The sequence below is a fragment of the Cololabis saira genome, chromosome 18, assembly GCF_033807715.1.
Source record: "Cololabis saira isolate AMF1-May2022 chromosome 18, fColSai1.1, whole genome shotgun sequence".
Classification (NCBI taxonomy): Eukaryota; Metazoa; Chordata; class Actinopteri; order Beloniformes; family Belonidae; genus Cololabis; species Cololabis saira.
Window position 1 is genome coordinate 29269298 of NC_084604.1, and position 115616 is coordinate 29384913.

The following is a 115616-nucleotide window of genomic DNA, read 5'->3' on the forward strand; positions in this document are numbered from 1 at the left end:
GGGATGCACACGCAAAAACACTAAACATGTGCATTCACACTTAGAGCACATGAGCACAAACGTCTTGACTCACATTCGCACAAGGAGAAAATCTCACTCCTGCTTGATGTTGTGTTCTTTCTTTAAGAAGCTTGGCTCCTGCTGCGAACACAGCAGTGGAGGAATGGACACACACACACACACACACACACACACACACACACACACACACACACACACTCAGATGAACACATCTTGCACTAATACTCAAAGCAGCTGCATATGAGACTCCAACGAGGGAGTAAGTCATCAGTCGGCGCTCCCACACCATTTAAAGCCATCCCAAAGGGAACTAAATCTTTTGTTTTAACGTTCTTATTTTCCACTATATCACATTTACACCAGAACCTGTGAGAAAAATGTCACTTTTAATTCGTGTTTTATGCTGAACAAAGGCGCAGCTCCTGCTGTGGCTCACCCTTGCATGCAGCTGTTAATCTGAAATATTCAGCATATCTTCAAATGCTGGATTTTTTTTTTCTTTCTTTTTTACAAAGAAGGATTTTATTCACCAGAGAATCATCTGAAGGCTCTGAAGGCAGCAGATATAGACTTTGGAAAATGTGACACAGAAAAGGAACGTTTTTATTTATTTATTTATTTCTTATAGCTTTATTATAGCTTGTTGTAAAATGCCACTCAATTACAGTTTATCATAGATGTGCTGCAGCAGATCCATACTCGTTCCTACTCTATCCATCATAAGGGAGTCTACTCAACCCTCCTTTCATTCCTTAGGCAGACCCTCCACCCTCAACACGTCTTGTTGTACCACCGCTGGCTCCACAAGACGGATGATAGTGAACACAATCTCTAATTCTCGCGTGTAGCTGCACACGTCAGCCTGTCATTTGCATTCTGTCGTTACCTGCCACTTAGTTTCCCTCTCCCCGCAGCAGGCTGGTTATCCACCACCCACCCCCAACCTAGGCTCTGAACGTGAAAGATCTTCACTCCAGTATGATCAGCAGAGCTTCTACCCATTTCCATCATAACTCGAAAACCTGTCTCTTAAAAAAAAAAAAAAGAAAAATCGTACATCAGTTCGGATTTAAAATCTCCTCTATCTTTTTTTTAATTTCCCTTTTTCTAACCCTTTCTGCCAGCTCACTGCTCCAGTTTGTGCACTCACCATGGGAAGAGATGGTGAAAATAAAACCCAGAAACCTGCACCTCATCACAGAAAAAGTGAGACAACGATTCAAGAAGTGCAAGCATGAGCAACAATGAGAAAAGATTGAAAAGGTGGAGAGAGCAGGTGTGCTATGTGCTACACTCTGTGTTGAGCGATATGATGCACAGTCTGTTGTATTGTGGTATTTAAAGAAAGCTCAATGTTTTTATTTAAGGTGTAAATGTTAATGTTAAAGACTTTAGCAACCTTTGGCAAATAATTGCTGCTAACAAATGCTGTCTTTGTTGTCAAGTCTCCTGAGAATCTCAAGAGACTTGACAACAAAGACAGCACTTGTTAGTCTCAAATTGAGATAATGCTCAATAAATGAGGATTCATTTGAACCTTTAAATGTTTCAAACTGTGAATAATTTCCTACAGAGACAGAACGGTTGCATCCAAGCCGGAGCCGTCTAATTTTCCACATGGCGAAAATAACGAGTTGCATTTTATGAAACATGGTACAGAGGTGGCGCATGGGAAAAAGATAGGACTAATTTCATTTTGATGCAGCTTGGTATGTCTTTTATTAAAACTAGAAATGTAGAACCTTTTCTTTTCTACCTTTGTGGCTTCACTCCAGGGATAGAAGCATTGTTTGGTTGATTAAGAGGTATCGGCCTCTTTTTTGCAGACTGAAATATCTAAAACAGCACCATAAATATGGGTTGATATGTGTTTTGTACAGACCTTAGTGGAATTAAGAAAAGCATAGGCCCCTCATTATACTTTTAGCACCATCATCAAGTTTCACTCTTTAAGAATTAACTTCAACTGAAAAACAGTGAATAAGAGTTCTGGTGTAGTTTCTGCAAACTCATCCATTAGTCTGTGTGCTGACATTGTGAAGCCTTAAGTTAATGTCTTTAAGCTGTCCTGGGTTTTATTCAACCAGCAGTTGTGGATCACTCAGTCAGAGTAGGATTTCCATCAGCAGGGGTCTGACATTGTTTTGTGGGACTTGAACCGCAAGTGTGAATCTTCATTAACAGGAATTGCCATGCATTGAGAATTTTTGGGAACCTTGACAAGGCTGAAACAAATCCCTGGCTTGGATTCTGTACTTCGGTGTGGCATTAAAAAAAAACCTGCTAGGTGGGGGATGGAGTCATCTCCATGCTGACTGGCTGTGCTGTTGGGATGAGACAACATTGTCCTCTTGACCTTTACATTTGAATCTTCTGCTCTTATTGCCACCATTTGAGTGTAACAGAAACACAGTAAAGAAAAACCCTACAGCTATCTAAGTTCCCTTCAATCTTCATCTTATAGTTTTCCTTTTTTTCCTTTTTTTCTTATTCTATGTTTTTACTGGGGTTAGCAAACAGCAGAGGTGTCAAGTAACAAAGTACAAATACTTTGTTACCTTACTTAAGTCGAAATTTTGGTTATCTATACTTCACTGGAGTAATTATTTTTCAGACGACTTTTTACTTTTACTCCTTACATTTTCACACAATTATCTGTAATTTTTACTCCTTGCATTTTAAAAACAGCCTCGTTACTCTATTGCATTTTGGCCTTTAAAAATAAACTATCCAGTTAAATTGCTCCATCCGGATAGAGTGAATTTGGTTGTGGTTGTTTCAGATGTTCTTGTCCAGTTTTGTTCTTACATCCGTTCCCTCAGATTCCTGCAACTAAACTTGGATGTTCATTCCAATAAAGGTTAGGATAAATGATAACATGCCTCTGAAGTTTGACTTTTTGCACCATTACAATACTTATAGGAAACTAATCATCATATCTCTTGCTCTCTGAAACACATTTTAATGCTCAATAGTATACACATATATGGTTCTTTAATATATATATGCATTATACTAAGATGCATTAATTTTCAATGGCTTTTATACTTTTACTTGACTAAAAAACTTGAGTTGATACTTCAACTTCTACAGGAGTATTTTTAAACTCTAGTATCTATACTTCTACCTGAGTAATGAATGTGAATACTTTTGACACCTCTGGCAAACAGTAAAAGTATGAAATCGTACAAAGGGATGGTTTGGGACCAGGTAAAAATCCAGAGGCTGGAAGTTTAAGAACGCCCAGAGTTTCTTAGGTCCTTTCAATCGTTGTTTTTCAATTACAATGTCAGACCTGGTAGGATTCAGTGACTTAACAAACCACCCCTTCATACGACTTCATACTTTTACTGTTTGCTAACCCTGATAATGAAAACCTGCGTAATTTAACCCTCCCTATCACACCTGGATTGTTTTCTCATTTCTCTAAAAAGCATGGTTCTCAAAATAAATAGAACGCTAACTTGTTTTCGATATTGTAAATCAGGTGAAAAATATCATTACTTAGACATAAAATTACATTCAAACTGTCCTTAAAGGGATTATATTATGATCTTTATCTTACCACATGGACACAGTGCAAAAAATCGTATTTTTTAATAATGTCTTTAGGGCTCATTTTCAGACCCAGGTTACCTAAAACAACGTGACAGAACAGTATTTTATATGAGTTTTTGAGTTGATAGTGACCTGAAACAGCAAAGTAAATGGTCTCATGAAGAAACGATATGCCCCCTTTGGAAATGCCACATATTGTTAAAAAAAATATGTCACCCTTTTAAAAAGGTGGCATATTTTGGCCATTAAAGAAAAAAACAAGTTCCATGCTCATCAAGATTGGCCAGATTTTTTGGCTCTGGAAGTCATTAATACGCATATTCATACATATCTCAAGGCCAACAAAATCCCGTTAATGATCTCTTTAAAAATTCAGTCTGGTTTAATGGTTTTACTAGTGACCAGTAACCAAAAATGATGACATGCTTCAAAACCTCAGCCTGGCTTCAAGATACTATGTTTGTATGCTGAAGAAATAAAGACAGAAGCTCAGCAGCATACAGTATAAACAATGTTGTGTTTGCACTCGCTGTTAGCGCCCTGACATCAGCATTTAGCTAAAAGCACCGCTGCGCTTAAGTGCAGCCTCATGCAACTTTTAGCCTTTGCATCGTTGTTACACAGATCAAAACAATTAATGGATTATAAAAAATGCTGTGTTATCATTTCCAGCCAATCCATCAACTGAGTTATCATTTAAGCTCGTAAATCAATATTCTATTCGTGCTCCCGCTAGAAGGTTGGATATTGTGTACTGAGTGCCTCTGCAGGCTCACTGGTATTAGACACATGATTCAAAAGGGTTGGTTTGTTTGGATTATTGTCAGTGCATACCCCTCTCATAGACACAATAAAACATAATTAAAAGGTAATAACTGTATCGTGTCTTTGTCTGCGAATGGACCACAATATAAGTAAACCAGGCTGATAATGAGCCATTTCTCTTTCTCCACTGTTATATCATTTGCCTGCCTCTTCAGCCCAATTTCAGAGCATCATGAGGGGGTGCTGTCTAATAATAATATATTTTTTTTTTTTAAATGTGTCACATTAATTCAGACAAATTCAAGCAATCTCGTTTTCTAATAAAGCTGTCATATTTGCATCTGGTGACTTACACTCAGCATCGTTTTAGATTAATTCCCGTCAAACCTTTTGATTTATGAATGCATAATAACTGAGGGCAATGTGTACGAATGTGAGCAGGGATGTGTGTGTTCGTGTGTGAATGCATGTGTGGATTCTTGTCTACACAGCCTCAGCTTTTAATCTAACATGTCGGCCGTGCCTAGATGAGAGAGAATCACACTTTCTGATAATTGAGGGCATTAAGAGGGAAAGATCAGACCCCTGCTGAGAGAGAAGAGGAGTAGCATCATGGTTCCCTGTGTTCAAGCAGCCTTTAATTTCTGCTCATCTCACTGGTGTTCCTCTCAAAGTGCCGCGCATAAAGATTTCTTCTTTCTACTTGACATTGTCTCCCTGTATTCGTTCCTTGTGTGTAAAATCCAAAGGTCAACATCTACCCTTTTCAGCGTGTAGATTTCAAGGTTATGTCTTCTTTGCATAGCATAAAGCTGAAATAGACATTTTGTTTTCCTTTGCATTTTATTGACTGTCAAAATTATATTGCAATGTTTTCTTTATATATTTTCCATAAATATTTACACCGAGAAAAAAAGGAGCTCTTCGCTTCTTAGCCATTTGTTAAAAACATTTAATTATTAATTTATTATTTATATGTTGACTACAGTTTTACTGTTCTCCCGCTCAGTTGTTAATTCTGTCTTTTGAATTGTATAAAACTTGTGGAAAAAAATCACCCAGAAAGAAGGCCAGAAGGCAAAACACCCAGAAAACTACAAAACACAAACACAGTGCAATAAAAACAGAACATAAATATGTTATGAAACAGATGTGAAACAAATCAGACAGAAAACGGCCCAAAAGTGACTAAGAGACACAAAGTTTAAAAAAAGAAACACATCACTAAAAGATGGAACATTGTCTTACTGAGACCCAAAATAACTAAATCAGACTAACTATAATTATGCAACAGAATGATCGTGGGATGTAAACCATCAAAAAAGAGACAAAAAATAAACAATAGAATTGACCTGTATGTCAGAGAGATATACAGTATGATGGAAGCAAAGAGGTATAGAAATGACCAAAAATAAAATCAAGTAACCACCAATATGTCATGACGTGGTAGAAAAACTGATCCTATACCATAAATAAATATGAACAAACTAAGTCAAACCATTATTTATTTTAACAACACATGGGCAAAATTAAAATGATCAAGTGAGATAAAATATTAGTACATGAAGAAAAAAATAAATTAAGGCATTTTTTTTCTTATTTTTTTGCACAGAGCCCAGGAGCCTGTTTTTTTCTCTCTTTTTTTTTAAACAACCTTGGTCTGATGGTTTTTTTTAGATACAAAGTTATTTTATGTCTTGATATTTCGTTTTATGAGGGCAGGTAGCACTTTGAGCACTTTTACTACTTTTACTGATTCTCATAAACTAAGCATTTAAGGCAAGGGGCCACATCTGCTTTTTTGGAGTCTAAGAAAAATCTAAGAAAAAATCTAAGAAAAATCGCAGTCCTTGAATGATCAAGGTCAAAAGTGAGTCAGTCGCCATTAACCACCCCTGTTAAAACATCCAACTTTGTATCAGAAAGAAACCTATTCACAATCTGGTACACAGAAACAGGTTCAGGCTCCATAGATAGATCTTACACCCATGACAACTGTGCACGGTGGGAATTTGTATGTACCACATCAGGTATAATTATACAAAGCCACAAGTATACATCATTAGGGGTGTAATTAGCCAATGGTAAGCTGTCATCAGTTCTTGAGCTGTGAATAAACACCTAACAGCATACTGTCATTTTTATTTGGAAGATAATGTGACTTGTGGTGCTGTTGACTGTGACTGGTTTTGGATTAGCCTGAAAGGGTTTGATGGTAAAGCTAAATAAAGCAGTCTGAAGCTGGTGTCTTTGTTCCTGTTTAAAGGCTACTGACCAAAGGACACTAGCTGGGCTGTCTCCAGCTCATATCGGCTTTTACCTCCTTGGAGGAGCTGAGTCTTCTGGATGAGAAAATTTGCCTGGGATCATTTCAGGGCCCTTCTTTGGTCCAATTGGTCAACTCCATGGCCCTGGCCATCAACATCTGAAACAAGTGCAGCCAGAGCTGATAAAATAATAAATAGTGGGGGTCTGCTCAGAGCCGGATTAACGCAAAGGCAAACTAGGCATGTGCCTAGGGCCCGATTGACAGGGGAGGGGCCCAGACAGAGGGACAAAAAAAAAAAATTTTTTTTTTTTTTTTTTTTTTTTGGTCTGCACACATATTAATGGTTGATACCATGCCGGTAAAAACCTAAGGCATATATATATATATATATGTGCATTATTACTATATTTAGTATATATACATATATATACGCATACATACGCATACACATACAAACATACATACTACAGCACACTTTCTCTTACTGCAAATTTTATTGGTCTTTGTAGATTTGACTTCTTATTTAAGTATTCAACTTAATAGAGCGGTGTAATAACGTATAAATAATAAAAATCAAAAAATAGTCTGATAGACTTTAATATACAACACATGACTTATTTTGGAATACAAAGAACCAACTTGACTATGACTATGCTATGTACAATGTGAATTAACTTTTATTAGTAACTTTGGTAAGTTTAAGATTTCAATTTATGAATAACATCGATGGAGGGGGGCCCAAAAATCACAGTCTGCCTAGTGTAGTCCATTTATTTAATCCGGCTCTGGGTCTGCTGGAACCTGCTGTCACCTGGGTAATTCTCGTTTCAGCTCGGGCAGAACTTGTTTCACCATGTTCTGCAATGACTTTGGTAAATTCTTCACAGACAAAATCCAAAATAAACAGACCTGTATAATCCAATATACAGGTCACAACAGAGCTTCAATCTATACACCTAAGTACTACCAACCAGGCCAGAAATCTCAGTGTAGTGATGGACTCAGACCTAAATTTGGAAAAACACATGAACGCAAAAACAAAGTCAGGCTACTATCACCTCACGAATATATCAAGGTTAAAAGATTTGATGTCTCAGCAGGACCTGGAAAATTTTGTCCATGCATTCATCTTTAGTATGATTATTGTAATGGCATCTTTTACAAGTCTGCCTAAAAAATCAGTTAGACAACTGCAGCTCATTCACAACTCTGCTGCTCGAGTCCTCACTGAGAACAAAAAGTGGACCACATCAGTCCAGCTCTGAGGTCTTGACACCTACTGCCTGTCCGTCAGAGGACTTTAAAGTTCTGATGCTGGTCTATGAAGCTCTGAATGGTCCAGGACCAAAATACCCTGAACCAGTATGAACTTCCAGACCCTCAGGTCATTGGATCTGTTTTTTTATCAGTTACTAGAGTCGAACCAGACCTCTTCGAATTGTGCAACACAAATAAACTTGCCTTGCCTAGTGACATGTTAAATGATCATTTTTTGCCAGCTTTGATCATTATGAAGCAATAATTATAATTAGCCTAAGCTAAGCTGGACAAGCTAAAATAGCTAAATCACAGTAACTGAACTAAGGTGGGTGGGTTTTGACTGGCTTCCAAGCCTGCTCAATCAGTCCATTTACAATATGGCACACAAAGCATATGTGAATACGAGAATGGACAGGAGGCATTTTCAGGCTTTGAACCAGAAAAATGTGTGTTCAAGGCTATTTTAACTAATTAGACTGGCTATCAGTCTGTTTGAGGAATGATTTTTAGTTTCCAGATAATATTGATTCCTTTGCATGCTCTATACAGCGTTGACTTTTGCACTATTTTTGACCTTTCAGTGGAGTTTGAGGTTCAATTTCGACTTTGACTGGCCTAACCACCTCATTAGATATTAGGAAGCTCAAGAAAAATGTTTTTCCTACTGTACTACATACATATATATATATATATATATATATATATATATATATATATATATATATATATATATATATATATATATATATATACATATATATATATATATATATATATATATATATATATATATATGTATATATATATATATATATATATATATATATATATATATATATATAATATATATAATATATATATTTTTATATATATATATATATATATATATATATATATATATATATATATATATATATATATATATATATATATATAAAGGTCTAGATTCAATGTTCAATATTTTAGGAAAGCTGAATAAGGCTCCTAAATGATTGATAAAGCTTTGCTGTTTTACTTAGAATCAAATACCTCCAATATCACCTTGATAGTTGTAAATAAGACCAGCGAGTAAGGCTGAGATGTCAGTTTGCATTAACTCTTGGCTCCATCTCAAATGTTCATAAGTACTACACAGTTGGCATCCTGTAACAGTGGCCATCAGCCAGATGTGCCCTTCAAATTCTCTATCAATGCCGAATCAAAAATACACACTTATTGTTAGCTGATTACCTTCTTCTGGCCAAAGTTAGACACTGCCCCTGGAGGAGATACTGAGCATTCGACTGGCCTCTGAGATAACTGTATAACTGCAGTAGATTTAAGGGTCCATCCAACTGAGCCGAATAGTCAGAAATATTGCAATAGTCCAGTGTTACACTCGAAAAATACAGCTTGAGTCCTTCTGTTAAAGTACAATAATGGATGTTTGTGTTCTCTTCAAAGGTGCCACTGAAGTCGCAACAAGATCTGAATCAAAGGCGTTTCATCTGATGTTTGGCTGTGGCATGATTCTTTGAAAGTCACTGCAGAGTGTTGCGCTACAGTCAGATAAACACAAAACTCAGCTTTATTCTTCCAGCAAAGGCTCCACGAGGGAGACTGAGTGAAGCCACAAGGAGCTGTCTCTACCCCCTGCTGTAGCTCTGACACAGGAGAAGAACACAGACAAGAGGAAACTCACTTTCTACAAAAGCTGCACGCATAACTACTTAACATCTTGGGACTCAACAGACAAACACTGCTGCTTTTATTTTCAGGATGACTCTTTACTTCTCTTTATTGTTCAGCTCTCTGCATGCAGGCAAATGAGAATATACGGCGTGTCTGGGTTGAGAACTTCATATAAAGGCAAACTGAACCCAGGCTTGTGCTACCGATCAGGCGAGGGGTAATAAAACTGCACAGTGCTGCTCCCTGCTGGCTCTGCAACGTGAGCATGCTGTGCTCATTCATGCTGACTGTGTCGCTGAGACCTTTGACCACATTAGCCTGCGACAGCGGGCTGGAGGAGCCAGAATGGAGGTCAAAGGGACTGAAATTTAAACCCTGCATACACTTTAAACCTTACATCACCTTTACTGCTGTATCATGCCCAATTACTACCAAAGCCTTGGGCAAGTGAGTAAGAATGCTTTCAACAATATTAAATTTAATTCATTTTTTCAGTTTAGAAAGTGCAAAGTGAATAAAAAGAAAATTATTCATATTTGGAGTGGACACCTAGTGCCTTCAAGATGGCATCAATTCATTGAGGTGCACTTGCACAGAGACATGGTTTTTGTGCGATCATAGTCATGTGTATGATTAATCAGTTATACCAAACAGGTTTCATATGTAGGTTGAAACACATTCCTCAAAGGAAACAGTACCAGCTGTGTAGGAGGCTCAGGTGAAGCTCTGCCACCAAGAGAAGGTTGTGGAAGACAGTTTTGCATCGCAGGTCATGCACTACACAGCAAGACTGAGCACAGCAACAAAACGCAGGGTAGTTAGAGTGCATGAACAAAGTCTCTCCCGGGTACAGATTTCAAAGCAGACAGACTTGTCAAGATGTGCTGCTCAGGCTCTTTTTGAAGAAAGAAACGGGCAAAGTTGAGGTTGGTCTGTGCAGCAGATGAAAGACACATTATAATTACTTCCTTTCAAAATCGGACGATGTACAGTGGTGTTACAAGCTCAGAACCAGCAGAAAGCAGTGGGACTTGGATAGCCTACAACCCATCTACTGGCCAGAAGTGGTCTCCATGGGATACTTGCAGCAAAAATAGCCAAACCTCAGAAACAAGGCTAAAGGACTCAATTATGCACAAAAACCTAAGAAATTGAGTGCAGAAAAATGGCATCAAGTGCACTGGACCTCTGAGTGAAAATTTGAAAGATGCAACTGTAGCAGAAGGCAGTGTGTTTGCCAAAGAGCTTGAGATAGCTACAATAATGAATGTCTGCAGGCAAAAGTGAAGCATGGTGGAGGATTCTTTAAAAAATGTTGGGATTTATTTCTGCCAATGGAGTTAAGGATTTGGTCAGAGTTAATGGTATTCACATCCACAATGAAATATACAGGTGTAGACTCTCAGTCATGTAACGGTAACTTTCAAAGATTTTAGACACAACAACTGAGAAAAGTCAGAACTGAAAAAGTAATAAGGACAGATGGTGAAAGTCCTGTTGTCTGTTTTACATCTTGAGAACCATCATCCAATACCATCAGGAAGGCTTTTGACTGGCACCAAATTTAATCTGCATGAGGACAATAACCCCAAACATACAGCCAATCTCTTTAGGAAGCAGAGTTATTATTTATAGAAAAAGAATGAAGAATTGTTCAAGTATTGGTATAGCCCCACAAAGCCATAATCTCACAATGTTCTCATCCATCCATCCATTTTCTATACCCACTCAATCCTACACAGGGTCACGGGTCTGCTGGAGCCTATCCCAGCTCATTACAGGCGAAATGCAGGGGTACACCACAGGCTGCCAGTATATCACAGGGCAACATATATAGACAAACAACCATCAGTGGCCTGAGGAAGCCCATGCAAGCACAGGGAGAACAATCAAACTCCACACAGAAAGAACCGCTGGGGAAAGGAATTGGACCAGCAACCTTGTTGTGGAGCAATAAGTGATTGTGTGGGCAGCTAGGTGGCTTAGTGGATAACACAACCACTAACCACTAAGCCACCATCCTGCCGACACAATCATCTTATTTGACTACAATTACATGAATAAGCAGAAGATATGTGGTTTCTCCTCCAGTGTTTATATTCAATATTCATCTATATTATATAATATTGGATTATATATGTAATGTAACAAATCTTCACATTTTGCAATTTCACGTTGAATTATAACATATAAAGAGTATAACTCAAATAAAAAACAAAACAAAAAGCACAACACATAACATATAACCAGCCAGGGGGGATGAAATTATAACAGAAAGCCAAAGCATTTACATACATTTATGGGTTTGATTGCTTTTGAATTAGTAGAAAACTTAATAGAGTCCAGATACTGATCGAATTCACAATGAAAAGTAAAAAAGAGGGTTTTTTGTGTAAGAATTTGGATTTGTGGATGTGGAATTTTGCAAGGATAATCAACAAATTAATAATAAATGTTTCTTTTGGCTTTGCTCTAATTGTAACATGGTCAAAAACACCAAACAACACATCCTTCCAAAATAATTTGAAATCAGTTTCAATTCTTTCAGACACAAAATTACACATATCTCCAAAAAGTTTGAACAATGGGGCACAGCCAGAATAAGTGAGTCATCGTTTCAGAATTTGCAGAACAAAAAGTACATTTTGAATCGATATTTCTATAGAATCTTTTTACAATGTGATCATTATATACATGTATATATAATTTTTTTTTTATTTATTTTTTATTGAAATATATGCACAGGAAAATGTTACATCACTGAAGGACAAACATAGAATATTTCACATTTCAAATTTACATATCCATGAAAAACAATAAAGTAAAAGAACAAAAAATAAAAATAAAGAAAATAAAGAAGCTCGAGATACAAGATTTATATTAAATTGTATTCTTCACACAGTCTTCTAGTTTTGCTGGCTTTAGGATTCATACTTTCTTTCAAAGATTTTAAATAGGATGAAAAAAGTGCTTTAAATACTATAAAATTCGGGCGTTGGTGTGCAAATTTGGTACAATGAATATGAAGTTTAGCAAATAGTATTAGAAGGTTGATAACATATAATTTGTATTTTACAAAAAGGGTCTTGACTAGATAACATTTGTGAAGTATTTTAAATGTAACTTCTCGTACCTTATTTGTGATACAAAACTTCCTTGATAACATCCAAGTGTTCTTCCAATCTATTATATATATATATATATATATATATATATATATATATATATAATATATTAGATAATATATTAGACCGCATGACGCCGGCTGGAGCGTACGTCACGTGCGTCATGACGTCAAAAGACACCACCAGTTGTCTTCGCTCCTGTTTCATGTTCCGTTAACTGGTTTATGGTGAGTATGAAATATATATAAATCTATACTAAAAGCAGACTCTGGAATAGTTTCATTTTGTTGGGATAATTGATAGCTGACTTTATTAGCCTAATATCTGCTGCACTGCTTGAAACTTGTCTTGTGTTTACAACATGTAGGTCAGATATCTGTCACGTTCCTCAGTCACTTTGTTTGACAACATCTGCGGTTTCTTCGCCGCCCAAGTGTATTAGAAACTATGCAGTTCTGGAAACATGAGACACGATACGAAGAGAGCCTCTTAGGAGTAGAAACCCTGCCCTTTTCTTGTCTTTTTTTCAGGTAAAAGTATGTCTGTTTTGCTGAGGAGAATAAGACGCACGGACGCAGCAGCTGCTTCAGTGCTGGAACGTGAGTGACTGCTTTTAGCAGAGGTGTCGGATGATGCCGTGATACCGGGGAAAATCCACCACTGGACTTTCTACAGGCACAGAACACACAAAGTTTATGTGTGATGAGTTGAATTAGAGTAGCTTCTATAATCACAAGCACAGCTGGGTTTTAACTGCCTTTCTTCACTTTCCACTGCTGCTGTAATACTTGTTATGTGTATGACCAGTACTCGAGTTGTAAAAAAAAATCAGGGGGGATGGTGGATTTTTCTTATATGGGGACAGATAATTTGTGCTGATTACAAATAATATAATATATATTACAAATAATAGCTAGCACTGACCAAAACACCTGCAGAAATAGTGCAGGAATGACATAGCAGCAGTTAAATGCAGCCTTCTGTAAGCTTTAAATATCCACTGGGCTTACATCAAATACATCAAAACACAACAATAAAAACAGTTTTCTGAATTTATCAATATGCCCCTGTCCTTCACAGGATAAGTAAAATGGATCACTGCAAAAACTCAAAATCTTAACAAGAATATTTGTCTTATTTCTAGTTAAAATGTCTCATTTTAGTAAAAAAAATCTCATTACACTTAAAACAAGACTCATCACTGGAAAAAACAACAATTTTCCCCTGTTTCAAGTATATTTTCACTTAAAATAAGTAGAAAAATCTGCACGTGGAACAAGATTTTATTGCTTGTAATGAGAAGATAAATCTTGTCCCATTGGCAGATTTTTCCTACTTATTTAAAGTGAAAATGTACTTGAAACAGGTGAAAATTGTCAAATAAGTTATTTTTCTGGTGTTATTTTTCTGGTGATGACTCTAAATGTTGAAATAGCAGTAATACCACATTCATTGATAAAATGACATAAGGGATGGAAAGGGGGGATGATTTTGACCGTTTTTATTTCAGGGGGGATGCCATCCCCCCTCATCCCCCCTCAACTCAAGTACTGTGTATGACCTACCAACATCCTTGCTCATTAACACAATGGTCCCCTCAGGTGCAGATTTTCACACTGATTCTGAGATCCGATCGCTGGCTCGAGAAGATCTGTGTGAGCTGTTTCCTGGAGCTGAGAAGCTCAAGCTGAGGAGGGCCATCTTTGGGATAATACACAAACAGGTGAATTTGTCCTTTATGCTTCAACATGAGCACAAATCTGGAACTAAATAACTCCAAAATACATACAGCATCATCATCTTCACAGGGATTAATTGTGTGTTTTGTTTTTTTCATTTGCATAGAAACCAATTAATGTGCTCCTGAAGGAACTCCAGGGTTTCATTCCACACGAACCTCTCAAAGGTATTACTTAAGAAAGAAAGAAAACATAACCTTGAAACACATAACTGCATTTTTGGTCACTCTAAAACCCAAAACTTACTTCTTCTTTTTTTTGCAGCTGCACTATCTAGCGATGGGATCTTGGTTGACTACCTCCATATCCTCAGGGACATGAAGAGTCAAGTGAATAATGTGCAGAGTTTCCTTGAAGCTCATATTAATCTGCTGGAGGACATCGGCAAAGCCCAGGCGGCCCAGGAGCCTCTCAGAGGTCATAAAGTTTTATTAGAATGCATGGATTTCTTCTGGTTATTGTCTGTGGTTGTCTCTCAAAAGCCTTTGCCACATCCACAGCACTTCACATTACAGGTCCATGTTCAGAGCTCTTTCTGTAGGTACTAATGCACATCTTTTTCTTTTTCAATTTCCATTTTCAACTTATTCCTCACATTTACTTGAAGTCCTTCACCATGTGATCAACTAATCATCACTGATCTAATGATTACATGATGAGACATGTGGAATGACAGAGTATGAATCTGTGCAGCCAGGAAAGCAAAAATGAGCAGGTAGCTTCTGTAATTAGTTCATCATAGAGTGAACACCTTTGCATATTTTGTGGCAATTGCAGCCTTAAGTCTTCTCAGCCGTTCACATTTCATGTGAGAATATCTCCCATTCTCTTTTGGCCAAAGTTTCTGTTGCTGAAAGCTTTTTTTGATGCCTCTCCGGAGACTTCAAGTCTCAATTTATAGTAAGTTCACCCCAAAGCTTTCATTTCTTTTCCTAGCATGTGCTTTGGGCAGTTTTCTTGTTGAAATTTAAAGGCTCTGAGACACCTAACCTATAATATATCTAGAACCGTAATACATGGCTGTATTTATTTATTTATAAATAAATAAATAAAAGCCCTGCAACACAAAGGTTACATTATTTATAAGAGTCCAAAGACAGCCGGATTCAAAAAGAGGAAGAATACAAGAAAAAAAAAAGCAGTTGCACAGACATAGTTCAAACAGGGTTGTAAATACTCTGGGGGAGTCACCGGTGATATGGAGACAAGGTCGGGTGATAAACTGTAAGCGGGGCTGAAATGATAAGAGACTGTGAGTGGGGAAAAAACAGACGGAGCCAAAATGAATAAGAGCGTGACTGTGTCATCATGTCATTGTATCTGACAGGTGTTTCGACAAATGCCAGCACCTCGGTCCCCTGTGCTCATTCGGAGCCCTACAATGGCAAAGCCGAAGTTCATCCTGATGTAACACAAGGTAACGCTCGCCTTTGCATCTTTAGTCCCTCTCAGCGTTCCTGCTCACTCTTGTCAGATGTGACAACAATGGTAGACGTGGTGTTTTATTTTTAAAGTTCAAGCAGAAGTCAAAGAGAAAAACAAACAACCAGAATTACAAGCGCAGTAATTTTTTTTTTCTCCTCTTTGTTACCATAGTAATGTACCAGATGGTTGTCATCGGGAAAACCTCCGACGCTCATCTGCAGATGATGGCAAAGGTGCAGGCTCAAGTTCAAGACCGGGTTCAGCTCATTTCATGCAGTCAGGACTGCCAGATCGTCTTTGTCTTCTGCCCAGGCGGCTCACGTGATGGGACGGATGTTGAAGCTGCCATGACGAGTGTGATGGGTAAACGCTCTTTTCAGCTCAGATGACTCAGCTCATTTTTTGTTCTGACTCATCTCAGAGTTATAAAACTATTTCAGAATGACAAGATCAATTTGCATTTGTTGTTATTATTTTAAATAAATTATTAAATAGATTTAATAACAGAATCTTTTTAGTGTCAACATAATAATTGTTGTTTTCATTACCCTAAAAGCCCACAATGTTGCAGCTAAATACCTCCAACAGTAACCTTAAAAAGACAAACATGATCTCCAAAGCAGAACTTGTGCAACTCTAGTTTGTGCTACGTGACTCGAAAGAGACTTTGTAGTTGGTAGAAATGAATCTGTTGTTTTATTTCTCTTACATGCTCATTCTTTCTCCCTTTTTTTGCTTCACCTTCTCCACCCTTACTACCTCTCACCTGCTCTTCCTCGGTTGCTCTCCACAGGCGATGAACCCGTCATTCTGGTGTTGATGCACTGCACGCACGAGGTCGAGCATGCGGCGTCAATGAGAAAATGGTCCGGTCACTCAAATGTTGTTTTGCAGGTCAATGTTTTCTACCAGGAGATGGCACGGGGATTACTGAGATGTCAAGAAAATACCGCCGCGGTCTCTCAGATACAAAAGAAATTACTGGAGTACAGTTTTCTGACAAGCAAGCCGCCTGTCACCAACAGGACTGGTACTATTCCTGTGAATGACGCTGAGAACCGCAGTGAGCTCAGTTTCAGTTTGTTTCATAGAGGCAGCAGCAGCAGCAGCACTTCCAGTAGCAGTAGTGATACTGAAACGAAAAGTATCTGGGGGCCTGCGGAGTAGAAGTGGCAGTTCTGGTTTTGGTCATTCTGGTATTACTTTTCTAGAGGCTGAGAAAACCAGGAGCAAAATTGGCCTTTTTTTCCACATGTAACATGGATAGACAATTAGCTATTTTTAACTTGTTTTCATCAATATTTTAAATGTTTGGATGAAGAAAATAATTGCATGTAAATGAAATAAAGCATGCAATGTTCATCTTTGTGCAGTTTTATTTGTAATGCAAGTGTGTATTTATGTGTCCAATAGTATAATTGTCATATATTACACCGATGTCTTCAAAGTTGTATTCTCTGTTTCTCATTCCTCCTTCAGTACAGGATCAATAAATGACGACATAAGACAAGTCATATGTGCATACAGTTTCTTTTAAACCTCTATTAGTGCTAATACATTAAATTAGTCCCAATAGTTTGTTGTGCAAATGTATGCAAAAAAAATGAAATGAATACCATTAAAAGTGATACTTTATCCTTGTTAAGCCATATCAGTATTGGGAACAATGTAAAACAAATAAAGGATAATTAAGCATACCTGTGGGACTACATGCAGAATATGATTATTTGAAAGATGTGCGCCTTTCCTCTGCTTCCATTCAATTCACTTTTAAACTTATATCGCAACAATTCAAAATTAAAGGCATTTCAAGGCACTTTACTCAGAATATATACAAGTCCAAACCAAATTCAGTCCTTTTTGGTTCAAATATATTAAAATCAATTCTAATTTGTAATATTCATCTACTGGTATTGCATTTCATAACAGCATGTCCATGTTGGTTCTGACCAATAATGGTGCAGTAGATTTAACAGGAGGGGAGTTTATGGTCTGCTTTAGAAGTGGATCAGTACTTAGACGTTCATGACAATAGACCAGTGTTAGAGGCAGAGACCATTAACGCTGCTCCTTTAGCATCTACTGACATTTATTTAGTCGACTTACACAGACAATCAGAACAAACGTTTTTTTTATACGCAAAGTGAGTTTTTTCAGCAGGAACCCCATCCAAACTATCGCTGAACTTGAATTACATTTAGAGTCTTTTCAGAGACTTAAAATCACCATTTGATGTTTCCCCTCGTACTAAATGTAATTTCCGTTACAAAAAATGTTCTGTCACTCACTCTAAAATGCTTTTATTCATCTTTTTGGTTCCTGATAAAAGTTGCCACATCTATAGCGATAATTTAAGTCATTTAAGTTAAACCTTTCATGCAAACAACTACATTTATCACAAAAAGTAAGGAAATTTGCATTTGGTAGATCATTTCTTTGTTGTAAAAATGCTTCTTGGCAATAAATCTTGAACATGTGGAGGAACATTATATTCAGCAATGAATCCAGATTCTGTCAACGGCAGTAGGAGCGTATTGACAAAGTGTGCAGAACACGTGGAGAACATTATGCTGGTTGCTGCACCGATAGAGCAATATCTTTTGGTGGAGGCAGTGTGATGCTGTGTGGTGGCATCTCCCTCACTGGAAAAACGAGGCTCGTCATCATTGGGGTCAATCTCAATGCAGAGAGATATCGTGGCAATCCCATATCTCCACAGTCTGGGACCGAACTCTATCCTTAAAGATGACAACGCACCCCACCCCTGCAGAGCGGGGTCTATCAGATACTACCTACAGAATTTGGGAGTGGAGAGGATGGAGCGGTCTGCCACCAGTCCTAACCTCAACCAAACTGAACACCTGTTGGATCAGCTTGGGCGTACAGTTCATGCCAGAGTGACCAACACAACCATGTTGGCTGACCTGCAACAAAGGCTGGTTGAAGAATGGGAGTCCATCCAACAGCAGTGTGAGACCAGGCTGGTGACCAGCATGAGGAGGAGGTGCCAGGCTGTCGTGGCTGTGTACGGTTCGTCCACACGTTGCTGAGGCTGCTGGTTGTTAAATGGATAAATTGTTAAATTGTCAATTTGTGTTATTTCTTCAAATTTAAATCATCCAATCCACCAAACATTAAATAAGAATCAATGGCAAAATAAACTGTTTGGCATTGGCAGAGAAGATTTTTCAAATTGTTCATAGGCACAACCCACATACCCATCCCACAAATGCATATTCCCTATTCCCTATGTCAAAACCATTGTATAACAACATTAACTCTAGTATGAATCTATGTATCTATATCTATATATATATATATATACACACACATGCATACACACACATTTTGAACATAGAGAATCCCTTGTAAATAAATGTATATAAATAAATTAATTTATTTTAACTGAATTTACACAAAATAAATAAATCTATAAAAATACATCTACCAATACGCACATCTATACCCAATGTGTCTATATACACATGCACACGCATAACAATACACAAAACACACATATCCTATTTTAACATGTCTGAAAAGGGGCAGGAAGAAGTAAAACATATTTAATTCTACCCCTTCTCCAATATTCCATAATTACACTGATATCCATCCAGTTTTCCGAGTCTTATGGATTTATAAAAAAAAAAAAAAATCTACATATAAAGTAATGCAGAAAGTAATCTAATATTATTTTAATGCTAAATTTTAACATTTTAAATTGACATACATAGACATTCACATCCAACTTCACACTCGGACTCCTATATACATTCAGTCCAGTCTCCCCCACCAGCCCCCACCCAGCACCCCAATATGACCAGGTCGTCTCCGACCTGGTTAGCTGGCACCACACCAACACAAGCAAACAGACCCCTGACAGCCATACCCGTGAGTCAACCCAGGCACCAAATGTGGAGCACTGCTGGAACCCGAACCCAAACAAGCATGGAACCAGACCACAACACAGAGAGACCAGGAAAAGCGGAAGAGATCCAAGTACCTATCAATCCAACGTGACTTATCCACAAACACACACACACCTAAAAATATATAGTCATACTCATGCAATCTTATTTACAGAGACACCCATTCAACTTCACCTCAGATCATCATCCCTGTACTTGATGAAAATCGTCAGTCAGAGCCTTTTCTTAAACAAACTCATCCTTGGAATTTGCTTCAGTTCTGAGTTTATTCCAGACCTTCACCCCACTGACTGAGGTGCACATTATCTTCATGATTGTTCAAACATTCCTGGTTCTGAATTTCAGGCATTACCCTTTAATCACAACCTCCCTCTCTATCAGTAAAGAGTTTCTGTTTATTATCTGGTAGTTGCTTGTTTCTGGCTTTATACAGCTGAGCTGTTTGAGTGTGTTCCTGGAAACCTGCCTTAAGTTATGAACCAATATGATGCATCTTTTCTGGAGTGTGCACAACAGTCAGAGTCAGGATTTGTAGGTGCTGCCCCAAACTTCCACACAATAATTCAAATATGGCAAAATAAGTGAGCAATAAACAATGTAATGCTTTGTTATTCAATAGATATTTAGCTTTACTGAGGAGAGTATTCTTCTGGATACTTGAAATGTTGAATGTGAGGTTTCCAGCAGATCTCGTGGTCCATCATCACACCCAGAAACTTCATTTCATTAACTGTCTATATTTACACCCTATATCCCGACTTTTAAATCACTGTTCCCCTTATGATTTCCAACCACAACTTTGTTTTGTCCACATTTAATAATAGTTTATTTATATCAAACCATTTTTTTTCATTTGTTCAATTCTGATCTGAATTAAAACAAACAAATAATCTACCAAACATAAATTACTTTAATTTTTATATTTTACACTGGCAGACAAGCTTTTATTTATTTATTTTTACGCCAACTGTATTATTTATTTTTCTTTATTACGCGCGTGTGCACTCAAATAATCAAAAAAAGAAAAAAGAAAATAAAGAAATACACAGGAAAAAAAAATCAGTAACACAATTATGACTTTGAATCTCATAAATATTACATAAGATACGGAAAGAAACCAGTTAAAAGTCTGGAAGAAAAGATAAAGGCAACACGAGAAGAATAAAACGACAACCAATCATCGTTCGAAACGTCACCAAAAGCTGTTTCTTTCTTTAAGTTTCACTTTCTATAGACAAGTTTACCGGCCGTTTCCGCTCTACTTCCTAAACTCCTCCCCTGTAAGTAGTTCACTTCCGTTTTGGGGTTTTTCCATTGAAAACAGTGGCAACATTGCTCTGACAAAGAGGGACAAAATGGATATTTCTAAGAAAAAAAGTGGTTCGGGAACGACATGTCTTGGCAGTTGGATGTAAGAACTCGAGGGAGCACCTGAAGGAATGGTTGGATAGAGACTGCTGCAACCACAAACCAGCTTCAAAGAGACACGTCCATGCGCTCTGTTGTTTACTTTTTTTCTGAAGCCACGGACCGGGCTGGAGGCTTTACATCTAAAAAACCACCGCGCAACATTTTTGTTTGTTCACACCACTTTGTTGACAAAAAAACAACAAAGGATAATCCATTCCCTGAGTTGTGGTTGGTTTATAATCGCTCTCCCCAGCCAGAAAGGAGTAAACTCAGCCGGCGGATCCGCTCCCTCCCCCGGAGAAACAAACACGGATCTGAGGTAAGTTCAGCAACTTTAGCTGTGAAGCTGACAGTACTGTAAATTATGAAGAAGTTGTCATACACTAACATTGCTACTGGTATTTTTATAAGGCAGTTGATGGTTTTGAGATGGGACGTGTGTGTATGTGTGTGCGTGCCTGCGTGTGAAAAAATCTGCCAGTGGAACAAGATTTTTTTGCTTGTAATGAGAAGATAAATCTTGTCCCACTGGCAGATTTTTCTACTTATTTCAAATGAAAATGTACTTGAAACAGGTGAAGATTGTCAAATAAGTTATTTTTTTGGTAAATACTCTTGTTTTAAGTGTAATGAGATTTTCTGCATTAATTTTGCTCCATGTTTTTCTCTTCCCCTTTTTTTAGATGGTCCTGAAACCTGTCACCTGAGGCCGAGCCTGCTACACAAGTGATGTTGTTCATTAAATAAAGATAAACAACAAATACTGTGTGCATTGTATTTTTTAATATTATATATGAATAGTTTTTATAGTGATGTAATTGTGTGGGATGCTTTTGTATTTTACTATGGAGGTAAGGGAACTGTTAATTGAATTTGTGCACATAAATCAAATGTGTGCATATTCTACAGTTGTGCATAAATAAATAGAAATGTAATTCATGTAGTTCAGTGCAATAATGAAATTAAATTAAGTTTCATCAAACTTTATTTTCACAGTACAAACACCTGTTGGTTCCTAAATAAGGCTGCTCATTTTGGTTTTAAAATGCTGACATATTTACTGCAGAACTGTAACCTTCCCTCAACAAAATCATCAATTTTTGGGAGTAGGCTATGTGTGGAAAGTTGGGTGATGGCGGGAGGCAGAGCTGCAGGAGAATATTCCCAGGGCTGGTCCTCCACTCCTCATGAGTCCTACAGAGTTTCACCTCCTGTGCCGGTTCTGGAGTGGTAGAAGATGCTGTTGGTGACGGCTGGCAAAGATCCTTCCTGTTGTGTGTGTATTGTGATAAAGTTCTTTATTTTCTGTAATGCAATTTAAAAAAAATAAATAAAAAATGTCAACATTCTGGATTCATTACAAATCAACTGAAATATTGCAAGCCTTTTATTATTTTAATATTGCTTATTATGGCTTACAGTTTAAGATTAAGATTCCCAGAATATTCTAATTTTTTGAGATAGGATATTTTAGTTTTCTTAAGCTGTAAGCCATGATCAGCAATATTAAAATAATAAAAGACTTGCAATATTTCAGTTGATTTGTAATGAATCCAGAATGTATGACATTTTTGTTTTTACAATTGCATTAGAGAAAATCACAATATTCTAATTTTCTGAGACAGTCCCGCACTTCATCTTCTTCTGACCAGCATTTCTTTCAGACCCAGCTCTTGTCAGTCAGTGCAGGCAAGCCCGGTTTTCCCGTCTCACAGCATTTTCTACCTAGAGAAAAAAAAAGCCAAGTAAACTATGATGTAGTTTGGATACCAAAAATGAAGACATATATGTCAAATAATCTTGTTACCTTCCATAAGATCCCAGCTGAATGGGAACGATCTCCAGGTCCAGCAACACGAACATGACGCAGGTCTGACTTCTCCATGGAGAAGTCAGCTGCAGCTTCAGTTACAGCACCCGAGCTTTAAGCCCCGCTTTGTTAAAACACTGGCCAGGCTCGACATTTGCTTTCAAATAAACAAAACGATCATGTTTGTATGACATGACAAAACCGACTTTGTCTCTGTGCAGATATTGATAAACCTCAGAAACTTTCAGTTTGTCCGTTGCGGATTTCAGGAAGTAGGAGCAGATCAGCTGTCAGTTCTGCTGCTGTCATCACGTTATCATCCCGGTTCTGCACTGAATTCTGGTGGTGAGAGTAACGCCATCTCCAGTCAGAGTAGTAGAACCGTGTTCCCATGACAAAGACATAGTTGTCGACATTAAAAGCTCACGAGCAGCGAGTCTTTGCTTTAGGTTTTGTGTCCACGCCGCTGTGTTTACACCGGTAAACGATGCGCAAATCACTCCCACCGGAAATGACCCGCATCTATGCAGACGAATGGCAGCGCCCGTGTTTTGGCGCGTAAACTTGTCTATTCTCTCGAAGCGGCGCAACACTTACAAGGTAGACTGAAAGTAAAACGTATGTTTTCTGTTTTTAATTAGTAACCTACTCTATAGGCTCTCGGGGAATATTTATATTTATATTTCGTTGTTGCTGTTTTACTTAACCGCATTATTTTACTTCAAGTCCCATGACTTAGAAATGTACTCTTCATCTCCTCTCGCCCTTTTGGGCTCGGTTGTTTCCACATATTTGTTGTTTAATCCGGTAAAAAACTATTAAATCCCAAGAACAGAAACGACAGATTATTTGAGCTCTGTTTGTCGTTTATTATCGTGTTTTTGCAGGTGGAGTCATGTCTGTTTTACTGAAGGAAATACGACGCTTTAACTCCAAAGCCGCAGCTGAGCTGGAAGGTAAGTGACGTTTATTTCCAAACTAAATCAGGGGTGTTTAAACTGCGCTAAAGACATATTTATGAAGTGTGGTTAACGAATACCTAAACTTGGATGTACATTCCAATAAAGATTAGGATAACATGCCTCTGAAGTTTGACTTTTTGCACCATTACAATACTTATAGGCAACTAGTCATCATATCTCCTGCTCTCTGAAACACATGTTAATGCTCAATAGTACACATATATGGTTCTTTAATATATTTGCATTATACTAAGATTAGTAATTCCTCAGTAGCCGATTGAATCTTGCCGGTGGCAGATGTGGGATTTTCCTCTGTAAAGAGCCATAAGGGCCACGTCCTGGTGTTGGTCCAAGGTCCATTCTCTATGTGCAGTTTTATGTGCAGACAAATGGACGCACGCAGCTACGCGGTGTTTAGTGGGTTTAATGCAGTGACACCGCTGTTTTCAGGCGCAGGAATCCACACTGACCCGGAGCTGCAGGCGCTCAGTCGACAGGACCTGTCCGAGCTGTTTCCTGGACTGAAGAACTTCCAGCTCAGGAAGAGCATCCTTGGGATCATTCACAGACGGGTTAGTGACAAACAGAGATATTTTCACTTCATCTGATATTGTGTTATATGTCAGAGTTCTCATCAGGGTTATTTTATTGTAAGATAAGATTTATTTTTGTGAAGTACTTAAAAGATATAGTTACTGTACATAGGTTGAGTTAATTTACTGTCATTTACATTTATGTTTTGAGATATTAATCATTCATTTATTGAGGTGTTATTTGATAGGGTCCACTCTACCTTTAAGGTCATGATTACAGGTTGGGTGTAGATATCATCAAATCAAACTATTTATATAGCACTTTTCATAGGGCTTTACATAATAAAATCAACATTTAACATAGAAAAACTCACGCACTCATGGTTATAATCACGAACATCATAAAAATAAAAAACATAAATAAGTAAATACATGGGTTGACGCTGAGCTGAGAAACAATATCTTGGGGATCTATCCACACCAGGAGCCCCCCCACCAAAGACCAATGAGGGCATCACCGCGGGGTAATCACCCAGATCAGGGCCGGCTGGCGTCCACACCACAGCCAAGGCTGCAGTGCAGGACTCCCCACAACGACCGCAACAACGACCCCACAGGACAATTAGGCAAAGTCCCCGGTGTGGAAGATCCCCATGATGTCACACAGTGGGGTTGATAGGACCCAGATGCAGGAGACCAGGAGGCAGGAGGTCCAAAAATAGTGATTTATTAACAAAAAGCGCTCCTGAGCAGGATCCAAAAACCAGAATATGAACGTGACAGACCAGAAACATGGAGGGATGAAACAGTACAGACCAGCAGGGAGTAAGGGAAAGACAAGACCAGAGCTGTGTCCCAATTCAGGGGCTGCTTCCTTCGAGGGCTGGATTTGAAGGCCGATTACGTCACAGTGGCGCGCCGAAGGCTGTCCCATTTCGAAGGCTTCTTCAAATGCAGCCTTCTTTTCCCGCTGTTTGAAGGATCCATCGGTTGTATCCTCCGCGGCCCACCATATCCCAAGATTCATTGCGCACAGTCAGAAAAATATTTAACAATGGCGGACAGAGAAGCGGGAAGTGGGAGAAGCGGAGAAAATTATACTTTTACAATTATAATAATAATTATATATATATAAAATATATATATATATATATATATATATATATATATATATATATATATATATTATAATAATACAATATATATATATAATTGTATTATAATAATACAATATATATATAATTGTATTATAATAATAATACAATTATACTTATACAAGGGCGGGAACAGCTGGTGACGCAACCAGGAAATCCCCCACAGGCTAGACCGTCTCATTTCACTAGCGTCCGTCCAGCCTTCGGTATGGCCTTCGCGGTCTTCGAAGGCATGGCCTACGAAGACCGCTTCCTCAGAAGGACGCAGCCCCTGAATTGGGACACAGCACAGATAGGCTATACACAGAAGGGTTGACGAGACACAGGTGCAGACAATCAGGGCAGATGGGAACCAGGGAAGTCAAAACAGAACTGAAACACAAGAGAGACACAAGTTTCAAAATAAAACAGGGACTAAATAACCAAACTGTGACACAAGGCACTGGGAGTTAAGATATGAACAAGTAAAAACAACATTAAAATAAACCTAAAAAGTTAATATAAAAGAATAAGTACATAATAAAATAATTGAAAAATAAGTCGTTTAAAATAATAAGAATTAACAAGATAACAATAAATTAAACCATACTAATAAAATACATAAAATTCAGTTATAAGCCAAACAAAAAGGAATGCTACGAGTTGAACAATAAAGTGTTCTTGACGAAGAAGGTGTCCCTGTGCTGTTCCTTACCCACAGCCCTGGAATATAACAAGCAAGGCTGGTGTATCATTGAACCAAGAGAGCAACCTTACATTATGTTTGTTTTTGTTTCATTTGCATAGAAACCGGTTGACGTGCTCCTGGAGGACCTTCGAGGTTTCATCCCAGATGACTCTCTCAGGGGTTTGTACAGACTCGCCCGTGATTACTTTCACTCTCCACTAGATGAATACATTGGTTTTTTTTTTCTCTGAATATTTTTGGACATTTGTTCTAATAATCCATCTCTCAATTTAGATGCGCTGAGTAGCAATGGGATCTTGGTTGACTACCTCCATGTGCTGAAGGACATAAAGGCTCAAGTGGATAATGTGCAGAGTTTCCTTGTAGCTCACATTGGTATGCTGGAGAACATCAGCAGAGCTCAGTCGAGCCCGGAACTTTGCAAAGGTCAGAAGGAGGATTAATTTTATTAACAAAGTATAAAGCTATAAATATGATGTTTTATATTATAACTTTAGCATATACTCATTCATAGATCTCTAATCCATAGGTACGCTTTAATATTCTCTCCTTTAGTCACTGTGAAATGAGGAATTCAAATCTGAGTGGAGCATTTATATATTTATAGAAACAAATTTGAATCTCAGATTTCATTTAGCTGTCTTTTTTATTTTTTATTTATTTTTATGCCAAAGCAGCTGAAAGCATCAAGGATCAATTCTGTGAATGGATCATGCAGCTTTACACGAACCCGGTCAGAAGGGAGACAGGATATACACAGATGGAGCATAGTTGAGTGTTTTTAACCCTTTAATGCCTGGCACATGAAATAACCCACACAGAAGAAAAAAATCTAAACTTTTTTATTTGAGGTGTTAATTATAATATATATATATATATATATATTGAAATTTTGTATTTGATAATTTCCTAAGAATCATTTTTTCTTATAATTACGACTACATTAGATACGTTGATGTAATTTGTTTTATTTGATTGTTTTATTCTTTTTTTTTTTTTGAGAATTTTTTTGCTTTCTCAAAACTTTTTGCTTTCCTTTTTTGATTATGGGGGCGGTACTCAGAAATTCATCTATCATCATGTATGATGCATCTGGCATTATAAGGTTAAGAAACCTTGGAAGTCAAAAGCTGATCATAATTAAATAATCATTTGGTTTTTACAAAATAAGAACCATCTTTCAACCCTGGTTCCCTTATTAAAATTGTTTTGGTGACGTTTTCGCAACATTAATGCTACATACAGCTGCAAGTGTGTACTGTATACCGCTGTTATTCATTCTTTCATATCTACACATTTTTCATCCTTTTCAGCATCTCAGGGAGGCTGTAGCCTCACCCAGCCGCCAGCAGATAACAAGTGGAGTAAAGAGAAGACAGGTAACCAGTAGGAATGGGTGATATTTTACCGTTCACGATAAACCGTCAAAAAAATTCCTCACGATAAGAATTTGTCATCTCGCGGTAAAAACGATAAATTCCCGTTGATGACGTTTTTGTGTAAAGCTGATTTATGGTTCTGCGTTAAATCCATGCACAACGTACGTGAAGGAAGGAAGGAAGGAAGGAAGGAAGGAAGGAAGGAAGGAAGGAAGGAAGGAAGGAAGGAAGGAAGGAAGGAAGGAAGGAAGGAAGGAAGGAAGGAAGGAAGGAAGGAAGGAAGGAAGGAAGGAAGGAAGGAAGGAGAGAGCAGGAGGAAAGAAGGAAGGAAGGGAAAAAAGAAGGAAGGAAGGAAGGAAAGGGGAGAAGGAAGGGAGAAAACAAAGAAAGGAGGAAGGAAGGGAAAAAAGGAAGGAAGGGAAAAACGAAGGAAGGAAATGAGCCTGAAAGAAAGAAAGAAAGAAAGAAAGAAAGAAAGAAAGAAAGAAAGAAAGAAAGAAAGAAAGAAAGAAAGAAAGAAAGAAAGAAAGAAAGAAAGAAAAAAGGATAAATTCCCGTTGATGACGTTTTTGTGTAACAAACATGGCGGATCTGAGAGCGAGATAGATTTATAGTTACAAAGGTGGAGTTGAATTGGTATTTTTTTTATGCCAGAAATTATCGTGATACATTTTTTAGTCCATACTGCCCATCCCTAGTAACCAGTCCATTACAGGTTCACTCAGAGACATAGAAAGACACACAACCACCTACTCCCATAGGCGATTTAGACTCACCTGTAAAGCTAACACGTGTGTTTGGATTGGAGGCTGCTGGAGTACCAAGAGGAAATCTTCAGAATATATTATTAAAAATGACAAAAAAAAAACTAAATCAAAATTATGGATTTCTTGGGAAATCTGTTTCCTGTTAAATTTTGTTGTTTTTCTTTCTGTTTCCACTTCACAATGTCAGTGCTCCAAAATCACTTAAAGCTCTTAGGATTGCACAGTTTGCGTGGTTTTGAGTGAAGACAGAATTGATGAAATTCCATTCAATTTTATTTATATAGCGTCTATTACAACATAAGTTGTCTCTAGGCGCTTTGCAGAGACCCGGAACATGAACTGATGCGCCTGATCCCTCGTCTCTATAATAATATGATCATGTCACAAAAAAAACTTTGTCCGCCTGTAGCCTCAAAGCAAAGATCCTGTACTTGATCCCTTCATCAGGCAAGGCTTTCTAGAAAGTTCTGGGAAAATTTGGACCATTTACCTTTACATTTAGAAATATATATTCCATGTCGTGTCCTTATGCTGCAGGGTGAACACTTACATCTCATGTCAGTATGATCTATTCTAGATTATGCATAATCAGGAAAGGTCTACATACGTTTTACTTTTTTTTTCTTTTTTTAATGTTTCAATGTGTCTGTGCCTTATTTTTTTCCTCTTTTTTCCACATTAGTTAGTTTAGTAAATCACCGTAAAGATGAAACTGAAGCCACTCAACTTCGAACTCTAGAAGGTATCTATCTATCTTTTCCTTTTTAACGCTCATGAAAAACAATTATACCTGTCTCACCGTTAACCTATTTTTTACTGTATCAGTGGAATTATAAATAAAACCAAGTTTTTTTCACTTTGAAATAGGTTAACATGCATATTTATCTATATAAATAGAGGATTATGCAGTTTAATAGTTGGTATCACTCAATATTTCTTTCAGACTCTCCAAAAGCAACAAGGGCCTATAGCAACAGCAGCAGACTGCCCTCTGGTGATCACACTCACGGCCGTCCACACAAAGCACAAGGTACCAATCCACTCTACTATTTTCTGTTATTTTATTCAAATCCTGTCACCGAAGGACCATAAATTAATATATTAACAACCATAAATCCTTGATGTCTCATTTCCACTGTGTGGTTAATTCTCCTTTTTTAAGGTGTTTGCCTTTATGTCTGTAACTTTTTTTTTTGTAGCATCAGTGAAATACAAGATGTTGGTCACTGCTCAAACGTTTGGAGCCCACGTTCAGCTACTGAATGATATAATGGGTTCAGATCAGGAGTTGAATTTGGTCGAAGTTGAAGAAAGACAAAGCAGTGAGGATTTCAAGGTCATCATCGTCTTCTGTCCTATTGTTTCACGTCCCGGGACGGACATAGAAGCAGCTATGAAGACAGTCAGAGGTTAGTGAAAGACAGTGTTGTTTGTGTATTTTTCGTCATTTATGCACATTAACAAACATTACTAATCTGATTTTTTGACTGTTTGCAGTTTGTGATTTGAAAACATTGTAATAATGTTGGGCATTTAAAGGAAAAGTGCAAAAATTCCCTCTGCTCTTTTTTTTTTTTGTTCTCCACAGATGATAAACCTGTCATTTTGGTTTTGATGCACCACAGTCGTGAAGCCAAACCCTGTCCCTCTGCGAGAAGCTATGGTGATTTCCCTAATGTTGTGGTGCATGTCAATGTTTTCTACCATGAAATGGTGAAAGGATTAATACCATGCCCCCAAAACCAGGATGCTGTCTCCAAGATGAGACAAGAATTACGCAGGTACAGAGACACCAGTTCATCGAACGTTTCCACCAGTGGTGATAAAAAAAACTGTAGCATGTGGTGACAGTAACACCGGACCTCATGATGAGAAACAAGCAGGTGGTTTTATGTCCCCTTTGTCTCTTTTGAGAGGTTTTAGGTCTTGATAGACCCGGTGGGTAGTAGCATCATGTCAGTCTATAAAAGGAAAATAAATTTGAGGAAATCTTTAGTTGTCTTTATCGGCAAGAACAGTTTGATAATTGTGAGCTTGTTGAAGTTAAATGTTGTTAAATAGAATTATTATGTATTCATACCAGTACGTGTAGTATTTTTGTGCATGCAGGTTGTCTTACAGTATATCAAAATAAAACATTACATTGTACAGATGAAAAAAATAAAACTGCAAATATGTCTTTGTTGCTTCAGTGTAACTGAGTATGTCATCAGCTATGATTGTTATTTAGATGGTTAAAAATCACAAGTCCACTGATTTGTTTTTTAATTTCTACAAGCATGTCATGGCTGTGTCCTGTAAAGTATATTCTAGTTAATCATTTGTGTTGAAATTTTTTTTGTTTTGTTGTATTTTTAAATCAAATAAATAAAGCCAATGTAAAGAACTCTGATCCATTTCAGGGTGACAACATTGATTGCTCTACTAAATTCTGACTGATGCTGTTTCATGAAAACACTACTGCTTAGGCTGAACTACTGCCCTTAATAGGATCACAGCTCATTCAGCTCTCTTATGCCATGACTTCTGCTCCTTCAAATCCTTAAACTTTTTAAGATATTTTAGGATACCCAAAACATATTGAAATATAATAACAGCTGCAGACACCGTTCAAACTTTAAACTACTCACAAGACTCTAAACTCTTAACATTGGATTCAGCTTTTTTAAATGTTTTGTAATTTTTGAAATATTACTATTTAAATTGTATGAATAATTCAGGGTTTACAATGGATCAGTACAATGTTAATGGAGGAATATTGAGCCATGGGCGTCCATACGCACGCTTGTTACCATGGCAACCGGACGCCTCCCTTGTCTACTCTGTTCTATAAATACGTTAGCTGGCAGTGTAGGTGCTGTGATTGACAGTTGGAGCTCACATATACTTTTTAACGTGATAAATGTACTTTTGGAAACTTCTAATAGCAGACTTACAATTTATCCTCCCCTCTTCAGATTACCTTGTCCTTTTAGGAAATTCAGGTTACGTTTTCAGTTTAATTAATAATTTATCCCAATGTCAGTCAGACTTTTTAACAGTTCCATGTATTTTTTTACTGGTGTTGTTGTTGCTGTCATTATCTAGTGACAGTTGCATGACAGTACTGCAAAAAAAAGCACTAAACCACTGCACTTTTACTGTTTTTATATCCTTTTTTTTAACAGTGTTATTTAATTCAGCAAGCAGAGTACAGTCTTTCTAGGATTTTTATGTAATTTATTTATTATTCGTCTGTCCTGTTTATTTCTGTTCTGTGTCGTGCGGCTGTGACAAATGAATTTCCCCCCGGGGATGAACAAAGTCTACCTTACCTTAATGTAAAAATACTCACGAGGATGGAGGACACTGGCAAAGTGAGTTACCGGTAAATTACCCAAAAAGAAAAAGGTTTGAGTTATATGGAGGATTTTTTCATTTCATGATTCAGCAACACGAAATCATTAATTAAATGTGTCATTAATTAATTCAATGCAGTTTTACATTTCATGATTCACACACAACACGAAATCATTAATTAAATGTGTCATTAATTAATTAAATGCTTAAATAATAAATATATATTTTTACTTAAAATGAATTGTATTTTAATTAATGACATATTTCATTCTAATTTTAATTAATGACACATTTAATTAATTAATGATATATTTAATTCCCATTTTAATTAATTAATTATGTATTTATTTATTTAATTTTGGCACAAAAAATCCTCCATAGAGTTAAGGGTGGCTGTGAATGTGAATTAGGTACAATGAGGTGTTTTTACAACATGCTTTTATTTTAAAACTTAAGAACATATTTTACTTTGAAGGTCTCGACCGGAAGTCTGGCAGTGTTTACAAAACAGCAGTAGCGACTTCCGGTTAGTACCACCAGTTAGCGGTCCTGTTAAAATGTTTTGTTTTGGTCTTTAGTCGGAATCATTTTCTGTAAATTGCCACTGCCAATAAAGTTATGAAGCAACAATATAATGGCAAGTTATGTCAAAATTGCTTGTTTGGTTAACAAGTAGCTTGAGTCCTCGTTTGCAGCAGGTAGCTGAGTAGCAACAGATGTGCAGCATGGCAGCTTAATTCATTTCAACAGGTGCTAAACAGAATCAGAAACGTGGCGTTAATAACTTCATGATTGTAAAGTTAGGTGAAAGTCAGTGGTTTTTTTCCCTCTTTTGTCTCGTTTAGTTTTCAGCTGTTGTGCCTGTGCTCGCCAGGTGTTAATTTAAGCTGTTATTTTAGTTTTTTTTTTTTTTTTTTTCTGAAATTTGCCACAATTGTGTGTCATGATCGCCGGCCGAGTCTTGGTAAATCTTAGGTTTTGGTGTCCGAAAGGCTTTTGTGTACAAAGTATAAAATCCGTCAATGAATTGCCGTTTTGGAAGCTGTATTCTACAACTACAGATCACTGTGGGAAAGTCAGATCATTTAAACCATCTGCACACTGGGCCAGACATCAGGTAAGGAAAGATCAGCCTTAAGATGAAGAAATAAAAACAAAGGATACGGGGAACTGATTACAACTTTATATTAAAGGACTGTCTCAGAAAATTAGAATATTGTGATTTTTCTGTAATGCAATTACAAAAACAAAAATGTGATACATTCTGGATTCATTACAAATCAACTGAAATATTGCAAGCCTTTTATTATTTTAATATTGCTGATCATGGCTTACAGCTTAAGAAAACTCAAATATCCTATCTCAAAAAAATTGAATATTCTGGGAATCCTAATCTTAAACTGTAAGCCAAAATCAACAATATTAAAATAATAAAAGGCTTGCAATATTGCAGTTGATTTGTAATGAATCCAGAATGTATGACATTTTTGCTTTTTTAATTGCATTATAGAAAATAAATAACTTTATCAAAATATTCAAATTTTCTGAGACAGTCCTGTATATCTCTGTTTTAGGCCACAGCACAGACCTCTTTCCAACTGCACAAAATAGGTGATATGCAGTCGTCAAGGGTCTCCTGTGAGAGAGAGGCCATTTCTGTGGGGTTAGATGATGAAGATGAAGACGAGGAAGGTGGTGGTGGTGGGAGTTTGGTTGAGCATGAGAGTAAAGGCCAACAGGAGGACATTACTACCTCAGAGCAGGTGGATGCCACCAGCATGGACATCCAAGGAGGTATGATCACATTTATTTGCCCATTATAGCCCTTTCAAGGACATTTCCATGCAGCCAGTTTGGCGATTTATAAATACAGTAGCTGGCTTATGCTGCTTCATCATATTCATGCACATATTATTTATTGTTTTGAAATTTTGAATTGTTTATTTTCATACAGTTAGATATTTTAAAGAGTAAAGACATTTCTAAAATGCACAATTTTTGTTGTTTAGTTTTCTGGTGAATATGCGTGCACATGTCTGACACAAGAGGTGTGTGTTCTCACATATAATCTGCGTTTCTGATCTGTTCATTCTCAGAAGAAGCCACAGCATCAAATGAGAAACTATCAAAGGGGCAGATGAGGAGGAAAAAGAGGAAGCTGAAGAAGAAAAAGCTCAAGTCATCTGATATTTCTGATAATTTAATGTCAGAGCTCCCTTTTGCACTGACTAGCCCCACCACGTGGAAAGAACTGGGATGTATGGATATATTCTGTTTTCTCTGATTATATGTTTAATGTTCTTGAGCTTTTGTCATTTATAGATTATCATTTCAGATTTATACATCGAGAAAGTTTAACTGGATTCTTTGATGGTGTCATTTAACAGGTGTTTTAAATGTGATTTATGTGTCCTTCATAGTCCCTAACCCAGAGTCAACGAACAAAAAGAGAAAGAGGAAAAGAGGAGACAGCGGAGCCCAAGTGGATGGTGAGGAAGATGGAGAGAAGAAAAAGAAGAAAAAAGAGAGCCAAAGACCCAACTACTTTGTCTCCATCCCCATCACTAACACTCAGGTACAGAACAGTTAGTTATTCTACCAAACTGCAGAACCCTCTCAATTTTCTAATCTATTTGAGCTTTTTCCTAGATTAGTTTTCTCGATGCATCACTGAGAGAACGTGTAGATGATTTACTTCCCGCTGCCAATAACTGAAAGCAAATTTGTACAATGGCAGATAAGCTCAGCTGTGTCTGAGGTTCAGGAAGCTGTGCTTCAGCAGGAGCCTCGATTGGCCAAAGCCATGCTCCCTGTCCCGACTCTTCACATCACGCTGCTCGTCACCCATCTCGCCAACCAGGAGCAAATAGACCTGTGAGTCAACCCGCACACATTTACGCATCACACATGATGGGAATTGTTCTTTTTGAGTGTGAGAATTCACCCATCTACAAGACACCAGTTGGGCTGAGTTGATGAAAACAGAAATTATGTAAAATTGATACTGTACATCATATATTGCAGTCACCAGATTACAACTCAGGTGAACATTTGCGAAATACTTTGGTTGATTGTGTTTAACATAATTCCACCATCATCATCAAAACACTAGACGAGTGAAAACCCTTCTAAAGAACGCCCTTTTGCCCATCTAGTTGAGTCCACAGACGCTGATCAAACCCGTGTGTTTTTTTTCCTTTCTGGTGTCTTTTGTTGGTTTATGCTTTATAATATTTATACACATATTATTGCACTACAAATGTTTTTAAAATGACTTCCAGTTCTTGACAAATTAAGTACAAACATCATACAATCATTCATTCCAACATTTTTTGGGGAAAAATAGGAAATTGAAAACATTATAAGTTAAGTTATATCACAGGACTGTAATACGGTTCTTCTTCACTGCAGAAAATTAGGTAGCTATAACTGGCAAAACATGTTTATTAAATAATTATTATTGTTGAATAAGTTGAAGTGCGATCAACCAGATTCCATCATTGCAGCTCACAAATACACACACAGGCTGTTTCTGGCTGGACAAACACTTTGTTTGACATACATATATATGTATGTATATGTATATGTATATATATATATATATATATATATATATATATATAACCACAAATTTAAAAAAAAATTGAATGTATGGAAAATTTAAGTAAAAACTGCAGTGGTTCTTCCCTTTACACTAACTTTGATTTAATTACAGCCAATTTCAATTTGTCTGTACAGCTCGGGATTTCAAGCATGCAAAGTAAGAAAAAGAAAGTTGGACCAGTAATGGTTCCCTTTTCACAACTTTTTAAAGCGATTCTGGCATTGAATAGCAATGAAGTGTTGTTTTGTCTCATTCTATCTTCAAACAAGTCAAGGTCTGAAGCTGTATGTCCTCCCCATGGTTGCTTTTTTTTGTTTCGTGATTTTCTCCACGTTTTTCATCAGGTCAGGATGGCAAGCCAGCCAGTTCAGTACCTGCACCCTCTTGTCCCTCAGCCGTGCCTTTGTAATGTGTGTAGAACATCTAATGAAAACAAGTTGTAAATGTTCCATCAAATTTCTCAGAGCTCAGAAAAAGTGCTGCCTCTAGTCGAGTTTAATGACATCATGCGCTGTACAGGGAAATGGATGCAAATCCCTTCCATTAGCTGAGTGAGGAATGTTGTTTTTTTTTAACCATATTTATCATTTACAATTCATGACAAATGTGAAAAAAGTATGCATACATTTATGCAAATTCATGCAAAAAGTTGCATATATTTGTTCTAATAACTCAGCTTTTTATTTTTCTGGGTTTGAACCAAATCCTTGCTATAATCATAGGCTTGAAGTAATTTATTGTTTTCTTATTTTTATTTTATTTTTGAATTTTTTTTGTGTCATTACTAGCCTTAAGTGACCTGCATCCTAACTTTTTTTGGTATGTGTACGAGGTTTGAAATGTATAAATGAATGTCTATTGACAAATGAAATGAGTTTGGAAGATAAAACATGAAATATTTGGGTTAATACTGTTTACAACAAAATAGAGGTGACAATCTCTTTTTTTTTCTTTTTTTTTCTTCATTTACGGTTGTAGTCCAGTACAACAGTACTTCAATCCATAAGTTTTCATGTCACAAGCTTCAGCATTGTGTGAAGCAGTAATTGAGCCATACACAAGGCTGCAGACATGAACTACAGATTATAATTACTGTTACTCCAGATTTACAGAACTTGTGCCTGTGTGTTTATATCTGGATTTAATTATCTATCAATGCAAATTAATCCTCATCTCTTTCTGGATTTTGCATTTTAATACAACAATTACTGCTGTGTGGTATGTTTCCACCTTAAGTGTTTGACTTTTGTGTGTTCAATTCAATTTGTGGAAGTCTTAATCTCAGTGCAAGAAATACTAAAATCATGGTTTGTAGAATAGTAGTACACATAAGCCTTGTTTTGTGATGATGATAATGATCCGTAATGTACACGAAGATGATGATTTTGTGTTTAGCGGTCACCTGATTCTCTCATTACGTAACATGACTGGGAGGGCGAGGGAGGAGGATTAAGTCATGAGCTGACGTGTGTGTTGTTCATATCCATGTGTGTGTATATGCCCTTTTCAGGGCGGCAGATGCGCTGACTCGGGCTGAGCCGTCAGTGGCTGAGCTGCTGCGGGGGCGGGACCTGGAGCTGCCATTCTCAGGGATCAGTCACTTCAGGAAGGAGGTGGTGTTTGTCGGAATGGCCAGCGGACAACAGAGAGACACATTGGACAGCTTGGCAGGTCAGTAACCGCCGGCAACGCTTGTCCAGGTTGGTCACTCAGGTATACAGGTTGTAAAATGTTTTGCTGTATTTTAAGTTTATTTATTTAGTGTTGTAATGAGGGATTCCACATGAAACATACAAGATTAGATAGTTATAGGAAGATCAAAAGTAAAATAATTATATTTTTCTGTTATTAAGTTGGCTGAGCTCACTGTTATTTAAAGTTCAAATCTTTATAATCCAGGGACCCAAAGATCCAGGGAGGGATTTTTATGAAATTATTTGTATTGGTGGGGCTTATTGGTTTCTTACTGGAAGGAATTATTTGAAATAGTGTTTTAAGTTATATTTCGATTATGTTTTCCAAGTATGATCTTAGTTGTTTAAGAGTGAAGCACCTGCACTACTGTGTCATACACAGCGACCACATCCCTTGACTCTAAATCACTAAATAAATTGTATTTTTTATCACCAGTTTGCATGTGCGTGTGTACCTTTAGCATGTGATCGGTGTATTTGACTTCTTACGTCACCAGCACGTGTGGAAATGCTCCTAGCTCATAGTTTTGGGTCTTTGTTTTTAGGTTGCTCCTTTGGCAACAGTTTGTGGAGAGATTAGTGCTTAATTTGAAATTATTTGGAAAAGACTTCATAAACTTTTTAGTTAGAATGACATGTTGTTTTTTCTTTTTAATGGTTGGCCATAAAAAAGGAGTGATCAGACCATGGTAATGGTGGTGTGTTTGGCTTCTTTTATGATGACGTATAACATTTACATTTCTATTTACATTTCTATAAAATAAGTCAATCAGATTTCAAAAAGGTCAAAGGAGCTTTTATTAACAAAATATTAGTTAACATTATTACACATCTTTTGCATATTAAAATACAGAAATATCTCTAGTTTATCCATTTACTGTTGAATGTCATTAATACTAGAAGCTTGTTACTTGAGTGGTATTTAATGAATAGTTATTTTACTGTAAATACTTCCTAGTAATAATGTCGTTACATATTTTGACGTGAAGGAAATTAGTGGAATTGAAGTGCAGCATGTAGAGACTTAATATTAAAACTTGATATGAGAACTACAACCAACGTTCTGGCAGTAAGACAGAGGTCTTCATGGGGATTAACGCTCCTTGTAAGGCTTTGGAGGTGGGCCATTTAAACATGCAGGATTTTAGCAGCATCTTTCTGGAGCTGTTTCCTTCTTTTGAGTCAAACTAGTTATGCAGAAAGATTACGAGTAGCAACTGCATCAAACAAAGAAAAAGTAAGGGAGGAAGTTAGACCATATCATCATCTTGTCTGCTCTCTCCACCACGACTATCGATTATATACTAACCTTTCTCTCCCTGCAGAGTTCCTTCTCTAAAAATATCCCTGTAGCTTCCCACTAAACCTTCAGCTGGTGTGCTAGTCTCTGCCTGTTTATGGAGAATAGAACTTTATTGTCATTATACACATTTTCATGAGTACACCGAAAATTTTAAGGAGCTCCCCGAGCTATCATGCACCCCCTACACAATGAATAATAATAATAATTTAAATAGTTATATCTGTTCTTTTAAGGTTTTCTGTCTATTGTGCTGATTCATTTTATGTAATTTGTTTTTATTTTATTTTTTTATTTTAATCTGTAAAATGGACTGCTGCACCATTCACTTTTTAAAAATTGTATATACAGTATGTTAATAAGAGCTGTCATTTGTCTATTACCTATTTACTGTAGAGTGAGCCAAAATAAGCGAGTAAAATTCCATGTCTTGTCTGACCTGACCTGGCCAAATAAACATGATTCTGATTCCAGATGGTTGATTGGAGCACCAAGAAGGTGTTGATACATGCTGTGTTTTCTATTCATACTTGATGTCCATTGTTTTCTGTTTTATTTGTTTATATGATGTTTTGTTTCAATTCTTTTTTCTAAATCTTAATTTTGCAGCTGCTTTATACATGAAAGTCATGCTATGTGGCAATACCACTTCTGGCCACATGGGGGCATATAGACCTACCGTTTGACAAAAGACCTACTAAAAATACCTGGACAGTCTGGCCTGTGTTGTAATACGACCATGTCCCACTAGAGGTGCACATCACAGCGTGAACCTCTACAGGACTGTCTCAGAAAAGTAGAATATTGTGATTTTCTGTAATGCAATTACAAAATCAAAAATGTCATACATTCTGGATTCATTATAAATCAACTGAAATATTGCAAGCCTTTTATTATTTTAATATTGCTGATCATGGCTTACAGCTTAAGAAAACTCAAATATCCTATCTCAAAAAATTTTAATATTCTGGGAATCTTAATCTTAAGATGTAAGCTATAATCAGCAATATTACAATAATAAAAGGCTTGCAATATATTTTAGTTGATTTGTAATGAATCCAGAATGTATGACATTTTGGTTTTTACAGAAAAATAGAGAAAATAAAGAACTTTATCACAATATTCTAATTTTCTGATACAGTCCTGTATGTGAACTGCTGCCTCCCTGTACGGGATTTTGCTACTTAAAGAATATGAAGTTAACTGAAATATCATGCATGTGTGCTGCTGCAGGGCTGTTGCGGAGTTCGTTTGAGGAGCAAGGTCTTCTACAAGGAGACTCTCGTGGCTTCGAGCCCCACCTCACCATTATGAAACTGTCCAGAGCATCAAAACTACGTTCTCAGGTAAAAACACACACACACACACACACACACACACACACACACACACACACACACACACACACACACATAACACCTTCCTCCCAGGTGCTGCAAAATACATCATCCACTAGTTAGAAGCACATTTATTGCTCATGTTAGAACAACCAGCAGAATAATTTATAGTCTCCCTATGACAGTGAGACGGCATCAGAGGGTGAAGTTACCGGAGAAGTGAAACTTATCTGAGCAGGGAAGACGGTTATGCACGGAAGTCTGTGATTGAATGCAAATAAAGTAGGTCAAGATGTAAAGCAGGAAGAAGTAGATATGAGCTCTAATCAGGATGGGAGAGGCGGAGGAAGGATGGCATCTATCTTTTGCCCTCCTGACACTAGATGCAGCCTCTTCCTCCCAGGCGCCTGCTGTGTTTTGTTCATGCATTCCCCCAGTCTGCGTGTTTATTTCCATTGAACAAGAGGTTTTGTGTGACATTTAAAAGTTTGATGCACTTAACAAAAACAGGATTTTGCCTTTGTCTCTGTCAGGGTATAAAGCGCGTGGACCCAGCACTTTATTCAGAGTATACCAACAAGTAAGTACACGGTTTTGTATTTACTGACAATTACTTGTGAAAATTGTATTTTACTTATGTTGTAATGGTTTGGTATCATCAGTAAATGATGTGAAACTTTATACTATACATCTATGTAGTTAACCACTATACTGACTAGTTTTTACCTTACATGTAGATGGAATCAATGTCTCAATCCAAGAAAACAGAAAATTCTTAGTGTAATAAGATTTTTCTTTCAGATTAACACTTCTGATTTTAAGTTAGAAAATTCATATATTCATCATTGTGTCTAGATTTATAAGTCTTACTAGATAAGTCTTACTAGTAAGACTTATAAAGCCTATAACTGCTGATGTCTGCTTCTATAATCTGCAGCATCACTCTCTTGTGCATACTTTCTCCCAGCACCCTCACTGTTTTTCTCTCTTCAACACTCAGATTTTTTGGAAACCAGATGGTGGAGCGGGTGGATCTTTGTTCTATGTTGAAAAAGAAGCAACAAGACGGGTATTACCACACTGAGACTTCACTACAACTAGGTTTGTTCACACACACACACAGTTACGCTTGATGTATTGAGCTGGTATTCAGAGCAGCACGTCTGTGGTTCTGGGGTATAATATGGAGCCACTAGAGGGCGCTGTCGGCTCACATACGAGCTAATGTGGTGCATGTTTCCATATCTGAAGGCAAACCTTGCTCACATCAATCAGTCCTGTGAAACCCCCTTGAATTTGTTTTATATTGCTTATATTTGATGTATTTTTGATACCCAGCACCAAAGTTTTATGGTAGTGTGTGTCTGTGTTGTAAATTTGAATAGGTAAATCTTGGATAAGTTCATTGTTGGAAAGGGACAAACCTGGTTATCTGCTTTTCACACAAGAAGTGAGTTAACAGTTATTTAATCAACATACTTTTTGGCTATATTTCTTTGTGTCATTCATGTTCTTGTCAGCTTTCATGCTGCCTTTCTTTTATTTTTTTTCTGTGTTCGGCATTGCAATGAAATCTGTTGGGCAATAAGACTGCCTAACCTTTGAACACATCTGTAGTATGCTCGTCATTACTTTACAGCCTGAAGGTGAAGTTTTTCTTCTTTTCCTGTGCTTTTTTGACATACAGCAACAGACACTCAGACAGAACGATGATGTAACTCATTGATGCAGTGTGTCTCCTCATGTAGACAGGCAGTGTCTACATAAAGAGAGAAGTGAGAGAAGGGATGAATAGATGTACGGTATCCTGTATAAAGTAAAAAGGCTGGTTAAGTCCTTGACCTGTCACACATGTGAACCTGGCGTTCACTGTCAAAAACAGGAAAAAGAAGTTCTGCGAGGACTAAAAGCTAGACTGTAAGAATGTATGTGAACAGTAAAGTTGGCTTGTTGTGTAAAAGTGCTTTGGGTGGTCAACAGTACTAGAAAAGTACAATATAAATGCAGTCATTTACCATTACTGGTTTTCGTAAATATATTATGTGTGTATGTGTATGTATATGTATATGTATATGTATATATATATATATATATATATATATATATATATATATATCACTCAGCTGAGGATGGGTCTCCCAGAGAAACAAAGGTGTGAGGTTACTGATTTATTATTATTATTATTTTATTTTATTTTAAACATCATTAATTAACCTCATGAAACATTAGAAGCTTTATGGAGAAGCAAACTATTACTAAAGCTCTCTTGCTTTCCTACTTCTGTCTTGCCAACTCTTCGCAAACTTTGCTGTGCTGTAGTTATCTCTTTTTTTAATTTCATGGTTGTCGTTATTTGTTTGTTTGGTACAGTTTGATATTGATCTGTTAGATGTACTCTAAAATGTTGCTCAGTATTAAGTTTGTACCATAAATATATTTTTGAGGTCTTTACATAGCAGGTGAAAATAATTGTTGTGTTGTTAATGTTGTGAATGCTTGGTTTTATTTATGGTTGGCACTAAAAGGCATTTTATGCTAGAGGAGGAAAGGCTTTTGGAGGATTAGTGCACATGTGTAATGTATCAATCCGTTCTGTCCACCGATGAAACAAATGGACTTTATTACTGTTTGAGCAGGCGCCGCTCGTCACCCGCCTATCAAGGATTTTTAAGCCAGCTCTAGTCAAAAAAGGATATTAATGTCATGTTTTAGGCAAGCACAGAAATTCTGTAAACATACTTTGCAAAAACCAGCCAAATTAATTTAACCTCCCTCATTGCTTTGATCCCCATTCAAAAATCAGTCTGTGTGTGGCATAAGTTTGCATAAACTCTGAGAAGAAGTTGGTAAGATCTGCTCTAAGCAATATCTGATATAGTTGAAAGAACTGGAAAGACTATATTTTAACTTTGTTTTTACCTCATGCACAGATTCATGATTTTGACTTTTAATTGTAAACTGTTCGAAGAACACAGATTAATTGTTAGTAGATGAATATAAATTTATGTGGGTTTGAAAACAATACTTTAAAAAAAGTAGTTGTGTTTGATATTTCATACATCAGAAAAAAATGATTGAATCGAAACTGTCACCATGAAGTTAAATCAGATCAGCGTGCCCATTGCACTGACTGTCACATGCTGATGTGCACATAAGCCGTACTGGTGGAGTAAAAACGCGTTAACATAGACTCTTAGTCTCTCTGTCAAGTACACTAATTGCTGTGTGTGCGCGGGTGTGTATGGGTGAAAGAGAGCTGTCATCGGAGCTAGGCTGTCACTGGCTCGTCTGAGAGAGACAAATAAATGCTGTATCTGTGTGTGTGTGTTTGGGGGGGGGGTGACAGACAGAAGAGGGGGGTGTTTACCTCACACTTGTCACCATCACAAGCTTGTGTTTTTCTCAAGTGTTTCCCTAAAACAATACATGAATATTTATAACAGAGCGTTGCATCCATTTCTCTGATATTGTCGTGCGCTGTGTACCCTGCGTTTGACTGCAATAATAATAAAGCTGCTGTATTTGAGCGATAGCTGTCACAAGACTTAAGTGTCTGTGTCGCTCTTATAAATAGTGTTTACATTTAGTTTATTTGAAAAGGGACGTTTGAAGTCTACTTCCATCATACAGGCTTGTTCCCATGTACGAGTTTGGATCAAACAAGTAGAGATGTCAGGCTGAGGTACACATGGTTGCAATAAACAAAATAGTTGTGGCTAATGAGAAAACAAACATTTCCTCTCCAGAAGCAAAAGCAGGTCACCGTTCTTGTGATTTGGTCATTACAGTAAAATGTTAATGATTATTCAGTTGGCGGATTTGCGAAAGACACGTCCCCTTCCAGAAGAAAAGAATGCGAGCAAATTATGTATTTTGATCTTCTTAAATCTGCCCGGTAGGTGGGATTGTGGCTAATGTTTGCAGTTTTAGATGGAAACAGAAGTGGGACTCCACTTTTTAATGGTTTTGTAGGAAACAAACTCACTTATAAATCCCTTGAAGGCATTTGGGAACTAACGAATGGCAAGCGAAGGGAAATTCATCACATTTACATATTTCTTGTAGACCGTTGCTGGTTTGGCCGTCAGTGCAGAACTGCTAGACGTCTCTCCTCCCGGCTGCCATCTCCACCTCATTGGGAGTTAAAACTGTCGATGTGAAGTATTTCTCTTCAAAGGCACCACAGCCATCTCTTTTCAAAGCAGACAAACGGCGGCTCTTCTTTGAACCTCGGCGAAATGATTGAGATCATCACTTTGACTTTTGCACTTGACCCACACTCGGTGTTAGAGGAAGCTCATTTACACCACATTTATCCAAAATCTTTTTTTCTTCATGCTGCAGCTCATGAGCCAGGGACAGTCCAGCAGCTCGGCACACCGTCCCCATCACTCCAGATCCATCTGTTCATCTCCTGCTGTCTTTTCCGTCTCAATCGATAATCAAAGACCCCTGCAAACTTTAGCTCCTCCACTCAAGGCTACTACTCATACTGAGTCTGGAGCAGAAAGTCAACCTTTTTCCAGCCAAACGCCATCTGTTTCAAATGTTTGGAGAGAGAAGTTAAAATAAATGAGAGACGAAGAACAGCTCCAAGACCAATCATGATTTACTGCCGTTAAGGCCCTATGATGCACTGGCGACCCATCCAGGGGTAACCCCCCCTCTCACCTGGAGGAGTGCAACTTTAATGAATGGGTTCAAGTTTTTCTTTTCATGACTGAATATACCATTGAAGTAAAAGAACTGAAGTTGAACAAACAGTATAGGTTTAAAATCAATTTTTCGCTTGTTTTGTACGTTCCTTTTTAAAAGCACCAATAATAGAGACTTTGTGCAGCTTTCAGTGGTAGATACAGTATGACGGCCTGATTCTTTCCAAACATCGATTTATTTTCCATGACGTCTTTGTTGATTCAACACAACAACAGAAGCAAACGGACAAAGCACCGTCATCATTCTTTAAAAAAAAAAGTGCTGGTTTAAAAGAGGCCAGCTTTCACACTAGCGCTTTAAATATCCTTAGTCTGAGGCCAAAAACACATGACAAGCGGTATGTGGCTTTGCTCCCTCCATAGGAGAGCAATTATTCAGCCAGCACACTGCAGTCTTCAGGCTCTGCAGAAATAATCATGCAGCAGGAACCAAAGAGTGACGACTCAATGACTTCAAAAGATTCAAGTAGGAAATCAGTCATGAACATTTTTAATAAATTTTCAAACTCTGTAAGCTACAGTACATCTTTAAGAAGTAGGGCTGTTCGATTTTGCCCAAAAATAAAATCTCGATTTTTTTTCTCTCAAAATCCGATTTTCGATTACGATTACGATTATTTTGTAAATTGACAAAAGGCAAAGAAATGATTTCAAATATGCTGTTTTTTTATTGAACATTTGCCCCATTGGGCTTTAAGTGCAAACTTTGCTCTTATTAAACCAAAAATTAATGAATAAAGTGCAAAACTCTGTAAAATAAGTTGAAAAAAAGTTTTAAAAAATATAATAAAATATAAAGTTTTATCTCTGAAAAAAAAAAATCAGCAAATCAACACTTGCAAACATACAGTAAGTTATATTTCCAATTAAATAAAACAAGACATTTTCTAATTAAACTAAACTGGGTCTTTGCATGCTAAATAATAATGCAACCCATGAAGGAGGTAGAGGTGTGTAATGTCAGTCATTACATTTGCTATTCACATTTGCAAGTTTTTTGCAAGGAACACGAGCCGGTCTACGGCATCTGGCTTGAGGGATGCCCGGTGGCATGTTACAACGCCCCCTCCTACACTAAAGAGCCTCTCCGATGGGGCACTTGTCACAGGTATTGAGAGGTATTTCCATCAATCATTAATATGGTATCAATCATATATCAATCATATGTGTGCAGACAAGGTAAAAAAAAAAAAAAAGTGAAAAATCGATTTTACGAGTTTCACGTTTTTACATCGTTCTAATTACATAATCGCGATTACGATTTAAAATCAATTAATCGAACAGCCCTATTAAGAAGTAAACATTTCATAAGAAATGGCGATCCGAAATGATGAAACAAATATTTTGTGGTGAGTAAAAGTAGTGTATTCCCTGAAGCTGTTTAAATGACACAGGAGAAGCTTTAATCACCTGGATGAGCTGAATCTACTCCTCATCCCCTCCCGGCTCCTGCAGGAGGCCACTGAGGGCCGGTTGGCTTTTTCCTGTGGTTGCACAGTGGTCTGTTGCACAGTGGTCAGTGGTTTTTTTGTGTGTACATGCTTTAATCCCATAATCCACACTGCGACATAACCCACAGCAGTGACACCGGCTCCAAAAGGGAAAGTTTGTTAGCTGCGATGGCAGTGCAGGAAATGACAGGTGAAAAAAAAAAAAAAAGTCAAGAAGAGGGGGGCGTTGTTGTTTGTACTTGTATGTAATTTACTCCTTAAACTTTCTAAATCACTCAGTTCGGCTGCACTAGTGGTTACTGGGGTGATGGGAAGGAAAAATAACGAGTCTGGAAATGTTTTAGGCATCAGATCTTCTTTCTTTGTCAAATTTAAAATGCAGACAGAAAAACACAAATCAATTTTAGAAGTCAAAGTTACTGCCGTAAGATGGCAAGGAACACTTTTAGGTCTCTCTTTACTCTCGTTCCACATGCTGCCCCAGGAATGTAACGCTAATATAAGCAAATAAATGGAAGTCATTAAAGGAGTATGTTTGTGTGGACCAATGCGCTGTTGAAGACAATGTGAGGAATGTTTAAACCTGTTTATTGGGAAGGGCTAGTAGCTAAGCAGAGAGAGGAAAATTAAAGATTTTACTGGATACCACAGCTTCAAAAATACAAATGACGCCATCAGATAGTGAATCTTGAGATTTCCAGTGGCGCTTTTTCAGGAGATTGATGAGTGTTGCTCCTTTCGTGGCCTTTTGGTATTTTACAGGCCAAAGCTGTCACACCCACATCTTTACTCGTAGAATGAACGCTGCAGCGAAACCCACAAGCATAAGAAGGTGGTTTGCTGCTCTGACATCTTAATATTTTCCTGAGATGAAGTTACTTCTGTTCAGACTTCCTTGCTGCTCGCCCCCCCTCCTCTAAATCAAATCTTTGGCAGCGTTCACTTTCCATTCACCGGCCAAAAAGCCAGATGACGCAGTTCGATAATTTGAATGAGCGTGGGCGAATTTCTCCCAGGAGAAATTTTGACTCGGCAAGGTATGATATTAAAAAAAAAGACAATTGGCATGTAACAGATGTGAAAGTTTCGTATTTAAAGACTTTTAGGTGGCAGAGGCCACAGTTTAAAAAAAATATGGATGATGTTGTCCCAAATTATTTCCCAATGAAAATAAAGTTACCGTAGATTGTTTCAGTCAAAACTGTCACTTGATGATCCTTTATATAAGGGGGCTAATATTTTAACCCAGTTGAAACTCCTCAGTTGTCCTTCTGTGTCGCATTTTTTTCCAGATGTGAGTCTCTGTTCTTTTGGAAATGAAGCCCTTAAACCTGGGGCTTAGGGGGTGGATTCATCTGACTAAAACAGCGAGGAAAACTTGTTTTATTGCCATCATCACGCTCAACCCAAGAATCTCTCGTAGTGAGAGTGTGTCTGTGAAGGACAATCTCCTGCTGCGTAGGCACACGTGTGAAAGAGCAGCTCCACAGTGTCTGGACACGGTCCAGGGATCAGGTGTGAAAATGGCGGGTATCTGTTGGATTTATGACTCTCACTGCTGAGTTTGACACTCTGACCTGATTCTGTGGTGTTATTCTGACCTTGACTGACCAGGAAAAGATGGATGGAAAAAGACCTGTTTTAAGTCCCTTCAAGTAGGACTTGCCGTTTTACGCTGGTATCTAAATCCATGATGAGCGTGGCAAATACTTTGATAATTTCGGAGGGGAATGTTTTCCTAGAAAGTGAACTGGAGAGAAACTAATGAGATGAGAAGGAAGTGTGATGGAGAAGGACAATCTAATACAGCACTGACTGAGCAGACTGAGGGATGGATAGACAAGTTGGAGAGATTGAAAATGGTAATGCAAGGTATGAGATTAGAAAGAATGGGAAATGAGTGTGGGAGGAGGAAAAAAGAGGAGCGAGAGAGAGGGAGGGAAAGGAGTGGTGGAATTAAACATTAAAAATGAGAAGGGCACATAAGGTGGCTAGACAGGTGGTGAGAGACTCCTGAGGTTGCCAAGTTCTATATTGGAAGTGAAAGAGGCTGGCGTGGGTCAAATAAAGAAGTATTCATGCGCTGGTAAGAAAGGGAGAATAATAATAGCAGGGTAAGAATGTTGCAGTAGTCGGGTAAAGATTAGATTGGAAAAGGTGAACTGATATCCGTTTTTCTGCATCAGATAAGATTTGTAATAATTGAAGAGGAAAAAAAAAAAGCAAAAATATTTTCCCCACATTTCTCTACAGTATGTCTTACATTAGGTTCACTTAATTGATTTAATATAAGTAGCATAAGAAAATAACACTGCCAGTACACAATTCAGACAGGAAAACCTGACTAATTCCTGTTGTTCACAAAAGGATAAAAATGGAAACATCACATCCCACACCGTAAGCTCATATGAACCTCAGTTGAAAACATATTCATATGAGTTGGATTTAAAGCCACGCTATGCAGCAATCCCACTTCAGACCACATGAGGGCATCATATCAGCTCCTGGTGTAACACAACAACATGCACCTCTAGTGCAAAGTTATATTGCAAGACATCCCTACCCATCAGCATAATATTTTCAATAACTCAGTTGTGGCATTACATATAGCCCTTTTGCACTATACTAGTCCCACCTCAACTCGGTTCTACCCGCCACGGCCCCGTCTTGCGCTTTTGCACTAAGGGCTGAGGCGGGTAGAGCCGCTCCAAGCCGATACTCTTTCTGTAACCATTCTGGCGAGGTTCTAACCGGGCTGAGCAGGGACTATTTCTGACGTCATCACCCTCCGTGCCACTGATTGGTCGGGGGCGGGGCTGGCAGACGTTTGAATCAGGAAGCGGGAGTCAGCGCGAGAGCGACCCGCGGCGATTTTATTATAAAGCGCAAAACGTCTGTTTGGTGATCCAACTCTGGGTGCAGATGTTCATAAACCTGGTGGCTGAGGAGAGAATTAAAAAAGGGATGTAGACGGGCTGTTTTACTCTCAGCCGCTCGCGGCTCCAGCTGATTTCTCATCAGCGCCGACATGAACAAAGCGGTTGCGCAATCGACTACGTCACAGCAGCTTCACCCCAGCTGCCCACTTCTTACCTGGCTGTGGAAAAACAAACGGGGACAAAACGGGTAGAGCAATCTACCCGTTTTGAGGGGTAGAGGCGTGACGAGCCGAGTCGGGCTCAGTAAGTCCTAGTGCAAAAGTGCCAATAGTGGCTTTAAAACAAATTTTTATGAATACAAATCCTCCTTCACTCATCAACCTGCCGTGCACGATAGCATGTATACAGAGCCGACTGGGAGATTTGCGAGGCCCTGTGCGAAATGGCCAGGGGGGGCCCTCGCAAAATTTTTGGGTTTTTCGGGTCGGATTGGGTGTCTATATGCGCAATTTTAACTCTCCAATTAGCAAAATACTGGATACCTTCCCCTGCCTCATCATCATCTCGACTGCCTCGACGCGGGGCCCCACGGCTGCTTTAGACCTGGTCGGATCTGTGATTTTTGTAACAAATTTATCTAACGAGCCTTTCAGAGAGGCATTAAACTCTTCCATTTTCTTTAGTTTTTTTCTTTTTTCATCCCCTGATGGAAATTTCCTGAATTTATATCGTTCTCTCGACATTGTGTGACAGTTTGTTCCAACTCCACCCGTCTTGATCAGAGCAGCTTGTGTCTGCGCTTGGTCTGATCAGTTGTATTGAACAACAGACACGCGCATCATTGCACATATAATCATTGATATGCACAGACTAGTACACATTTAGGTCTGTAATGGAATGTGACTGTTGATATTTATAAGGTAAAAAAATGAAAAAAAAACGAAAAAAAAAAAATTTGAAAAAAAAATTTGAAAAAAAAAAAAAAAAAACGGCCCATAGCGCGAGGCCCCGTGCGGTCGCACGGTTCGCACACCCCTTGCGGCGGCCCTGCATGTATATGTAATATAAGCCACTCTGTGAGAGACGCTGGTCAGCTTTTCCAAAGGGTTACAATTAGACATTTGTTTCATAATCCCATTTATAGTTACTTGAACATTGTAAAATCACACAAGAATACAAGACATATCTGAACACAAACAATAAAGCACTGTGATGGAGACAGTTTGCAGAATGGAGCTCCATAGCTAACAGTGTAATATACGAATTGGAAAAAGTTCCTTAGGATGATCGTGACCGTGTTGGCACTATTTATAACTCCAAAATATGTGGTGTAGATACAACAGTCGGAGAAGCTGTCTTTTGAAGCTCCATCTGTTTAAATTGCTTTTGCCACGATGTGATGTATGTTTAAAAAAAAGAAAATTGAGTGGTAATACTAAAATGCCCGGCATGTCGCACCCAGACTTAACAAGTGCTGCAGATTTTTGCTCAATTGCTTTACTTTTCTTTTTTTGCTCCTTGTATGTGAATGTCAGCATCTCCATTGTTTATGTATCTCTGTTTTCACTGTAAGTATATTATATATTGTAATATATACTTCAAAATACCACTGGAGACTTAAGTCACTGTTATCTGCATCATACAGCTCTCCTATTCTCTCTTTCTGGATAACCTGCCTTGTGACTGACTAAGCACTGGGGCACAAGGAGAAGATATTCAGCAAAACAAGGTCAACACTGTTGCAGTGTTTCCTTTCCCCCCTCTATCTCTCACTCTATCTCTCCCTCTATCTCTCTCACTCTGTTTCGAGAAACTTAAGTTATAAAGTAATTCAGAGGGCTCTGAAACTATTTCTAAGACAGTTATAAATCAGAGCATTTAATACAATTCTCAGGTTGGAACAAATTTTCTTTTGGTAATATATATTATCCTTTAATTATCTTTTTAATTTTCAGAATCATACTAAGCAATAATATTTTTTTAAATGTAATTTTAGCAATAACCTGATTCCTTCAGGCATTAAAACGAGTTTCAGCTTCATCTTGTAATGTTTTATGTATCTTTGAATCCAGACAGTTTTTTTTACATTTTGATTCTTTTACCAGGTCTATAAAATTAGGTACATACATCCTCAGGTGAGTAACAGCACACACATCTCAGAGGTATTGATTTAGCAGAAACTAAGTGTGTTTAAAGATGATCTGAACTTTTACTGCCTTCATTCAAATGAAGAGAATAAGTAACAACCAGGTGCTGCTAATCAAATGCACTTTTATCCAGGGATGACCACCTCTATAGAAGCAGATATTTGGGAGTCGTCTTGTCTTAAGCAGGCATGTTGACACATTTACAACAAGGAAACACACCCATAACGATCTAACTTAAGCAGTTGTTGCTGCCCAACAATTGTCAGAGTTGTAAGGAATTTTCAAGTTATTAAACTCAAACTCAAACTTTATTTATTTATATAGCACCAAATCATACAATACGAATGTAACACATGGTGCTTTACACGCAGAATAAAATAACAATCAAAAACACAATTTAAAACATCCCATACGACCCCACCAGCCACCCCCCACCCGCCACGCCCCACGCGTACACCCACACTCACTCATTAGGAGTCTATTACTCGAATAAGATTATTCACAAGTGAGAGATATTCAAGTGAGTTGTCGGTCTTCCCAGGAAATTTAGCCAAAAGCCAGATTGTATAATGTTGAAGGAAACTGCAAAGGAAACCAGGAGGATACATGTCAGACCACATTGACCTCAGTCAGCATGATAATATTCAAGATGACAGTGCAGTTAGATGAAAACAAAATTACACAAGTAAAAAAAACTATCTCTGAAAAGAATGTGGTTAATTAAACCTCAAGACTTCTGTGACAATACAAGAGGCCAAAGTTACGATGTTTGTTGAAAACCAAACAAGAAATCATCAAGTGTCAAGCACAGTGGTGGATGTGTAATGACCGGGGCTTGTTTTTACCACCACATGACCTGGACAGCCTGTGGACATTAATGGCGCTTTTCCACTAGTACCTACTCAGCTCGGCTCGGGACGTCCCGTCCTGGTTCCACCCGCTTTGTCCTTGTTTGTTTTTCCACAGCCAGGTGAGAAGTGGGCAGGTTGGGGTGAAGCTGCTGTGATTGCGCAACCCCTTTGTTTGTGACGGCGCAGATGAGAAATCAGCTGGAGCCGCGAGCGGCTGAGAGTAAAACAGCCCGTCTACATCCCTTTTGTTATTCTCTCGTCAGCCACCAGGTTTATGAACATCTGCACCTCAGAGTTGGATCACCAAACAGACGTTTGCGCTGTATAATAAAATCTCCGCAAGCCGCCAGTCGTTCTCGCGCTGACTCCCGCTTCCTGATTCAAACGTCTGACGGTCCCGCCCCCCGACCAATGTGTCATGACGTCAGATATAGTGCACGCTTAGAATCTCGGCAGAAAAGATACAGAAAAAGTATCTGCTTGGCACGGCTCCACCCGCCTCTGCCCCGAGTGGAAAAGTGCAAGACGGGGCCGTAGCGGGTAGAAGCGCGCTGAGTAGGTACTAGTGGAAAAGGGCCATAAATTAACCACAAAGTCCTCTTTTATAACACAATATAGGGGCAAAACTAAAACTGGGTCACGCAACAGGACAGTGACTTCAAGAACATCAGCCAATCTATAACAGAAAGGCTGACAAAGGAAAAGAAAGGAGGTGTTGCCCTGACCCAGTTAAAGTACTACCTCAAAGTATTAAAGCAATGTTCGAGCCAGAAATCCTCCACAATCATGTCAGCCACTGATCAGAAAATGGCATCGTGTATAAAGCAGCAGCCAAGCGGCGTTCAATGCACAGCTCTCTGCACAGTATTCAGTGTTTCTGTGTTTTTGTTTTTCTAACCATTTCTTCCAACCCCTTATTTGTAATCCCCAATTAATGCTGCAGAGAGATGTGCTTTTAATGACTCACTCTTGATTATCCACATGCAGCGCAAAAAAAGAGAGGGGAAGAAAAGGAGAACCTCTGCAACTGGTGGAGAGACGTCGCCTAATCAAGGACTAATCAGCAGAGGGGAGCTGTCAAGGGGGCTTGAATGAAGTTCTCATGATTTAAAAGCTGTCTCTAATCATCTTCCTACTGACGTCCTCAGATTTTTATACAGAGCTGCAGTACATGCCGTACAGTAATGTTGAAAAAAGTCAAACCAAACCAATCTACTGAAAATCCTCAAACTGCAGACTGTGTTAGCCCGTTGAGATAATGATACACCATCATCATAATTCCATTTCACAAATGGATGCAGCATCATATTCTATTTTCTCCTTTTTTTATGTCAAAATGGAGTGTTACTGAGCTTCAGATGCGATCGCTGTTCGAGGTCATTACATTAAAGCACAGTGCTACCACTGAGCTTATAGAGAGGATGAAAACCAGTGTCTTAATGCACGACAGCATACAGTACCTCACACCGTAGCTGGTGAGCTACTCTCCTTTTGTAAACATCCAGCTGAACCTGCTGACATTATGCTGCTGAATTAAGTGCACCCACTAAGGTATAGTAATGCAAATTAATACAGTGCCACTAAAAACCAATCAGGAATTGTAATTTGCTGCTGATGCATAATGTAAGACTAGACAGAAATAACTTGGTTATTAGCTTATAATGGATGTAATGGGGAGAAATGTTCATGCCTTGTACATTTTTTTTTTTTAATATAACCTTATAACCCCACTGCAGCGTGAAGCTATAAGCCAGATAACATGTCACTTGTTATGACTACGTACAAAAAAATGATGAGACTCCGTCTCTGTGTCTCATCTGGCTCCACAGACAATCTTCCATCACCTATAACATCCCAGCGATAACACTGCCTGCAATAGAGCTGAAATTCAAGTATGTTAACTTCTGGCAAACTAAACATCCTGACAACTGTTTAACTAACTCAGTGGGCCTTAAGTGGGACCTTTGCCTTTTTATCGTCAAACTGTGGACATCCGCAACAGCTAAGAAAACATTCTGAAACTGCATAATTGAATGTTACTGATGCATTAAGCTCTCAAAATCATCTTTGTAATCTACAATCATCAACAAGCTAAACTCAAATGCATCCAAGTACAATTTAGGGTTTGTCTCTACAGTGTCACTTCTGCAATAACGTCACCATTCACTCATTTCTGTAAACTACCCAAGATCATAATACTTTTAGCCTATGTCTGTCAGATGCCAGGACTTGGATTCCCTCGAGATGAGCAGAATAAAGAATTGTATCTTTAAAGCCAAAGTCAGGTAATAGGACAATCTAGGTTGGGAATTTAGCAATAAGGATTAAAACCCAGAATGTAAAGGAATTTATTGAGCACTAATTTAGACGTTTTAACCCCTCAGAATCAAACCCAGTCACCTTTGACAACCTTGACACATGTTTAACCACAACTATTCTGCTGCCTGCGAAGTCCAGCTGAGCCCCCCTCCCCAATTTACACAGAACAGTGCAGGTTCAAACCTGGCAAAGATCCAGGGCCAGATGGTATTTCCATTAATATGCTCAAAGTATATGCAGCAATCTTTTTCCATTTTTACTAATTCTTCAAACCCACGCACTGAAAAAGACATCCAGCATTACGTTTGTATTTAATATCACCTTTTCCAACAATTTCAAACCACTTATAAGCAGTAGAACAATCACTCTGTCTGCTAGTAGCCCTTTTTTTCTTCAACCTGTTCTTTGTTTGTCAACAGTTATTTACTTTCGGTCAGGAAAACTGATTCTCGACTGCATCTTTCTTTCGGTGTTCACCTCATCACGATTTGTTCATATCAGTAAGGAACCTGTGTTGGTCTGCAAATTAGGCTATCAAGTTAAAAGGCATTAATGTGAAGAAAGCAAGATGATTTTCTAGTTATTACTACTGTCATTTAGCAGATGCTTTTATCCAAAGTGATTTAGATCGGAGAGAACAGCACAAATCACGTAGGAGGGTTAGATGTGAGCCATGTGGCTAGTGGTTAGACTAATGACTCCAGTATTTATAACCTTACATTGTTTGTCATTTTTAAAGATTTTAAAGGACTTCATTTGCTTTACACAGGCTTTTAAAAAAGCATTTACACCTGATAAAAGCACACACCAATAATTTGAACTGATTGACCAGAGGACTAAACTCCTAAGCAGTCAGAAGCAGAGAGTGCTTTGAGGAGGAATAAAGATTATTCTTTAAGACTTAAATCAATGCCTGGATGTAAACTTTAATATCAGGTCTCCACCTTGGATTTTTACAAAGCATAAATTCCTTTCCTTTCAGCCATTCTCTCCTTGACTTATCGTGCCCTATAGAGGTTGTTTGTTGCCCTGATTTCCCCCTGTAAAAGGTTCTGACGCAGTTTTTAAATAAATTGCTTCTCCAGCCGTTGCGGAGCATCCAGGCCCTGAGATAATGAGACAAACATAGACCACAACAGTTCCTCTGTCATGCACCCCAGTGGTACACGACAAGAATTTAATCTTTGGTGTCATCTGTCTGCATAATACTGGCGGTTCTTTGTAATGTTCCACAAAGGACACATTTAATGTCATTCTTTATTGAATTAATCAGGTGTTTTCTTACAGTGCAATCATGAACAAGAATAGACAGTTCTGTTCAATTTATACTGTCATCAGGTCATTTCTATAAAAATGTAATATTCTGATATTGATAATAACATTATAGAACACTAAATATTTACTTTCTATCTACTGTCAACCAGTTTCGGTAGTAAACATTCATTAGTTTCTCTTTCACTATTACTGTCATATACCATTAATGTAACTGAATTGCTAATGTACCCTGTGTCTCCAGTGGATTCCAACCCACTCATGACCCTCAACGGCATGAAGTAGGTGTAGGAAATACAGTAGTCACCATTTCAAGTGGATCAAAACATTTCATCAAGTTTGTCCTCAGACAAGAATGGATATTGTTCAAAATTCTGGGATTACATGCAAGTGTGTTTTTGATCAACTTCAAATGTTGACTTAAGACGGATGATTTCAAAATTAAGCTGTTTAAAAGTGTTTGTATGTATATGTGCGTGCGTGCGTGCGTGCGTGCGTGCGTGCGTGCGTGCGTGCGTGCGTGCGTGCGTGCGTGCGTGCGTGCGTGTGTGTGTATGTATGTATGTATGTGTGTATATATATATATATATATATATATATATATATATATATATATATATATATATATATATATTAGGGGTGTAACAATATATCGTGCCACGAAATTTCGCAATACAAAAATGTCACAATACGTGTCGTGGAGGTGACAAACTGTATCGCGATATTGGGTTATTAATATTAATCTATTGTGTTGACTAGTAACGCGCATCCGACCGCGACCGCGTCCGGACCGCGCGGACCAAAATCTTACTCCGCTCAGAAGAAACTAGTCCCGTTTTGAGGTCTGAACTTTTACTTATGTAAGTCTGGTGTAGAGTTAAGCCTTACCTTATTAAAGTAAACCTTTTTCGGTTGGTGATTAGGATAAACACGGAGACAACTTCTGCTGAGTTCCAGTGTACTTTAATGTCCCTCAACAGTGTAGGATTTTAGAACATCAAGCACCTAGCTCCGCCCAATCTAAAACATACTAATCACTACAGATTAACTGACTAGTGTAATTATAGTCCATGATTTACAGAAGATAAAGAATATATTTATAAAATAATGAACCCTGAATTAACAAAATAACCTTCTTAACAGAAATAAATCTCCTCTTACACTTATAAGGTGAGCATGATTCAATCTTTTTTATGATGTAAAATTGTATGTATTTATTTATTTAATTTTAGTTGTTACATTTCTGGAAAAGAAAAAAGTCAAATCATACATGAGAGAAACTATTCAGTTTGTGGCAAAATATTTTTATTGTATGAAACTGAAGATGCATAATGCAAACCTGACATTTACTTTTAGTTCAGTTTGTGGAAAATGGTTGGCCTGGCTTTCTCTTTAAAACTTAAACAGTTATAAAGCATTACAAACTGTAACAATAGGGCAAACCCACAGCATTATTTTGTATTTTGTGTCTTTCAAATAAAAGACAATTTCCTCATGACTACCTCATTCAAGGTTGTTAAAAAAATACTGCTATATCGTATCGTATCGTTATCGTGACCTCAATATCGTGTATCGTACCGTATCGTGAGATTAGTGTATCGTTACACCCCTAATATATATATATATATATATATTACTGCTAAATGGTTTGCTGTTTCTCCCAAACAATCTTGCCCATGGGGTAATGAGGATATTCATCTTCTTAAAAGAAACTGCCTTAAGGTGGAACATCTGAGGAAATCTGCCAAACTTGAAGTACAGAGACTCCGCCTGAGGGAGATTATGTTCTCCCTTATTGAATCAATAAAACAATCTAGATCTGCTTATTTTCAACAGTTAATTTCATTTTACAAAAATAACCCCAAAGTTCTTTTTAAGACAATTAACAAAATTGTCTCACCCCAAGGGTGCCAGATACATGTACTCACCCTCTGTAACAGATTCCTTCACTATTTTGTGAATGAGGTTCGTGACCTGCAGGCAAACATCTGTCCATCTGATTTTATCCAGTCCAGTCCCATTCTGCCTCCATCCCATACCAGGTCGACCTTTTTGCCGGTTGATATAGAGGACCTTAAGATCTGGATGGAAAAGATTAAACCTTCTCCCTCCCCTCTCGATGTAGTTCCAACATCATTATTTGTGTGTGTGTGTTTGATCATATTGGCTCCTACCTGTTCAAGATAATAAATCTCTCTCTGCAGTCTGGCTCAGTTCCCAGCCCTTTTAAACAGGCATTCCTGACTCCACTCCTAAAAAAAACAACTCTTGATCAGTCTGATCCTAAAGACTTTAGGCCCTTTTCAAAACGTCTGTTTATGTCCAAAATGTTTGAAAAAGTAATGACCGAGCAGCTCACCTCTTCTTTAGAGGAAATCTAATTATTTTATGTTTATCAGTCTGGCTTCCGAAAAACTCATTCAACTGAGACTGCTCTTCTAAAAGTCTCTAATGATGTCCTGATGGCTGCTGACTCTGAGTATACAGCCTTGTATAACAGTGCTGTTGGACTTGACAGCCGCTTTTGATAGGGTTGACCATGTACTGTAGTCATGTTACAGCACCTGCAGAGTGTTTTGGGGCTTTCTGGATCAGTGCTAGAGTGGTTTACCTCTTGTTTGACTGGCAGATCTTTTAATGTTTTAGTGAACAACATTCAGTCTCAGTAAGAAATCCACCCCAGTGGTGTTCCTCAGGGCTCAGTGCTGGGACCAATCTTGTTTTTATGATACGTGTTCCCCCTTGAGAAGCTCATAAGTCTTTTTAAAAACGTCTCCCACCACTTTTATGCTGATGATATTCAGCTCTACTGTTCTTCTTATGAGTGGGATTTAAGTAGATTAGCAAACTTAGTTGATTGTTTGGGGGCCATCGAAAAATGGCTTGCCAACAATTATGTAGAACTGAACTCCTAAAAAACAGAGACACTGATGTTCGCCCCGGATAAAAAAATCTTTTATTAAAAAAAACACCTTGGATCCCTGACCTCTCCAGTCCAGTATCAGAAAACCGGGGGGTGTTGTTCGACTCACTGTCCTTGGAGAGACATTCAAGAGAATTGACCAAAAATTGCTTTTATCATCTGAGGAACATTTCAAAACTAAAGCATATTGTTTCACGCACTGATTTGGAGATGATTTTACATTCGTTCATTTCTCCTAGAGTTGACTATTCTAACTCTCTTTTTACTTGTTTTAACAAGCGTTCCTTCAACCATCCGCAGATTGTGCAGAATGCAGCAGCCAGACATTTAAAGGAGCTTGAGGCAGGATTGAGGTAGGATTTATGAAAAAAAATGTGTATACGTTTTAAGTTTTCCAGTAATAATGTCAGATGAAGCGTTCCAAACCCAAAAGAATGAGCCCTCTAGTGTATCTCTCCGTTGCCTTGAACAGGCTGTGTGCTGCAAAATGTGCTGCAATTCGGGCCCAAATTTCCCGCGCTGTCCTGCGGATGTGATGTCACATGACGCTGCATGCACGTTCTCCCCGTTCTCCCGTGCCGGCTTCACTGTTGGCTGCAGTACCCCCAACGGCCGTCGTGGTGAAGGGTGGCGCTAGAGAGTCTCATTTCTTAAAAGGAGCCTCAAGCTCCTTTAACTGGTGCTCGTAGATGGCAACATATTTCCCCAACATTATCATCTCTGCACTGCATGCCAGTCAAACAACGCGATGATTTAAACATTTTAGCCCTCACTTTTAGAGCTTTTCATGACCAAGCCCCAAAATACATTTGTGATCTTTTAACCCTTTATTCCTCAACTCGTTCACTTCGGTCCTCACATCAGAATCTTTCATCCGTTCCAAGAACACATTTTAAAACTAGCTGAGAGCACGCTTTCCAATCCATTGCCCTTTGACTGTGGAACGCTCTACTGTTCTGCGTCTGGCCAATTGTGCTGACTCTTTAAAAAAAAAAAGAACAGCTGAAGACATTTTTATTCAAACAAGCTTTTAGTTTACTGGGCACCTTGTTTTTCATTTTCATTGTTTTTGCGTACACGTCTTATTGTTGTCATCTTTACATCCATCTTAGCTCTTGTGTTTTAACTATTTCATTTTAGTTTACACCACATTTTATTGGAAAGCACAATCGCTATAAAAAAGCGTGAAAGGAATAAAGATTGATTGATGCTGTGTTGTATGATAAAATCATCTTGGTGTGTGTGTTTTGATATCTGTTTTATTTACATATAAATGAGAGCGTTAAGCAGCACAAAGTCAGGCTGCTGCAGCTGTATTGTCTTTCTTTGCTTTACTGTCCATTGTTCACCGTCAGCGCATGCAGATGACGTTATTGTACATCAGTCATCACCATGACCTCAACATCGTACAGTCAACACGTTATATTCTTAATGCCGTACCAAAGATTAAGCAGATGCATTTCACAAAGTGTGAGACGTAAACAATCCCTAAATAGTCACTACGTTAACAAGTATCGTAAAACATTTTGGCATCAGTCATATGGAGAGTTAAGAAACTTAAATATTAATACAAAAAGGATCAAATATGTAATCTGAACTGTTTTGTCAGGCTTGTTTTGTCATTACCTAAACACACACTATTATTCTTTTGCAGAGATCTTTTTGAAATGACTGTAGAATTCATATTTACGTTAAATGTACTGAATATAAAATGAAAAACTGACATAAATCTACCCTTGTGACTTTATCCCTCATCTTGGAATATTACTTTTGACTCTTAACCATTGCATCTAATTTCTTCTAAATAAACTATAGAAAAATAATAATGGTAGTTTATTTTGGTGGAATTTTGAATGTTACGGATTAGAAGATCTATTAAATATCACAAACGGTGGAAGGCTGCTGTTGCCAGCTGTTCAGCAATCACATTCATGCTGCTGTGATGAGTGGGTGGAGCTTATAACTCCCCCTCCCCCTACACACACACACACACACACACTCACACACACACACACACAGCGTAGTGTCTCCTGACTCCTCACATATAAAGCTGCCTTTTGCTCCTGAAAATATAAATGTACTCAAGCTTTCCCACATGCTTGTCCTCATCTATTTGAACATGCTTGCACTTTTTTTTTTTCTCTCACACACACACATCCTCCTCCTCTGCTTCCCCACTTCAAACACACACAAAAAGATACTCTTTTTGTCTCCTACACAGACACTCCAGCTCCCTCGTTCTCTCTTTCTGTGTCCTCCCTCTTCCACTCTTTCTCTCCCTCCCTCCCTCTTTCTGATGCACACACCCCTCCTCCCCCTGTCAGTGCAAAGTAGAGCAAGGAGCTTGTTCATTTTTTTTTAAATTCAGTATCTGCTGTCTTGCTCTGGCTTCTTCGGGCTGCACGGAGGGGAAAAAGATTTTTTATTTTTCTATTTTTTATTGAAAATCTTCACTAGGTTAGTCTGCCCTTTTTTTTGGGAGGGTGGGGGGGGATAAAGAGTGGGAGAGACAGAGGAGGAAGCCGGACACTCACTCCATCTGTCTGTCTAAGGACAAGGGGCTGAGGGAGAAAAAAAGAAGAGGGGGAACAGCGGGGAAAGGGGGAACAGGAGGAGAAGGAAGGAGGCGCCATGGGTCAGCTGTGCTGCTTCCCTTTCTCCCAAGCCGAGGAGAAAATCAGTAAGTGTCTCCTGCTCCTGTCTCCATGCGTGGGCGTGTGTCGTTGGAGAAGCCAGTTGGGTTGATATTCTCAATGGTGCTGTCTGTCTGGAGACACTGCATGCATGCAGTTTAGAAAGACCGGGCACACCATGCGTGTGAGTGTGTGTGTCGCTGTGTCGGATATCTGCAGATGAACAAGGGGGGGCTCGTGAAAGCAAGCGTGACCATGTCTTTCTGTTTGCATGCAGTCTTGTGTTACATGTCGTCACAGAACAATGGCCATGCTTCAGCTGTGTAAATCAGTGTAATTTAAATTGCTTAACAACTCTGCCTGACCACATGACAGTTGCAGATAAAATAGTTGTCTAGTTATGCTACTGGTGGGTCTCCTGAGAGTTTCAGCATTGAAGATCAGCATTTAAACAAGTATTTTCTGGAGTTCCTACCAAATAGATTAGATTGATGACTCTCAGAGAAAAAGACGAAAAGATTAGTTTCTGTTAAAACCACATCGGGTGTATCTTTGAGGTCTAAAAAAACAACCCTACCAAAAGTTTGCCTGTCTCATTTTGGCACATTATTTATTGTTTATGTGCTTGCTTTCAGCTATCTTCTTTACAGTCTTTGCTGATGTATTACAGAGGGTATTTTTTGATCAATAGAGGAATGTGAAAGCAGCAGCCAATTGGTGGTCACCTGTGCATGTGTGTCCTTGCACAAACAAGCCAAAGATAACAGGGATTTATTCATAAAATGATCAAAAGACTCTGCAGGATACCTTTTGTGATAATATACCAGATAGTGGTCTTGAAAGAAAAACTGATTTAATGGAGAACTGAATAAAGGGGAGGCCAAAGTAACTTTGTTTTATTGGTTCTGAGCCATTTATGTGTTCCTAGTGTGATCGGCGTGAGGGGATATACTCTTATTTAATCACCCTTATGCTGGCGAAACTCCTGCAGTGTTGTTGTGAAATCTGTACAGCATATCTTCACTTCCCCTCTGACGTGCATGAAAAGACCCTCCTGCCACTTATGTAATTTTGAACTTAAATCTATTCTTTTTTTACTTAATTCAACAGTCTGAAAGCTGCAATTTTAAGCCTTTTGATTTTATTCATGTGTCTGCTGGACGTAAGACATTTCCAAGTTTGGTGACAAGTTTCTTTTTAGTTCCCACTCCAAAGAATTTCACTGGAAAATACTCTGGATTCAATTTTGATCTCCAAAGGGGAAATACCTACAGATGCAGCAGGAACTGAGCAGGCCTACAACCAGTCAGAGAAATTATGTAATGAAGGCAGAACAAGAAGCACAACAGTATCAACAAAAAGAGGAGAGGAACGGTGGTGAATGACTGTCGGTTTTGCAGCAGAAACTTGTTGAACCGAGGTGGTGTTAGTAGTTCTGAACCATCCTGGATGGCTCAGTACATTCTGTACCGGGGAAAATGGCTGCGAATGGGTGGGGTACCAGAGCCATGACTCGCCAGGCTGCCTCACACACTGTAAAGCTGTATTGTGCAGTAGGTAGGAATTTAGAGCACGTATGTCCAGTTCAGTATCGTAATTAATAGGAATGAACTTTCTCCCATGAACGTGGTTCTCGGTCACTTTCTGGCTTGAAGCCAGTAAAGCACCAGTAAGGCGTCTCCAAAGAATTAACATTCTCCTGCTTTTCAGTCTTAGTTGTGCTGGACATTCAACTGTTCACATCCCTGTGGCAACGGGGATTGTGATCAATCCAGAAACCCCCCACATTCAAGTTGTGAATTAATGAGTGTGTAATTCCCCCTGAATTCCACGATGGGAATCAATGCTTCCAAGCTAATTTTCCTTTATTCTCCCCTGCTCCAACTGTCAATGGGTGAGAGGCGAGTTGTGCCCTGATAGATTCCTAATTAGCTTTGATTTCACGAAATGTTACTCACACATGTTTACTCAAAGTCTTGGAAAGACTCAAAGAAAATGTCATGGTGAAAAATAACACAGCCCTCAAGTGTCAAACTCTGAAAACGCTGTGCACAGTGAAGGTCAAACACCCTAAAGGTGTAACAGTAAGAAAAACAGAGTTTGTGTTTATATGGTTTTTGGTTTTATCATCCCTCACAATGTGATCACAAGGCTCAAGACCGAGCAGATTATCTAAACAAGCGCAACTTTTTTCTGGAGCCGAGTTGTTAGTTCGGTGATCTTATCCAACACATTACACAATATCCGTGGTCAACTAAGGAGCGATATATAAAGTCGGAGTAAACGTTTTATCCCCTCTGATGACGACAGTAATGAAAGGAAACGGCTGCTTGTACCAATTAAATGAGGATAATTAGTTTGGTGCAGTTTGTGGTCCGATCACAGCGTTCTCTGTTTGTGTTCTGTGACATTTGATGTCTTTTTTTCTTTTTTCTATTTGTACAACTTAGATTTGGTGCTAGTTTTGCAGAATATTTCTACAGATCTCACTGATGTTTATTAGGATTTTTTTTTCTAGTAGATATAAATAAGAATGGAACCATCTACTGTCCTGACCTGAAGGTTTTTTTTTAAGATTAAATTAAATGGGAAATGTGTCCAATTTTTTTATTTTTAGTGCAAGAAACCCATCTGAGAAATTGATCTTATTAAGATATAAGAAAAGCAGTCATCTGTGGGCCTGCTCCATGTTTCTTTTATTTGCATTTTTTTTTTTTCCTGAGTGATACAAGTAGAGTGGTTTTGTTTAAGAGTTTTATGATCCAAAGGTAGAAGATAAAGTATATTTATAGATTTAGAGTCAGGATAACATACTTTTGGGATTAATGATTAAAAGAGATGCAAAGCAATAAGCTCAGCCAATGATTTGTGGCTTTTACAATGTGCATGTGTGTCTGGACCTTGTACATGTGATCATGCTGAGCATTAAGTCATAAACACAGACTTTGACACTTGCTTAATGGTAATTTTGAAAATAGGGTCAATGATCTCTTTGGCAGCAGTGGGCTGGTAAGGAGTGAGGCGTTGACCAGGGCTGCGCTGCCTCTTCTCCTCCCTCCCTCCTTCTTCCCTGTGTTCCTTTCTCTTTCCCCGCTCGCAGCTGCATCACTATAAACAGGCGAGCCACTGTGCCCTACTTCTGAGCGGAGAGAGATGGAGGGAGAAGGGGATGGGGCGAGGTGAGCACTGAAGACTAATGAGGGGGAAAGAAGCAAGTGGGCTTTAAGAGGAACAGTGTTTATTAAAACAATAGCTGAGGCGAGTCGGAGGAGGAGGCAGACAAACAGGAGGAGTGTGTGTGTTCTGCAGGTCAATAGCTACCCCCCCCCGCCCCGTGATGTGGTGACATGGCGCTCGTGTGTGCATGTGCTCGCGTCGCACTCGTGTGTGAATTCATCCATGACCAATGTGACACGCTGTCACACTGGGGTTTTTGCAGTCACTGCAGGTGCTGAAATGTATAAATACGCTTTCATGGCAGCCTTGTACACATGGACACTCGCTATCAAACACAAACAGAACAAAATAAAACATGCACATGACAGAAATGTAATTTATGAAATCAGATGTTCTGCATTTGTGGTCTAAAAAAATGTCATCATCTGTCATTTTTTATTTTATTTTTCAAATGAAGTAAGGGAAATCAATATGGACACACTTAATCATGAAGAAAGGGGTGGCCGAGGCTCGACCGGAGGGCAGGGGGATTGATCCCTAGTCATGTCAGTGTCCTTGGGCAGAACCTTGAATCTGACATTGTCCTCCACATTGCAACGTAGCCATTAAAGCGTGATTCCCACAGTGTCGTTCCCAAGCCTGGATAAATGGAGAGGTTTATGTGAGGAACGGTGTCCGGAGTCCAAAAATGATGCCAAATCGATATGAGCAAAACGATTATCTGTTATCATGAAGAAGGAAAAAGGCCAAAAGGGGAAAGAAAGAGCTCAATCACGAGGAAACAATTATGGAATCGTATTGTTTGTTTGTCTTTCTGAAGAAAATACCTGCACAAGTCTAAATATGCAGATTATTCTGCAGTAAAAAGAGCATAGTTGTAGCATTTAATTAGCTGTTGTACCTGGATGATTGACAGGAAACACAGCCTCAGCAGCAGAGCTGTCAAGAAAAACAAATTAGAAAAGACAGTAAAACTCCTTTGAGAAAGCTAATTCAGCACAAAGTGTGTCAAAAGATGTTGCTTGTTCCCAAACAGCTGGGTCTAAAATCTAAAAAACCAGATGAGAAAACTGTAAAAGAGAAACACAACTCGAGCTTCAGGAGAGAAATGTCAGAGCCACGTGACTTGATTATAGAAAATGCATTGAATTGCATGAAATTAAATATTAATGGATTAATAGGAGTCTGCGCCTTTTTCTTTTAACAGAAATGGACAGTGTGTTTTCTTTTTTTTTTCCACCACTAAATCTGAAAATAACCTCCCATTAATTACCAGATTTATGTAACTTTTTAGGCATGTTACATAAAACTGGAAAGTTCAGCTGTTTATATAAAGAAGTTTTGTGTCATTTGCTTTTTTTTCTTGTAGAAAAAAAAATTGAAGAGAAAAAGAAGTTGCTCCAATATTTAAAGTTGCCCATTGAAGTGGTCCAGGTAAATGCCTCTAAGCTGTAGAAGTCATTGAGTAACATGATAAAAGGTTTTCATATTGATGAAGTCATTTCTTCTCGTGTTTTATATTCACGGCTGTTAGCGGTCTACTAAAATCTGATAATTTTGATGGTCTCTCCAAAGACAAATTAATTAAGTTTTCAATTATGAATTTTGCAGTCAAAACAACTCATGGTCTATAATGAGGTTGTAGGGAGGACAAACTTCCATTAGATACCAAAACAACATAAATCAAAGCAGTTTTGGGTAAAACTGGAATGTGTTTGCAGCAAAGAACAAATAGGATTTTCTACGGATACACTGAGGTCATTTAAACTCTGGACCTCATGCTCAGATGAAGCTGGGTTTTTGGACTCCAAGAGGAAAAGGGTCAAACTGGGCATCGCCACTCTGCCTCGGCACCTTCTACAACAACTTGACCCTTGGCCTTTGAGCGCCGAAGCAGGTAACAGAACGTCCAAGCCTCAGGCTCCATCATGGTGTGGACGATCTCAAGACAGATGGGCCACGCGTCATGTTGGTCTTTGCTGTGCAAAGATATGCCCTATCGCTGTAGACGGAGACGCACAGACGACATAGCTTTTGTCTTGAAGAGAGCTCAATAGTAGTGCAATCGAGGACATTTTTATTAGTTCTAGTTCTTTTGGGGAGAATATCAGCGCTAGCCGGCAGCGCAGAGACGGCCTGGCTCAGTAGAAGTGATCTCACCGAGGTGAACAGCGTAAGAACTGAAGCATAACTGATGCATTTAAGTGTGGGCGGAGCCTCCCACTTGTCATCTCCCTAACCATGTGATTAGAGGTGAATTCAGTCCAACCACACAAGGGTGTAATACTCCGTAATGGCTGAGGAAACACAAGTTTACACTCTTTACCATCTCATTTAGGGTGTTTTGGGTGGTCTTAACTCCTGGTCTGGAATTCAAATTCCTAATTCAAATCTGGTGACTCCTCCACTCTTCAGAGACGTAGAAAGCTCTTAAGGTTTCCTCGCAGGTTTCCCCGTGACTGAGTTGATGATAATTAGGCCCCTTTTTATCATAAAGTGGTCTAAACAGTGTAGAGTGAACAGCTGTCTCGTAACTACACACATTTTACATATTTTTGAGGTTTAACCTACTTCTTTTATCATTTTAAATACAATAATAATAATAATGACTTGGATTTATATAGCGCCCTTCTGCCGTTCTAGGCACCCAGAGCGCTTTACAGAAATCATTATTCATCCATACACATTCTCTCCGGTGGTGGTAGCTACATTGTAGCCACAGCTGCCCTGGGGCAGACTGACAGAAGCGTGGCTGCCATATCGCGCCTAACGGCCCCTCCGACCACCACCAACATTCATACACATTCATACACATTCATACACATTCATACGGGGCAAGGTGGGTAAGGTGTCTTGCCCAAGGACACCACGACAGCAAACTGGGACAGAGCGGGATTCGAACCGCCGACCTTCCGATCATTGGACGACCCGCTCTACCACCTGAGCTACTGCCGCCCCAGCAGGTTCTGTGTTAATTCCAGCAAATGAGATTTTAAAAATCATTCACTTTAATTTGAAGTGGTCAGATCTTGGATTTATGTGTGCTAGGAATGGGCGATATTTTACCGTTCACGATAAACCATCAAAAAAATTCCCCACGGTAAGAATTTGTCATCTCGCGGTAAAAACGATACATTCCTGTTGATGACGTTTTTGTGTAAAGTTGATTTATGGTTCTGCGTTAAATACACAGGAAGGAAGGAAGGAAGGAAGGAAGGAAGGAAGGAAGGAAGGAAGGAAGGAAGGAAGGAAGGAAGGAAGGAAGGAAGGAAGGAAGGAAGGAAGGAAGGAAGGAAGGAAGGAAGGAAGGAAGGAAGGAAGGAAGGAAGGAAGGAAGGAAGGAAGGAAGGAAGGAAGGAAGGAAGGAAGGAAGGAAGGAAGGAAGGAAGGAAGGAAGGAAGGAAGGAAGGAAGGAAGGAAGGAAGGAAGGAAGGAAGGAAGGAAGGAAGGAAGGAAGGAAGGAAGGAAGGAAGGAAGGAAGGAAGGAAGGAAGGAAGGAAGGAAGGAAGGAAGGAAGGAAGGAAGGAAGGAAGGAAGGAAGGAAGGAAGGAAGGAAGGAAGGAAGGAAGGAAGGAAGGAAGGAAGGAAGGAAGGAAGGAAGGAAGGAAGGAAGGAAGGAAGGAAGGAAGGAAGGAAGGAAGGAAGGAAGGAGAGAGCAGAAGGAAGGAAGGAAGGAGAGAGCAGAAGGAAGGAAGGAAGGAGAGAGCAGAAGGAAGGAAGGAAGGAAGGATGGATACGTGTTTGTGTAACAAACATGGTGGATCAAAGGTGGAGTTGAATTGGTATTTTTTTTATCGGGATAAATGGCAGAAATTATCGTGATAAATCTTTTAGTCCATACCGCCCATCCCTACTGTGTGCAACCACTTCTCTGATGCCGTTGGTTTTCCTTTATTGAGACTCTTCTTGCAGTTTGTTTTCACCTTCTAATAAACACCTCGCGGATAAAGCCAACTTTACCCCTCACAGAGGGGCACAGCTTGCGAGGAACATGCAAATGAAGGCTCCGAGTTGCCTTGGCCACAGCGGGAACCGTTCACCTGCAGTCACTAGTGTGACAGCAGCTGGGAAATGTTCTCCGTTGGACGCGTTTTCCAGGATTTGCATTATAGTGGTGTCAAAAACTGGCTTCCAAAAAACTGAATGAAGATAGATAAAAAGAAAAAAAGAGGTTGTGAAGGGAAAGAGACGCATGCAGCACTGCTTAATTCAGCCTTTTTTTTCTGCTGTTCAGTCCTCCGGGCCAAGTTTTCTTCTTTCTTTCCAGTGCCTCTCGGCGTTAACTCCTTCATGTTCTCTTACAATGCAGTCAGCAAGAGGAGAAACAACTAAAATATTCACATTATTTGTTCATGCCCTGGAAATCTGTATGGTTTTATGCAAGTGTGAGTCGAGCAGCCAGCGACAGCTAAGTTGTTAAAAGCCATCGCTGAGCCCCGAGACGACTTTTAACCAATTGGGTCCTAAATCCGAGGATGGAGTTTAAAAGATGGCACACATGCCTATTAGCTCACCCTCAGGGAATGATGTTGCGGGGTTCTGAGTGTGAGTGTCAAGAGAAATGGAGAAAAGGGTCAGTGCTTGTTCTTTTCTTGAGGTGCAGTCCATAAGATATGTTGAGAGCTTTGTGTCCCCTCGGTTTGATTATGTCTGACTGGAGTGCAGCCAGCATCTCCGTTTGGCCCGACTTTGTTTAACTTTCACATACTTTGGAACCAGACCAGTCCGTCTGCTTCTTTAGAGAAGTTTCTGGCATATATTAAAGTAGTAGTAGATCATTTTTATGTTATTTACATGTAAAACTAACAATTTACTGTCATAGATGCCATATGGATACGTAACGGTGTTGATGGAGTCCGTGGCTTGATAGGCCACTGTGACAAACCTGAGAGGCTTGAATGTGACATTTTATGTTGTCACACCACACCAGAGGTGCGAGACATTGTCTTAATGATTGTCATGAGAGAGATGTAGCTGTTTCGTTCATCTACAATCACAAAACGTTCCCAAGTGACACACCTGCCACCTCCATACCTCTGTCTCCTTCCATATTCAAACCTACATTAGAGATGCAGCGATCAGGATTTTGAGGGCCGATCACCGATCACAGCGTAAAATCCATAAATTTGTCAATATTGTTGTCTCATGTACACATCACTGACATTGTATTGTTAGGTATAAAAATTAGGAGATGAGAAAGTATCATGAATTGACTGTTTTATTTCAGGCTGAGGCAATATGCAATATTTCACACTCTAGAGACTCTTAGAGACGTCTTGGACTCTCTTACAGAGAGTAAGTGTAGCTAACTAGCTTCAGCTTTCTTGTGGTAATAAATGTGTGTACAACACAACGTGTGCAGTGCACTAACACAGACAACAGTAAATATTTCACTCTTTTAGAGTTGATAAAAGCTGTTAACTATAAACCTTAGTTTTCCTGTGGAAACGTCCTCAGATCGGCCGCTCTGAACTATTATTTTGAGGACGCCGATCAAAACCGATAGGGGCATTATCGGCCGATACCGATTGGTTGCCGATCAATCGGTGCATCTCTAACCTACAGTTATTCGTCAGGGACTGTGAGGTCAGTTATTATGAGATTGTGTTGCAGAATTAGTGTCAAATTAAACAAAGCAATGCAAGAAATATTATATCTGAGCATTTTTAGATCCACTGCTCAAGAAAAGCACTCTTGGGCTTATGTTGAATTAGTCTACTTTTTGCTGAAGCTCATTATTTCGTTTTTTCATCCTGTTCTTTAGTTTGCTTCTAATAGCAGTAATGGGTGAATTATAAACTAATTTGGTAACTCATTACGGACGTTTATTTGTTTTTAACTCCATATACAGTACACTTCCTGAGTTGAGTTGATGTCTTTAATGCTAATTTTAGTCAGACAAAATTAAAAAGCAGCTATTTCTTCCTCCTTTTCAAAACATCATCAGCCAAATGAGTCGTGCCCCCTTTAAGATATTGTCATTGTGGTATTGTTTAAGAGCATAAGTGGGAAGCTTTGACTGTTTTCGCATCACTGGTGCTCTGGATTTTCTCGGCTGTTCAACGTAGCACATCCAATGGTTTAGAAATGTTGTTATTTTTTCTCTCTTTTATAAATCTCAGAAAGCAGATATATGTCAAACAAAGACCCGAGGATGCGCATGGTTCATTTAATTTTCCTTTTCTGAATAATTGTCTTGTGTCTAGCTAGTGCAGTGCAGTATTCTGGTTTAGTTATAGCTCTAACGTCTACAGCTGCAACAGCCAACTACTCTGCAGCTAAAAGACTTATGGATATGACTCTATATCTGGAGCCAGATCTTTAATTAAGCTGATTAATCTAAAGTGAGCATGTAATGTGCTGGCTCTTAGACTTTTGTCATCCACAACAATCCACCAATTGATGAAAATACTGTCTTCAAGAGGAAGTGTGAAACCAGATAATGAACTTTGCAGCATGAAGTGTAAACAGAGCGTTAAACTCCGCTGCAGGCAGAATGGTGAGTCTGCAAGAGTCTCTGGCATTTCCTCAGGAAACTCTGGATCTCAACCTTTCTTTCATCTCCGAAGCCTCTCTAAAGTTCTGATGTTCTCTTCTTTTTTTTTTTTAAATCCTCCCTCCCTCCCCTGTCTTCAAATCTCTGCAGTTTTTTTAGATGTCCCTCTACTCCTCAGACACGCTACCTTCCTCTTCGTTTCATACTGGGCTGAAGTTTTCCTGCTCTTCATCTACCCCTTGCTCACTTTCCGTTTCCTGCCAGCACCGCATCACTGTTCTCGTTTGAGCTAAAATTGAGTAAAATGAATTTAGGAAGGGAGCAGATCATGAGGGAGGATGCGGCGGTCGTTATCAGATATCCTGATGAATCCAGTGAATGTCTGTAATGAGATTATTATGGGTCCCTTTTTGCTGCTGGATCTATGTATTACATTCTCGTGTGTGGTTGGCAGCATCAACCACAGCTTCTGACATTTATTTCTTTGTCTAATTATTTATTTACTTACTTTTATATAGCCAGGGAGGGAAAAAAAAAATCTTGAGAAATAAAGGTCTGTAATTACGGTAATTACAATATTCACATAAAAATGTTTACAGTACACAACAGAAATAAAGCATTTACTACTCATTTTAGAGATTAGTTCTAAAGTAGTCATTACAATTAAAAAAAAAAAAAACTACTATCAGTGTTTAAATCTGTGCAGTGATACCAGATTCCTGATCTTCAGGTGGGTTTGGAGCTTATTCCAAGTGAAGGAGCAGCATAGTTTAAGGCCTTTTTCCCCATCTCAGTTTGGACTTTATGTATGTAGTTAAAAGGAACAATATTTATTGGCTTTGACTTTGTTTTAGTAAATATCGAGTTTTGTTTTGTTGGCAGTTAAGAGTAGTTTCAGCCCACACAAGGTGTTTTAAACATGGTTGACAGCTTGCTGTAGCTGATTTTGGGCCTGAGTAGAGGCACGACAGGACAGTACAGTGTCCTCGACAAAAACATACAAACTTATTGACCGGCTTTGTGATGACATGTAAAATAAACAGAACCCCAGAGCAACAACACTCGGTAGCGTGAAGGGATACCTTCTACCTGAACACAGAGATCTGCCTGGTCAATCGTTTTCAAACCATCCAACAGCATGTTCAAACAGTCCAACACTCCTCGGTCTTTACTGTAGTATTTTATGATCCGGCCTTGGAAAGATAAAAGGGCTGCAAGATGTTGCTTAGCATCTAAACATTCTGTTTAATTTATTACTTTTAAGGCAGATGTAGGTCAAACGGAGCAAAACTTTTTAGTTTTTTTTCCCTCCATGGAACAGTTGAGTTTTATAAAGTGTTTGTAGAAAGCATTGAAAGCGTCTGGCAGACTTCAGCTCTGCTCCAACCACAAAGGGGACTGCTGGTTATCTGGAGGAAGGAGCTGCTGAAGAACTCAGATAACCAAGTGAGAGGAAACTTTGAGTTAATTATGACGCTACACAGCACAACGCCTCACGCACCGTCATCCAACGCTAAACAGACTCGCAAGGTCGCTGACAACAAACGGTGAAAAATCCCAAACCTATGAACCTGCCACACATTAGAGACAGAGATGATAAAAAGATGTCGAAGAGGAGAAAAAGGTGAAGAAAAACATAGTCTAATTTATCGGCTTTACCTTTTTGATGGATGTAGCTTAAAGCAGCACAATGTAACTTTCAGCTTTTGTTGAGTTTGGCGGCTCCTTTGGACAAAAGCGGTAGTGCTTTACCAGAAAGAACACAACGTTTCCCATGAGCACCAGCGCGTACTGCCGGAAAGATCATGTCCCTGTCGCGTGCATTTGTTTTGATATTGAATGAAGACGGGACGGACTTTCAAAACTACTTTTCTGTTTCACCAAGTGAACAGACGGAACGCAAAAAAAAAGATGTTAAACTGCTGGAAAGGAACTGGAATTTACTGGGATACCTTAAACAAGGGAGCCAGGGACCAGTATATGGAGAAAATAATGATTATTAACGGTTTGGATCCATATGAAATCCCTATCAAAGAGTTGAGCTCCTCGTCGGAGCTCCATTCTTTAGAAAGGATTTACTGCCGCAGTTCTGCACAACCCACGTCTCCGGCTACCTTGTTTAGGAGTGTTTGGCAGCTGCTTTGGTAAATGTTTGACTCGCCATGTGTTAAATAAATTAGTATAATAGTACAACATACAGTACATGTTTTGTATTACTCTTACTTTTTTCTTTTTTGACTGCTATATTATGCTGAAGAGGCTCCGAGGCGTGAGCAATATTTTTGTTTTCCTAATGAGATAATTTTTTCCTCTGCAGCTACAAATAGAGTTAATATTTTTTCCTCAACAAACTAGTTTTATCTGAAGATTGGGGTTAATCGCACCACAGAGAGCTGGCCAGCAACTGCGTTTAGCTCGAGAAGTGGGGAATAAAACCAGTGTGAATGATTTAATTTTGATTCTTATTGAACATAGAACTCTACATTTACATTTGTATCATAACAATTCTGTTCAGATTCTGCTCCCGTCGTTATGTAACGACGGGAGCGATGCGTGAAACCACGGCCACTACTAACTCCGCCGGCCGGAGCTTCCGCCACTTTTTCATAGCGGTGTATCGCGTCATTGGCGTCATCGCGTCAGGCAGCCAATCAGCACAGAGCCTCATTATCATAGCCCCGCTCACTCAGAATCCCACATAGATAATGAGGTTAGAGAATGGGAAGATAAAGACATGGCTCAGAGGCTGAATTTCTAATTTATTTAGCAAAAACAATCAAAAGCTTGATTTTAAGACATTCAAGGCCTGCTTAAAATAGGTATTAGATGCCATAATAGGTCCCCTTTAAAACGGGCTGTTGCACTTGAAGCTTTCTCATCAATTCTAGCATAAAACCTCGCCATGACCTCTTATCTTCACTCTTAGGCTTGTTCATTTTACATTTTTATCAGAAAATATATACTCCGACATAGGGAAATGAGCAACTCCAGTGTGTTCAAATTAATACCAGCATCAATACACAAAGTTAATGCAGAAATAACTGAATTTCCCGGGGGATGAAGGTCTGTGCAGGAGGTGTCTCTGATAAGGGAGGAAAAGGAGGCCTGAAAGAGCCTGTTAAGTAAAGTCAAACATGTGAGAGGAGAGAGAGAAAGAAACCTGCCAAAAAGTCAGCACAATCTCCTTTTGTTGTTCTGAGTTGAAGTTTGTGATTGCTTCTCATCTCTGTCACCATGACAACACAACCAGCAGAAAGGTAGCTTGAACAAGTGGAGCAAATGTTGACGGGAAAAAAAATGGAGGAATTACAAGAGGAGGAGGTGTAGCGGAAGATGCTGAAAGATGGGGAAGAGGGAAGCTTTGGGACAAGATGGGCGCGAGAAAGTATTGAGAATGCATTTAAGTGTGCGTGAAATGAGGGAGTCAGCCGCATGTGTCATCCCTGTAGCTTGTGATTGAGTTTATCCGTGACGGCTTATCTGTGTGTAGTGCGTGTGTGGGTGTCTGCAGGTACACAGGGACAGCTTTAGTGCCGACCTTTGATCGTAGGCCTGTGAAGAGATTACACGTAGTCTTTTCTGGATGCTTTTAAAGTCAGAATAAACAAGGCGACATGTCATCATTCATCTCATTAAAGACTGAAAAACTCCTGCAAATGAGACACATTCATCTGACTGTCCACAGCTCCGAACTTGATGTTTCAAACCTCCGCCGCTGCGTCGCTCCAGAAGTATCTCCCTTGTGCTGGGATACAAAAGAGGCTTTCATGACTCTGCTGTTTTTTGGATCCATGAGATACTAAATCAACTCTCATGCTCAGATAGCAGTGACTCTTGTTCTGTGAGCCATTTGTCCTCTTTTAATATGTGATATTTGTGCTTGTGTTGCAGATTTACCACCGAAACCATTCCAACGCTCAAGTATGTCTTCTCATATCTCACGTATACAATCAGAGTTTTGAAAGGTTTAAAAACCTTGTGTTTTTCTAATCACAGATTATGATCCTGATTTCTTATAATCCCTCAGAAAATCCTGATGATTAACGGTCTGATTACTGTGAATCACCTTGAATTAATGGATCATAGATGTTCGGGACCAAATACGATTGCTAATCCTGGTGTAATCAAGTCACATCTGATCTGATATCTCACTGGCATCATTTTAAATGGAGTTTTAACTAAATGATCCAGCCGCCGTCTTGTTCAGAGCATCTGGGCAGGAAGTGATTAAGGAGATTGTCCATTAGCTGTGCAGTCAGGGCCTATTTAGAAAGCGTTCTTCCAACTGTTTCTGTTAGCTAAGGACCTTCCTATTTTACCTCAAAGTACATTCTGATAAGATCTATTTATCTGCACCGCTGCTTTATTATATTTGCCTGACTCATTTTTTTGCTGACGGCTTATGAGATTGTTATTGCAGCCATTCCTCTAAATTAAGCCGGTCTACTTCCCTCCAACACAACAACAAGTTAATGTAAACAAGGCAAAAATCATGCAAACACGCCCGAGGCCTTTAGACATGGTTGAACTTGAAATGGGTTGCACATGTTGCGCCGGCAACTGCGGGAGCATCATCTGATGTGGATAAACCACCACCAAACCCACACATCAAGATACATTTACGCGGCTCAAATTAACCATTTATTATAGTTATTGAAGAATGTCGGCCGCAAAGATTTTCCTGATAGCAGGTGAAGAAAGAAAGGTCTGAAAACATTCGTTTCGTTTAATTATTTATTCAAACAGGTTAAAAAATAAAAAATAAAATAAAATAATCAGAATACATAAAATGTATATACCGGAAAAAAAAAAAAAAACCATAAGCAAAACAAAGCAAATTAAAGCTGCAAGCAGCGATGAACGGGCCCTCGCACTCACGGCCACCGCCCCCCATAAGCATATCAGAAAAGACACCACCCACAACTTCCTATGTCAAACCATTCAAAAGTTATAGCAGAAAAGAGGGACAACCAATCAGAAGAAGGGGCGGGGCTAATTCAGGCCAATGAAGGTCAAGGACTCCATAAAGAATCTGATGACCCCACCCACGACTCCCTATGTCAAACCATTCCAAAGTTATAGCAGAAAATCAGGACAACCAATCAGAAGAAGGGGCGGGGCTAATTAAAGCCAACTAAGCTTAAGGACTCATTACAGAGTCCCATGACACCACCCACGACTCTATGTTAAACCATTCCAAAGTTATAGCAGAAAATCGGGACAACCAATCAGAAGAAGGGGCGGGGCTAATTAAGGCCAACGAAGCTTAAGAACTCAGTACAAAGTCCCATGACACCACCCACGACTTCCTATGTCAAACCATTAAAAAGTTATAGCAGAAAAAAGGGACAACCAATCAGAAGAAAGGGCGGGGCTAATTCAGGCCAATGAAGGTCAAGGACTCCATAAAGAATCTGATGACCCCACCCACGACTCCCTATGTCAAACCATTCCAAAGTTATAGCAGAAAATCGGGACAACCAATCAGAAGAAGGGGCGGGGCTAATTAAAGCCAACTAAGCTTAAGGACTCATTACAGAGTCCCATGACACCACCCACGACTTCCTATGTCAAACCATTAAAAAGTTATAGCAGAAAAAAGGGACAACCAATCAGAAGAAGAGGCGGGGCTAATTCTGGCCAATGAAGGTCAAGGACTCCATAAAGAATCTGATGACACCACCCACGACTCTCTATGTCAAACCATTCCAATGTTATAGCAGGAAATCGGGACAACCAATCAGAAGAAGGGGCGGGGCTAATTAAGGCCAACGAAGCTTAAGGACTCATTACAGAGTCCCATGACACCACCCACGACTTCCTATGTCAAACCATTCAAAAGTTATGGCAGATAAAAGTATTCTAGGGGGCGCTGTTGAGCCGTTAGGCCACGCCCATTAATGCAAACCATGAAATATCAAATTTATCGCCAAGTCTGGCTTGCATGCAAAATTTGGTGACTTTTGGAGAACTATCAAATATGGACCAATCACATGAAGGGGGGGCGCGCCTTTTGGCGTCTAGCGTCGCCACGGTAATACTTTTGAAAGAGAAAAGTAATGCGTGGTGTCGCAGGATGTAGACGCACATTTTGATGTATAACACACCTGGGTGCACGTTACGGTTCGGGCTGAATTAACTGCCGAAGGAATGGCATAAATTTTGCCAAAATGACACAATTTATTCAAAATGGCCGACTTCCTGTTCGGTTTCGGCCATGGCGCCAAGAGACTTTTCTTTTAGTTGTGACATGATACAGGTGTGTAGCGATTTTCGTGCATGTACGTCAAACCGTATTGTGGGGCTTGAGGCACAAAGTTTTCCGGGGGGCGCTGTTGAGCCATTTTGCCACGCCCATTAATGCAAACCATGAAAGATCAAATTTATCGCCAGGCCTGGCTTGCATGCCAAATTTGGTGCCTTTTGGGGAACTATCAAATATGGACCAATCAGATGAAGGGGGGGTCCGCTTGTTGGCGTCTAGCGTCGCCACGGTAACACTTTTGAAAGAGAAAAGTAATGCGTGTAGTCGCAGGATGGAGACGCACATTTTGATGTATAACACATCTGGGTTCACGATACGGTTCGGGCTGAATTAACTCTCGAAGGAATGGCATATATTGCTCCAAAATTACGCAATTAATTCAGAATGTTCAAAATGGCCGACTTCCTGTTCGGTTTCGGCCATGGCGCCAAGAGACTTTTCTTTTAGTTGCGACATGATACAGGTGTGTACCGATTTTCGTTCATGTACGTCAAACCGTATTATGGGGCTTGAGGCGCAAAGTTTTTTCTGTCTGAACCAACCAGATGAAGGGTGGCCGCGCTTTTTGGCGTCTAGCGTCGCCACGGTAACGCTTTTGAAAGAGAAAAGTAATGCGTGTAGTCGCAGGATGGAGACGCACATTTTGATGTATAACACACTTGGGTGCACGTTACGGTTCGGGCTGAATTAACTTTCGAAGGAATGGCATAAATTTCGCCAAAATGACACAACTAATTCAAAATGGCCGACTTCCTGTTCGGTTTCGGGCATGACGCCAAGAGACTTTTCTTTCAGTTGCGCCATGATACAGGTGTGTACCGATTTTCGTGCGTGTACGACATACCGCATTCTGGGGCTTGAGGCACAAAGTTTTCAAGGGGGCGCTGTTGAGCCATTTTGCCACGCCCATTAATGCAAACCATTAAATATCAAATTTTTCGCCAGGCCTGACTTGCATGCAAAATTTGGTGACTTTTTGGGCACGTTTAGGGGGGCAAAAAGGCCCTCCTTCCGTCAGAAGAAAAAGAAAGAAAAAATTCCTACAGATACAATAGGGCCTTCGCACTGAAGGTGCTCGGGCCCTAATTAAAGAGACAAATCTATATGTAAATAAATATTTCCTGTTTGAAAGGGTGCAGGATGAAGTTTCAAAAAACTTTTCTAGTCCTACCCCTTCTAATGTTCTGTTTTTACAATTTCTTCATTTCACAGAACTTCTAAAAGAAAAGCATAAAAGAAAAGAAAAAGTTGTTCAGCTGAGCAAGGCACTTTGGTCATTGGCTGTCAGTTCATGTGTCCATTTCCGTTTTGTATCCATAAAGAGTATTGATTTTAAAGATCTTGATTTTAATCCTCAAATTGTTGTTTCCTGGAAGCAATATGAGGAGTATGTTTTTTTGTTTTTTTGGGGGGGACAAAGAAATAAAGAAAAAAAAGATTTGTTTGCGTGACCATCGCCTGATTGTTCCTGGCCACAGTAGCAAATAAGCACTAACAAGTAGAAGCCTGCAGGCTTGAACGAGGGAGTTATTAGCGCCAGGAGCGCCTGCACATGCAAATGTGGCTGGAGTTCACGAAGAGAGGCTGATTCAGAGCCAGTTCAGTCAGCTGCTCCTCCGAGGGAGACGCCGGAGGTGCCGGTCTAACTGAAAGGCAGGTCACGGATAATCAAGTATCAACAGCAGCGGGAGTTCTCCGAAAATACAACTCAATAAAACACAAGTAACCACAAAAGAACATTGTGTTAGGTCGAAACCAACTGAGCGACAATAAAGGGGACGACGCGAGCGCGCGGTGTAGATGAATTGATGAACGAGGCATGGGTTTATGTCGGCTGGTGAGACGACTTTGGCACTAACGAGATAAATCCACAGATGACCGATGCATGTGTCAACACCACACTATCCACACCACAACACCTGCAGGAGGAGAGCCAGAAGATATTCAGAGCATCAATCCCCCATAGTCTTGTTTATTATTCATTGATGTGGGGATTTAAAAAAAAAAAAAATTAAAAAATGAGTTTAAAATAAGCAGAAGGCTCTGGCCTTCTACCACACCTCCCTCACAGTCCCTGACGGATCAGGAGGAAGAAGACGAGAAGAAAAAGTAACAAGTTAGACCAAGGCCACATTTTCTGGCAACTTCACCTCTCCCACGATCTTTCTCAGCCAGACATTATTTCCTCAGCTCCAAGTTACATGATATTCACAGTGGGTTGCTTAATTCCTATTGGATTAATTTGTTTTCTGAAATGCCCAGTCATGCGAAGAAGGAACTAACCCCTTCAGTTTTAAGGTTGATGAGGAAAAGATGATCTGATACTCAGGACTTCATTTTATGTAAATACAACCTCGGATGAAGAACAATGCACGACTTATGAGACTCGTGTCACTGTTTTCTGAACCAAAACTGAAGCCAGAAGGCCCCAGCAGCGTTTGGAGACCAAAATCCATCCCATAATTCAGTAGTTTGTTGAATCACCCTTCGCAGCAATAGCTTGACGTAATCGTTTTCCGTTGGACTTTATCAGCCCGTCACATCGTCGTGGCGGACTTTGGCCCACTTTTCTTCGCAAAGGTGCTTCATTTAATTGAGGTGTGTGGGTATTTGTTCATGTGTGGCTCTCTTACAGCCATGCCACATCCCTTCAGATCTGGACTTCCTCAAATCTATATCACAGTTCAACCTGGGAGGGAACTTTCTGGGATGACCACTCCCTGGACAACAAGCTTATCATTATTACTCTTATGTCTCAGCATTCTTGCACGTGTGTATGGATGTGTCAGAGTATGGAGCTATGAGATATGAATATTCAAGACTACAGTCCCTATGCTGTCGGGATACTAATCTGAATTAGGGCTCGGCGATATGGACCAAAAGTCATATCTTGATATTTTTTCTAGCTAAATGGCGATACTCGATATATATCGATATTTTTTCTGTGCCATAATTGGGGTTTCCCCCAAAGCATTATAGCATAGCATCTCTGTAAGAGGCAAACCCTTAAAAAAACAGTCAGTTTTAATGCAATGCCTCGTGCCAAATGTCACACAGGTACCTTTATTAACAGAGGTCTGCACAATATCAAAATGTATAAAACAAATGAAATAAAAATAAACTGCCTGCATATATAGAATAAAAATGCTTCTTGAATAAAATAAAACAAATATCCCTTTCTTGCATAACAATTAAATTCAAATACACTGCAATTAATACAATGTAGACAGTAACAGGCAGACTTTTCCACTGAGGTTGACAGTTGTGCAAATAAAAAAAAACATTTGTGCAAATCTCAAATAAAACATTCAAGTCAATTTGTCACAAAATAAGCTATATCAAAATCATTTTTTGTTTTAAATCGATATAAACGATATTGTCTCGTACCATATCGCGTTTGAAAATATATCGATATATATTAAAATCTCGATATATCGCCCAGCCCTAATCTGAAGTTTCAGTATTAACATTTTAGCCTTCACAATTTCCTTTTTTGAGAGTCGCCGACATAACCTTAGAACACCCTTAAACACCCTTAAACGTCGTTATGGATGCTATTTATGAATAGAGTTCATGCAACAGAGTCATTTGCTACCTAAATATAGGGTTTGCTGTATAATTCACAGCTTTTTTGTTATTATTTCACGTTGGACCAATGATTGAACCCCAAACGTTGTTCCCAGTGGTAGAAACTTTCATGATGAGCACCTTGCTCAGCAACAATGTAGGTGAAAAGAAAAAAAGAAAAACTAATGTAATTGCACTGTGAATACAGATGACTTTCAAAGGTGTTATACAGGTGAAGACCATTTAGACCTCACCTTCATGCTTTAATCTCCACATTTACTCCTAGTGGGACTCTCAAGTTGTCATTAAATGCACTCTGTGGTAAATTGAAAAGGGTTTTACCACAGTGGTGAGAACTACTGCCGTCATTTTCTAACAGATAACGAACTGCCTCCTTTTTTTTCAGTCTTTGCCTCCCGTCCGTCTCTCTCAAGACACTGCAGCATGCAGAGACTTACTGTATATTGGCTCCACTTTTCAGATCTGAAGGATCCAGCATCCATTTATATATATATATATATATATATATATATATATATATATACACACACAATCTCTGGTTAAGGTTTTAAAGTGACGGATGGAGAAACCACGCTTTGTGTGGGAGAGGGTGGGTCAAAATGTGTTAATCATGGATTACATGGACTCTTTGACAAGTTCAGGCACTATGAAAACTGGAATTGTTTACTTATTTAGCGCCACAGCTTAATTAAACGGTGTTTACTCATTTGTAATGCAATATTCTGGAAAATATTTGGATACAGAATCATAGTTAAAATTAGTGATGCATCCCTCACTCGACCGATGACCCAAATTAGAGGATTTTCAGCCCGGCTGAGTGACCAGTGACCCAGTGACATGTGGCAGAGAAGACTGTCTGTGACCGTCTGAACTCACTCACAATCAAGTTTGATCATGAACAAAGCTGAATTTTCTCTTTAGTTATTCTAGTTTGTGCACTATAATTCAGATTGTATCGTACATATGCACCATTATACTTTATACAAATAAAGCTGGGCATACACTGTGCGATATTTTAAATCGTTTGAGACTGCCCCATCTCACACTGCACGACTAGATCGTGGAGTTCAAAAGTTCACAGCCCACGATTTATGGTCTCACACTGTACGACCCGATGCTCAGATGCGACCCGTCTGCTCACACTATACGATCATAATCCTCCCGTCGGACCTCTGTGTACTGGAACTCGAGGCCGGTTTTGGGGCAGGGGTGGGCTGTGCCCACCCAAACGTGCGTCCTGCCCACCCAATCAAAGTTATGGGGATCCTTTATTTTTTTATAATTACATTTTTTTATATATATAAAAAAATCCCAAAATATCTGTACCGTTTCTGATTGGATGGGCACTGCGCATAATTTTTTTAGACACAACAATGAACGCATACGGCAAAAGTTGTGTCTCGGTGGAGGGACCCGGCGTCCCAGCAAAATGAGCACAACAGAGAAGTTCAGAACAGCACACAGAGCACACACTGAAGGCTGATTTATGGTTCTGCGTTACACCAACGCAGAGTCTACGGCGTAGGGTACGCGGCGACGCGCACCGTACTGTGCGGGTCGCCGCGTACCGCATGCGTATGATTGGGCAGACGTGGGAAATGCGGTCTTTTTATCTGCTGTTAAAACATGATTTGTAATGTGAATTTGCAACACTTTAAACTACAAATGATAGTTTTTGAAGTGACATCAGAGATTGCGCATGCTCTCTGCGAAAGGATGAGGCAAATCGGGTCGTAGCACAACCAGGATTTCAAACACGTTTGATTTTTTTGCGAGCACATGATTTGTGATCGGGAGCTCCTCGTGAGGTGTTAATCTCTCTACTGGGCATCTCGTTACCCCACGTATACTGCACGAGGCACGACCAACGATTGGGTCGAAATCCGGCCCGATCCAAAAAGTAGTCGCACGACTGGAAAAACGCCTCAAAACGAGCCGATAATCGCACTGTGTATGCCCGGCTTTAATGACAGTTGGTGGTTAAACAGAGGTATAGTGAGAACCGTGTTAAAAGTATATTTACATTCAACAGGATGGATAACAGTTTAATTCCACTGTATCTTCAGGGCTTCATTAAAGCAGATCTTGGTTTAATGAGTTTACAACCTCTTTGGCCTCCCTCGAGGAGAGGGACAAGGACCAGAAAAACTCTTGTTTGCGTGACAGAAAGTTCCGAGAGCTGCTAAAGGGCTCCGAGAGGACTTTTCACTTTCCTTCATTTGTTTCGCGACAATGATGTTCTGTTGTTTGGTTTACAGTGTTTACTGATGAAGATTAATGAACGTGGCAGCAACTCAGCAAAGACAAAACAAACAACAAAAGAACAGAGGAATATTATCTGATAGAGTGTGGGTTTGAAAGGCAAAGAGTAAGAAAAGGACTACAAACAAGTGCACGTCTTACTTTCTCCCGAGGATTTATTTGTGGCTGCAGGAGACCCCATCATCCTCTCTGGCTGCCTCACTTCTGCTACCCAATGCAAAGTCTCTGTTTTTCTTTATTGTGGATAATGAAGTCCTCTCTGCTCTGAGATAAAACAACCCTTTTGGCCCAGTAGTCTTTTGTGGTATAGAAGTTTACCTCGGGGATCGTTTGCTCAGCCTTGGTAATGTAATGATAACGTGGTTATTGTAGAGTGTGTCTCAGCTCCTTCCAGGAGTGTGTGTGTGTGTGTGTGTGTGTGTGTGTCTGACGGAGCAGAGCATATGGCTGAGTGATTTTTCTATTACTCTCCCTCTGAATGGTTTAGTAATGCCTGTCCATCTTACAGCTCGCCTGCCAGCTTAAATGTATTTCTACATGAATTATTGACTTTCTCTGCCCATCTCATGGCTTCTTCTCCCTCCGTCTCCCTGTCATTCTCGCCATCATCACATCTGCCATTTTGTCTGCAGCACATTCAGTGGGATGAAGGGCTTTTGGGTTATTAAGTAGATTCTGTTTCTCATCACTGCAGGACGGTGATTAAAATCAGTATTCATAGAAGAGCTGTGAAGCAACTGTTTGCGCCGTCTGTCATTATCGCCGACGCCACATATTTGCTGTTGTTGTGACAAGCGGGCTTTTGTCACTGAATTCAGCCTCTGATGAATGACTTTGTAATTTATTATTATCCTCAAATTAATAGTTATTATTCTCTGCTTTCACTTAAAATGTATTGGAAAAGGATTGAAAGCAGCTGTTGCATGCAAGAAAACTCAAGTTGTAGACTGTCTGTCTGGGGTGAATGTAATCCTTTCCCCTGGCAGACTCTGTTCTGTCTTTCAGAGGTGATCTCAGAGGGAAGCAGGTATTTACCTGATGGACCAAATCCCCCCAGAAATGCTTGGCTATGTTAACATTTCATATGCTCTTATACATGTAGCCTCTCAGTCATCTTTGTGTCCTATGTTGTTTTCCTGGTCAGCATCTGAGATGTTTTGGTTCACGTTAGGGCTGGGCGATATATCGAGATTTTAATATATATCGATATATTTTCAAACGCGATATGGTACGAGACAATATCGTTTTTATCGATTTTTTTTTTTTGATTTTTTTTTTTTATGATTTTGATTTAGCTTATTTTGTGACAAATTGACTTGAATGTTTTATTTGAGATTTGCACAAATGTTTTGTTATTTGCACAACTGTCAACCTCATTGGAAAAGTCGGCCTGTTACTGTCTACATTGTATTAATTGCACAGTGTATTTTAATTTAATTGTTATGCAGGAAAGGGATATTTGTTTTATTTTATTCAAGAAGCATTTTTATTCTATATATGCAGGCAGTTTATTTTTATTTCATTTCTTTTATACATTTTGATATTGTGTAGACCTCTGTTAATAAAGGTACCTGTGTGACATTTGGCACGAGGCTTTGTATTAAAGCTGAAAAAAATGAAGCTAACAGAGATGCTATGCTATAATACTTTGGGGGAAACCCCAATTATGGCATAGAAAAAATATCGATATATATCGAGTATCGCCATTCAGCTAGAAAATATTGAGATATGACTTTTGGTCCATATCGCCCAGCCCTAGTTCACGTCAATCATGGCTTGAAAGGCTGTAAAACCACTGGTGAGGAGAGTCGAGGCTGGATTTTGGATAGATGAAACGTATTAAATGTGTAACCATTAATTGCTTCTTTTATCCTCTCTCTTAAATCCTCCATCTTCTCAGTCCAGCCTTTGTACATTACTGTGCTCAGTAAACTGTCCCTTACCCTTAAGATGAAGGTAGACTGCTGAGTTTCCTTTGTTGACTGGTTAATTTGGCTCATCCAGGGGTCATAATGATTCAGCAATAATCATTAAATGTGATTTTCAATGAGCTCCAACTTGGCATCTTTATGACAGAAACGACTCTTAGGGAGTTGTCGAGTGCAGCTCCTTTAATGTTGCACAGACCTGGGTACTCAACAGTTATTACTCGCTCTGCATCCTGGGAAGGTTCATTTAGCAGTTGCCAACATTCTTTTTCTCTTCGATATAAAGAATTATTCAGGTTCCTGTGGAATTGACTTTGATTCCCAACCAACTCAGCAGGACTTGCCTGTCGATGACATTGGTTGCAAGCAGTCAGTGAAACTACACAAGACATCGGCAGAGCGACAACCAGGTTGTTGTCAACGAAAACGCATCCAAGATGGGTTGTAGTGAAAGACCGTTATTGGTCTTGCAATCAAAAGTTGTTGTTTTAAAAAGTGGACCTGGGAACTTCCTGTATGACTCATTGCATAAAGCCCGCCCTGTTGCGATTGGTTCACTACATTTTGTACCGTGATGGAGGTACCATATCCGTTTCATGAGGGAATTGTTGCGAAGGGGATAACTGCTCAGGCTGGTCCTCTATCCATCGTTTCCCATAGGGCTGGGCGATATGGACCAAAAGTCATATCTTGATATTTTCTAGCTAAATGGCGATACTCGATATACATCGATATTTTTTCTGTGCCATAATTGGGGTTTCCCCCAAAGCATTATAGCATAGCATCTCTGTTAGCTTCATTTTTTTCTGAGGCAAACCCTTAAAAAAACGTTCAGTTTTAATACAAAGCCTCGTGCCAAATGTCACACAGGTACCTTTATTAACAGAGGTGTGCACAATATCAAAATGTATGAAACAAATGAAATAAAAATAAACTGCCTGCATATATAGAATAAAAATGCTTCTTGAATAAAATAAAACAAATATCCCTTTCCTGCATAACAATTAAATTAAAATACACTGTGCAATTAATACAATGTAGACAGTAACAGGCAGACTTTTCCACTGAGGTTGACAGTTGTGCAAATAACCAAACATTTTTTGCAAATCTCAAATAAAACATGCAAGTCAATTCGTCACAAAATAAACTATATCAAAATCATAAAAAAAAAAATTAAAAAAAAAAAAAAAAATTAAATCGATATAAACGATATTGTCTCGTACCATATCGCGTTTGAAAATATATCGATATATATTAAAATCTCGATATATATCGCCCAGGCCTAGTTTCCCACCAAGGATACCTCCCTGGCCCTTGTTAGTCTTGATTTTTGTACCAGTTTATGATAGTTTACAGCTACTATTTAGAATGAATTGCATATAAAAATATACATGCACTCATAATGATTACATATTACAATAATGTTTCAATGCATTTGAGACCCCATACTATAAGGTGTAACTATTGTACCTCTTCTTATCCCAGGTGGGCGTCGCCGGTCTGAGCCAGACGAGGCGGAGCTGCTGCGAGTGAGCAAGCGATTGGTGGACGACGCCGTCAATCGCGCCCTGCAACAGTTCAAACAGGAAACACTTCAAAATGGGGGTGGCCCCAATACGGCTACATGGCAGGGCGCCGGAAACGCAGAGGAAACCTCTACGAAGACGGATACTACAGCTAACTCCTCCACAGACAACAGGAAGTGACCTCATCTGACAGAGGCACGCATGTACTGAGAAAAACCAGCAGCCCATCAAGGAAACCATCAAGAGCAGGCCTGGCTAACCAGGAGAGACGTCAGGGGGACCCGGGCCCGGAGCCTGAACCAGCTAGCCAGTCCTGCTGGCCACCCTCCCTCCTGAGCTCCACTAATGGATATCGTAGCTTCAGATCACTGCTCGGAGACCGTCCCACACCAGCTAGCTCAGCCTGTCAACTCGCCGGCTCTACGGTCAGATATCGTCCTTCACTCCTGCGGGAGTCGTCCCAGAAAACGCGTGAAGCACTCCCGTAAGGACACACGTGCTCGTCTAGGCTTCACTGTGACCTGCCACTCAGAAACTGCCCTTTTAGAATGACACGTTTATATTTTGTAGAAGAGATGGGTTTACTGTCGTCAACACTTAAAAAAGGACTCCTTAATGTCCTAATGACTAATTTCAGGTGAAGAAAACATGAAATCCTTATTTGAACTTTGTTTTTTTTTCCGTCTCCCATCGTTTATCTTTATGGCTGAAGAGGATCAAATAACCAGAGCTGGTGTGTCTGATCGTGACTGGCTGGATTCCTCAAACGTCACCGTTAACATGTTTCAGTATGTCAGACTTTGGCGCGCGTCAGCTTTTGTCTAAGTGGTTGTTTGTGGCTTTCGACTTTGGAAGAAGGATTTTTCTTTTCCTTTTCTTCCCCTCGGGTTGAGCTTCAAGCATTAAAAATAACCGCGCCGCGTCAACCAAGCGTGTTCTGCCGTGGCGGCACCGAGACAATCATCGAGTTTAGATCAGTTCACATGTGAAACACAAAACTGGCACCTTGCCGTTGACCCAAACTGGATCCACTAACGCTCGTACAGACTCCTACGTCGGTCTGGCGTCCCTAACGATTGTTCTCTACTAACAACACTAACTTCACCCGACTGCCAGGTGGATCGCAGGCCGTCGGTTGAGGATGATGGGAAATAACGCAGTAAAACAGTACACTATTGAGTTGCCAAGAACACATCTGACCTTCATCAACACCAAAAACTCATGAACAACTGCATGTTCCAAAGGTTAATTTCATCACTCACCTTCCTGTCTGAATGTTGTTTTTTGTTCCTCAAAGGGTATACCATCATTGGGTCAGACAGTTTTATTTGTTTGAATAACAAACTATAGATGTTGAATTCTTCAAATCACCATGGACTCTGATGGGTGTCAGAGGTTCAGTGATTTTTTTAGTTTGTTTTTGTTTTATTTAGTTTCTAGCGCTGATCGTGTTCTGTAGTGCTGCACGATCAGTCAAAGCCGAGCGTTGATCCAGCCGGACTAGGAGGTGCATTCAGACAATCAGACCCTCCTGCTCTTCACTTCACTGTCCTCCCCCACTTCTTCTTTTTTTCTTTATTAATCCCCCACTTAAGCTTAACAAGTCCATCCATGCCATTCAGAAACAGCTTTGCATCAACTAAAATGAAAGGAGATTGAAATTATGCAATCTGTGAAGATAAGGTCTTCATCTGATGGCAAGATTACAATAAATATTATTTTATTCTTTTTAACTATTTATTTGACTTGATTCTTTTCCCTGTTTAAGAAAAAAAAAAGATTTTATCTTAAATGTTTGACTTTTGAAATGAAGGTAAAAGCAGTCGGCATGTATTTTTGACAACCTACAAAAGCACAAAATTTTTGATTAGTTTTTAATCTTTGTTTCAGATGTAATAAAGCAGGTAAACACGCTGTCCAATCAGCTCACCTCTTTACGAAGCGGCCTTCAGTCACTGAAACAAATTCACTTGATTCTCTTGTTTTCTCAGATGTTCTTACGCACATTGGTGATCTTTTTTTCTTTTTTCTTTTCCAGCCAATGTGGGGAAATAAAAATCACTTTGCTGGAAGATTTTCCAAAGTCTCCGAAATGGCTGAAGAGTTGCATTCTTGAATAAAATGTTAAGATATAATAATATATGTCCACCATAAAGCAGAATTAGTGCTATCAGCGAGATGCGGTTGCAGACCTGTGATTTACTGCCACCCAACCCTTTGTGGAAAAATGCAACCCCCATCCCCATAAAATCCACCAAAAGACCGTCACTGTGGGATAACTGGAAAACGTCAAAAACAAAGGAGGATTCTGTCTTAAGGTGGACTTTTTAGTTTGATCTTTTACTGTCACCAGATCCTTAATCTCCTTAAAAAATCCCCTTTAATACTCAAATTGTCTTTTGGAATTGTGTGGTTAGTCTGGTCATCTGGTTTCTGAAAGCCGGTGAGTGTGTGTGTGTGTTTGTGTGTGTGTGTGTGAGTGTGTTCACGCAGTGTGGCGGGATGTTTGATCGCTGGTTCCCTTGAGAAACTCGTCTGTATCAATCATCCGGTGGCAGCATGTGAGAATGACGGTACAAATTAACCTTGTCTGTTTGTCTTTCCACGTGTTCACGTGTATGTCGGGCAGTGTGGGCGTGTCTTTGGTCTGTGTGCTGTATATCTTGGTCTGACATGTTTGAACAATAAAACAGGATATGAGATTCAAAACCAACATCCCTCGTTCGGTCTCCTGATGTCAGTCCGGGGGAACACGAAGCCCCGCAGATGTTACGGTCTCAGTGTTTGTGTGCTGGGTTCCTACTTAATGTTTGCACTGGAAAAATCGCTTCGACACTAGAACACACTGTGACAAATGTCCTTATGTTGCACGGTGTCCAAGTACTCACAAACTGCACTATCAGAGGGAATAAATACACCGTGTTTTATTGGTGAAAAATTTCATTTTTTAGCTTTTTCAGAAATGCTCCTCATCCTGCTGCAAACAAATGGCCCATGTTTTATTTTGAAGTTGAAATGTTCCTAATTTTAAACCAGCGTTTACACTCGAATACACCCACACAAGTGTGAGCTGTGTTGCCTGACGTGGGCTTCCACTGAAACACTGGGAGAGCAGAAATAGCCACAAAATGTTGACATGAAAAAGCCCATTTTGTGTTGGATCCAGTTATAAATGCTTAAACACTAAATGTTGTCATCATTTACCTCAGGGCTAAAGAGGAGTTGGTCTTTATCCTAAATGTCTCTTTCTACAATTCTGATCTCTACTCATATTGATCAGGCACCACAATAAACTCAAAAGCTCTTCAGACTCGATGGTGCAGCCTGAATCTGTTATGTTCTGTGTGCTGCAGTGAGCATCTGTTTGGTCTCCCCCTTCCCTCTGCTTCCTGCAAAACTCTATCTTTTAGCTTTATAAACCAATCAAACACCTTATTACCAGTCACATATTCCACAGAAGCAGCGATAATTCAATTCAATTTTATTTATACAGCGTCTATTACAACAGAAATTGTCTCTAGGTGCTTTCCAGAGACCCAGAACATAAACCCCCGTGCAATTATTATATAAACAACATCAACACTGGCAGGTAAAAACTCCCCTAGTGGGAGAAAAACTTTAAGCCACAGTTAGAGGATGTTTCTTTTCTAAATGAATTATGTCTAAAGGAGGGTGCAGGCTGATGCTACATGATATTATTATTTATGTTTATTTGATATGGACATAGCAATTACATTGGACAAACCAGATGCATTGTTTAAGTGTTTTAGCACAAGTGCTAATTCGCAACATTTGTCCATAGGCAGCTTTTAAAAATAATAGAGCAATAAAATATTAAGATAACAATAATTGGGAAAAAAAGAAAATTAATAAATAAAAATAATAAAATAAATAAATGAAAAAAACAAACAACAAAACAGTTGGAAAGGAAATCAAATAAATACAATCAATTTTTAATTAGAAACATAAAAAGACAACAAAGGAAGCATTAGATGCATGGGTTAAGTTGATCCAGAGTTAAAATGCTCTGCAGATAATATTAAGTCTTGTGTATGCCGAAAGTTATTTTGAGGAAACAAAAAAAATCTATTGTAGGCATCTGGTATGACTGCTTATACAAAAAGTATTACCTAATCGGGTGTTCACCTCTTTAAATTACAGCTAGATGGCCTGAAACTGCAAAGTCTCTGCCATCTCACTTCCTGCCAGCTCAGTCTGCCGTGTCTAAATTGACAACCGTAGCTGCAGCTGAGTATTTTCAGCAGGAGAAGAAACAGGAGCTCGGGGGAACATTTCTAAACCTCCGGAGACTAGAGAGGGTGGGATAAGATGTAGCAGAGGAAATAAAAAGGGAGTTCCCTTTAGAGCTCAGAAACAAAATTCTAGACCAGATTATCACAGCTAAAGGGTATTTGAGGCTGTCGCTTCCCTCCCGAGTCGTGACTGCAGGAAGAAATGTCAGCACCAGGTTGATCAGAAGGACGGCGCTGACGGTAGATGGAGAGCCAAAGAAAATAAAAAAGACATTCAAGATGACCCGTGAGGTCAAGTCGTGCCATTCATCGTAGCATCTGTCATCTTTTGAAAAACAACGTTGGGCTTCACTGACAGACCAAGACTCCACAGTTAAAAGTAAAAGCACAACTTGAATTTGCTTTAATGCATGTTGACGAGTCACAAAACTTCGAGTCACATCAGCTGTGGATGGAAAAATTAATCTTTTTTTTTTTTTTTTTTCCACATTCTTTCATGCAGTATTTGAATTCTGCAGTAAAAGGGCAAATGAAAAAATAAGAAGAAAGATAAGATGTTTCACACAACAATGTCCCCGTCCTTTCCCTGACATTTAAAGCAGAAGCAATAAAGACGGCCCTGAATCTGTCCAGGCGGTAAAGCAAACACACACGCACGTTCGTAAATGACACACTGTTTGCTGATGCAGCTTTTCTTGAACTCGCCTCTCATATCAAGATCACCTTTGAATAAATGGATGCTGAGCGTCAGCTCCGTGGAAAAAGGTCACCGGGGTGTTTTGCCGACCAGTCTGAAACCCTCCAAGCTCTCGCATTTCACTGTTTCCCCTCATGGAGAGAGAATTTGTTGAATAACACGGAGCGATGCGCCGTGGCTGACTCTGTGATTTAATCACGGCCTGACCCGTACATGATGTAGCACGGCGATGGCTGCACAGTCAGGGTGACTCATCAGAACTTGGAGAGCGTTCACAACTCGCCAACTGTGACTGTCGACGGCGCTGATGAATCGCAGAGATGAAGCTGAAGTCCTCCGTTTGAGGGCGAGTATGTGATCACCATTTCAAATTGACTGAAATCCACTCAAAATGATCCCACAGTAACAGCACAGACCTCCCCGAGTCCCATTTGTGGGTAGATGTAAGCACTTCATTTGCGTTACACGTGAGGTTGGAGATAGACTTTAACTACAGGAAGAGATTTGCTCATTAAGAGGGGTGATCAACCTTTTTTGCACCACTTTATTCTTTTCCATCTCCTTAGTACACTGTAAAAAAAAAAATGCATACAGATATATATGTGTATATATTGAAATATCCGTGTGTTCGTTTGTCTGGTGCACCATAAGAAAACCAGTGAACAGAATCAAATGTTAATACAAGCTTTATTATATCATGCACAATATTTTCCGGAGGGAGGTACATTTTTCACAAACCACAGTAAGTAGGAGAAAAATACACATGGTGGTCATCGATCTAGTCGTATTTATACTGGAAAAGGAGGTGGTTTTGCACGTGAACCCCATCTGTGGAGCCAGCTGCAGGGAAAGACACCAACACATTTCACACCTTAAAGCCTTATATCTCTGTTGATTGCTTCTTACTTGAGGTGTCAACCCAGCAAAGGTCTAAGACAACTAAAAGATTAAGAAAAAGGAGGATGGGGCCCATCAGTTTTAAAACATCTGTTTCTTTTCATTGTGTTCACCTAAAGAAGAGAACTCAGCTAAACAGTCTTAACAGTCTAGTCATAAAAACCAGGAGGTGATCTTGCCCCTTCAAAGCAACCACCAATGTAGAATCTTATAGAAAAACCCTTCAAACCTTTAAGCAATTTCATAAAATCCTCACAATAGGGAATATAGCGAATGAGCAATACGTTGATGGCACAATTCATAGTGTGTGACTCAGAAGCATAATTTATCCCCGGATCCAGGGTGAATTAGTAAAACAGAGTGCCTCGGCCCACATTAATATCGTGTAAAGATTATTTTACTTCAGCAGCCCCAAAACATCAGCAGCTACAGGCAGTACTCGAGTTGTAAAAAAATATCAGGGGGGATGGTGGATTTTATCATATGGGGACAGATAATTTGTGCTGATTACAAATAATATAATATATTACAAATAATAGCACTGACCAAAACACCTGCAGAAATACTGCAGGAATGACATAGCAGCAGTTAAATGCAGCCTTCTGTAAGCTTTAAATATCCACTGGGCTTACATCAAATACATCAAAACACAACAATAAAAAACAGTTTTCTGAACTTATCAATATGACTCTGTCCTTCACAGGATAAGTAAAATGGATCACTGCAAAAACTCAAAATCTTAACAAGAATATTTATCTTATTTCTAGTTAAAATGTCTCATTTTAGTAAAAAAAATCTCATTACACTTAAAACAAGACTCATCACTGGAAAAAACAACAATTTTCACCTGTTTCAAGTAGATTTTCACTTGAAATAAGCAGAAAAATCTTCCAGTGGAACAAGATTTTTTGCTTGTAGGATAAATCCTACTGGCAGATTTTCCTACTTATTTCAAGTGAAAATTTACTTAAAACAGGTGAAAATTGTCAAATAAGTTATTTTTCTGGTGTTATTTTTCTGGTGATGACTCTAAATTTTGAAATAGCAGTAAAACTACATTCATTGATGAAATGACATAAGGAATGGAAAGGGGGGATGGCAGTTTTTCAGGGGGGATGATTTTGACCATTTTTATTTCAGGGGGGGATGCCATCCCCCCTTATCCCCCCTCAACTCGAGTACTGGCTACAGGTGAGGAATCCATGCGATCGTGGAAAAGACAACTTGAAATGGAAACCATGTCACTGAGAATGTGGGCCGAAAGCTGACAATTATTGCAAGAATAATTTCAAGAAACTGAAGAGTGTTCGGAGGGAGGGGGAGCTAAAGAGAGCAATTATTTGTGGCGACGAGCTCCACTGTGAGGTGCCCCAATCATGACTGGAATATGAACAAGCTCCCCCCCCCCACCCACCCACCCACCCATTCACCCACAGAGATACACAGGATGTGCTTGGGAGAGGGATGCTGTGTCTTTTGTCGCACAGGAAAGGGAAGGGAAGCACAAATTACAGTGATCTCTTTCAGCAGCAGTGGAAGTGCACACAGTTTCCCACTGAAGAAATATGTGGGTGTAGCTTAGTTCCCAGGACACAATGGCTGGAGTGTGAATTATGTTTTCAAATCATGGTCTCCATGCCCCACCGCCTAGCAAGTTTTACATTTGCCCCCTACTCCAACTAATCTGATTCAATCAGCTTTTCATCAAACTCAGCAGTAGACGAATAATGACTTTTTCATTCGAATCTGGAAAACTGAAGTAGAGGAATACTGAGAGCGTGCAGGAAATGAGGGCCCGAGGACCTGTGGAGCCTGATTCAGTGTGCAGGTTGTATTGTTAAGAGTGTTGAATCTGATTGAGGATTAATTAAGGTTTTACATTTCAGATAGAGAAGTAACTGAAGCCCAAATACGATTTCCTTTTTTTTTTTCCTGATTTCTTTTTTTGGTTGTCTGAACCAGGGTTTCTGCTAGAAAAAATTGGCATGTGAAAACGTGACTGGCAGGTTTTCAATTTACCGGATAAATGTTTGAAATTCCAGTCAAATATTATCTGAAGCTTAAAATTATATATGATTTGCAGACTGAGGCTCTATAAGATGTTTTTTATTGAAAAGTAGGCGGCTATATAAAATAAACTGAGTATATTCTGGCTCATACCATTTTGATAACGCAGCATGCTGTCGACTCTCTTGCAGTATTTGCAAAACGTTTTTTCTGATCCATTGATGATGTTGCACTTCAGCCAGGGACATTTCTCTTTCCATTCAGGCCAGTACGCCAGACTTTTCTGTTTCTTATGGCTGGAGCCAGGGCATCATCTGTGGCAGTCTCCATGATTTCAGATCAGTCTCATCATCATCCTTCTCCTGAGACGGGTTTGGTTTTAGAAAATAGTTTTTAAGTTTAGCTTGTTTCAACATGTCTGGCTCCCCGCTATTTCTGATGCAAGCCTTGTCAGAGTAGCCTAAAGGAAGCTTTCCGTTCCACATATGCCTGGCCTACATATTCATAACAAAATAAGATCCCGTTTATTAATAAAATGACATGTGGAAATTGCCTATTTTAATTCAAATTGACGTTAGACAGAATATTTTGACCGGACATTTTGACTGGAGGGGTTTAAAAATACCAGACTTAGACGGATTTTACCAGTCAAAGTTCGGCAATTACCGGATAACGGAAACCCAGATCTGAACAGGTCAAATGACACAAAATCCAATTTTTTTCATATCATACCGGAGTCCCTTTTACATGCACTCCTAATGCGGATACATATCTGATGTTGTCCAATTAACTTCAGTGTGAAGTGTCACGTTTGTTTAATCTGTTATACAGTCATGTGATTAATGTGACATTTCTGAGTCGGCAGGGTTTTTTTTTTTTTTTTTTGGATTAAATCCAAACCGGCCATGTCACGGTCCCATCCACACACGCCTCTGTACCTGTCAATCAAAGTTAGCTTTGCTCCCAGCTCCTTCCCCTGAACCCTGCAGAAGTATTTGCAGATCTGCCCGTACATGTTTACAGTGGAATACAATTCAACATGTTGACTCTATGGCAAAATCAAAAATGACTGTTGCGTTTAGCTGACGCTGGGTTAATAGCTATGGGTGGTTGCTTTGCTAAGCGCAGTAGCATGATGATTATAGATGAGAAAGTGAGAACTGGTAGCCACTGGCTGAGCCAACTTTCAATTAATCATATTAGAAAATATATTTAATGCTTTATATACATTTTCCTGGCGTGGTACAAAAAATGTACTCCCCTCAGAGTTGCCATGGGTGTGAAATCAAACGATTGTACCAAAATATTGTTTTGAACCAGGCTGTAAATATGTTTATTTTTGCTCTAAAGTTGGACATTTTAACATGGGGATCAATGGAGATGGACTCATTTTTGCAACCAACCTCTAGAGGCCAGTCGATGAAATGCAACGCATCTAAAGTATGAAAATTGGCACTTGTCTGATACAAGATGCATTTAAAATACTGTGAAAAAACAAAAAAATAATAATTAAAATTGGAACTTGGCAAAAAAGAAGGAAAAATGGAACTGTGTATTAAGACCTGCAGTACCTTATACTCAAAAACCGTTACCATGGTAACTTACTCTGTGAACATCCCTAATCTAGAGCATGTTATGTTCCACAAACCCTGTTTTCTTTTCTGTCTCTCCCTTTCATTAAGTTGTTCAGTTTTAAGGGGCAATCGATCGTATAATGCCAATTTTAAAGCTGTTTGAACAATGAAAGACAATTTTATCCTTGAAGAGGCTGAACCAGTAAGAATGGAGCTGCAATGACGTAAGGAAAGCATATTACGGTTCCGAACAGATTTTTTGGGGCATATCCCAATGATTATTTTGTTATAGAATTACTGTTTACTGCACATTTAAGCTACATGTATACATGAGTTTATCCGTCTGTGCATCACACACGTCACCCTTAATTCACCCCAAATACTTGGTGTTGCTTTAATTCTTCTTTTTCTCTATAACCTTTATTGAATTAGTTATGGATGTTTTCTTCACAATGTTGAGGATAACTAATTACAACTTTTTAACAACATCCTTAGTAGCTGAAGTAGTAATCACACCACAGTATTACTTCAAAATTCATTTTGAATCCAGTGAAGGAATGTGGTAAACATCTGCTGCAAATCTGGAAGACAGGAAAACACACAACAGGCACACAAACATTTGGAATCTGAAAGAGAGAGAAAAACAAGCAAAAACAACCCAGAAACAGGCAGAGACAAAAACAGCAACCATCCCAGGTCTCTAAAACTGAATCAAGACCGCTGCAATATTTACCCCCAAAACTGTGGGGTGAGGATGTTAAAAGTAGATGTGTATGTCTGATTGAGTCATTTTAACAACCTTTAATTGATATGAATTGTGCACATTACTGCTCTTATGTTGGTATAAACATCAGAAACACTTTTATCAAAGTCAGAGATTTAACATTCCTCTTCAGCACCATTTCATTATAATAAAGCAACATTGACAAAAGCATTAAATGCACGTGAACTTTAACTGACTTCCTGGCACCTTTTAAAGTGGTGCCTGGAAGGTTAAAGAAATGCATTTTCATTCTGCATGTGTGTATTTGTTGTCATTGTGGCTTTATAAGATGTGCCCGGCTAAGAGGTTCAGGAAGACGAAGACAGAGACGAGGAAGCTATGGATTTATTGATGGCTCGCTTTCACACCTCCGGTAGTCATCCTGTTTTGACTCTACATTAATAACATGTCCAATTTACAGACGGTGGCCAGATGTCAACACACGATTGATCGATAACGAACCTGTGAGTGTTTGGTACTGAACGGACATGTATTTGAGCGGCCCGGTGTGCACGTGTAAAAGCACGGGAAGATGTAATAGACGTGGAAAATAGGCTGGTTTATCTTAAAATGTAAATCTGAACTAAACAAATCTGAAGGCTTAAAAGCTGTTTGAAGCAGTTTAATGAGGAAGATAAGCTGCACTGAAGATAACGTAATAAACCATACTTTATCTGAAAGTTAATGGTGAATGCTTTGAAGCGTTTTATTGGGTGGGGGGGCGACTGTTGTGGAAAAAATATAAAATCATCAAACTGACTGGTTGAATATTAGCAGGAAAAAAAACTTTATTTTAAATACATAGTGTCTGTCCGAGTGCTCTGACTACAGCAAGCTGCCTCTGGCTTATAACAAGAGGTCAATTACAGTTACACACACACAAACAAAGTATACATTAAAGCAAAACCAGAGATCGTTGTCTCTTTTACAGCATCCTCAGTGTAAGGGCAGACTTTTCTTACTGCCTACCTGCCTAAAACAAAAAAACAAAAAACTAATCTTTCCGTACTTCAGTACTACCCTACTTCGGTGGTGAGCAATGTTGATAAATAGTATCTGATGACATTAATGCTGACTGAATCTGTCCATCCATCCTCATTTCTGATGATACAACTGTTTTAACACTTCAAAAATGAATTCCTCAGTGTGAAAGAAAATTAGAGGACTATTTTAGACTATTTTGCTAGTTTTAAGAATTGTAACAAAGAAACATGTTCTTACCCCAGGGACAAGGACATTTTTGCCTAAAATAAGACAATTTTATATTTTAATAAGACTTTAATTAAGACCTTTAAAACAATCCATGGCGGAGTTAAAGGAGCTTGAGGCAGGATTGAGGCAGGATTTATGAAAAAAATTCGTAAACGTTTTAAGTTTTCTAGTAATAATGTCAGATGAAGCGTTCCAAACCAAAAAGAATGAGCCCTCTAGTGTATCTCTCCGTTGCCTTGAACAGGCTGTGTGCTGAAAAATGTGCTGCAATTCTGGGCCCGAATTTCCCGCGCTGTCCTGCGGATGTGACGTCACATGACGCTGCATGTGCGTTCTCCCCGTTCTCCCGTGCCGGCTTCACTGTTGGCTGCAGTACCCCCGACGGCCGTCGTGGTGAAGGGTGGCGCTAGAGAGTCTCATTTCTTAAAAGGAGCCTCATGCTCCTTTAAATGACTGCAGCCTTGTAAATCTAAATAATAGACATAACTTGGCTGTAATGATTCCAAACATTTATTCTTGAAATTGTAGCATACTTCAGGACCTGGAGGTGAGCTTCTGACTCGGCAGTTGCCCACAACACATGTATCATGGAACTAAGCAGCATGAATCTTGAATCTGACATCAGCTGATCACATTGTCGACCGTGATCAGCAAATAGATCAGCTGGTGTCCTTGTCCTTGCAGGCATTCACTTCATAATTGTTTTGCACAGTGCCACACTCAAGCTTTTTCAGCTTGCCTTCTCTTGCTCCTTCGCCCCTGCAGGCCACTTTGCAACCCACCCCCACCCTTTCTCCTTGTTTTCGACATCTGTCTAACCTAATCAGCGTCATGTCCGTTGTCACTGAACCCCGTTCTTTTCTGCAGCCCAGAGGAGTCATCGCTACCGCTCTCGCTGCTCTAGTCCTTTCACGTAAACACACAAAAAGACGAGGAGCTCCCACAGCAGAGCAACACTACCAAATATAACTCACCGCGAATGGAAAAAAGTGTCTTTGACTGAAGTGGTTCTGACTGGAAGCAGCACGAGGACTTTGTCCAATAAGACACATAAATTGACCCAAACATTCCTATCAACATAGCAAAGACGCAAAGTTTCTGTAAAGACGACTGCTGTCTAAATGTTGATGGTATAAAAGAAACATCCAAAGCCACAAAAAGGGCAGAGTCCAGGCCGTTAAACCCCCCCACCCCCCAAACCACACACTCGCTGCACCGACTGCAGGCTCCAACAAACCTTTTACGAACAAACAGCTCCGTCAGTGGAATATGTTCACACTCAGTTCTGGCCAGAGAGAAGCTCTGATGCAGTCAAAACCTGTGGGACAGTTTGGAAATAGGTCAAATAGGATTGTCTCTTATTTTTCATGCTTTGCTGCTCCTTCTGATTGTTATAGTTCAAAATATCAAAATACTATTTGTCCATGAGCATGTTTCGTTTAGCAGTAATGGGGGATTGAGGAGAGTTTCTTTTTGTTTTTTTCTGTTTGTTCAGCCAGCAGCAATGACGATAAAAACATTGCACCAAACTCTCTGAAACACGCACGCACGCACGCACGCACGCACGCACGCACGCACGCACGCACGCACGCACGCACGCACGCACGCACGCACGCACGCACGCACGCACGCACGCACGCACGCACGCACGCACGCACGCAAGCACGCACGCACGCACGCACGCACGCACGCACGCACGCACGCACGCACGCACGCACCCACGCACGCACGCACAAAAAGAAAAAGCACAATGGACAGAGACAAGAAAAGAAAAGTGTAACCGAGACGGATGACTGCATCCTCGGTTATCGAGATTTTTATTTCCTGTTTACAGATTCTGGTTTTTGGTTCTCAGATTTTTGATTTTGATTTGCAATACATTTTCCACTGAATTGACACCATAGACTTCCAATTATTGTGTACTAACCGTAAACTAAACCTTATTTCTAATGCCCTAACCAGGACATCAGAAATAACACTCTACCTCATTAGGACCGGGCTTTGGACCCCAGAAGGACTACCGGTCGCATCGTAGTCAGTGATTGTACAAGGAAACAAGGTCCCAACAATGTAACAAAAACAAGAAACACACACACAAACTCATGCAGCATATTGTTATCTCTAACTTTGCAAGTAATGTCAAGTGAATGCAGCGGTTCACATCAGTGATGTAATTTTGCTGCACATTATGGGAGGCTTTATTCATTTATTTGAGAAGTTTTAGGGTTATAACTACAGTGGCCAACAAGGGCCAAACGCACTGCAACGGCCTAATCACGTGTCTGTCCATTGAGCTGTTACGCTGAGAGCGCCCCCTGCAGGTTTAGAGCACTTCCAGTTGTAGTGACCGGTTATGAAGCGTTTTTCTTTTGAAGATGGTTTCTTGTTTTATATCGTTTTGTGCTTTGCATCGTTTCTCTATTTGCAGCGCGTTTGATGATGCTGCATTTTTCTTTGTGTTTTGCAGCACGTTTTTTTATTTGCACCACGTTCCTCTTTTTGTACCGCCTTTTGAGTTTGTGAATTTGAATCGTTTTTGTACTTGAAGTCGTTTTCCTTAAGATAAGATAAGATAAGATAAGATAAGATATCCTTTATTTTCTCAGTGGGGAAACTTATTTTTGTTGGCAGCAGTACACTTAGCACACACATGCAGGGGAGGGGTAAAAAGACTAAAAATTCAGAAATAAAAAATATATAAAAATATATAAAATATATTAAAAAAAATATATAAAAAATACAAAAAATATATATAAAATAACTGAGACGCATTAGGCCGTTGCAGTGCGTTTGGCCCTTGTCGGCCACCGTATCTAACCCTAAGCCAGTCTGACCAAGGGGACCATCCTGCTCAATAACACAAGTGAACCAAAGGCACAGCGGGCATAGCAATTTATCAAATATGATTTCCCCCCAAACATATGGCCAGCTGCTGCTCCTGGTCAGCACAGTCACCGAGGTCACTCCTCTGCTAATTCAGGCTAGAGCCGGCTGTCACAACAGATCTGCAAACTGTCCAACAGACATCCTGAAGTACGTCTCGAAGCTACTGCGGTGCCATTTGAGCTCCCGAGCCCGGCGGCTGAAACCACCCACCTCTCCTCTTTTCCCCAAAAGAATACGCTGTTTTCCACTTTTTTCTTTCTTTTTTTGCAGTAAAAACAGCAACAGATTATCATTTAATACTGAGTTTTCTAGTACTGACTTTTTTCTAGTTTACGCCCCCCTTCCCAGAATATTAATATTCCGTTTGCAAATTAGTGTCGCAGTTGATAATGAATTTGCAATCCCGTCGATATCTTGGCCCCAAAATTATTTGCAGTGTCATGCTGTTTATTCGTTTTGTCTTTGGTCCAGTCTTCGTGAGAGGTTTCCAATGCGGGGATCAATTCAACCTCACCTGCGTTATCTGGCTATTTGAAGTTCGGTTTAGTTCGATTTCAAAATCAGAATCAGAATCATAAAAAGGTTTATTGCCAAGTACGTTACTGGACATGCAAGGAATTTGTTTTGGTGTAGATGGTGCAACAGATTTGTCTAAATATGGAGACATGGAACAGTAATATTTTTAGCAGTATAGACAATATAAAAACAAGTAATGGGATTAGCAGTATATGAGTTACTATTATTATATAAATATATATACACGGTAAGTGATTCAGTAAGTAGATGAAAGAGCGGTCCAACAATGTGCAGGTGATCACAGTGCAACTTTCCAAAGTGCGGGCTGAGCATTAATGTAACGCAGAGTGCAGGTGAAGTTTCATGACAGAGGTTGGATGTGGGGGAGAGGAAGAGTGTCAGACTGGGTTCCGAGCCTGGTTATGTAATAAGGCTTAGTGGCAAATGGGAAAAAACCTGTTCTTGCGGCGTGAGGTTTTGGTCCTGATGGACCGCAGCCTCCTGCCAGAGGGAAGAGTCTGAAAAGGTTTGGGACTGGGGTGGGAGGGGCGAACAGAATCTTTCCCGCACGCTCCAGAGTCCTGGAGTTACAGATCCTGGAGTGACAGCAGATTGCAGCCGATCACCTTCTCAGCAGACCGAGTGACACGCTGCAGCCTGCCCTTGTCCTTGGCCGTAGCAGCAGCGGACCAGATGGTGATGGAGGAGGTTCAGGATGGACTCAATAATGGCTGTGTAGTAGTGCACCATCATTGTCTTTGGCAGGTAGAGTTTCTTCAGCTGCTGGGGGAAATACATCCCCTGCTGGGCTCTCTTGGTGAGGGAGCAGATGTTCAGCTCCCACCTGAAGTCCCGGGAGAGGATGGATTCCAGGAAGCGGTAAGACTCCACAGTGTCAATCGTGGAGTCACACAGGGTGAGGCTGATTCTTCCTGAAGTCCACAACCATCTCCACTGTCTTTAGGGCATTGAGCTCTAGGTTATTTTGTCTGGACCACTTCACCAGATGGTCCCCCTCTCCATCTGGGGACTAAGGACTAAGATGTATTTTAAAACTAGGATTTCAGTCAGATGATTGCAGTGATTTGGATTTTTTCCAAACGTCATGTAAATATGCTGACCGACTGCTGAGATTTCATGGGGAGCTCCATGAAAGCGAATTTAAAGTAGTCTACAGCTATCGACATGAAAACCAGCTGCCAGCTGTACATGAGTATGTTTTCTTTATCTGCTAAGCATGGTGAATAAAAGAAAAGAAACAAAAAGATAATATTTCCATTGAAGGTCTTTTCACAAGTTTTTTTTTTTTTTTTTAACAATAAATGAAAACAGTTGATGGAAGATAGTTAAACATGCAGTTTCTCCCAGCTCTGTGGTATCAGTGCATTGATAACAACACAAAGTTAATCCCCGTTTACTGATTTTAGTGCTTTGCAACTTATTCTTATCATTCTTATCACAGATGGATGCTAAGCAGCAATCAGCTGAGCACAAAACAAATGACACAAGCTTCCAGCTGGACGGCACATTTGCATGAAAATCATCGGTTTATATCACTTGGCACATTTTTGCACATAATTAGTATTTACACAGCTGGGAATGTATTTTGAATCTCTAATGGTGTACGATAAAAATGAAATACAGAAAGAAATGCTGTAATCAAATATGTATAAAGCCATATAAGGAATCCCAGGAATCTAAAGCGTCAAAAACTAATGTAACCATGTATAATTGTTTTTAATTGTTCTACCACAGTTTTGATTCATGTAGCCTGAAGGCTAGTGCTGTTTATTTGGACACATCATCAGGAAATGAGCAGCTAAAGGCCATATGCATTGATCTGTACCAGGGAAACCTGCAAGCAGGACCTCCAGCCTCTGCTCATGCAGCTCTTCTAATTTCACTTCCTAACAGCTTGTGTCTACATCTTTGGAACAGTTCAGCCTTCAATTGTGCTGTTGTGATGTATTTCATTTCATCTAACTTTTTAATTTATCTTCGGATTGGTTTTATTCTCTCGTGTTATTTTCCTTTGTGCAGGCTCTGTTCTGTGTTACGAGTTATAAGTAAAGTTATGTCCAGTTACCCCAACTTCTGCTTTTGATTTGAACTAAATGCAGCTCTTCCTGTCCAGATCTCCGTTATTACCCTAATAATTCTTGTTTATTAACAGTAGTTAATTAATGATGTTTAATTATGTAGTTTAAATTTGCACAAAGAAACTAGTGAGATTTTAATCTGGTTAAACTTCCCAGAAGTTAGAGAAATTCAATATAATCCTTCTGTCACGTTTTAAAACAAAAAAGGATGCTGCTCATTGTGTGTAAAAAAAAAAAAACTCACCTGGGGGTTCAGACGTTATTAATCCATTACAAAAACATGACTGATTTTGTCAGACGAGCCGACCTGAAACAGGGAAGAATAAACATGCGGTTCAGTTGACGCAGCAGGAGAACTCGTGTTTAGCTAATCTGCACCATTGTTGTACCGATACCTTTGAGCGTCGTCAAGCAGCTTGCCAACACAGGATAGTTCAAACTGGCAGGACTGTACAGCACATAGAAGACTATAGTCAGCTGATCATATTTAACCCTAAAAATGAATAGATTATCTTGGTGATGCGTCTTTGTGGAGGTGGATGGAAAATAAGTGGAAAAAACTGACTGTCAGACAGAAATCATTTAAGGTGACTTCAGAATTAATCTAGCTAAATGAGCTGTGTGTGTGTGTGTGTGTGTGTGTGTGTGTGTGTGTGTGTGTGTGTGTGTGTGTGTGTGTGTGTGTGTGTTTATGGCTGGATCAGCAAGGTATCCACAGTGATGCTACTTTCAATGTTTTCAGTGAAGTTTTTTTCAGCAAAAAAATTGAAAATGCCTTCTTCGTGGCTTTACCCGTGTGAGCACCGCAGGACTTTGCTTCAAACTGAATTCCATTAGTGTTCCAGCTCTCAGAAATATGGAAACTACGAACAATGTGCCCAGGTTTATTTTCCACTTTATTGAACTGTCACATTTGATCTGATCACGATGGGGAATTGTACCCAAGTAAGGATTTATTGCAGGTTTGGTTCCTTTTGTATGTTTTTGTATGAAATGGCAATATAAGAATTTGGAATTTGGTGCAAATTTAAAAACGGTAGTACCAAGCAATTCCTTGGTAATACCAAGGAACTGTGACCACATGACTGTGGTCAGGCAATGCCGCTACATCTTCGCAGTATTGCCTTCTACTTTCTAATGATAGAAGTTAAACAGACTTATTTCTTCAACATACACATCAAAACATAATCAAAATACCTAATCAGAAAATCAGTAAAGCTTTAGTAGTTGTGTGATATATTAAAAGCATGACGGAGTATTACAGTGTGAGATGCACCACCTGTTTTGGACAACAAAGATGATTTACTGTACTTACTGATTGCAGTCCTGACTCGTGCTTTTAGGGTTGGAACAGCGCAGACCTTCAGCTTTACAGATTTTGGAGACATTTCTTTTGAGTCATCCTGGAAATTTAAGTAAAACATTTAGTAAGAAGGTCTAGCAGGAATGGAAAACATACTGTACACGATCCTTGCTGCGTAACCTTCCCCATCTTAAAATATCCCAGCTCTTGCGGACTGTCTAGAGCAGGGGTCGGCAACCCAAAATGTTGAAAGAGCCATATTGGACCAAAAACACAAAAAACAAATATGTCTGGAGCCGCAAAAAATTAAAAAAGCCTTGTATAAGTCTTTTATAGAATGAAGGCAAAACATGCTGCATGTATCTATGTTAGTTATAACTGGGGGAAGATTTTTTTTTTCATTATGCATTATGCACATTTCAACAAAAGTCGAAATGTTGAGAAAAAAGTCAAATTGTCGAGAAAAAAGTCGAAATGTTGAAAAAAAAGTCAAAATTTCGAGAAAAAAGTTGAATTGTCGAGAAAAAAGTCCAAATTTCGAGAAAAAAGTCAAAATTTCGAGAAAAAAGTCAAAATGTTGAGAAAAAAGTAGAAATGTCGAGAAAAAAAGTCAAAATATTGAGAAAAAAGTTGAAATGTCGAGATTAAAAAGGAAAGGAAAAATTAAGAAAAAAAGAAAAAAGGAAAAAAAGAAAAAAAAAAGTAAAAAAGAAAAAAAGATGTAAAAAAAGAAAAAAGATAAGAAAAAAGGAAAAAAAGGAAAAAAAAAAGAAGAAAAAAAAGGTCAAACATTTTTGAAAAAGCTCCAGGGAGCCACTAGGGCGGCGCTAAAGAGCCGCATGCAGATCTAGAGCCGCGGGTTGCCGACCCCTGGTCTAGAGAATATGAGCACACAAGGAAATTCTATCCTCTATGACATCATAGAGATGCAAGGTTTGAAAAAACACTCCAGAACGTAACATTTTCAGCTCCTTTTTTCAACACTACGATCTCACCCATGGTGATCATTCATTTTGACACTGTAGATAAGTCAGAAAACAAGAAAAAGCATGATCTCCCTACGTTAAAGCTTCAGTGAAAGTCACAGCAGAAATGAGCGGTGGTAGTTGCATTTAAATGTTGCTTCAACAACTAACAGAACAAAATTCAATGAGCAGGTCAAGTTTTAGGGAATAATTTCAAATACAACACATAGAGAAGTTGGATTTTCTCCTATCTCTCCAGGCTTTTGTCATTTTTAGATCTCAACTTGATTTCTATTGCCATTAGAGTGCACCTCTGGCCTGGAATAGGTGTGACTTTCAGATGAGTGTCAGAAAGAACAACAATCAACAGCCATCTCCAAGGGTCAACGCCTCCTGCTGTCACTCCTGTCAACCCATCACTCCCCTCTCCTGTCTGTCTCTTTCTCCTTCTCTTCTCACCTCTGTTCTTCTCCCCTAACTGCCTCCCTCTCCACCGGCCTCTCGACCGCCCACCTGCACCCCTCTGTTCGTCACTGCAGAAATAAGATAATAAGAAAGTCCCAAGTATGAGGAGACTATGGCGCACACACACAATAAAGTGCTTCAAATTGGCCGGGCGAACAAATGGCAGACACACACTGTCTTCCTCCTAGATACATCCAGTTACCATGGCAACCCTGGATGAAGCGATGAAGCAATGGAGCGCTATATGGTTTAGTGTGTTTAGCTCACAGCTTCCCATTTAGCACTAATTGAATGTAACGGCTGGAGTGAATCCTCTATGGAGATCCGTACGCAGTGTGTTTAAGTGTGTGTGTGTGTGTGTGTGTGTGTGTGTGTGTGTGTGTGTGTGTGTGTGTGTGTGTGTGTGTGTGTGTGTGTGTGTGTGTGTGTGTGTGTGTGTGTGTGTGTGTGTGTGTGTGTGTGTGTGTGTGTGTGTGTGTGTGTGTGTGTGCGCAAGCCTTTTTTTCTGTCTGTTTTAGGTCCAGGCAAACAAAATGGCCAATTGTATGATGGCTGTGCAAAAAGGAGAGCACTTATCAGGCATTTAAACAGCTTGTTCAAAGCAAACTTGAAGAGTAAATAGCTCATTTAAGGCCTGTCATCAGTTTTTTTTATTTCACATACTCTTAATACTCTGTCTTCATGTTAAACATTGTTGAAGTTTGAAGTAATCACCACCTGTGAGCCAAAAGCACAGGTTTTTCTGAGCAGCTCATTACCAACGCTCCTTTTCTGGTCCCGTCACGGCTGATGTCACCTTGTCATGCTTCAACCTGGCACATCCAGACAAAAGTCTGAGGTCTTTGCAGACATGACAAAAGGTTTTCAAGTAGTGCCATATACATTTGATATGCCTATTTACTGCCAGTGGACTTGTTTGACGACAGCCGAATAACCTCTGACTCACAGCTTGAAGGGTTTTTTGATGTTTTCTAACAGGATGTGTTTACTCAGTTTCCCTCGTTCACAACCATGATTGAACATATTGCATGTTTTTTTCTTTTTTAAGGTAATAATGACACTGATTAGTGGCTCATCCGCTTGTAAATTTCATCGTATGAGGAAGCTGAATACGTGTAACCGTTGGTCCAGGCAACAACATCTGCCAGGAGATTTCATATAAAGTGAAATTGTCACAGCAGTGACAGAGAGGATTCACAAGGGCATTTGGCCTCATACTCCAGGGAAAATTAATGACCCCATCATCAGTCCACCCAGCAGTGACACATTTCACTTGGGACAGCCAAGGTGTGTTCAATGAGGCATCTGTGGATCCCTGGTCACTGTTGCTCAGTGTTCAGGTGTATGCAGCACACACTCACTTCTCTATATTTGCTTTGGTGAAACTTCAAATGAAATTTTGAAAGAGCTTTCCTTTTGTTGTGTTTTTTCATGTTTGGGTGGCAGACCTTGTTAAACGGAGAGCACTAAGCCTATTATTGGAAAGATTGGGGTATTTCTGCACCACGTTTGGTTCCAACATATGAAACAGCTGATGAGATATAACCTCACTTCCTGTTTTGCAGTTTAAGTTCTGGCTATGGTTGAATTTGTGAGGCTTTTTCCTCCAAACATCATCATCCAAACAAGACTAAGCAATTTCTGGGGACATTTCAGTGGGCTTCTGCTGCTGCTTGAACTGTTCAGCTGTTCAGATGAATCTATAAAAGTGCTGATTTGCCATGATGATTGACTTCTGAGTTGAATTAAGGAGCTCTGACTGGCAGTTAATGGTTTCTATGACGACCTAAAGTGCATCCATCAGACTGACAATGCACTGAAATTCTGTGTCAAACTGCCGCTATTTAAAGAGACCTTGTGCTGTGTATTGATTTCTATTGGACTGCTGAGCAACTTTGTACCAACAACAAAACTATAAGTGTTGTCTTAGATCAGGGGTCGGCAACCCGCGGCTCTAGAGCCACATGTGGCTCTTTAGCGCCGCCCTAGTGGCTCCTGGAGCTTTTTAAAAAATGTTTGACCTTTTTTTTCCTTTTTTTCCCTTTTTTTCTTCATTTTCTTCTTTTTTTAATCTTTTTTTTCTTCTTTTTTCCTTTTTTTCCTTTTTCCTATTTTTTCTTACTTTTTCCTTTCCTTTTTAATCTCAATATTTCGACTTTTGTCTCAAAACTTTGACTTTTTTCTCGACATTTCGACTTTTTTCTCAACATTTCGACTTTTTTCTTGACATTTCGACTTTTTTCTCAATGTGCATAATGAAAAAAAAATCTTCCCCCAGTTTTAACTAATATAGATACATGCAGCATGTGTTGCCTTCATTCTAAGGCTTTTACCGACTTTTCATTTTTTGCGGCTCCAGACATATTTGTTTTTTGTGTTTTTGGTCCAATATGGCTCTTTCAACATTTTGGGTTGCCGACCCCTGGTTTAGATGGATGTATTCTGGGAGAGAGGACACAAACTTCTGTGAATGAATGTAAAATGTAGGCCTGTTGAATGAAAACTTTAGGCTCCAGAGCAGTTTAAAGAGAGCAAGTGAAAGTTTTTTTTTTCCTTTTTCAATTTTGATCATCTTCCAATGATGATAATATTGATAATAAAATATTGAAGATGCAAAAAGTCAAAGAACTGTCCTCAATTGTTGTGCTAAACTCAGATTTCTTTACACTGTTGTTGCTGGGGCTTCAACTTTACTCCATTTGCAAGAAAGGAGCTGAAGGAGAGCAGGTAGGAACTCGATGGCCACCTACACGGCTTTGCTTTAATCTGAACAACTTGTACTCTGACTCAGTGCAGGAAAAGGTGTAAGAATGAGGCACGAGTAATCTCTGGATCCAAAATCAATACGAGATGACGCATTAAAGCAGCTACTAGTCCATCTTCAGCTCGTAATCCCCCAAAGGACTGCCACTCTATATTTAGACACGGGCTTCCCACATAATGATGGCAGAGCTGAAATAGAGGGCGCACACGTGTAACGGCAGCTTTTCCTCCACTGAGACGGGATATCAAATTCCTTGTGCAGCAGCAGCGTCCCATAGGCCCGCATGGTGCCACATTACATTTGTAGCCAGAACTTAATGGGTGAGGCACAGGCCCAACAGCACCGTGCCCTGACCCACATCTGAGCCGTACGGAGAGATCGTGGGATGACTCAGGCATGCATGCTCAGAGCAAAGAATGGGATTCAATGCATAGGGTGCATGACTTTTAGTTGTGATCTCATTTAATCACAGCTGACCTAGTATTCATACAATTTCATATCAAGAAGCACGTCTGGGGGGAAAAAACAAACTGCACTTTCCTTTACAGCCACAACAGAGACCGAATATACTGTTGAATCTGCACCATCATCACGCTGAAAATCACAAGAGACAGTCAAGTCTTTAATTTAATAAAGGAAGACCGTAATATAATTCAGTTACAGATGGCCTAATGTACCCTGTGACGTAAGCGCGAGTGGGTGAGCAGAGATATATTGTCTCCCGGTCTTATTGTTCTTCCTCTGCATGAACATAAAAGTTTATTCAAGTCACGTGTGTGTGTGCGTGTACTCTTCTCAGATGTGAGGACAAAGGTCTAAGAGTGATATTACAGCCAAGAGAGAGTAAGGAAAGTGAAGAAGCACCTGGTACTGGCTCTCAAGCGCAGTCTGCATCTGGATGTTCAAGGTCAAAGAACAATTTAACACCATGTCAGTGCTCTTCTCCTATATTTACTGACCTCTAAAGTGTTAGCACCTGGGGCTGGCTCGCCATATGTGGCGCAAGATTAACCATCAACCTGCCGAGCCTTCTTATGCAAATCCGTTTTGCTTGCGTCTTCTAACTAACCCATCCGGGAAAATGATTTGTACAGCTGGATCCTGCTCGAGTATTATTATTGATGCTGGGGTGGGACAAAACAAAAGAAAAAACGATCAACATCTCTTAGGTTAGAAGGATGAAAGGAAGAATGCAGATTTTTCCCAACAGCAAAGCAAAAGCTTCTGTTAGAGGGCCCTGGGGAGTGTGATGATTTGCACAATAGATTATGCAGCAAAAGCTGCTAATGCACAAAAGTAGAGGCTGCAAAAAGGGTCTGGCAAATGCGACTTGTAACTAAAAACATTAAGATATGTCGTCATGGTGAGCCTCAGCAAATTGACTGCACTTTAGGAGATTGATATTTTAATTAAAATCTCTATCACCCAGTTTTAAGGGGTGTAAAAGGTGTGGGGATGAGGTTGTTATTCTCCTCTTTACTGCCACGGTTGATCATATTTCTTCAAACAATGACTTTTTAAGTCCCTTATTTCATTTTGATCCTGCAGTTCTCTGCTGCTTGTATGCGGCTGAACTGATATAGAAGTAGTTTCAGTAGAAAGAGGAAAATAACGGGATGAAATAAACAGAAGAATTGGAAATGTCACAAGACCTATGGGCTGCTGACTGGGTTTATGAGATGAGCATATTTTACATGATGGGTGATGCGGTTTGGCGTTCATAATAGATCAGGTGGGTGGGAATAATTTTCACATGAGGTGAATTTACCTTTGAATCATGGTTTTATTGCATAAGGCAGGAGAAACTATTCCCAATTTGAATCACAATGATGAAGAATAGGGTTCAGTCTGAGTGAATCAGAAACGTTCTCAAAAATTCATCAAAAATACAAAAAGAGTCAAGCAGTTCAAAGCTGCTTTCCATTAGCAGTAGTACTGGTAAAATCCAGGAAGCTGGAATTGACACGATGCTGGCTTCCTTCTCGATCCTTTCAGCCATTGTGTCTCTATTTCCGTTGAGGGACCTTGTCCCTAAATTACAAATCCGTACCATTGAGATGACATACCACTATCAGCCAATAAATAAAAGAAGAAGAAGAACAGACTAGAATTAGGAGATCAACATTGAAAGATCTGGGATTGATGAATTTCTTTTTGCTGTTTGTGGACACTGAAATAACAGTGGTGGTGAAAAGTCTTCATTTACACTTGAAAGGGACATAGAGATGCCTGAAATAGTCGACAGCACTGATTAACCAGCAGTTTTCTGGGCTTCTGTGTATTAGCCCCATAATTTTAACTTTTGTTCCTTGTAATTGAAAAGCACTTCAATGATTAAGGCCCATAAAACTACCACAGATCCTCAATGATGGAAACTTACCTCAAGGTACCAAAAAAATGCCACAAAGAATGACTCAAATGTGTTTAAATGCTACCCTGAGCAGTTAAAGGTAGGGTAAGCAATTCTCCCGAAAACACTTTTTGTCAATTTCACCTCATCACCTAATTTTCCACAAGCTGATGTTGTGTGTACACTTTAAAAAAATACCTGTTTTCCATACGCATCCCTGGGTCCAAAAAATTTGAAAGTATCAGATTGGTGGAAAACTGTCCACTAAACTATTATAATCAAGCCGCGTTTCCACTGAGCGCTTCTGTCCGGGCCGGTATGATGTGGAAGGGCTAGCCAATTCAGGTGAGTGCCACTATTTGTGCAAGGTTTAGACCAAATGCCTAGCATGGCGCATAACTAGTGCAACAACAACAAATGGTAAGTTACAAACAGTGTTGGGCAAGTTACATCCAAAATATAATACATTATATATTACTAGTTACTGTCATTTGAAAGTAATTAGTTACATTACAATATTACTATATCTGAATTGTAATGCGTTACACTACTTGTGTATTACTTTTGAGTTACTTTCAACAAAATAGCAAAAAAAGATAAATCTTGTCCCACTGGCAGATTTTTCTACTTATTTCAAGTGAAAATTTACTTGAAACAGGTGAAAATGATCAAATAAGTAATTTTTCTGGTGTTATTTTTCTGGTGATGACTCTAAATGTTGAAATAGCAGTAAAACCACATTCATTGATGAAATGACATAAGGGATGGAAAGGGGGGATGGCAGTTTTACAGGGGGGATGATTTGGACCGTTTTTATTTCAGGGATGATTTGGACCGTTTTTATTTCAGGGGGGATGATTTGGACTGTTTTTATTTCAGGGGGGATGATTTGGACCGTTTTTATTTCAGGGGGGATGATTTGGACCGTTTTTATTTCAGGGGGGATGATTTGGACCGTTTTTATTTCAGGGATGATTTGGACCGTTTTTATTTCAGGGGGGATGATTTGGACTGTTTTTATTTCAGGGGGGATGATTTGGACCGTTTTTATTTCAGGGGGGATGATTTGGACCGTTTTAATTTCAGGGGGGGTGCCATCACATCACCCCTCATCCCCCCTCAACTCGAATACTGCTCACACGGAACTCAGAACTTCTTCATAAATAACTCCCAGAGAGAAAAAAAACACCAGCAAGCTAACAAACAAACCAATAAAGCTCTCAGAGTTAACAAAACGAACCAGCAATCAACAACTCGCAGCTGTTTTAACCTCTCCTCCTGATGGGCTGCAGGTGTGGTTTAAGGCTGATTTATGGTTCCGCGTTACACCAACGCAGGCCATACGCCGTGGGTTACGCAAACTACTGCGTACCCTACGGCGAAAGCTCTGCGTCGATTTAACGCGGAACCATAAATCCGCTCTCACAGCGCGACTGACTGTGAGCCCGGCTCGTGCTCCTCGCCGCGCGCAGCTCCTCGCCGACTCCGCGCTCATATATATTTAATAAATGTATAAAGCCCATATATTAATAAAGCCTCACTTTGCCGAGCCCTAACGCTGAGACCATGGTAGATTTAAGTTACACGCGGACACGCCGCACTGTTGACTTTTCCCTGCCGGCTCTGCTCACTGAACAGTCCCCACAGAAACAGTGTCCCGCGGCGCTACGTTCCGCCGCGCCGCGTTCCCAACGCTTTTTTCTGTTGTCGGGATGTCTCGCGGACGCGGTGTTGGTGAATTCTTTAAAAAACAACAGCTAAACGGGTTAAAATGCGTTGTAACGCGCGTTACTTAGATTGTAACGAGTAAAATATTACCGAAAATGTATTAGTAATGCGTTATATTACTGCGTTACAGCAAATAGTAATACATTACTGTAATTGCGTTACTTTTGTAACGCGTTACCCCCAACACTGGTTACAAACAACAACAATGGAAATCATTCAGCAGGTCGTTTTTCTTCTGCTTGGCTTTTGGTTGTTTGAACGTACAACACATGCTGCATTGTATGAGAGAAGGTTGTGGGTCGCGAAGAGAAACACAGCCGAAAAGATAAGTAGAAACTTCTGGCTTGGGTCCTGAGTTGTTTCGCGCTTGCTTTTGTTATGGTCAGTGACGCTTTTCTCTCCACCAATCGACAGATCATATTGTATGACGCCAGCAGCTCCGCCCTAACCTTACCATGCCATTTTTCTATGGACCTACAACTGAAGGGGGCCCAGAATTGGGGGGGTTTGATTCGGTCATATGTGACCCTTTTATAATGGAAACACAGTATAGAAACGTTTTGCACACCGGTTCTGCAGAAAGGTGCGTCGGAGGAGGAAAGCCGCAGCCAATTTTAAAAAAGAAAACTCCCGCACACGTTCTTCTCACCAAACTACAGTATTTATTGGGCCAACGTTTCGGTCATCGACCTTTCTCAAGGCATCAAAAAAAACCTTGAGAAAGGTTGATGACCGAAACGTTGGCCCAATATATACTGTAGTGTAATACTGAGAAGAACGTGTGCGGGAGTTTTCTTTTTTATAATGGAAACACAGAAAATAGCATTCCAGACCGTACTGGCCCGGACAGTGGAAGCAAGGCTTTGTTGCTGCAGGATAACAACCTCTTGCACATACTGTGGGGTAGAGTTCATGATGGGGTGTGCACCAGTGGGACAGGGAAGCTGCTTTATTCAGAAAACAACTGATGTGACATCACCCAGAAAGTGCTTACCCTGCCTTTAATTCCAGTTGTCAGATCACATTTGAGCATCAATCGATTGATTAATTAATTTATTTCAGTAAGCGAAGGTCAGCAGAGTTCTGGTTTGGGTTTTGGACAGCGCATAACTACATCACTGAAAAATGTTCAGGGGTCAATCAAATTAAACGTTTTTTAATCATGGTAAGTGCTCTAAAACGCTTGTTTTGGTTTTATGTGGAGCAGAATGGGACAGCAAAGTTTACACTGATCCAACGCTAACGTACAAATTAGATTATTTGACTTACTGACCCAATAAACATATGCCAAAGACTTATTTCTTTCATAGTTCATTATCAAATGGCAAAAATGGCAATACGGCCAGAATCTGTGACGTTCTAGTCTCAAAGCCAGGCTTTAATGCACATGTGTCTAACTCAAGGCCCACAGGCCAAAGCCAGCCCACCATAACTAATTATGTGGCCCTCTAGAGATTAAAAATATTAATTGTCTAATCAAAACTGCCGCTCTCCATCATGCAGCGATCTTAAGTACTGCCACAACTGTCCCTTTGAGGTCATTAATGATCTTGATGTGCCCTGAAATTAAAATGAGTTTGACATCCCTGCTTTAATGGATATAGATGAGGATTTAGATATCGCTCTGGCAGAGAGACAGAACAAATATAAGAAAGGTCTTTTAGGTGAGTATGATTTGCTGCATGCACCAATAATAAAAACTACATGTATGAGTAGGAAGGTGACACGTCCACCATAAATGGTGGACTCCCCCTGCTGGTGTAAAACAACCCTGCTTAACAAAGCATTTTCTGTGATACACACAGTCTGTAAACCCGAGCTGACACAACGATGACCCGTTTTAGTGCAACTCACCTAATGAAAAGGTTTTTCTTTACAGTATGAGACGGGGATAAAAATGACCCGACAGTTTGGTATTCACGTCCACCCCAGCAGCAGCTGCAGTTATCATACTGACAAACACAACGTGGCATTTCTGAAATGACAAAATGAGCCAAGAGATGAAAAATAAATGAATTAACCCTTTCATGCATAGAGATCATTACAGCGGGCTGATATTCAAATGGCAGTTTCTAGTACAGTGGTTTTGGATGATTTGGTTGAATATCATCATTTTAGTTAACATCAGAGAGACATTTCACATCCGTTTAATGCTTTTTATTTTTAAAAAATGTAATTAAAACAATTCTTTCTTAATTTTCGAGTTGAATCCTTAGACTCACGAAGAATATGCTGGACAATTCTTTCATTTTTTTATTTGTTATTATTGTTACTTTCAATGCATTTGATGAGAAAAATAGTTAAACTTCAGTTTGTGGAAGGGTTGTATGTTGTCCAAAGAGGCAGACGCATCTTTAAAAGCAGAAATTAAAGACAGACAGACATAAGTTGAAAAGAATTAAACCATTGAGATACAAGAGATAAAGGTTGTAATGCATTGTGGGAGATATACTGAAATGCAGCAGTAAATAAAAAGGTTTTCAACCTTGATTTAAAGCAAATGAGTTTCAGCAGCTGTGATGCATACTGGGAGTTTGTTCCACAGGTGACAAACTCCCATATAAACTGAAAGCAGCCTCACCGTGTTTGGTTATATGGTCAACTCTCCGGTCTCAGTGAAAACTTGCAGCGGTCTGGACTAACTGCCCCTGTTTGATGGATTTTTTGGGGAGACCCGTGAGAACAGCGTTAGATAAAATAAAAGATAAAAGTTTTTCTAAATCCTGCTGAGACATCAGTCTTTTAATCCTCGATATGTTTTTAGGTAATAATAGGCTGACCTCACTAATGTCTTAATGAGTCTAGAACAGGGGTCGGTAACCCGCGGCTCTAGAGCCACATGTGGCTCTTTAGCGCCGCCCCAGTGGCTCCTGGAACTTTTTCAAAAATGTTTGACCTTTTTTTTCCTTTTTTTCTTCATTTTTTTCCTTTTTTTCTTCTTTTTTCCTTTTTTTCTTCTTTTTTCT

The 115616-nt window shown here is 39.5% G+C and overlaps 3 protein-coding genes across 7 annotated transcripts; all 3 read left to right on the forward strand.

Annotated features, from left to right (window-relative positions):
• Positions 1 to 1278: 1278 nt before the first annotated feature.
• On the forward strand, positions 1279 to 17454 carry LOC133464859 (uncharacterized). Its single transcript, XM_061747048.1, has 8 exons — positions 1279 to 1297; positions 13200 to 13268; positions 14271 to 14392; positions 14515 to 14575; positions 14673 to 14825; positions 15736 to 15825; positions 16005 to 16196; positions 16627 to 17454. Exons 2-8 carry the CDS (start codon positions 13208 to 13210, stop codon positions 16998 to 17000), a joined length of 1053 nt encoding a protein of 350 aa, XP_061603032.1. The 5' UTR covers positions 1279 to 1297; positions 13200 to 13207; the 3' UTR covers positions 17001 to 17454.
• Positions 17455 to 23337: 5883 nt separating this feature from the next.
• LOC133418514 (uncharacterized) lies at positions 23338 to 30857 on the forward strand. Of its 2 annotated transcripts, XM_061707239.1 has the most exons (11): positions 23338 to 23600; positions 23870 to 23938; positions 24395 to 24516; positions 26418 to 26478; positions 26593 to 26745; positions 26997 to 27089; positions 27633 to 27698; positions 29148 to 29207; positions 29409 to 29495; positions 29665 to 29874; positions 30054 to 30857. In XM_061707239.1, the coding sequence occupies exons 1-11, from the start codon at positions 23507 to 23509 to the stop codon at positions 30311 to 30313; spliced, it is 1275 nt and encodes a 424-aa protein (XP_061563223.1). In that variant the 5' UTR covers positions 23338 to 23506; the 3' UTR covers positions 30314 to 30857. The 2 variants fall into 2 exon arrangements, with proteins under 2 accessions (XP_061563223.1, XP_061563224.1); XM_061707240.1 differs by lacking the exon at positions 26997 to 27089 and having other exon boundaries at positions 23366 to 23600.
• A 1362-nt stretch (positions 30858 to 32219) lies between these two features.
• LOC133418571 (A-kinase anchor protein 7-like) lies at positions 32220 to 88884 on the forward strand. 4 transcript variants are annotated; one of them, XM_061707332.1, is made up of 12 exons: positions 32220 to 32921; positions 33379 to 33598; positions 33901 to 34062; positions 34225 to 34379; positions 34542 to 34678; positions 36919 to 37079; positions 39636 to 39748; positions 40273 to 40319; positions 40740 to 40840; positions 41125 to 41189; positions 74494 to 74523; positions 86131 to 86321. In XM_061707332.1, the coding sequence occupies exons 1-12, from the start codon at positions 32748 to 32750 to the stop codon at positions 86176 to 86178; spliced, it is 1413 nt and encodes a 470-aa protein (XP_061563316.1). In that variant the 5' UTR covers positions 32220 to 32747; the 3' UTR covers positions 86179 to 86321. The 4 variants fall into 4 exon arrangements, with proteins under 4 accessions (XP_061563316.1, XP_061563314.1, XP_061563317.1 ...); XM_061707330.1 differs by lacking the exon at positions 41125 to 41189 and having other exon boundaries at positions 86131 to 88884; XM_061707333.1 differs by lacking the exon at positions 74494 to 74523.
• The last annotated feature ends 26732 nt before the right edge of the window (positions 88885 to 115616 follow it).

What these genes read in the sequence shown, in the direction of transcription:
- LOC133464859 (XM_061747048.1), top strand. Translation starts at nt 13,208, where the DNA reads ATGTCTGTTTTGCTGAGGAGAATAAGACGCACGGACGCAGCAGCTGCT. An exon ending in GGCCCAGGAGCCTCTCAGAG is followed by an intron (nt 14,826 to 15,735) that starts GTCATAAAGTTT and finishes TGTATCTGACAG; the next exon opens with GTGTTTCGACAAATGCCAGC. An exon ending in TCATCCTGATGTAACACAAG is followed by an intron (nt 15,826 to 16,004) that starts GTAACGCTCGCC and finishes TTGTTACCATAG; the next exon opens with TAATGTACCAGATGGTTGTC.
- LOC133418514 (XM_061707239.1), top strand. Translation starts at nt 23,507, where the DNA reads ATGCAGACGAATGGCAGCGCCCGTGTTTTGGCGCGTAAACTTGTCTAT. An exon ending in AGCCGCAGCTGAGCTGGAAG is followed by an intron (nt 23,939 to 24,394) that starts GTAAGTGACGTT and finishes CGCTGTTTTCAG; the next exon opens with GCGCAGGAATCCACACTGAC. An exon ending in CCGTCCACACAAAGCACAAG is followed by an intron (nt 29,496 to 29,664) that starts GTACCAATCCAC and finishes TTTTTTTTGTAG; the next exon opens with CATCAGTGAAATACAAGATG.
- LOC133418571 (XM_061707330.1), top strand. Translation starts at nt 32,748, where the DNA reads ATGATCGCCGGCCGAGTCTTGGTAAATCTTAGGTTTTGGTGTCCGAAA. An exon ending in CAGCATGGACATCCAAGGAG is followed by an intron (nt 33,599 to 33,900) that starts GTATGATCACAT and finishes GTTCATTCTCAG; the next exon opens with AAGAAGCCACAGCATCAAAT. An exon ending in AACCAGGAGCAAATAGACCT is followed by an intron (nt 34,679 to 36,918) that starts GTGAGTCAACCC and finishes TGCCCTTTTCAG; the next exon opens with GGCGGCAGATGCGCTGACTC.